The 144179-nt window shown below is 45.4% G+C and overlaps 1 protein-coding gene and 1 pseudogene across 3 annotated transcripts; one reads left to right on the forward strand and one right to left on the reverse strand.

Annotated features, from left to right (window-relative positions):
- Positions 1-43507: 43507 nt before the first annotated feature.
- LOC125148387 (10 kDa heat shock protein, mitochondrial-like) lies at positions 43508-44018 on the forward strand (annotated as a pseudogene).
- A 1898-nt stretch (positions 44019-45916) lies between these two features.
- GPAM (glycerol-3-phosphate acyltransferase, mitochondrial) lies at positions 45917-109596 on the reverse strand. 3 transcript variants are annotated; one of them, XM_047825907.1, is made up of 21 exons: positions 109432-109596; positions 80726-80856; positions 79488-79610; positions 76622-76695; positions 73257-73370; positions 70894-71040; positions 70194-70290; positions 69392-69528; positions 66490-66589; positions 65947-66159; positions 62633-62746; positions 60814-60899; positions 59516-59631; positions 57347-57417; positions 56277-56541; positions 55658-55800; positions 54402-54479; positions 53625-53765; positions 51836-52025; positions 50586-50644; positions 45917-49916 (listed from the first exon to the last, which is right to left on the reverse strand). In XM_047825907.1, the coding sequence occupies exons 2-21, from the start codon at positions 80825-80827 to the stop codon at positions 49800-49802; spliced, it is 2487 nt and encodes an 828-aa protein (XP_047681863.1). In that variant the 5' UTR covers positions 80828-80856; positions 109432-109596; the 3' UTR covers positions 45917-49799. The 3 variants fall into 3 exon arrangements, with proteins under 3 accessions (XP_047681863.1, XP_047681862.1, XP_047681864.1); XM_047825906.1 differs by lacking the exon at positions 109432-109596 and adding an exon at positions 82580-82757; XM_047825908.1 differs by lacking the exons at positions 50586-50644; positions 51836-52025; positions 109432-109596 and adding an exon at positions 82580-82757 and having other exon boundaries at positions 47932-47942; positions 53579-53765.
- Positions 109597-144179: the final 34583 nt, after the last annotated feature.

Genomic DNA, 144179 nt, shown 5'->3' on the forward strand with positions numbered 1-144179 from the left:
TCTGCCTTGGACCTCTATCCCTAAAAGGATGGAAGTTCAACCCTAACTTATCAGTCTTCAGAGTGATAGAGGTGCCAGCCCAATGACAGAGAACCCCATGCCTTCTCTGGTTCCATCCATATAGGACATTAACTCCTCCGTTAGACCTTCACCTTATTCTACCCCAACACTCTGGAGTGGCCTTCTCTGGAGCTGACCATTAGCAAAGCCACCTCTTACTGACATTTCTTCCAGACACTGTCTCTGGTGCCCATCCCTACTCAAGGAACAGATCTATCCTGGCCCCAGCCTGACTCACACAGCAATAGGCACTGTGGTGGCTATGAACCTAAACACCAGTCGCACAACCCACCCCTGAAGCCCAGCTTCAGGTGAAGAAGGAAAGGATAGAAAAACCCAAATGACAGCCATCCCAACACTATAGCTACATTTGTACTTTCCCACAGAAGCACTGTAAGCTGAAGTAATGCAGTGGAGTTCATGTAGGAAAATATCCATGACAGTCTTGTCACGTCACATCATCTAACCTAAGCAACGCAGGATGGTGCATTAAGGGGCATCCAACCACTTGTGACTTTATTAAATTGTTCCTGGAGCTGGGAAAACATACTACTGATTTGATCTGTCTTCAAAGTTCTTCCAGACACAGTGGAAGGGAAGACTGGAGGCTCGAATTTAGGCATCGGTATCCTAAGAGCTTAGAGCAGTAGAACAGCAGAGCAATGATATCGCCAAGGAACTTGTTAGAAATGCATATTCTCAGGCACCACCCAGACTTACTGAATCAGACACTCTGGGAGTGGGACCCTTTGATCTGTGTTGAAATAAGCCCTCCAGGACAACTGGTGTCCATTAAGGTGACTGCACTGGGAGCGTTGAAAAATTCACATACTCACTCCCTACTCCAAAGATCCTGATCGAGTTCAGCCTCACTGGGGCCTGGACATCTCTGCTTTCAAAATTCCCAAAGCGATTCTAACAGTCAGCTACCACGGGGAGGCACTGCCCTGGGGCGTGCAAAGCCCTGCAGTTTTGCTCCGAGGCAGATCCTGCATTGGCTTTCTCCACCCCACCTGTCTTGCTTCCCCAAACATGGGCAACTCCATGAGTGCACTTAATCTGCACGCTCAGCCTCTGCAGGAGAGACTGGCGAGGCTTGGCAAAGGCTCATTTTCAAAGGCTCCATAAATGTCAAGCCTCTTGTTATTCACAGTGTTTTTGTGTTAGTTACGGTTGTTAATATCATCATCAAATCACATCAGGAGATTTTAAGAACTTGCTGTGAAATTGTATCTGGATGTCTGCAATTCCAGCTGAAGGCCTAGTTAGGCCAAGTCACCATATGCTATCTGTGAGGACCCCAGTTTGCGAGGAGAGGAAACACCAGTGCTAACCAAGAAAAGGAGAGGAAACAGTATTCAAAATGAGTAAGTCATTCAAACCTTAGTTAAATCCACTCGCCATGCTCCTGTTCCTCATAGAAGTCCACTTAAAACCAACTGTTTGGGTTGGATCCAAATCTGTAGCTGGTGATCAATCAGGGCCAGGAGCTATATGAGGGCTGAGACTATGTCTCATCCTTCCCTCTAAAACAGTAGCTCTCAGCCTTTACGTATGAGGATGTTATTAATGACAAAATATTTCTCAGTACCCCACCTAATGGCAATTATGCTTTTAGCTCTGTTGGATTGAAAACATCCACAAAGGAATCTAGTCTGAATTCATTACACTGATAAATGAGTTTGTAGTGCATCTAGCACGTGAATTTGAAGATTTGTACCTGTGTGCGGAGTATTGGTTACTCAGCCTAGAGGCAATGCTTGAGACATAAATGGATCCCAGGGCCCACTGCGGTCACTGTGCAGACCCAGAGGAAGCACTGCCTCATGGCTGGAACCCCAGCATAGGAGCAGGTGCAATGGGAACTCAGCAGCTATTTCGTGCCCATTTTTTTTTATACCCAGGTGTCTCAATTATCCTGCATCCATCACCACCCCAAGCCTGAAAGCTTCCCAACCATCAACACTCACTCTTGAAAAATAAATCTGGTCTATTAGAATTAGTTGCAATTCCTTGGGAGAAAGGAACAAACATGAAGGTTGGTTCTGTCTTTTTTTGGAATGACTTGAGCCCCTCCAGGGCTCGGCGACATCGTCACTCCCGATCTGTTACCAGCCCTCCCTGCCTCCACCAGTCTCTTGTCCTCCTGGAATCAGAATGGGAATTCTAAAATGCAGAGCTGACTGTGCCCTTTCCAGAAATTTCTCCAGTGGCCTCGGGAAAAATCCAAATTCCTGAACCCAGTATACAAGGTGTTTGTGAGCTGGCCCCCCTTCATTCCACTCACCTTCCACTCAGCACACCCCGTCTGTGGCACATGCTGGATCCTGGCGAGCCACTTTCATTCAGTCCCTGGAATTTATCACCACCAGCCCTTCCCTACTCCCCTCTCTTCACCTGGCTCGCTCTTACTCAGGTGCATGCCTCATTCCAGCCACCTGTTCCCCCCGGAAGGCGCCTTCACTGACCACACTGATCCGAATCAGGTTTCCCTCCTGGATACTCCCACAGCACCTTTTCATTCCTCAATAGTCACACTCAGTCATATCATGCCATAGCTGCTGATTTTCAGTGGATCCTAGAACTTATCACAGAGCAAGAAGACAGGAGAAATGGATTCAGGTGAATTGTGCTCATACATGACACGTAGACACTATAGTCTCCGGATAGCGTTCTCCTTAGCCGGTTCTTTCGAATTTGTCCAGGATGGCTCCCAAGGCTACAGGACACGCAAAGACACTTTCCATCCATGGCCTTGCCTCACCCGACCCCCCACCTCATCATCATTTCCTTTCACAGAGAGGAAAAGGCAGAACAAATCTATGCAACTGGTCCTTCCCAGGGTCCTTCTTGATATTAAAGTGGAGGATTCCTGTGGACAGTTCAAAATAACACGCAACGCAGAGAATCAGTTTTCCCTGGCAATCTAAATAAAGCCTTGGATAATTTCATAATTTCCTCATTATATTCAATTCATGGCGCTTCAGTGAGATTTACGTGCCATTTGCAGAATACAAACTCTGAACCACCTAAATAAATGTTCCAAAAATGAACATGTCTTTTTTAATTTTTAAAACAAAAATAAATTTATAGCACTTTTCCCATTGGAAACTAAAATGTGCTCATTACACGTGTTCAAAAAAAAATACAGATTTATGCCTAAAAAGAAAGTAAAAAAAATTCAAAATTTCAAACTTCAAGCCAGGCTGAGCTTTGTTCAGTTCCTCCCCTCAGGGTTTCTCTCAGACCTTTCCAAAAACAGTCCCTTTATCTAAAAGAAATGTTTGGTCCTTCTAACCCCCTGCCTTTGACCTTCCATGGTCCTAGCTTAGACATCATTATTGTTATTCATTATAATTAATTTTTAATTAATGATGTCATTCATGATGTGACATCGTGCAATGAAATACAGCAAATATAGTGTACCACAGTGCAATATAATCTAATAATTATTAGATGTCATATCCTCCAGGAAGTGCTCCTTGACTTCCCAGGGCAAGGGTAGTTGGCCCTCCCTTGTGCTCTCCTAGCACCAGCCCCAGTACAACTCACCCTGAAATAGTGCAATCACTATTGGCTCTTCCCTTTCTCCCATGACTGTAGGCTCCACAGGGGAGGGGCCACTTCTATCTAATTCACTGCTATAATAAATGCCCAGGGCACATCCACTATCTCTCTGACCAAGGGACAACTGTACATGCTGTTCTATAAACTGCCTTATTCCTTGACTGTAGATAGTGGATATATTTCTGTGTTAATCAAGATAGAGCTATCTTACTCTAAATGACTGCCTTCCATTGCTTGGAAATCATAACTTCTTTAGCCAGGCCTGTATTGACTGCTGCTATAACACTCTTTCAGAACTTTGGGTATAACAGGAATCACCGGACTGTGAATAAGAATCTAAGGAACTCAGGTATGAGGAAATTTTTTTGAGAGAGAGGGTGCAAGTGAGTGGGGGGGGGGGGGAGGAGGGAAAGAGAGAGAGAGAGAGAGAGAGAGAGAGAGAGAGAGAGAGAATATCCCATGAGGGGCAGAAAGAGAGGGAGAGAGTGAAGCAGGAGTCACCTGAAGTGGGGGCTGGAGCTCACCTGATGTGGGAACCAAACTCACGAACGGTGACATCATCACCTGAGCCGAAGTCAGAGGCTTAACGACTGAGCCACCCATGTGCTCCAGATGTGAGGACATTTAATGCAAGAGTTTCCTTACACTTTCCATCTGCTCCAGAGGTCTTTTGTTGTTTACTCCCTGGGTCTTAGCTACATTTTCATGGTTGACGTTCCCAGATCCATGACCTTCAGCTAAGTGTTGCAACACTGTTTCCAAATACTTGGTATTTTCTGAGCATCAGTACTCTGCTATTTTGTGATGTCAGCCTAGGAGAAAGATGCCATCCTGAGATAAACACTTTGTCTAAAAGAGACCATGAAATCCACATGCTGACAAAGTAAAATTGACCTTTTTGGTACATTACCCAAAATCCTCTAGGTCTTGAGCACATTCCCACCCCGAAATAAAACAGTCCACCTATTTCCTATTACATTGGGTTTACAGAGCTCACCTTGGAGACCCAGGACCATGCTAGGTACTGCGAAGATGTTAAGTCATACTTTTAGCTCTGGGTAAGTTTACAGTCTCTTTTAATGACAAGATGTTTATATCGTAAGTTCCAGATGCCCAAAATTCAATGCACAGCCCCACAGATGTACAAACACACTTGCATTTAAGAACAGACATGGCCCACCTTCTCCTGGGAAAGGAGATGAGCCAGTATAATGAATGGCTCTCTGAAAAATAATTCAAGGACTTAGGGAAAAGTCACTAACTGTTGAGGAAGGGGTCTTCAGGGCTACTCAGCCAAGACACGAGGAAGCTGAGCTGTAAGTATCGTCACTTTTTGCCATGTCAGGATGTAGACACACAGCTGAGTAGCGACTGGAGCTTCCAGGGCCATCAAACAGCTTGGCAATGTCAATACAAGTGGCAACTGGTGTTCCATCTTTGTAGTAGAGACCATGGGAGTCCAATAAGATTGGAAGCAAAAGTTGAGCATGTAACCAACATGCATGTCTGACCCAACACGCTTTTTCCTCTGAACTCCGCTTACATTTTCTGCTTCTACTTCTGGTTTAGTTGCCTGCTGTGGCGAAAACAATTCGCGCTCATAAAATTCTCTATGTGTCCCCCAACTCTTCCCAGACTCCCTTAGAGTTGGGTCAGGACCGACTAAGTAGTCCCAGTCAATAGACAATGAGCGGAGGCAAAGTGTGTCACTTCCGGGTCGAGGGAGTTACAAACAAATGCCTCTGCCATCACTCTTTCCCTTGTTGTATCAAGCCAGGAAGCCATGTGGTGAGATAGGGGCCTCACAGGATGGAGGGACAAGGGAGCATGGATCCAAGTCACCAGATGGTGACTTAACCTGTGTCAGACTCTGATTGTGAAGTCAACTTTTGTTGTGCTAAAGCCACCGGGAGGCTGGAGTTTCCTTGTCACCATAGCACAGCCCATTCTCTCCTGCCAGGTACTATCCACCAGCCACTTCTATCCCCTCCTTCCATCCTGGCAAAGTCTCAACATTATCCATGGTTCAGTCTCCATGGCCACATGATCAGAGTAAGTGGCGGCCTCTCCAGCCCCAGGAGGGTGAGTCATCCATTGATCTCAGCAGATTACAATGGTTACATTTACCTTGCCAGAGACTGATTTAGGCTTGGGCATGTGACACTGTTCTGGGCCAGGAATTATAAGGGAGATCTCCCAGGAAATTCTGAGAAAGGCATTATTCACACATCTTTATGGCTCAAGATGCAACAAGAGTGATAAGGAGGTAATGCATGGCACCACTGCTGCCATTTTGCAACCATGAGGCGGAGGCCAAAACCAACATGGCGAAGATGGCAGAGAAGAAATGTGAAAATAAGGCGGGTTCTTGCAATAACTGAGCCATATATTGACCAACTGTACAACCACTCTCTCCTTTTTATTATTTGAGATGTGGAAAACACCTGCCACTCAAGTCAGCAGTTTTCAACCTGAAAAAGATGAGGAACATTTAAAACATTCCAATGCCCCAGTTCCACGCCCAGAGATTCTGGCTTCATCAGACTATGGTGGAGCCCAGACATTGCTTTTTTAAGCTCTCAGGTGATTCTAATATTCAGTCAGAGTGACAGAACACTGCAGGAGTTTAACCTTCCTGAGGATAGGAACTATGTCTTTCTGATCGCTGATGTCCCTGTAAGCAGCAAACGTAAGGCCTGGTGTGCAAACAGGCTCTTCGGTAATTGAAAACAATAATCTATAAAGAGGACGACATGGGCTCGTCTCTGCGGAGGTACTTTTCCTCACAAAGGAAAAACCGAGCTGCATCTTGGAAGGAGATTAGCTGTGACTGGTCACAGGTGCCTGGGAACAGGGGTCAGGAGCGGCTCTCTGCTGTCTGTGTCCTTCACTTCCTGGCGCCCGCCTTGCTTCTCTGTGCCTTCAGTGTCCACTGCTCACACTTCCCAGGCCCGGACTGTTATCCTGATCAAGTCTGACTGGGTCTTTTCTATGTGTGTTTAAAGCCTGATAAATGAGGTTCACCCATATTCCCACCATCCAACACAGAATCAACACCAATCTGGTGTTCCTTTCCTTTGAAGTATCAAGTTCCATAAAATAAATTATTACTTTACTCGATGCTAAGCGTTCAAAACCTGTACATCAAGTGAAGGCAGAGTCTGGAGGCACCTGGGTGGCTCAGTTGGTTAAGCTTCCAACTTTGGCTCAGGTCATGATCTCACAGTTCGTGAGTTCAAGCCCCGCATTAGGCTCTGCACTGACAGCTCAGAGCCTGGAGCCTCCTTTGGATTCTGTGTCTCCGTCTCTCTCTGCTCCTCCCTCCCTCTCTCTCTCTCTCTCTCTCTCTCTCTCTCTCTCTCTCTCTCTCTGTCTCAAAAGTACATAAACATTAAGAAAAATGAAAAGAAAAAAGAAAAGAAACGAAACGAAAAGCAAAGCAGAGTCCGGGCTGCAGAGAGCAAAGAGCCACCCCGCTGGGCAGGCTTCCCTCCAAAGAGAGCTTCCTCCTTCCCTCTTCTACTTTCTCAGAAATGGGAGAGAAAGCCCTGCCTTCCATCCACCTACCCATATTTCCTCTCCCTCACAGAAGAGCCTAGAGGCTGAAACTCTCTACAGCTGTCTACCCGTTACTGGCATACTCCCACAGAAGCACCTCTGCCCGTAAGAATAGCGACTGATGCCTATCACCACTTAGCATGCACAAGGCACTGGGTAAGAGCTTCACGAGCGTTGCTCTGAGATAACATTACAACACCCATTTCGCAGTCAAGGGAACAGGTACAGAAAAAATTAAGCAACATGTCCGTGATCTTGTCACTAATACAGCTGTTCGCTATGGCTGTTACAAAAAGCCCCAAAACTCCTTCAAAATTTAAGCAAGGCTCAACTATGCATTTCTTCTCCTCTTGGCTATGTTCCTTCCTCTTTGCCATCTACTATGTGGTGATGCTTCTGGATGTTTCTAGGTATCTCTGTTCCAGGCGGTAGGCTGGCTGTTGGCTAAGGAGCCTCCACTAGCCTCCACGTGGTCTCCCGTGCTCCAGCAGGCTGGCTCTGGCCTGCTCGCAGGGCAGACGCAGTGCTCCAAGTAAAAGTGGAAGGATGTAGGAACTCTTCCGGCCTAGCCTTGGAATTGACACAATAGCACTCTCCCTGCATTCTGTTGACTGGAACAGGTCACAGGCTAGCCCAGATTCATGGGGCAGGAGACAGACTCTGCTCCTCAACGGGAAGAGCTTAGACACACTGCAGAGGGCACGGATTGGGGGAAGCCATTAATCTACCACAGCTAACGGTGCTGGGACTGGATTGGAGCCCAGGAAGGGTGGGTTGGAGCCCTGAGTTCTAACCACTGCATACTCAGGTAGCTGTTCACACTCCCAGATGTCCAGACTCTGTGGTTCTGGTTTGAGCTCCCCCGGTATTTTCCTTCCAAGTTAAACCTCCTAGTTGTTATGCAAACATATGTTCGATGCCACATCGATAAGCAATCATTTACACCTTCGTCAGCTATTCCAAAAGCTGGAGCCAGTAGAAGGGGGAAGCCAGCCTCACTTCTACCTAAGGAAACACTGTCATTGTGAAAGCTCGGCCCCAACACTCTGACAAACAACGTCCACGGGATTATGTGCTATGGTAAAAAAGAAAAAGTGCTAAAAATTAAAGTGCCCGCTTACATAGAACTGCAAGAGAAGCCCCTGAACGGCGAAGAATTTTTAGAACAGCTGCTGTCCCCCTGGGGCGCTGCGAGTTCATCCGCAGCGGAGGACCCAGTCCCTGGACTGACAGCTCAGGACTCAGACTGTAATTTCCAAGAGAAATTTCACCCCAAACTCCATCATATAAAGACTGTTTGATGTTCTTGAACTCTCAGCACAAGAGAGCACACTTCATTTTTCTTCAAATTACCTCCAAACAATTACATTTGTATTGCGCTCATGTCCTGTCATCCAAACCCCATTCCTTCAAATTGTCTGCAATAAGAAACATGACTAACTCCTTCCCTGGGAGAATAGGGTTTTGTTTTTTTGTTTTGTTTAGTTGTTGGTGGTTTTTTTTTTTCTTTTTTTTTTTCTTTTTTTTCTGGACATGTGTGTTGACATCTTTTAAGCAGATTCTTACAAATTGAACTTGTTACACAGTCTGTAAATGCTACTTGGAATGTGTGAAGAAATCCTCCCTGCATCAACCCTGCCACTCCCGGAGAACATGAGCTCTTGCCCCTACCCTGCCCACTCCCCTCTTGGACCATATGGAAGTTCCCAGGTAAAGCTGGACATGCCCAGAGCACCTGTGCACACCCCTGTGTCTACTGTCCCTGCCCTGAGGGGTCCAGCTCCAGCAGATCGCTATTTGGTGAGCAGTTCTTAAGACTTCTCAAGGTTTTCCAGGTAGAGGGAAATTTTGCCTGTTGCAAAAACACTTAGATCACCTTTCTCCCATCTTCCTTCTCTTTCCCCTAAATAAAAATATTAGAAAAAGGCTGGAAGCCTTATTTCATTGAGGGAGAAACAGGGAGGGAGGGAGATGACAATCGAGAACCCCTCCACCTGGGTGGCTCAATCGGTTAAGTGTCTGACTTCGGTTCAGGTCATGATCTCGCAGTTTGTGAGTTCGAGCCCCATGTCAGGCTCTGTGCTGACAGCTCAGAGCCTGGAGCCTGCTTCGGATTCTGTGTCTCCCTCTCTCTCTCTGCCCCTCCCCTGCTTGCTTGCTCTCTCTCTCTCTCTTGCTCTCTTTCTCTCAAAAATAAAGATTAAATTTTTTTTTTTTTAATGATAACCCCTCTTGGCGACCAAATGGATTTTAGTAACAAAGGATTTGAGTTATCTGGTGCTACAGATATTGTCCCTGATCTAAATACTCCCTTCAGCCCTTCCCTATTTCAGGCAGGTCATATGCTCCTAGCTCCATAGACCACCACCCATTTCCTCCCACTGTGCCTTTTTACAGAATGTTGGCCCATCCTGCAGCCTTCAGGAAGCCCCCACACACATACACCCCAAACCCTGACTCTTCGGCATGAAGCCTGACTCCCAGCTACTCACCGATGCTAAAGCGGCTTAGCTGCTCAAGTCCTGGCTACAGGCAAGGCCTGTGCTTCAGGGGAGCATCTCTCACATGCAGAGGATCTTCGGCACCACTGAGGAAGCCCCTCACGTTTTCAGATTCCTGTCCTGACTCCGAATCTCCATGGCGGAGGGCTAGGCATATCTACTTCTCAAAGGCTCTCCTATCATTTTTTTAAAATTTTTTTAATGTTTATTTATTTTTGAAAGACAGAGAGCAGACCACGAGTGGGGGGGTGGGTGGACAGAGAGAGAGGGAGACACAGAATCTGAGGCAGACTCCAGGCTCTGAGCTGTCAGCACAGAGCCCGACGTGGGGCTCGAACTCACAAACCATGATATCATGACCTGAGAGGAAGTCGGACGCTGAACCAACTGAGCCCCCAGGCGCCCCATCTCCTATCATTTTGTTGACTGGCCAAGTTTGAAATCAGTTAAGCAGAAAACCTTTGAGGAACCAGACTTTGCCAAAAAGACAGGAAGCAAGGACTTTGTCTTGGGAGGGCTCAGAGGGGCCTGCTTCCCTCAGGCACACACCACTGCCCAGACTTCATTATGAGGACCCTCATGGTCCACAAAAATGAGTCACTATCAATTGCCATCACTCTCTTTTTTTTTTTTTTTCATCTTAAATCCAAAATTTCCAGGGGCACATAGAAGAAAGCCCTCCAGTAGGACTCCACATTTTCAAATTGTTCTCTTTTTCTTTCTTTCTTTCTTTTTCTCGCTTATCAGTTTGTGATGACCTGAGAAATGATGAAGTTCCTCCTTCCCAGCAGCTCAAAGAATAACAGGGAAGTGTGATGGAGTTCACCACCATAGGTAGTCATGGTAACTTCTGATCCTGGTCTCTCTGCCTCCATTGCCTAGAACGATGAAGGTTCGTTTGTGACACCAGGAGACATGTGGCAGTGTCTGTAGACATTTTTGTTTGGCACAACTGGGGAGGTTCTACTGCTATCTAGTGGGTAGAGGCCAGGGATGCTGTTCAATATCTTTCATGCACGGGACAGCTCCCAGAACAAATTATCCAACCCAAAATGTCAAGAGCACCCAGACTGGGAAACCCTGGCTTAAAACAATGTTCTGAATAGTACTTAATCAGCAACTAATCAACCTCATTTAGTTCTAATTTTTTTTAATGTTCATTTATTTTTGAGAGAGAGAGAGAGAGAGAGAGAGAGAGAGAGAGAGAGAGAGAGGCAAAGAGAGAGGGAGACACAGAACCCAAAGCAGGCTCTAGGCTCCAAGGTGTCAGCACAGAGCCCAACACAGGGCTCAAACTCATGAACCGCGAGATCATGACCTGAGCTGAAGTCTGATGCTTAAGTGACTGAGCCACTCAGGTGCCCCAACTTCATTTAGTTCTAAATGAATGAATCCATTTCTATCCTGATGGTGAAATAGTCAATATGACAGATGAAGAATACTGTAAACCTTATATTCGTTCACTCAGGGACTGTCTTAAGCAAGCATTATATGTAAGCATTATGCTGGAAAGACAGTTCTAGAGCAAAGAAAACATGGTCCTGCCCTCATGGAGCTTACCTTCCACAGGCATAGTCTTCTGCTGACTCACCCCATTATGGCCATTGTTGGGGAGAGGGGCACGAGGCAGAGAATCACCTCAACCACAACTGTAAGCTATAAGGAAGTGAGAGAGTGAGCAAGTGTGGGGAAAGGGCTTGCCTGAGGAAATGTGGTTGGGCTGAGATCTGCAGGATGCATAGGAGTCCACGAGGGCCAGGGAGGTGAAAAGAGCTTTTTCCAGCAAAGGGAAGAGGATATCCGAAGGTCATAGAAGGAAGGAGTCAGGTGCATACCAGAGGCTGAGATATGTACACAGGAAATGAGAGGCTACAGTAGGAATGCAGAGCCCAAATCCTAAGAAACTTTCATTTAGGAGACATTAAAGGGGTTGGACCATATAAGTCTTTTAAACTGGAGCTTGGGGTTTATGAAGTGTTGAAGTACCTCCTAGTCCACTGGCCCCCAACTCTGTTTGCACATGAGAATTGCCTGGAGAAATTTTTAAAAATACATATCTTCAGGCCCCACCTCAAAACAATGAATCAGAGTTTCTAGCGATGTTTCCCAGGCATTAGCAATTATTTAAAAGCTTGAGAAACAGTGTCCTAAACCATCACAAAACTCCAAATCCACATATACCTCTATAGCCTGTAATTTAGTCCATAAATCTATAATGTAGGATGAGTAAAGATTAAGTTACCCAGAGGCAGCTGGAAACTTCCATGATTGAGAAGTGATTCCACGCTAATGTTTGGGGGTTAGTCAAGTGTATTTATTAGCAAAGGGCCTCTCTCCAGCTTACCAGCCTCTGATAGACACAATTCTAATTCTTATTTCTGTAAAAGTACAAATAACTACAGGTGCTTTAGAATATAGTCAATCCCATGAGTTTGGAAATCTGCAAATGCCAAGGATCTGCTATAATCAAAGGACGGAAATGCTAAGGCAGAAACCAGATTTACATGACACAGTGAAGCCACATGGTAAAAGAAGGAAAAAGAAAAATTGAACCAAACAGCAGGCTCTGGTCACGTGCAGAGACGCTAGCTTTTCAAGTAATTTCCAGGGGAACAGGAATGGAGTTCATTTCTGAAGTGCGTAGTTTCAATGTTCACAAATAATTTATGAAGTTTAACGCGAGCTTACTCAACGTAGGACCCCCAAGCAAAGGGCGTAGTCTTCTGCTGACTCACCCCATTATGGACCAAAAAAGGTGCTTAAGTCTAACGGAACACGACAGAGATAATTGCACATCATATTAACATCTACCTTAAGCACCACCCTCATTAAAACCCACAAATTTTAAACCAAAAAAGACAAAGAAGTGGGAAGAATTTCAACACAACTTACTATGCCAAACAAGACAGATAACTCAATAAAACAACAGTGGTTCCATGCCATCGGCTTTGTGCCAGCAGATAAATTCATTTGCTTCAGTTCACCACGCATGCAGCACTATTTACTAGAGACACCCGGGAAATACAGCATGTCTTAGTAGAATTCATGATTGTTGCACCTTGTCAAGGCCACAGGCAGAATGAGTGAGAGGTTACCAATAATCCCTTTGGGATTGCTTATAGAAGAAAGGCGTGGGAAGGGGCAAAGGAAAGGAAGAAAATCATGCATTTGGCTACCCAGACCAAAGTCAGGCCCAAGTATCTCCAACTTTGTACACAGAAGATTAAAATAAACTGTGAATCTTTCCAGAAGATCCTATCTGAGGATGATCTCAAAGTAGTATGCTGAGCTAATATTCTATGATTCTGCAACACCGGAAATCTAAGATTAATGGAAACAAATAGAGCAACAGATAGTACCCAAGCCATGGAGACACTAAGAAATTTGGAATATTTTCACCAAAAGAAAGACTGATTTCTCTTTTCTAATTCCAATTCTTTGTAAAACCAAAAACAATGTGAAGCCTTTAGTAATCCAGTGATCTATACTCTCTCAAAGGCCAAACACCTCTAGTGAAATAAATTTCGCTGCCCATCTTTTCCATTCAGATGACACACGCTTGAGAATTAAAAAGGGTCAAACCACTGTTAGGATCATAGATTATAACATCACAACTTAAATGCTAAAAATTTCTCCAGGCAAGAGAACACATAATAAATATTTCATAGGAACTGTTCCTTTATTATTTTTTTAACTGATTAATTGATTAATAGTGAGTGGTACACAAGGCATTTTGGACTAAATGGCAAATTGTGACTTACAGCACTAATCAGGAAAACTCCATTTAATTATGGATATCTGCAAGATGTGCATTTGCACTGTTTGATTTACCTTTAAAACACATTCCTCTAAACTCAAAGATAGATGTGGATGGCATTTACAGAGGGTACACATTATTATTTCCAGACAATGAAGTATTTTGTCTTTTTCGGATCAGATTTACAACTCCATCAGAAAATGGATAGATGGTGGGGTCATTTTGTTTTCAGTGTATTTATAGCTAAAAGAAGCAAATAACTGGTAATGTTCCTAGAAGGGGGCCTATTTCCAACCAAACAGGCCAATGTCCTTTATATGTAGGAAAGCTTTTGCTCTGGACAAGAACAATTACCCCAAGAAACAGCAAGTCAAATAATAACCTTTTAATAAAACAACAAGCCTGCATACTCTGTATATGCTTCCTGAACAAAAAACTTTTAATCACTAACAGAACAGCATTAGGGATGGGAAAGAGAGGATAAATTCAGTGAAATATAGAGAGTCTTGGTGAATAAGAATGTGATTGCTTAGCCCTGGGCAGAGGGAGAGGAGGGGACTGAATGATGCTGTTTACCAGGCTACACAGTATAGAAGGAGAAGAGAAGTGATAAGTTCATTTTCAGATATTTTAAACATCAGATTTCTACGGGGCTTCTAAGTAGAGACATATGCAATAGGCTGACGGATGTAAGGTCAGAAGCGCTTACGACATGCACTTATAAGAACAATAAAGGTAATAAGCAACGGGAAAGGACACCTTGGGCTCTCTGATGGGCCAGTGTGGACGGCGTATACACCTGAAGAATGGGAGGCAGCCGCAGAAGGCGCATTCTCTACTTTAACCACATGGGGGCAGCACAGAGACTCCTCCTCCTTGGGGACCCGTTACCCTCTGGCTTCCCGGTGGAGTTCAGTGCCTGATTGGTGGCCCAGGATACACACGGTTACCTGCAAGATGGTTTCCAAGGAGGCCCTAGCCATTTGCCCTTCCCTTCTTCAACAAGGAGACAGGCTGGCATAAGCAGTTTTCCTTTGAGCAAATTAGTCCTGACCATCTCAGCCCGGGTGATGGATACGTAAACTAGTTTCTCCTCTGTCTAAACACATCCGCTTATAGAGACCTAAAGTGTGCCAGAGGTGAAGTTTTCAAGGATGCCATGTGGACACTCAGTCATCAATAATTCTACATGCCCCTGCATGTTTTTGCCTTAAAGTATTTCACAGTTTATAATTTCATCTGTATGTGATTATTTGATTAACGTGTCCCTTGCTATTTCTGTAAGGGCCTGTATCTGTGTTGTCCATTGTATTCTTGTTAACATTTAGCATTCAAGAAAATAATATTAAATGCCTACTGTGTGTCAGAGGCAATGCTGGGTCCTATGGATATCCACTTGGGCGGGACCCAGTTTGTAATTTCAAGTTGCTTATAGCCAACTGTGACTCCAGTATTGTCCTCTTGGTTAGCCAAGAACATGGATTCTGACTCTGGTGAAAAAAAAAAACCCTCTAGCCTCCCTGCACCAGCCCCTGAAGTGCCCCTCTAGATCTGTCCCTAACGTTAAATCCAAAGACAGCACAGCATGGGGAGAACAGAGCTCCCATAAGTCATCACACTAGGAGAAACCTGAGATGAATAAAACACTTTGGATTGCTCTTATAAATATAACATTTCCATCCTTAAGTGAGAGAGAAATTGTACTTGTTTCAAGAGTCTCATTTGTCCCCTTTCATTTGGAACTGTGAGATGCTTCCCCATTACCTCCTAATCAGAAGGCGCTGTCCATTTCCCATGGCAAACATGGTCTCATACACCAACCCCCTCAAAGGTAGGATTTACATATTTGTCCTCAAAATTAAGAATTTTCGATCTTTCTGCTCAATAACAGGAATTGTCCTGAATTAATATAAGGAATTAGAGACCGAACACATGATCAGAAGTGATTAGTCTGGCTTATGGGGAGAAAGACATTCTACCATTATTACTTTAATACTGAATATTTTCTTTGGCTACTTTCTACTCCTATCAGAGAATTCTGTCATTAGAACGCCCTTGATGTCAGATTCAGCTAGTTTTTCTGTCTGACTCTCTCTCTCTCTCTCTGTGTATATATATATATACCCATATATAACATACATGTATACACACACACATATAATTGTATATAATTGTATTATATATACATATATAATTATATTTTATATATTTACATATATGATTGCATGTTGTATGCATATATAACTATATTATATATACATACATATATATGTTTGAGGTATAATTTACATATCATACAATTCACCCATTTAAAATGTGCAATTCAATGGTTTTTGGTATGCTCCCTAACTTGTGCAACTACCACCATTATCCAATACATTTCATCACGCCACAAGGAAACTTCACAGAAATGAAATTATACAATATATAGTCTTTTGTGACAAGCTTCTCTCACTTAGAATAATCTTTTTAAGGTTAATCCACATTTTGTTTACCCATTTATAGTTGATAGACGTTTGGGTCCTTTCCAGTTTTTGCCTATTATGAATAAAGTTGTTATGAACAACTCAATTCACACACAAATACTTGTGTAGCCATGTGTTTATTTCTTTTTCATGTATATACCTAGGAGTAGAATTGCTGAGCCACGTGGAAACTCTACGTTTTACCTTTCGAGGAAGAGCAAGACTGTTTCCCAAATCATTGCACCATGTTACATTCCCACCAGACGTTTTGGAGGGTTCTCCTTTCTCTGCACCCTCACCAACAATTGTTATGTCCGTTTTTCTTACTGTGGCCATCCTAGTGATTAAGTGGCATCTCATTGTGGTTTGGATTTATATTTCCCTTGTGGCTAACGATGTCCATGGCTTTTTGAAGCTTAAAGTTGTGGAATGTGATTCAGACATCTCTGCCCCCAACATCAAAATAAAACCTATATTCTGAGGACATAAACAACTATATAAAGTCAAGGGATCTAGAAGGTCCCTATATTATTAATAGGACCTGAAAGTACCATCAGTGATTTCAGGGGAGACATTGGAAGATGTAATCAATATGAATAGTGAATGGAAAATTATGTCCTTGGGCTTCCAGAAAGAAGGGAATCAAGAGCCCCATTCTAGTTCCAGCAAGAAAGGAGACACCAGCTGAGGATTTGCCAAGTAGGCACCGTCCCCGTTTGCTCAATTCATGCCCTCATGTGGATGATCTCATCCATCCATCATAACCTGATAAGCGGGAATTTGGTCTTGCTGACTTGCCTCGAGGTGAGATCTGGTTGGAGTTTGAGAGAGGCTTACACAAATCCCCTTTATGATCTTGCTTTGATCCTAAAGGGGCATTGGACTAACGATTGGACCACAAGAAGATGGTCCAAGGCTGTAAATCAACGTGGGAAGGCTGTCCTGAGCCTTTCAGGCAGAAACATCTTGGACCCCAAACCAATTCTCACCACAGCTGGGGTCTTGGCCACTATTAAATACAGTACATGTCAGCGTGCTCCCCTCCCCTCCCCATCTCTCACTGGTGGCCTCACTGCAGGGAAGGAGGCACCGCAAAGCAGAAGGCAGAAGGTCAAGGTGGGCCTTCTAGTCCTGAGGTTTGTGTGAGGCAGCTTGTGTTACGGGAAATCGCAGGAACCGCTGGGTTGGTTGACGGAAGGTTTAGAAGATATGCCAAGACCTGCTCTCGCTTTAAGAAGCTTAGACGTTAGAGGCGCTTGGGTGGCTCGGTCGGTTAAGCATCCAACTTCAGCACGGGTCATGATCTCGCGGTCTGTGGGTTCGAGCCCCGTGTTGGACTCTGTGCTGACAGCTCAGAGCCTGGAGCCTATATCAGATTCTGTAACCCCCCCCCGCCCCTCCCCCACTCATGCTCTGTCTCTCAAAAGGAAACATTAAAAAAATTTTTTTCTAAGAAGCTTAGACATTAAAAAAGAAAGAAAAAAAAGTGATGTTTTATGCTCGTCTCTAGGACTTCATGTGGTATTTATCAGTAAATTCATCCCTGGACTTTACTATTTTTTTAATCAGAAATCACCAGTTAGGATGTGATGACTATCAGTGAAATCAAATTGCCAGCCAAGCTTATTATAGAACAGATGGGAAATTAGGGGGGCAGGAATGCTTTGTGTGACCCCCGCCTGATCAGCAAGCTTGTGGCTGTTCCGTGTGGAACAGTTCTCCTGTTCCGTGTGGAACGAAAGAGATCAAGTTGCACATATGAATCCATCAAGAGCCTGTGAGGTTACCCACCCCACCCCGCTTTGAGTGAGGCCCCTCCCTTACTCCCGGGCCATGCAGTTTGGGTGGGCCTGGCCTACACCTCCCGTTTGAGGGAAGCCTGGAACCCAGGACTGGCCCCTGAGACTCAAGTCAGGGCATAGGCTTGGACCGATGAGAAAGAGAAGACTTTTCATTCTTAGGACTTGAAGCAAGGCGTACTGGGCCCATCCTGCAGAGAACCCACCTCTGGGAGCAGCCAACAGAGGAAAGTATTGTCAAGAGAAACAGAGCCCTACTCCTATCCTTTGAGCTTCTTGACATTCTGTGCCTGAAATAAATTACCTCCGAATTTTCCATTAGGTTACTTAATGACCTTCACACACTCACTCTTGTTTTCTGCTTTGTTTTTTGTTTTGCTTAAATCAGTTTAAATTGAATTTCTGTTACTTACAAACAAAAGTCCCAATGGGCGCATGACTTAGAATTGTTTTTCCACAATCACCATCCAATCCGCATGGACCTCCTTCAGTACCAGGCTACTCTCTGAATATCCCTGGTTTGTGCCTTGACCACACTTTCCTGATGTATGGATAAGGCAAATCACTGTCATGTTCCACTAAATATGCCAACTGTCTTCCCCACTGACTTGTCTTTTTTTTTTTTAATGTTTATTTATTTTTGAGAGAGAGACAGAGTGTGAGTGGGGAGGGGCAGAGAGAGAGGGAGACACAGAATCTGAAGCAAGCTCCAGGCTCTGAGCTGTCAGCACAGAGCCCGGCGCTGGGCTCCAACTAACGCACCGTGAGATCATGACCTGAGCTGAAGTTGGACACTTAAATGACTGAGCCAGCCAGGTGCCCCCACTGACTTGCCCTTAATGATGGATGCCACCCTCTTCTCTCTTCTGACAATTTGTAACCTGCCCACGACAGCACAGGTCCCAAGCACTCACCATCCTGCTCCTTTACCATGATCTACTCAAGTGCACCTTCAGCTACCACACAATAACCTTGACACACCGATCATAGTGTGGCAGCATCTCATAAGGCATCCCTAGCTCATGGGCGCTCTGCAGGTACACTGGCCTCCTACTCCACTTCTCCTTGCATTTCTCTATTTCCAACCCACATCTAAATTAAGGGGTTTTTAACTACTCTAGCAGTGTGCTCATTAGCAGAAGCAAAACCATTCTAAACGATGCCTTTGCTTTTCCCCTACTTGCTAATCTTCAGGGAATAAAGCCAGGCACAGTGGGAGCCCTCCCAGCACCGTCCAACCCAAAGCTCCTATTATCCCATGGGGCTTGCTGGGGGGTGTTTGTAAAAATTCACAAACAGCTTTGCCAAAAGCCTCCCAGTGGGGAAGGTGGGTCTATGTCTGAGCCCCATTCAGTGTCCTCTGGCCCTCGTCTTCACCGCCACTTCCCCCGCTGCTCTTCTGCACTCCCCGGCACTCCAAAACTTTTCGAACAGGTGGGAACAGGGACAAAGGAAGTGCCTGACCACACACCCTGGGTGGGACTTCATTCTTGTGCTGCTCCCAGAAGGCTGAGGTGTCCTGGTCCTCCATCAGGGAGGCTTAGCTCAAAAAGCACCCCAATGTTTATAGCGGCACTATCAACAATAGTCAAAGTATGGAAAGAGCCCAAATATCCATCGATGGATGAATAAAGAAGATGTGGTATATATATATATATATATGTATGTATATATATACACACACACACACACACACACACACACACACATACACACAATGGAATATTACTCAGCAATCAAAAAGAATGAAATCTTGCCATTTGCAAGTACGTGGACAGAACTAGAGGGTATTATCCTAAGAGAAATTAGTCAGCGAAAGACAAATATCATATGACTTCACTCATATGAGGACTTTAAGATACTAAACAGATGAACATAAGGGAAGGGAAGCAAAAATAATATAAAAACAGGGAGGGGGACAAAACAGAAGAGACTCTTAAAGATGGAGAACAAACAGAGGGTTACTGGAGGGGTCGTGGGAGGGGGGATGGGCTAAATGGGTAAGGGGCACCAAGGAATCTACTCCTGAAATCATTGTTGCACTATATGCTAACTAACTTGGATGTAAATTTTAAAAATAAATAAATAAAAATAAATAAAATAAATAAAAGCATCCCTTAATGCTTACTATAATTTGTTTTCACCTAAAATAGTATTTCCCTGGCATTTGGGCAGGGACTGGGGTGTATTTTTCAGGAAATGAGAAGAAACATGTACATATATGCAGCACAGTGATTTATAATGGGGTCTCTGGAGCCAGATTGCCCACGTTTAAATCCCAGGCCAACCGTTTGGACACAGGATTTAACACACACTTTTCTTGTTTGTTTCATAGGGATGATAACAGAAGCCACATCATAACGCTGCTGGGAATATCAAAAATGATCATCTATGCAAAGAACTCAGCACAGTGTTCTGCATAAAGCAAGAGCTCAATAAACATTCATTATTAGAATGCTGACTTCCCAACACGACAAACCAGCCTGGTGGATTCTAGCTCCTCATGTCCAAATGGCTTCTCAGGAGTTGAGGGAACTTGGTGGACCTCCCTGTCCCATGAGGGTGTGAGTTATGTGCTGCTGTGATGCTCCCCAACCTCCCACTCGAGAGACTTGCGTCTCTCTCAGGCTATTGCCAGGCTCAAAAGTCACCCAGCCATGGCTTCATTTAGAGGCATCTCTGCCTCAGTGGTGATGTGAACCCCTCTCTTCTAATGACCTCTTTGTGTTGATCGAAGCGTGTGACTGCAAGCCCCGAGTGGAAGCACTGTCTGTGGCAGTGGTTCTCAACCAGGGACAATTTTGCCCCGGGGGAAAATTGACAGCGTCTGGAGGCATTTCTGATTGTGCCAAGTGGGAGTTGGGGGCTGCTGCCAGGAGCACTGACGTGCTGCAAATCTCAGGGCCTCAAGGATGCCCGTGTCCCCTGCCCTCCCCTCCACAGTGATCTCCCCCTGTTCCTTCAGTGGGGGGGGGCCTTCACTGTGCACCAGGCCTAGAGCCGCGATTACACTGTAGCCACCCCCGTGGAAGGGAACATTTGGACTGAAACGTGTTCCCCTTAAGAAGAAGAAAGCACGTTTCACTCCACATTCACGCTCTGCAGAAGTGGATCCACAGGAATAATTTCCCTGCCGCTGGGGGAACGTGGCTCTGCCCAGCTGACTGGTGGAGGCCACACTGGGCGGGTACCCAGGAAGTCACACGGCGGTCCTCGCGGTGCTGCTTGTGTCTCCCCCTCTCTCTCCCTCTCCCCTGCTCGCCCTCTGTGTCTCTGTCTTTCAAAAATAAATTTAAAAATTTAAAAATTAAAAAAACAAAGACACTTAATCCTGGGATTTGGAGTTGGGACCTCTAAGAAGGAAAAAACTTGCTCTCTCGCTCTCTCTCTCTCTCTGTTACTATATTTGAAACTGAGAGGACATATACCTGAAGCTGCTGGGGCTAGCGCACCAAGAAAGCCCACCAACACAACAGAAAACACGACCAAGAGAATGAGTGGAGGCCTGATGACATCGTTAAGACCCTAGATGCAGCTGGGTCTGAGGCCTTAGAATTTCTTATATAAATAAATTCCTCTCTATTTGCCTACACCAACGGACCTGGATTCTTAACATTAGCAACCACAAGTCCTCAGTAATACACTCACTCGCCAAGCCTCTGTTTCTTCATATTACAGTGGAGATGATATACATCAGTGCTTAGCCTCATATGGTTACGGTGAGGTTTAATTAAGAGACGACAACAAGTATACAAGTGTTGGCCTTTAATGCCAATTTCTCCTAAGGTAAAAAAACTCGACTAGATTAAATGGTTGTGGCAGAACCGACCATGCTCCCCAAATACTCCATGTACTCTCAGCCTTTTTGCTTGTAAGAGAGGCTGTATGACCAGTCCTTGCCGATATAACTGACATATAAGAGTCGATAATTGACCCTCCATCTGCCGTCTCCGGCCACTGTGACCAAGAAGCTTTATGAGGAGCTGATGGCACCACAAGATCAAAGCAGCCAGAATTGCTGAGTTACTACATAAAGCACAACTGCACCAGGGAGTTGCTGGACCCACCTCCGCCGTGTTAAGCCATTGCGATTCAGGGGGAATGTTACTGTAGCATAGCCTATCCCATGTTAACGAATAGAAATTTCTTCTGAAGAAAGACCTCCACAGCCAGACAGATGAATGTAGTGAGCATCTGAGCCTGCATGAGGGGAACGAACCATCCAAGGAGGTGGACACTCCACCCTGAGACAAACTTCACACATGGCCTAATTTTGCAGGCTGTCTTTTCATTTTCCAAGTGTGAACTTTCATGGCATATCCTACAGGAGTCTTCTTGACCTCTCTACTGAAAGCAAGTCCCCTCAGTATTGTCCCTCTCCGCTTCCTGTTTCTTTTTTATCCTCCCCCCCTCCCCCATACCTTCTTCTTCCTCTTCTTCTCCATCAACATAACTCACACTGACTGGTTGTTTTCTATGTGTTGGGAAGAAGTGTAAGCTCTCTGTATGGATTGTGTCATTGAACCCAGCCACAACCCTCTGTATCCATCAGGAATCTTGAGTTCACACAACAGAAATCAAGCCTATTTAAGCAGAAAATGCATTTATTGAAAGCGTTGGGATACCTGGAACCAAGCAATACTGGATGGCCAGAATCCCGGCTCTGGTCAAACCACAGGCCAGGAACAACCACTGCCACTGCTGAATGTGGATCACCATTGTTGTCACCACCAGCCCCACACCTGGGCACGCTCATGCTAGTTAGTCAACTCTAACTGCTCTTGTGTCTTTGAGCCACAACCTTACTCGAGTCAAAGCCTGAGGCAGAAGCACCCAATTTTCCAAGCCAAGGCCAAGCAAGGTCCTCGCTGGGCTACTCCATCAGTTTCCATGAATGGCTGCCTAGTGAGATGCACGGTGGATCGCTCCCAAAGAACAAGAAGAAGATTTGGATGCTGTCTGGCTCTAAAAGCAAGTTGCCCACATTCCTTGGGGCAGACAGAACATTCCAGTCACAATTTTTAAAACCCCTTGCTAACACCAATGCCACCCCCACTCCAAAAACAAACGAAAAAAAATGTTGAACAACTATTTAAAGACCATCCATTTGAAGAGGGGCCGAATTATTAGCTTGACGAGGGCACCTACACTTTCCTGTCTCATTCTACTGGTGAGGATGAGGAGAGAAGTTTCCCAGGTGACTTCTTATAACCTTAGTCTCTCACAGATTTGTAACTTCCCACAGCAGAGCCAGGCCTCTAAGCCTTCCAAGTCCTGCTACACAAAGTGCGGTCCTGGAACCGGACAGTGCGTATCACCTGGGAGCTTATTAGTCCCAGGCCCCACCACCGTCCTACTGAATCAAAACCTGCATTTTCTCAAAGTCCCCAGTGATTCGTGTCTGCATGAAAGTTTGAGATGTCCTATTCTTACGCAGTGATTCTCAACCTCACCCACACAAGGAAATCACATGGGCAAGTTTTACAAAGTACTGAGGCCTCATCTCACCCCCAGAGATTCTGCCATAATTGTTCTGAGGTGTGGTCTGTGCACTGAAATGTTGAAAATCTCCCCAGATAACTCCGAGGAAAAGCCAAGGTCAAGAACGACTTAGAAAGACGTGATTAATCCAATCCAGAGCACCCTCAGAATGAAAAATTATTCTCATGAAAGCTGTGTCAGTCCAGGATCATTTCCCAACATTTCCCTCAGAGAGGGTCCCAGAGTGCCGTCACTTACTAAAGTTGATTCCTGGAGAAGTGATTTTTTTTTTTTTTTTTTTTTTTAAATTTTTTTTTTCAACGTTTATTTATTTTTGGGACAGAGAGAGACAGAGCATGAACGGGGGAGGGGCAGAGAGAGAGGGAGACACAGAATCGGAAACTGGCTCCAGGCTCCGAGCCATCAGCCCAGAGCCTGACGTGGGGCTCGAACTCCCGGACCGCGAGATCGTGACCTGGCTGAAGTCGGACGCTTAACCGACTGCGCCACCCAGGCGCCCCGGAGAAGTGATTTTTAAAACCACTGCCATTCTGAGCTTCTTACTCTAGATCTCAGTGGGTTTTTTTTTTCCTATAAGAGTTGAAGCTCTAAAAAGCATTTTTACCCGAGAGGTCAGACGGTCTAACGCTCTCATGTTACAGTTGAGGAAACTGAGGCACAGAGAGAGGAACTGAGCTTTCAGGCACAACCAAGGACCTTAACTCCGACCTTCCAATGTCAAGGGCAGTCCCTTTCTGCCACATGCACCGTGTGCTTCTCCAGGAAAGCATGCTTATGAGGAAAGATGTTCAATGAGGGCATGGTCAAAAGTTCATCGCCAAAATGTTTATTATTAATAATGAGGCTACAAGCTTTGAAGCCAATCCCGTGCCAGTAGCTCCCACAAAAGCCATTTTTTCAGTTTGCTCTCATCTAATTACCGGTAGGTACAGTAATTGGAAACAGGCTATCTCCGATGGGCAGGGTTTCAGGAAATGGAACCCTCTAATACAATTCTGCCTGGGAAGAGTCTGCGTCCACCATCACGTGCAGCTGGGACTCTCGCAAGGCCCGCCCTGGGGAGAAGGAAAGAGGACACGTTCCAGGAGGAGTGGGGAAAACAGGACTAAAAGACCAGATTGCCGAGGTCTGGGAGAGTGACAGTCTCACGAGGAAGGCAAGCACCTGGCCCCTGCGCTGTGGGGACTCTGTGCTGTGCCAGTGCCCGAGGGGCCGTTATGTGTCATGGGCCATGCAAGCCCGGCATGAGGGTGGTTGGTTGTAGTCTCCAAGTTATACTTACTGGATAGGTACTAGGTACTAGGTGTCAGGTACTGGCCCAAGCACTCTGTTTACATTACTCCATTGAATCCTTGTATCTATTGCGGAAAACGAGGCTTACAGTGCTTTGAGTCACTTGCCCTAGTCTCACAGGTCAGGGCGGAGCCAGGATTGGGGTCCAAAGTCATCTGACCCCAGGGCTCCAGTACCCACTGTGCTCCATCATCCAGCCCTGCTGCTTGCAGCAGCCTCCATTCTTCATCGCAACCAGCCGGACCCTTAGAGAGGGAACTAAGCACAAGCACTCGTGCCGCCAGAGCAGAGGGGCAGAGGCTGGCCAGAGGAGAGTGGCCATCGGAAGGAAGAAAATGGCATTCACGTAGTGAACCTCTCAAATGCTCTGGGAGTGCCAGCAACATGAGTCCAGCTGACCCAGGAGCTGCCCACGCAGGCCGGGGCCGCGGGACCACCACCCCCATTTGCGCCATCTGGGCTTCCAGGGGCAGAGATGCTGCCACCGTCTGCAGCCGAGTGTAAGATGATCAGGTCTCCAGTGAATACCACTTAACAAGTTGATGGCTCAGTGGCTCCCAAGATGGATTACCCGAAGCCCCTTGCTTCGGAAGCCAGATTTTCCGCAAAGCCGGCTGCAGGTGGTTTCTCATGGTTGCCATCAGCCTTGTTAACAGCACCTGATCTGCACATCATCGTTTCCCCATCTGCTGCCTACCAGCTGGGCTGCTGGCGGCTGGGGGATTGATTTTTCAATCCCTCTCCCTGCTTCCTCGCTTTCCCTCTCTCCCCTTCCTCTCTGCACTTCTATTCCAAGCCAAACTTTTCATTGGTTTAAAACCCCATATCCTATTTTGTCCCCATTTTCAAGCCCAACTTCAAATTTGTATCAGCGAGGTGAGGGGAGAGACATTCTTTTTTGCCTGGTTATGGTGGTGGAATAACACCCGCCAATCCAGGCCTACCCTCCTCTCGCCATGAGGTTGCCCAGGAGTTCCAGGAGGGCCGATGCAATGCTGAGGTGGGGGAGGGAGAAGGATTTTGACATCATCTCCCCTTGCCAGGTTGCTACCGTCATCCCCATTCTTGCCCCTGAGGCCCCTGTTGCCCTTGACCCTTCTGGAATAATCTGTTCTTTTTTTCATTTTAGGTCGGATAAAGGAGGCAATTCAGTGAATTCTTTATCAAGACTCATTAGGGTGTCCTTTCCCCCTGAGGCCATGCTGCCTCTGTGGAAGACAGACACAAGTCTCCTCTGCCCTCAGGCACATCTGGCAAGGTGGCTCCTTCTCCAGGGCTCAGCCTGGGGAGCAGGAAGCCAAGCCCTGCTGAGGTCTCTCCATGTCTACTCCTCCCCTGCCTCCCTTCCAAGTTGCCTCCCCACCTGCATCCCAGAGACTCTTTCTGGTCAGAGACGGGGGCAGAAAGAGGGTCTTGCTCTCATGTATCTTGTTTCCTCTGACATGAGTCCTTTCTAGGCTACTGAAACTCAAAAGCCAGGAAGAGAGACTTTTCCCTTCTCCTTTCTGCTCTCGCGGGAAGGCATATGGAGAAAGACAGGACTCCCACTAATGGATGGAAGGAAGAGATGGGAAGGAAAAAGAAATAACCAGTTAATATTTTTTAAATATCCCACCACAGATTAAGAGACAGGCTCAGAGACGTGCAGCATCTTGCCCAAAGACACCAAGCAAATGCTTATGGGAAAACCTGAACCAGGAGTTCATAGCACGAATAGGAGACATAGAGGGGAGCCAGGGTGGCTTGGTCGGTTAAGCGTCCAACTCTTGGTTTTGACACAGGTCATGAGCTGGAGCCCCACATCGGGCTTGGTGCTGAAATCACAGAGACTGCTTTGAATGTATCTTGCTTGCCTCTCTCTCTGTCTCTCTCTCTCTGCTCCTCCCCAGCTCGCTTGCTCTTTCTCTCAAAAAAATAAACATTAAATTTTTTTTTTAAAGAATAGGAGATACAGGAGAAAATCCAAACTCCTTTTAATCCAGTGGGTCAGGCTAGGAGTCAAAACAACCTGGTCACACATGGGGAATCTGACTCTAACATGAGAGCCCCAGGAAGTTAAAGAGTTATCTGTACTCTTCAGAAACCATTTTCCAGATGAAGACACTATGGCCCAGAATAGGTAACTGATAATCTACCTACTTGCAAAGAAATTGAGGCCGTTCACGACAAGTTCATGGCATCAAGACTAGAACATGATGCTGGGCCCAGTTTCCTTCTTCCAGAAACCAGCCCATTGTCTATCCTCCATCCTGTTTACTCCTGGGAAAGAAAACATTTTATCCATATATGTATATATATATATATATATACACACATATATATATATGGATATATATACACACATATATATATATGGATATATACACATATATATATATATATTTTACCATTTGTAATCAATTTATTCCCAAAAATCATCTAGAAGGCCAATCAGGTTGGGAGAGAAAGGGAAGAGTCTGTGCTCAGGTGTGACTGCCGTGAGCAAGAGGGCTATTAGTACGTACTCAGCACTCAGTTGTCCCACCCAGGGGGTGTGTACACGTGTTTGGAGCAAGTGGGCTCAACAAAATCTGAAAATACTAATCTGACCGGTAATTAATTACTAGATCAGTCCTAAGAAATATTGGACAACATCATAATTCTTTCGGTCATATAATAATTGAATGCCTCCTGTGCGCCCATCCCCATGCTCAGACAGGGCACGGAGGTATCATCTATCTCATATAAAGTCCCTACACTCGTGGAATTTACACTTTTATAGGGAGATAGGCCGAAACAAAAGTAAACATGAAAATAGGTAAAGTGATTCTTTTATGTGAAAAATGGCAACATTATGTGAAAAAGCTTAGGCTGGGCTAAAACAGGAGTCGGTAAGTTGTTGTTTGTTTGTTTGTTTTTTTTCTAAAAAGGGCCAGATGGTAAATATTTTTATGCTTTGTGAACCATACAGCCTGTGTCTCCACCTCTCGGCTCTGCCCTTACAACCCCAAGGCAGCCGAACAGGTAAAGGAACAGGTGCAGCTGTGTTCCAATAAACTTCATTTATGAAATCAGGCTGCAGTCAGATTTGGCCCACGAGCTTGGTGACCCCTGAGCATGATGCATGGGGGGCAGGAAGGTAGAGGGGATGTTCCGAAGAGGGTAATGTGTAAGCCAAGTCTTGAAGGGGCAGAAAGAGGACAGAGCCTCCCCGCACAGGGAACCCAGGGCAGGGACGGGCTGTGAGTGAGCGTGGAGACAACAGAACAGTGGAGACAGGAGGTGCGGGGCTAAAGGGCCTGTTGGCACCAGCAGGGGGCACCCACGTGGGCGGGCCCTCCCTATGGGCCCTACAAAGGGTCAGAATTTTACTCCAAGCGCAACAGAAAGCCACTGACAGTTTTAAGCAGAGGGTTAACACGATTTGAGCGTGTTTTGTCTTAAAGCACGGCCCCTCGTAAAGCTGCTTTGTGAAACATGAAGTACATGGGAGGCAAGAGTGGCAGCGGGGACAGGGGGAAGGGCGTCTTTCGGGAGCTGTGTGGGGGTGGCCGTGGTAATGGAGAGCAGGGGGGCATTTGAGACACACTGGAGTGATCGAGCCCACAGCTCTTACAGGTGGAGGCCATGCGGAGGGGAGCAAAGGAAAGACTCAAGAATGACTAACAGGTTTCTGATCGGAGCAGGTGGGTGGAAAGGGCCCCCAGGCCCTCTTAGCTCTGAGAGGCTCCATTTCTCTAAGTGGGGAGACGGCGATAATGCAGAGGAGGGGGCAGATCACAAAATGGATCGCCTGGTCTGCAGGTACTCGTGCCATCCCTGGCTGTTCATTGCATCCATCCACCTTAATTAGGCACCACTGTGTGCCCAACACAAAGCCAGGTTTGCAGGTCCCACCTGGATGCAGTTGGCAGTCTCATGAGAAATGAGGACAGGTGAATGAGATCGCAGGCCTGCTGTGTGCCGGTAACACTCGGCCCCCCTCCACCCACGTCTGTCTCCAGTTCCCAGGCATCAAAGCATCAAAAGGGCAGCGGAGGCTGAGGCTGAGGAAGAGCATCTGTGACCTATCAGCACCCGCTCCACTGGTGGAAAACTGAGAAGTTTTAAAAAGCTTAACTTTTAAATGAAATAAAACTGTCACCTTTATTACCTGTAGGCAAAAGCTGGGCCAGATGAAGTGATTGAAATGCCAGCCTCCCAGCGAGCATGGGGGATGGGGATGGTTTTCTACTTGGTTTTGACTGGTTTCCTGAGGAAAGTCCCCAGGGGATAGTCCGGGATAGTCCACAGACAGCTGGATTCCAGTCCTGCCCTGCCCCAGGGAGGATGCCCGTATTTGACCCTGAGCAAGTCATGTGCCATCCCAGGGCCTCAGTGGACCCACCTGTGAACTTGGGGCAGATGCTCCTAGAGGCTCTGGTGTCTTGCCTGGGCCATAAATCTCCTCTGCTGGGTGATGTAATTCACCATAGGCACTGCCCCAAAGGGTCTGTGGCTCCTGTAAATCATGATCACCTGCCCTCTGCCTGGGCCCCATAAATCACAGCACGCGGGGCTGAAAGGCCTTCCCTGCTCAGACTCAGGGCTCTCCTCACCGGCCAGCAGGGCCAAGTTCTGTCCATTTGGCAGAGGAGTCTGGCACATCGTGACAAGCATGTGGCACCCCAGAGTTCACAAGGAAACATAGATGCTGGCACTGACCCGCCTTCATCAATATGTCCTACCCAGGGCCTGTGGATTGGGTCATTCCTGACCTCCCCCAGACTCGCAGTGACCCCCCCCCCCAGCCTCACTGACAGGTTCTCCACCTAGCCTCATCCCATGAAATATTTTCACTTGTGTACATTGGGTTCTTTTACTCCACAAATATTTGCAAAGCCCTTACAAGGTGTCAGGCCCAGTATGAAGAGCTAGGGATACAGGACAAAAAGACAGACACGCATGCTTGTCGATCTGGTCGGGAAACGGCATCACAGTCTATTTAAATTATAACTTGCGGGGCGCCTGGGTGGCTCAGTGGGTTAAGCACCTGACTTCGGCTCAGGTCATGATCTCATGGTTCGTGGGTTCAAGCCCAGTGCTGACAGCTCACAGCCTGGAGTCTGCTTTCGACTCTGTGTCTCCTTCTCTCTCTGTCCCTCCCCCACTCGTGCTCTGTCTCTCTTTCTCTCTCTCAAATGTGAATAAACATTAAAAAAAATTTAAGTAAATTATAACTTGTAATAAGTGCTAAGAAGGAAGTTACAACAGAAAGATATGAGACAGACAGACAGGTGCTAATGTTGGTTAGCGCAGGGTCAGGGGGAGGAGGCTGTTCTGGGAAGGCCACTCTGGGAAACGACACTTGAAGGGAAGCCTGTTCCACTTGTCAGGAGGAGCACGGGCCTGGCGGCAGGACAGGATGGGCCACCTTATTCTAGGTGATTTCAAACGCCATTTCTTAAGGGTTTGTATTTAGTTGCCTGGGGCCATCATAACAAAGTACCACAAACTGGCTTAAAACAGCTGACCTGTTTCCTCTCACAGTCCTGGAGGCTACAATCCTGAACTCTAGGAGTGGGCAGGGCCGTGCTCCCTCTGAAAGCTCCAGGGAAGAATCCTTCCATGTTTTTTCCCGGCTTCTGGTGTGGCCAGCAATCTTTGCTATTCGTTGGCTTGTAGACATCACTCCAGTCCACCTGCCTTCTCCACGGAGAAGACCTCTCCTCTTCTTTTAAGGATGCCAGTCATTGGGTTTATGGCCCACCTTCAACCAGGAAGACCTTATTTAAACCACATATGCAACAAATCTATTTCCAAATAAGGTCACATTCTGAGGTCCCAGGTAGACGCGAGTTTTAGGGAAACCAGTCAACCCACTACAAGATTTGAGGCAGGGGACGGGTATGATGGGATCTGTATTTCAAACCTATGGCTCTGGCTGCCATCTGAGGAATGGACTAGGGTGGGAAAGTAAGAGTCTGAGGAGCAGAGGGGAGATGAGGGAGGTGGGGGCTGGGCTGGGGGAGATTGGAAAGAAGAAGACAAATTCTACATCTGTTTTGGAGGTTGAGTTCACACCGTTGGCCATGGATGATGGGACATGAGAGACAAAGGAGAGGGATCAAGAATGCCTCCCCATGGTTTGGCCACGGGACCAAACACACTTTGAAGGTATAAAACGATACTTTCTTCCCCCTGGTTATTTCCTCCCAAATACCCGTGTGTTGGTGGATGGTTCAGTTCTGTTCCCAGGACAGAAATCCTAGGAGGTGAGCACGAGGCCTCTTCCTCCACTTTGCAGCTGTCCCCTCCAGGCACTGTCTTTGGCTTACGTGAGGGTTTCCATCCCGTAGGAGAGAGAGTAGACCCGTGCTCCCTGATCTACCCTCCTGCCCTCCTCCTGTTTCCAGGGCACCCTGGGTGTTGGGGTGATCACTGTCACTTCAGCTTCCATGCCATCTCTGCCACATCAGCCCATGAGACCTTTGGGCCAGAAGCAGAGGCTCACATCTAACTTCTCAACTTTGGCAAAGAGCCAGCACTGAATAATGGGGGTGGGGAGGGGGAGGAGAAAGCTGGGTTCTCAGAACTTTCAGGGTCCCTGACAGGAAGGACTCTACGTCAAAATATGAGCCACAAAATGAGGCAACAGGAGCAGACCAGAGTGCAGACATCACAAAGAATTGTGTCCCCCCGAAGAAGGCTTTTTTGAGGTAGCATCCCAGGGACTGACTTTGAGAAAAGGGATATTTTCTACAGTTCCTGGCCTTCATTTTGGCAAGTAGCCTTGAAGCAGCTTTGCAATCTTGAGAGAAGCCTGGGAACATCAGAAAACAGTGGCTTCTGGGAAGTGGCCAAAGGGGGAAGAAAGTAGCCCATAGGTAAATGCACATGTGGGTGCACACACTGGAAAACACACACACATTGCTCAACAGGCTGCCTTTCGATTTTGTGCTTTAAGAAAGCCAGAGACACAGGCATGCCTGGGTGGCTCAGTCGGTTTAGCACCCAACTTCCACTCAGGTCATGATCTCAGAGCTCAAGGGTTCGAGCCCTGCGTGGAGTTCTGCACTGACAGCTCAAAGCCTGCTTCAGATTCCCTATCTCCGTCTCTCTCTGCCCCTCCTCTGTTCACACTCTCTCTCAAAAATAAACCTTAAAATTAAAACAAAAAGAATGCCAGAGACACAAAAATTGCACCTGAATGGGATCAAGCCTCCAGATCCAAGTTCCAGATTTCCAGATTACAGGCAATACAGGGGACAGAGGAACATGTTATACAGGACATTGAGGATGCCAATGACAAGAACCAGGTGTGGGAAACCACGGAGTAACGCACCCGGTGTCTTAACACATTCATTGCGAGGAGGAAAAAACGAGAGAGAAAAAGTACAGCTCAAAAGAAACTTAAAAGGCCTCATTTCTTGCCGTGTGTGGCTCCTACTTGGATCCTGACTTGAACAAACAAGCTGTTAAAAAAAAAAAAATTGAGGTAATTGAACATCGAACACCAACTAGAATGACTGCTGTTTTTAGGTGCGATCATGCTATTGTGATTATGTTTTTAAAGAGTCATTATCCTTTAGAGCTGCCTGCTGAAATATTTATGGAGAAAATGATCCGATGTCAGGGATTTGCTTTGAAATAATCCAGAGGTGGGGGAGCAGGAAGAAAACAGATGAAACGGAATTGGCCCGAAGTTGGCGGTGGTTGAAGCTGGCTGATGTAAGCGTGGGGTTTTGTGGCACGAGTCTCTCCACTGTCATACGTGTTTGAAAATTTCCATGATGAACAGGAATTTTTTTTTTTAAAGGAAAGAAAAAGAAGTCCCCTGTTCAGTAGACTCCCAGCCTCCACTGACCAGCTGGGGGCCCCTGGCCGCTCCCAGCCAGTCCCCTCAGGGTATGGATTCCTGCTTTGCAGGACCAGCGTCTAAGAACTCCATCTAGTCAGTTATCTCTGCTACGTATTTGTCTTTTTGTTAGTGTGTCCTCTCTGATTCTCTTGGGACATTCTCAATGGGGTGTCTAATTCCTGGATTATCCTCCAACAGAGCTCCACTATCTTTCACTTCCTCTAAGAAGTCTGGCTCGGTCCCCAACTCAGCCAAGGTGAGTCCTTCCTCTGAGTCACCCTGACACCCTGCCGGGCCTTCCGACACAGTGTACCCATCATCCTTATGTGGTAATGGCCCATCCACTTGTCCTCATCCCCCATCAGACCCTGAGCTAGCCTCAACAACTAGCATGCAGGGGGGGCTTGAAGATTATTTGACCAACTGAATACACGAAACCAACCACCTTTCCATGTCTCATTTTGCAGAAAGAACTCCGAAGCTCTAGAGGCAGAAGAAATCTGCGCTCTGTCTCCGCTTTGCTGTGTGGCCCTTGGCAGGAATCTAAGCCTCTCTGAGCCTCTCCTCTAATAAAGTCACACTACGATCACGTTGCAACACAGAATGAATGGAAATCTGTCCGTGGCTCACTGCCGCCTGGTTTCTGGCAAACCCGTGTTGGTAACACAACCCCTGTATCTGTCCATCTTTGCCTTCAGAAGCAACACCACCACCTCCAACCCGCTGACCCTCCCTTCATCAGACTCCATCCTGTTCCACCCTGGCTCCCCAAGAGTCCTCAGGCTCTGGACAATTTCCGTCGCTAAGGCTCTCCTTAGGATGGAAATCCTCTACCAATGACATTTGAAACCAAATATATGAACATTTCAGACAAGCCCTAGACACAAAGAGGGTTTATTTTCAGATCCAAGAAATGGCTGCTGGAGATTGACAAACGAGCAGTGTCCTCCAGCTGCCAGCGTGGAAGCTGTATCCGCTGGGGGAAGAGAGGGCCACCTGCCCAGGGTGTCTACAGCCCACACCACGAAGGCGGCAGACCCAAGAACTTGAGGCAGCGTCACACGCGGTTGGCGATGTTCAGAGATGCCGGCAGCAAGACTCGCCAACCGAAACCGCTGCAAACAAGACACCTGTGCCCGCAGCTGTCAGGGCCTCAGTGGCCTGGGGAGCACAAAGGCAGCCTTGGATGGTGGGTCTCCCGGGGTCCTCCAGAGAGCTGGGCCCTGTGCTTAAAGGGAAACATCCCTGCGCCCCAGTGCAGAGCAGCCTGGAGGAGACAGCTTTGGGGGTGGAAGCAGAGCTGGCTTAATGGGTTGCTTCTCGAACAGTGACAGGCCACAGTGGCCACCAGGCCAAACCTTCTCTGGATATAGATCCTCCCTGTCTGTCTGAACCCTCCTCCGCCCTCCCCTGCCTCCTCCTACCTCACTTCCTCCTCTAGGTGCTGTGGTCCCGCCTCCCCCCTCCTTCCGGCTCAGCCCTCCTCCCTCACTCAGTGTCCCCTCACCCCGCAGGACCCGCGGAGCCCCAGCCTCCTCACCCACTTGTTGCTTCCCAAGGCATTGCCTCCGCCCCAGCCAGCAGTGTGCAGGAGCGGACCCGTGTAGACACACAGGTCTAGTGCATTTGGTGAGCTCCTACTGAGTGCCACAGCCAGCCAGGCCTGAAGGGCAGGGGGGCAGTGACAGGCCCACGGCGGGTTCTCCCCCAGGAAACTCACCCCGTAGGGAGGAGGCTGGAGGCCCTCACAGGTTCCTGGACAGGCAGACCCATCTACACACACTGGACCCAACTCGGGGAGCCCTTCTAATGTTCACCGCAGCGGCCCAAAGCCCCGAGGGCCCTGGCCAGAAGTCCCCACTCCCAGGTCTCCCATGGCCAGTTGTGGGGCCACAGCTGGTCTGCAACAGGCCCAAGGAAGCAGCAGCCACGTCTGAGCACCAGAGTGGAGGAGGGAGCCCAGAGGATGCGAGACAGCAGTTCCAGGCACTACAGTATTTCCATATGAGGTCCCCGAGACACCCCCGAATTCTCCCACCAGCGGCTTTCAAGCCTACAGACAACTCCGGGCCACACTGACGGGGGCTGGCGCCCTCTAGCGGTGGAAGTGCCGAAGGTCCTATTCCGCCGCGCCTGCCGTCTCCAGGGGCAGGAGCTGCTTCCCTCTGGGCGGGGAGGACGGTTCACGTTCGGGGTCCCAGAGGGGCACGACCAGAGCAAAACTGTGAAGCGCGGCGCACCAGCCGTCAGGCCCCAGTCCCTCCCTCCGCCCCTCCTCAGCGTTTGCCCATCTTCCCGCAGGTCCCGGACCCAAAGTCACACTTCCTCGCTACCCCCCTTACAGCTTGCTCTGAAAAGTTCACTAAAGGTGCAAAATTTACACTGTAAAGGAGACCTAATAGGGTAGCCTTCTCAGGAGGAAGGAGTTTAGAGCCAGCGAAATCTTCGTTAGGAGTGAAGTTCTGACACGATTCAGACATCCAGGATGTGTTTCTGGGTGGCATGGGAGGGACACCCACTGTCCCTTCTGCAGGCCCATCTATCTGCCCTGCAGGACTCCTGAGGCACCCCACTTTCCAGAGGTGAAGAAGCATGCAGGTGGGCCACAACGGAGAACAGGAGGGATCTGGAGCTCTCTGCTTACGCAATAGCCGTGAGGGCCGAGTGGGCTCAGAGGCCCCTGGCACAGAGCAAAGGGGACAAGAGACAGCCCAGCCTGGCCCCTCACTGTCTGCAGCCATTACAAGCATTCCTCGGCCAGCCAGCGGCAAGAAGAGATGGGGGACCCTGCTTCAGCCCTGTTGGCACCCGTATCCCCAATGGTTTCAAATATTTATGCTTGTTTTGCCAAACGGAGCCCCCCCCCCCCGGAAACGCTTTTGGGGACACAACAATTAATCAAACACAGTTCCTGCCTTCCTGAAGTTTTGAGTCTATGCATCAAATGTCACATCATCCTTCCAGGCCACACTGCCCTCCTGCACTCCCCCCAGGGCTGGCTGCAACCCGCGTCAGGTTCTGTGCTGACATCCCAGAGCCTGGAGCCTGCTTTGGATTCTGTGTCTCCCTCTCTCTCTGCCCCTCCCCCATGTGTGCTCTGTTTCTGTCTCTCAAAAATAAATAAATGTTAATTAAAAAAAAAAAAAGTCTTAAACCTTGGGGGCGCCTGAGTGGCTCAGTTGGTTAAGCTTCTGACTTCGGCCCAAGTCATGATCCCACAGTTTGTGAGTTAGAGCCCCGTGTCCGGCTGTCGGCTATCAGCACAGAACCTGCTTCAGATCCTCTGTGTCCCCCTCTCTCTCTGCCCCTGACTGGCTCTCTCTCTCTCTCTCTCTCTCTCTCTCTCTCTCTCTGTGTCTCAAATAAATAAACATTTTAAAAAAGAACCAGAGGAAAAGTCTTAAACCCTGTGGGTTTCCCTTCAGTGGCTTCCTACCTTGTGCTCTGGTGCTGGGTTCCAGCCTTCTTCCAGCTTCTCTACAGCCCAGTATCTTCCCATCCCGGCACCCTACTTGTGTGTCCCCTAGGCAGGAACGACCCACTCCTGAGCCCCTTGCAAAACTGGCTCTTTGTCAGACTTAAGTCTCTCAGCTTAACTGTCAACTTGCTCAGAGAAGTCTCCCCCAGTCCACACCCCACAGTTACACTCTCTCACAGCACAGCACCCCATTAGCTTCGTTCACTGCGCTCATCCTAGTCTACACTCCCGTTTACTCCTTCCCGACCTATCTCACAGACTGGAATGCAAGCTCCCTGAGGGCCGGCATGTCATTACCGTTCACCATTGCATACCCAGCCCTTGCTGCATGCAGTAGGTGCCGGAGAACACCGGGATAAAAGGATCAAAGAGTCCAGGGCCACGGGAGGGATGCAATGAGGCTTCAGAAGAAGGAACAATCACAAGACAAAAGGGAGACAAGAGACCCAGGGTTGCACGAACCACACCCAGTGCTGCTCCTTATATCCCACCTCTCTCCATTTCTGTCTCTTCCCTTCCCTTTCCTCCACCTGGAGGCTCCATCCTGAGGTCTCATCTGTGACAGTCATTGGTAAAGTGCATAAGGAGCCTTCTCCAAGCCCTCCTGAAAGCACATGCTATAGTCCTGAGGTCTGGGCGGTGGCCGGACTTTTTTTCAGTGCCGGGTCTGGGAGCCCTAGATGAAGTTCTAGCACCACCTAGTGGACAGAGCTGGAATGCGCGGCATGGCCCCAGCCTGCATCAGATTCAAGCAAACTGACCTCTGAGACTTCATGACCTCAGGAAGGCTAAGGAGGCTAGGGAAACACTACTCCCGAACACGGGTGTCCCTGCGTGTGGCTGGCATAGCCTTATTTCAGAGTATCCCGGAGATCGCTGGCGGAGGGAGAGAGTGGACAGGTGGAAGTAGAAAAAGCAGAGGGTCCGCGGGAAGGTTTCTGAGTCATCTGGAAAGGGACAGACCCTTTACAGAGCTAACACTTATAACGCATTTTCCATATGCCAGACCTGATGCTAAGTGCTTCCTAAACATTTGTTATTTCATTATATCCCTGATGGGTGGAGGAGGTTAATCAAGAAATAACTGCAAGGTCTCTGGGCTGGTGAGTAGGGAGCTGGGATTTGAACCCAGGTAAGCCTAGGCAGATTCTAGGCATGGATTGAATCACAAAGCTATGAATGCCTCAACAGCAGTCACGTCACGAAGACAGTTAACCCAGAAGCCCCCAGACTCCCACAGGGGACTCTACCTGCTCAAAACTATGTTGGCAGTTCACGGCTCTGTACCCAAAGAAAGCCACGAAAATGGAGTCACCCGTGACTTCCTGGTCATGGCCTTCTTTTTCCTCATCCAGAGGCCCCAGACTTGGGATTGACCCATCTGTCACACTCAACACCAGCCCTCACGCCCCCCCCCCCCCCCCCCCCCCAGCAACAGCAGCAGCCTCTCTGTCCCTGAGTGGGCGAGTTTAACCCCTGAGGCAGACGTGCAGGTCCTGGGAGCAGGACTTCAAATCATAGGGGTGACCCTAAGACCCCACCTCCAGGTGCGTCACCCTTCTCTCCCTCCCACTACCCCCAGCCCTACCACACCCCCGAATGTGGTGACAGACTTACCACACCCAGATCCTGACTTTCAAACTCTCAGGAAGAAGCTCATGGTCAAGGAAACCCGGGCACTCGGTGGAAAGAGCAGAGGTTTGAGGACCAGGCTGGCCACGCTTCCCTGAAGAAACTTGAGGCGTTTCCCAAGATGTTCACGCCTCCACTTCTTCATCTGTAAAATGGGGAGTGGCTGCTTGTGCCTGTGAATCTGTTAGCTCAGCGACTGGCAATTAGTTTGCGCTCAATATGTACCACGTTTTCTCCCCTGAAAATAACAAATTTCCCATCTGCACACTCAGATGGCTTTCTTTTTTGTCATTTTAAGCACAAACACGCATTTAGAGACATTGCTGTCTATTTGGGGGGAAAAAGAAGAAACTGCAGGCCCAGTGGTTCAGTGACCCCTGACCCTGACGCGGATGCCACAGGATAATCCGGTGGGTGGGGGGGAGGGGCGGCGGGGCGCGGAGAGCTGTAGCGAACTAAAAGGCACACGCCTCATCTAAATAACGTCTACTCATCATCAACCCCCTGTTCCTGGTAGAATGCAGGCCCAGGGCTGCCAGATCTTCTAGTAATCCTAACAAAAGCTAGAATTTTACTCGAACTTTAGAATTTAGAAACCTTTTGATAATCTTAAACACTGACTCCATTTGTCTGGCATTTCAAAGTTACCAAACGAGGCAGGTCTGTGGGCTGAATTAAGCCTACAGGGCACACGTGTGCACGGGTCTGCACATGCGCACTTCATAGTTCAGTGAAATTTGGGGCACCTGGGTGGTTCAGGCGGTTAAGCATCCGACTTTGGCTCAGGGCACGAGCTAGCAGTTCGTGAGTTCGAGCCTCACATCGGGCTCTCTGCTGTCAGTGCAGAGGCCGCTTTGGATCCTCTGGCCTCCTCTCTCTGCCCCTGCCCAACTTGCACTCTCTCTCTCAAAAATAAATAAACAATGAGGCACCTGGGTGGCTCGGTCCCTTAAACGTCTGACTTCGGCTCAGGTCATGATCTCAGGGTCTGTGGGTTTGAGCCCCACGTCCGGCTCTGTGCTGACAGCTCAGAGCCTGGAGCCTGCTTTGGATTCTGTGTCTCCCTCTCTCTCTGCCCCTCCCCTGCTCATGCTCTGTGTGTGTGTGTGTGTCTCTCTCTCCCTCTCTCAAAAATAAGCATTAAAAAATAAATAAATAAATAAACATTTTTTTTTTAAGTAGTTTGATAAAATTTAATTATCAAGTGAGATTTTGTAAGGATTCCTGTCCCCACCGTCCGGTTCTCACCCTTCCTTCCAGGTCCAACTGAAGACTGATTGCCATGTATCCCCCTCAGTCACCACCCGATCTCCCACAGCCGTTTCTGTCTTTGCCTCCAGGTGACTTTTGTTGGGAAAAGTCCTGCGTCCCCTAGGAGACAAACACCACACTTTATGCTTTGTATCCTTTCTCCTGCCTATTAAACTCTGTCAGTGGTGGCTACTGATAACAGTAACACTCCCTCAGCATTTACCACCCTGAATTCTAATCTCTCCAAACACCGTGTTGATCTCTCTCACTGGCAACCAGCAAAAGAGGCAGGGCGATGTTTATAGATGGTTCCTCATCACCATCATTGAGCGTGGATCTCAAACTGGGAATTAGAGATGTCGGGTTCTCTCTTTCTCTCTCTCTAATTGTTCGGCTGGCTAGTATGTCAGTGCACTGGTAGGTCCAACTTCACAGTCTTTGGAAACATTCTTAACATCGCTTGTAGCTCAGCATCTAGTCAATGAATAGTCATGAGGGCTGTCTTAGTTTGGGTTCCCCTAAAAGCAGCTCGTGAGACAAGAATTTGCCTCCAAGTCATTTATGTGTGAGCTGACGCCAGGAAGCAGGGATGACCAAAGGGACACAGTCGGAAGAGGGAAAGCCAAGAAAACAGTATAATGAGTGGGTGACTGCCATGGCCAGTTGGAGCTTAATCCCATTGGGAATCCTCTGAACTGTGCCGACAAGGGGCAAAAAAGCCAACTATTTATCCCCTGGGTCCAACCCCTTCTTGGTTGACTCGTGGGATGTTAGCACCCCAGCACTTCTGGCTTGCTCTGTGGTCCCCCCATGCTTCCCAGTCAGAGAAAGCCCTCAGCAGGGAGATCTAGGCAGACAAGGGGTGCAGGAATGTCCTTGGGTGACCCCCAGGTGGCCACGAGGGTATAGGCAGAGTCCTAGAGAATCTACTGCAAGGACTCTGCCTCCAGAAAACACAGTTCCATGACCCTAAGAGAATAAATTATACTTTCAAAGCATCGCCCACAGGCTCATTTTGGTTTCCTGTGATAGGTGCGGAGTCATTTCTCGGTGCTGTAATTTACAAAGGGGAGAAATCAAGCGTTTGCCCAGATGGATATAAACAGTAACTGACTCTAATTTGTAGACTTGATGAACTTTCTATCACTAAAGACCTTGCCAGGAGGTTACTTTACATAGAAAAGCATTTCATCCTTCCAAACTATTTTATAACTTTTAGAGTTGATTTTCTCACATCTTTTCAAGGATTTGTCTGGTTCTCGGTGTCATCTGTCTTTGTGTGCTTGTGGGTCGTCTCTGCTACAGGAACCCCCATATTCAGTGTCTGCCGTATTCTGGCCCCTTCCAGTGTCATGAGACCCGGATGCCCTTTCTGACAAGTACTCTTTCAATCTCTGCATTTCCCCTTTATTTATGTAAAGCTATTTTCTGGGTACTGACAGAATTCTATTGTTAATAAAATTGAATTAAAACAGTGACCGTGGACACACCATTCTGCTGATGCTCCCAGTACAACAGACTGGAGAGCACAGTGAATTTTCATCGAGGATGGCCTCAAATGGAAGGTTGTTGCCAATAAAAATTAAGCTTCGTCCTGATCAAAGACAATGGCTGTGTTCCACCGCCCATTTGAAACATTCTTTCCAAATTAATTTCCTGCTCTGTGCTTACGGGGAGAGGGCACTTCAGTGGGGACAGTTAATGAGGCTGGAAGGCCCCTACAAAACAGATTCTGTAAAGCTTCCCAATCCAGAGATAGAGACAAACTTTCTATAAAAACTGACTAGCGGTTTTGAGCCTTACACCATTAGGTAGCTATGACCCTGTTAATATCATTACTGGCCCAGGAGTGCAGGTTCAGAAGGTTTTACTCAGTGCTTTGTAGGGGAGGGGGTACCTCCTGACCCCAGATGGAGGGGCCAGGACTGCAGACTGCAGCAGGGGACGACAGGTGGAAATGCCACCTCTTCCCTCCACGTGAGACAGTGACTTTTCCAACCCAGCGAACACAGTGGAAGACTTCAGAGTGAGCCCAACCAAAGTCTGCCTTGTGCTCAAAACACCTCCCAGATAAATGCCATCTGCAGATTCTGTTTCAGTGTTATTTGTTCTCTCTTCCAGACACGGACCCACCAGGGAGGCTGAGTGCCTCCACTGAGCATTTGTAAAACACAGTGCTGAAGATCGAGTCTGAAAATGAGCCCCACAGCCTGTGAGAAACATGACCTTGAGTAATTGCTTACATTCAGTTTCCCCTTAGGGTCTTTTGGACCACCACCAAGGGATCCGCGTGGTTCTGGACATGCGTGATAATCAAAAGGCTATCGTATGATCGGTTCACAAACTGGCCCTTATACACGAAGGGCAGGAGACACCAAAGAAAGAGGCAGACCACTCCAGATTGGTAGGTGGTGGACTTAAATAAGCAAGGGAACTTACGAGGCTTATCCTGGGCGGCAGCAAGACAGGGAGATCTCTGCACCCGCATGTCGGGATCTTAAAAGTTCACAGACAGACCCTAACTGGGATCAGTGCCAGAAACTGGTCTGAACAACACCTTCCTCTGCCAACACTTCCATCCCTCAAATGGCTGTTAGCGCGGGAATAATGGGCGAAATGTACATTCCACGGACAGGGGAGAGGGTGAGGACCTCCCACTGCCCCGGTTCAGTTTGCGGGTCAAGTGGAGGTCACATTCTCTCGATAACCTCCTCCAACACATGCGGTTTAATCATTGCCGAGTTTTGGCTCTGTCTTGTATCAAATAATAAATGGTAGCCAGTTCTGGCCATCTCACAACCTCAAAAGCTCTCCTCCTGCTCAACTCTGTTGCAAACAGCACAGTGGAAAGAAGGCTTCTGCAAAATTCTCTGAGCAAGTCACAGCACCTCAGGGAGCGTGGCTGTCCTATTGTATGAGGGTGACCTCACAATGGATCCTCGAAGAAACAATTCATTGGAATGAATGTGGAAGTGCTTTGTAAATTTTAAAGGCTTGCAATTGGGTGGTATTTGCTGTTCCATACATCCACTTTAGGACAGAAGGTTTGGCTCTGAAAGGGAAATTAGGAGTCACCTAGCATCCGGCCACCAAGCGTTACAGAGGAGAAAATTGCCCGCATTCACACAGGTAAGTTGATGACAGAATCTAGAACAGAAGCGTCATTGTTTGACCACCGGCCAAACGGAGTGCAAACGAGTAAGTAAAATGATCAAACTGCCACGCAGCGATGTAGAGACAATTTACCCATTTAGTGCGGAACTTAGAAAATTACATGAAGATGCGAAACTACAAGAAAGTTGATTGGCTCCAGCAAAACAACGTGTTAGACATTTTATTAAAAATATGGGGTGCCTGGGTGGCGCAGTCGGTTAAGCGTCCGACTTCAGCCAGGTCACGATCTCGCGGTCCGTGAGTTTGAGCCCCGCGTCAGGCTCTGGGCTGATGGCTCGGAGCCTGGAGCCTGTTTCTGATTCTGTGTCTCCCTCTCTCTCTGCCCCTCCCCCGTTCATGCTCTGTCTCTCTCTGTCCCAAAAATAAATAAACGTTGAAAAAAAAAATAATAATTTTTATGACAAATAATAAAAACTGGACAGCTGGCTGGCTCAGTCGGTTAAGCATCCAACTTCGGCTCAGGTCATGATTTCTCAGTGTGCGAATTGAGCCCCGTGTCAGGCTCTGTGCTGACAGCTCAGAGCCTGGAACCTGCTTCGGATTCTGTGTCTCCCTCTCTCTCTGCCCCTGCCCGGCTTGTGCTCTGTCTCTGTCTCTCAAAAATAAATAAAAGTTAAAAAAAATTTAAAAAAATAATGACAAACACTGATTTGAAGGGCTCTATAAAATTCACACACAGAACAACACTTGGGCATGCCTTTCTTTTCATAAATTGAGTGCTGAGAACCACCCAGGTGACAAGTCACACAAGGCAGGAGGTATGCCTGTCCTCATCTAGAGACAGCTAAGCGATGACCAGCCTCACTATTACCGTTTCCCAATGCAGATGTGCCTGAACATGCATAGAGTCCAAGCTCTGTCATCCCATAGCCTAATTCGGTCAAGTTTACTTGATGGCTTTCATACTTTCCCGAGAAGAAGGCTTTTGGAAAGGGTATTTATTACCAATCTCTGTCCCCTCGTTTCCACTTCTTGATTAAAATGTGCACAAGTGTGACACTTCAATTTTTGCCAAGGCAGTGTGTCTGGAGCTTCTCAAAGGTCTCCAAAAGAGCTTCTCAGACCACTGAGGGTTTGTTAAAACGGACCGCTGGGCACTGGGGTGAGACCAAAAGTATTTGCTTTTCCAACAAGTTCCCAAGTGGTGCTGATGTTGCTTGTCTGGCGATCACCCTAGAGAACCACCAATCAACAGAGAGCAACCGTATTCATTCCCTCCTTGAAATCCTGATCCTGGGCCCCATGCCGCTGTGGTTTTCCTTATTAGGTGAAGGGAGACAGGTAGCTCTCTTCCCCACCATGCACACCTAGAGTCATACAAAGAGAAGCAGGGTATTTTTCTCACCATTTTAACAGTGGTATTTAACAGGGAAATTACAAAGCATGCAGATTTGGCCTCAAACCCTCCAAAAGTACTAGCGGAGATGCACTTTGGGGGATCCTGAAAAACGGAAAGATTAGAGAGCATCGGCGTTGTTTCTCTGCTGTCCCCCCATAAGTGCTCAGATTCGCTCAAGAGGCAGCAGTTAGATGTTTATAAACATTTCCTTACAAGCAAATTTGAAGTTGGTAAAGTTCTCAAATGGTAAACATCTGAGTATATTTAAAAAAAAAAAATGTAGTGAAGTCCAAACTACCAACAGCCGGAGTCATGGCAGGACAGCCATTTAGAAAGTCTCTTCCCCTGAGGACGCCTGGGTGGCTCAGTTGGTTGAGCTTTGACTCTTGATATCAGCTCAGGTCATGATCCCAGTGTCATGGGATCGAGCCCTGCCTAGAGCTCCACACTGAGCATGGAGCCTGCTTAAGGTTCTCTCTCCTTCTCCTTCTCCTTGTCTCATGCTCTCTTTAAAATAAAATGTAAAAAACTTTTTAAAAAAGAGTTTCTTCCCCTCTCTGACGGAGTTTTAGTTGAAAAGAGAGCAGCCAAAACTGTAACAAACAGAGACATCATGCTTCCGGAAAAGTCTCAAGGAACAATACTGCAAGCAACAGTGGTAGCAATACCACCGGAGTGGATCAGACTCTAAAAGCAAAGGGTGGAGAGATTCCCCGTGAACATTGGAGATAGTTCTTCTCCTAGAATATGGAGGCACCAAAGTAGTTCAGATGACACGGATTATTTGAGAGATGGTGACAATATCGGAGAGGATGCAGACTGAAAGAAATCATTATTGAAACAGCATCAAGCAAAGCTGCCCATTCCAGTGAAATCGTCCACCATGCAAATAACGTCCATGTCTTTTATAATAAACTAATGGTATCCCAACAAAGTAGCTTCTTTCTCCAGGCTAGCAGGAGGATCCTCTCTGTCACTGACCGGCAGATGCGTATCCCCATGGATACAGTGACCACATGACCTATGATCTGCACCTAGTCTCTTCTGAGAGCCAAAAGGGCATTACTCATAGTTAGGAAGGGACCACAGCAGGCAAACGAGGGTCTAGGTATAGGATCAGCTCACCAACGAAGAACCCCAGAGGAGGTCTTTGCTGTATGCGGGCACCTCACTGAGTTCTCTACCTTGGCTACACAACTTGAGGACTTTTGGCAGGTGTTTGACAGAGTATCTGTACGGATTCTTTGCCTTCTAATTTTCAACTGACCTGCAATGCGAAGGTGGCAAGACGTCTTCCCTTAGAAGGCTGGAAATTGAGCCTGTGAATTTATTCTAATCACTTCCTGTCAGAAGCAGCTTTTGCACTAACACCAAAGCCACCGCCTGTGGCAACACTGACTTGTTTGGACGTGCACTTTCCTCGACGTGGGCATGGAAATGAGCCCAACATCCAAGGCCGACTCAGAGGCCCATTGCTTGCCTGGTTAAACACTAGCCTGTGGTCATCATCAAAGCCTTGGTTTGAGACTTCATCCCTGCCAAACTCAGAGGAGCAAGGTCAACCTTCTCCCAACAATGGATCGCTCTCTGGCTCTTGGAAGGGGCCTCTGGAACTGGTGCTTTCGTAACTGCTTTTGGCCAGGCCAGAAGGCGTGAACTGGCAGCTGCCAAGATCTACGCGGTCCTGGGAAGCCGTGTACGCCATCCACACAGTTTGTCGCACCACCATGTAAAAAACCAGGTGCTTTCATATTAAAAAAAAACAAATAAAAATTTCGGACAAAATTCACTTTTTTTTTTTTTTTAACTCAGAGGTTCCCGAAACAATACCAGGGCCATCTGATAAAGGGTGGGAGGCAAGGAAGAGGTGAAGGGTGGAATCCTGAAGAGACAGAAGACCAGAGGGCCATGGAAACTGGAAGAACAAGAGAGCATCTCAGTGAGAAGACAGGCTGTGGCAGGGACAACACCACAGATGCTGCGGACAAGTAGGGAAATGACTTTGTATTCATCAAGGAGGGACATTAGAATTTTACTAGATAGGTGTGAGGACTGCAAGGTGTGAAAAGGGGGAATAAACAGGACTAAAATGAGTGAGCACAGAACCGAACATTAAGAGATGAGACTTCAAAATCAATTAACATCCATTTAGAGTAAGTGCTTGTAAAAAATGGAACTTTGTATGATAAGGGGAAGGTCATGTTGGGCGGCAGCAAGAAAGTTGCCAATGCAAAGAATGAACGCACCAGAAGGCAAGGATATAGTCCTGGCAAGAACCTTCCAGAACAAATCAGAGGGGACAAAGTACCAAGTTCAGATAGAGGGTCTGGTGGAGAGCAGGGTTCGTGGTCTGGGGTGTCAGGGTCACAGACATGTCATGGACCCAAAGGGCATGGATGGCATGGTCCAGGCACGTGGTCGCCACCCTTTCTGGAGGGCGCACTCTCGAGAAGGCTGCATTTGAAGGCTTTCGAAGGATCCACAGAAAATAGTGCTCTACTGGGTATTGTATGGAAACCAATTTGTCAATAAATTTCATAAAAAAAAAAAAAAAAAGAAAAAAGAAAATAGTGCTCTAAGAAAATACTTGCCTTACTTGTCAAAAAAGTAATTTCTGAGCAACTATTATGAACTAGTGGAAAAAACCTAACACTTCAGTATAGAAAGATATGACAGAAGCACCAGGTTTAAAAGAATCTTTACAGAAACTCAAAGTAGATCTCTGTGATACGAATATTTATTAAGGAGATAAAAAGCTTGATCAAATTTGAAGAGCTCTGGGTCAGTGATAAAAACCATCCACTGGGGGTCCATAAATTTATGCAAGGCTATTTCCTATGAACATTTTATTAAAGTCCTATGTAAAGTCCAACAAGAGCAATGGTATAATAACCTATTAGGGAACTTTCAACTACGAATTTGAGATATCAAGAATATATTCATTTTTTGGTTTATTAAAACAAAACTACACTTCTGTGCTTCTGACAATACATTAACAGGCATAAAAATCAATCAACGTTTCCAAATAAGTTTCGTTCACAAAATCACATAGTATTATTTCACAGTACTTTATAGTAAGCCTTTTTACAACAATTTAACATTTCTTTGTACAACAGGAAAATAACACCTTCCATCAAGGCATTTCAGAGCTTTAGATGTTTAGAAATAAAGGCAAAATTCTTCCAAATGCGATCATTAGTTTGTATTAAACTAGAATGCCAGATGCCAAGTCTCAAGTTCCTAAAAAGAGTGTTTTAGAAAACAGATTTACATCCAAATTAGGTCTTATAAACTTCAGTGATAGGTCTTATCATTTCTAAACACTAGAACTATCTGTGGATAAAAATCTGCATTCAGTTGTGCAATATTTTCTTCTAGATCTGAATTAAAATCTTCATTATTTACCCCAGTTAATCCTTGTGTTAATTTTGCTACTTTCAGGGAAAAATCCAGGATCATTGACAGCTGATCTTTCCATCAAAGGAAAGATATGGGACTACCTATATTACAGTTTTCTGTGCTTATTGTCTCCAGGGGAGGAAATGTACACCCATTAACTAGAACATTAGATTATACAAAATGCATGCAAATTCTGCCTCCCTGCTGTTACTGTTTAACGTAGTGCTTCCCAAAATGTTTTCCATGGCTTCATGGAAGTTCTTGGGGTGTAAAGGGGTTTTGAAAAAGATCCTGGGGTCACAATTGTTTGGAAATGCTGGGTTAAACAGGCTTGGGACCGGCACACCCTGAGCCCTTGCTACACCAGAGCAAACCATGAGTTTCCAAAAAAAGAGGATTCGCGTACACTTTTATTTTACCCAGCAACACTTCTACAAAACACCAATGAGCATCTCACAGCGCACTCAGATTACATGGAGAACCACGGGATGTGCTTTTCCCCTTTGGGGGACCGCAAGTTCCACAATCTGAGTTTACATTCATTGCAATCCGCTCACCTCTCTGACTTCCAGAGACGACAAATCCGAGAAGGAAGATTCGGAATACTTTCTGTTACTAGTGCTACACGGTTCACACTGGTGCCTTCCCTTTGTTTTTCTTCAAAGCTAAGCGAGCAGAAATTCCTTCCCCTTTTCTGAAATCACTTAGGACATGGGTAATTTGAAAGCGTGCAGTTTCGTATTGCTTGTTATTGGATTTTGTTTTTTAATTTGACTCACAGTCTTCCCCTGGAGGGCATGCATTTCAGGTTTACAGAAATGCAATAGAGTAAACTGTAATAAATTATTTACAAGCACCTAGTTTGTTTATTCTTACATGGAAGCCATTCGCTTTTGGAAAACAGTGAGAATAAATCTTTAAGCAAAACAGTGCTATCTGGAAGCCTTACTGTGATGATGTATGTTGTTTTCAGTAATGAGGCACTGAAGAATGAGTTGTGCTAAAATTAACTCAGGGTCAGCTTGTGTGGATGAGCATAACTTTGGTTGAGATTTTTCTTCCTTAAAAAAGGTTTTCAAAGCACCAGTTAATTACAAAAAGCATGCATATTTATTCTCACAGTGAGTTAAGTTGCAAGAGAGCTAGCAAATCATACGTTGCATTCCCCAAAGCATCTGATTAGATTTCTAAAAGACAAACCAACTGAAAAGGGAAATGAAGCCAGAGAAGCCATTGTTTCCTGCTTGGGCGGGCATGGCGGGAGCTCTTAGCAGAAGTCACAGGCAGTGCAGCCGATTCCACTCACGGTCAGTCCCAACCTTGACCCTCCAGGTAAGTAAGAGACAGCCTGAGTAATCCTTGATCTATAATTTAGAAGGGGAATGAGAGAGATGAGTGCAATGACTGCCTGCCTAGAAAAGGGCCACTCCGTGGGTGTTCCCCATGTGCACAGCTCCAGCCAAAAGAAGACACGTTCCTCTCTCCCGGTTAGCAAAATGGAGTGCTACAAGGTGAAGAGCCCGCTCCGCACCAGAGCCGCTACAACACTGACGATGGCTTAAGGGTACGTGAGTTCCTACAAAGAACGAACATATTTTAAACGTGGAATTTGAGAAGACTGGAAAAAGATCGCAATGGCACAGCGTTATTGCTAGGAGTTTCAAACGAGCTATTTCATACACTGTGAAATACCAACCAGTACCCTTCCCTCTCCCGACACACACGGGATATTTATGAGATACTATTAGTATTTAAAGTCCAAGCTTATAAAAGTACAAACTTAATTCTCAGTACCTTTAAATTCAAAGACTATATGCCATATTCATCAGGAAAAATTCCTAATTCCATAATACCGTGAACAGAAAGAACAATAAGCTGTTAGAAAATGTTTTAATATCACATGATCTTTATGAAATCCACACCATCACTACAACAAATAATTATGCTCCTGCTCATAAAAAGGCACCTACCCATTACGAGCAATTTTTCATCATAGTTTGCCACTATGTGGCCTCAGGGTTTCGGCACATTAGCCCATACACATTTTTAAAAACCCATCGTTTTTCCTCGCAGCTAAAACTCCATAAATGCCTTCAACCATTTGCCTGTCGAGGGGGCCACCACATGCTGTATACCACACAGCCTGAGTGGGTACCAGTCACCTGGACTGGGGCAGTGCACAACCTGTACACAGTACATGAGAGCCCCGGGTCGGCAGCCTAGAGCCCCAATACTTAACACTATCACAGTCCATCAGGCCAAGCTAATCAAGTTAGGCCAGGTGCTATTTAGCGGAAAGATCTCTAAGAAGTAGCTGCACCTGTTGAGAGGCAGGTGCCAAGAGGGGTGGGAGACAGTGCAGAAATAAAACAGGACTTGTTCCTAAATACTTGCTGGTCATTTAAAACTCAATGGCACTTTTTATATGGGCAGAAGTGTTCAAAGTCAGTGTTCTGGCAAAGTTTACCTTGAATTTTGCCAGCCAAATTTACTTCCTGATGTTAACTGTTTGATCACATTAGCTCTATTTCTGACCTAACCTCATGTTTTCATGTAGTTCTTAAAACACTTTCTAAATCTGACTGCAAAGGACAGCACAGTGATACCTGGGTGTGATACAGATCAGCCCGTTCATTTGTAAAGCACTTTGGGATGAAAGGTGTCCCCTTTAAAATTTAGCTACTATTGACAAATATAAAACTGGAAAAAAACAAAACAAAACAACAAAAAAAACAAAACCACACACAGTGAATGGATGACCCGATCATGTTTAAAGGAAGCATTAACCGTTAATCAGAAAATATACCGACGAATTATCCAACAGTATTAGGTACACTATACAAGATTCGGTTCTAGAATGAATCTACGTTTTTGTGCCCACCACAGGAATTAGTTCTTAACAGTTATGCTTAAAGATGAATCTCTAATAGACTCCAAGATGATTTTTTGATATCTCATTGTGTCATCTACCAACGATTTGCAAGCGGAGGCAGAGGCCCCAGTGTCACCTGCACGGGGGCTGCTGTGTCATCTCAGGGTGGGAGAAGCACAGGCCCGCGGAGGGGAAGGCACTTGTGTTCCTGCAGGTCACATCAGGACAGGTCAGGCCTGACCACACGCCGGCGCCTTCAACTCTCGAGCCAGAGGCTGGAGCCCACGAGGGACATGCCCCACTCCCTTCACTCGCCACGGGGCCAGGAGTCACCTACAGCACCACGAAGCTCAGAATGTATTCTAGGAGTTTTTGCCGGTTGCACTGAGGTAGAAACGTGCTGCTGAGTTCTAAAACAGACACTCTCTTTTGTTTGGTCTCTTTGAAAACCTAGAGAGAAAGTTGAAATTAAAGACAAACCGAAGAAAGGAGACATTTCTGGCACCAACCCTGACCTGTGTCATAGACCCCGAGAGGCAGGAAGGCACATAAAATCACATCCTGGCTTTAAGCAAATGTGCATGTGGGTGTTTACGAGTACGGGGTGGGGAGGTTATGGACGTGGGTGTGGTGTTCCTGGGCAGAGTCCAATCAGTATACTTTAAAATTTGTGTTAGAATAAAGTCACAAATAAGTCCCTTACAAAGGCTATCAGTACCTCCATGGAACTCATGTCCCACAGCAAGGTAAAGTACACTGGACAATACTTCTGGCAATACCAGCAAAAACACAACAACTGAAAATCATATGGCTTCATTAACATCCCTACCAAAACTGTATTAGCAGCTTGAAACACCCCAACACCTGTTGTATGTGAACGGTTTGGGGATGAAGAAGAAAATCAGCAAAGTTCTGGAACATCCAAGTAAGTCTGTACTGATGGGCCTCACCTTCAGCATAACCCGCCCTCTCTCAATCCCCAGAAACGCTGTCATGATTCGTCCAGCAGAAACTGCTTTTCTCAGGGCCCACCCCAAACATAGGTGGCTCAGATAGACTAGATCTGGGCGGAAAGAGAACAGAAGACACAACTTTGTACTGTAAGTGGTGGGCACTCACCCCAATATCCTTGAACATTTTCACAGCATTCTTCACAAGGCAGTAAGTGGCACTCTCAGCTGTAGAGACAGGATAAGACCTTGTCAAAAAGTTCAGCAAACACAAAAATCCCAACATCCACAGTAAGAAAGTGTGGGAGGTGCTGGAGGCCTTGTGCACATCAGCAGACTGGGGCCAAGCTCCATTTCTGCTACTGCAACCCGTGAGGTCTCAAAGGATCTGCTGTTTCCTTAAACTTGCTCTGTCATCTTTTAAGGAAAAAACAGCAAGAAGACAGACAGAAAGAGAGAGGGAGGGAGGAAACGAGAGAGAAAAGGAAAAGAAGAAGAAACACCAACAACCATCTTGAAAGGTTCTTGAGAGAGGCAACCAAGACAGGGTGTAGAAATTCTGTTAAACTGCACAGTGACGCACAGACGATGCTCACATCAGTGGAACCAGAATGGGCACAAATCTAGAGGTTAGAAGAAGAGAATTCTGGACCCGGGTTTGCCCATTAATTAGCTATGTGATCTACGATAGTTTCCTCATCTATTAAGTGGGTGGCTCTATCTCTAGATATTCATCTATATGGACATGGAGAGACAGAGAGAGATGCCTAGAGAGAAATTATCTCTAGATCCCTTCCGGCTCTAGAAAATATCGATTCCAAGCAGTGTCAGTCCTAAGCCGTTAACTATATAAAACACTATTCCCACCAGATCACACTTCTTATACAGCGAATGCCAGCCGGGTGTGGAGCACTGGAAACACGCGGCTGCTGGAGTGCAAATGGGCACAACCACCCAGGAATCACCTGCAGTGCTTACTGAAGCTGCCAGACAACTGCTAGATGCACCCAGTGTACAAGTGGGCGTGTGTTTGCCCAGGACGTAGGACACATTCACAGTGGCGCCTGTCAGAGTAGCTCCGAAGTGCAGACAACCCAACTATCCATCGGTGATGGATAGAAATTATATGCAAGAAGTATTTATATGGTGGAGTACTATAAGGCAACAGAATGAACAACCGCCCACATGCACTAACATGTATGAACCTCACTTACGATGTTAGGTGAAAAAAGCCGGACGTAAGACTATGTAACTGTATCATTCCGTTTATATAACGTACAAAAACAGACACTAACAGGAGTCTATGAAGTTGGAGGTCAGGTTAAGTGTGCAATTTTTCCTAACTGTCTACAATTAGCAGATTCCTATAATCGAAAGAGGCACGGCTTTTAAAAGAAGCCACGATGGCGACACACGTACCATACACAGCGACGCTTCTTTCCGTCCTGGCGATCAGGTATTTGTGCAACTTCTGCAGATACTCTGGTTCCGGAACCGGGCCGGCGAAGTTGTGGATGAAGATGGCGGCGGAGCTATAGGCCTCCAGCAGGGGCCCCAGGAGCCTCTGCAGGAAGGTGATGAACTGCTGGTGCTCCTTGGACTGGCTCACCTGGGAGTGCGAGAGCGGGCCATGCCGTCACCCGGAGGGAGAGAAGAAGCAAGCGCGCGGACACAGGGGCCTCCCGAGAGGCAGCAACTGAGACGGCGGCCTCTCACTAGTCAACCCCCCAGAAGCAGCCTGCCACTCCGGGGGCACAGACCCTCTGCTGGAAAGGACTCTGGATGTGAAATGGGTTCTTCACAACAGTCCTCTTTCCTGCAGTACTTGAGATTTACATTCACTAAGCAGCTGCCTGGAAGAACCGGTCATACTTAAATGACAGAATTATGACATTTTGCCATCACTGAAAATAGCGGGTCCCAAAGCTGGGCCCTCCAGGGTTCAAAGCCCAGCTCCACAGTGCTCGAGTGTGAAAGAAGGCACCTGGCAAGACCACCTGGCAAGGCTCGGTCCTTCCCAGCCTGCACTGGCTGCCACCACTAAGTGGCCTCGGGCCCACATGGTAACACAGTGGGGATGACAGTAGTGGTGATGAGGTGCGTGTGGCAGACGGGGCTCTCATTGCACCCACCCCTAACAGGCCAGCTCGGATAAGCCCCTGGCAGTGCCAAGGTAAGACCACTCCCCCTCTTAAAACCATGAACACTCAAAATGGAAAAACTCCTAAAGGTCATTTCAACTCTCCAAAAGCTACACCTCCTGAGTCTGTGGGGGGTGTGTGTACGTGTGTGTGTGTGTGTGTGTGTGTGTGTGTGTGTGTGTGTGTGTGTAAATTGGAGGTATCATACCACTGCAAAAAGAGTAAACTACTTAGTGCCAGGCCGCCTGGGTGGCTCAGCTGGTTATGCAGCTGACTCTGGCTCAGGTCATGATCTTGCAGTTCATGAGTTCGAGCCCTGCATTGGGCTCTGTGCTGACAGCTCAGAGCCTGGAGCCTGCTTTGGATTCTGTGTCTCCCCCTCTCTCTGCCCCTCCTCTGCTCACGTTCAGTCTCTCTCTCTCTCTCTTTCAAGAATAAACATTAAAAAAATTTTTTTAAAGAGTAACCCACTTAAAATACTCAGAAAAACATGGGTCATCAACTTATAAAATTACAAACCAGAGACAATCAATCTCTTAGAAATCTAAATTTTCTCCTCTGATGATCCGGATTTGTTTTAACTAAAGGCAAAGACCTCAATGTATGAAATTCTGGGAGGGCTGGCAAGACTGAGAATGACTCAGAAAGAGTCACCGGCCAGTGACAGCCGAATAGAAATCCCTCCCCAACTCTGGGCACTGCCTGGCTTTACTGATGACTGAGTGAAAGTCCTCCCTCTTCAGGAGTGAGCATAAGTGTAGGGAAACACATTTGCACCTGTGCATTCTGATGACAGGGCTGTGACAGGTCTCCTTCCTGACGTTCATCTTCCAGAATTTGCACTTCTGTGTCCTTTTCCATTGCCTACACCCAAACTGAACCACTGGGGGGTATTCATTCACCTCAAACATTTGAGTATCTTTACCAGGCAGAAAGCACTGTGGCTGGTTTATGGGTGCTAGAGATAGGAATAAGCCACCCGAGTCCCGTTTATAAGAACCTGACTAAGGGCAACATAAACCCCAACTCTTCAGTGTAACATCCACCAGAATTCTTCACCGAAGTACCTTCAGGTAGCAATCTCGCTGCTCCTCACCAAAATCACTGTCTTCATCTTCTTCATCGCTTCTCCAAGACAAAGGCTCTGGAAGCTTCTTGTCCCACTGCTGCTCAGCGAGACCAGGACTAGTATCTTCTTGGTCATCTTGCTATGCCAAAGAGACGACCAACAGGAAATAAATATGCGCAGGCAAACAGACATCTGCCTGGCTGGACAGCAGACAAAGTATCCTCTCTCACTGCCCTCCCCTACTCCTGTTAGCCATCCACAGCATCCACAGAGCACCTCCCTCTCCAAACTCAGAATCACTTGGGAGAGAGCAAGGAAGGAAACAAGAAAGAGGCAGCGGGGGAAGCTACCAGACAGAGCAAATAATAATACCCCCACCTCCTCTAAATTGGTATCTACTTTCCCAGGCCGTACTTGCTGTCCTAAATCTACAAAACTTAAAATCTCAAAAGAGAAAAACGCGTGTGTGCAAACCACAAGCACTGATGTGTAAAACATCTCATCTTGGAATGAAAACTTCTGGGTATCACAGAATCAAGTCACAATGGGTTCTGGACAAGACCAGTGACACAAAAGAAACCAAAGTATTAAAAACAATCCCCAAAGACATTTACTCTCCCTATCCTTACTTTTCGTTTCATGTGGGCTTGACTATATACCAAATGTGATTACTGGCTGAAATAACTGCCTGTAACATTAGTTAAAATAATCGGGAGGAAAGAGAAGGAAGAGTGAGAACCTAAGCAAAGGCGAATAAAGCAAAGCCACCTCTCACCTCTGCCACTGTGAGAATGCCATACTGGATAAACCTTCCTACTGTCTCGTGGCAAATTTGGTAAAATGTCTGGCAGGGCTGAAAAGAAAAGGCATTTAAATATAAATGTCACCGACTTTTCTAAAGACAGAAACACGGTACAAGGTGACTGCCAAATGCTTCCGTATCAACCCCCTCACGCCACTGGGAAGCCTTAAGATCCCCGTTGCCCACCCTCTCGCTAAATGCCTGGTCAAAGGCAAAGCCCATGAAGAGCCCTCGTTCTGTCAGAGCACCCAGGGTGCCACCACGTGCAAAGGGTGCCACCACGTGCAAAGGGTGCCACCACGTGCAAAGGGTGCCCCGAGCTCAGCGTCTCCCGCAGGGGAGCAAGTCCTCATCAGGACTGCCTGTCGGGCCCTACCACCTATTTCTTTTTCTTTCTGAGACAATTTCTCTGCAAATGCTACCTCACGGTAAATATTGTACATAAAAGTGGTAGATGAGGAAAGACAATACTCAAATAGCTCAAAAATGACTCAGGAAAAGGACAAGGTCAATCCTGGGAGCTTTACCTACCCCATTCCATCCTGCTGTCCAAAGTTCATGCAAAACAGATTCCCCAATGGGACGACAATATACCATACACAAATAATGCTGTTATGGAGGAGGGCTGTACTCACAATACATGTACTCATAAATGTTCCAGGACACGTTCAAATGAGTGGGAAAGACTATTAGACTTTAAATAGAATACGAGTTCTTTTTGTTGATGATTTTGAGGAAACAGAATCTATTGCCTAATATGTATGTCTCATTGTGAATGTCTAGAAGTGCCTGAATAGAACATAAATGCTCATCAGTACTGCTGGGTCTTAGTTTTCCCATTTGTAAAATGACAAGGGCTTGCAAAGATGATTTTTAAGACTGTTTCTAGCTCTTATCTTCTGGGCATGTTAATAATTTACAAACCTCTGACCCAGTGCCTTATGTACAATAAGAGCTCAGTAACTTTGGATCTGACTGATGGAGAACGTTGAGCCATCTGTCCCATCACGCCTCCCAGCTGCATGAAAGGTTCACTGGAGCAGTGACCCCAACAGCAAACAAAGATAGTACACAACATGTTGACCGGATGGTCACTGAGACCCAGGAGTAGAGCGTACAGCTTTAAACAAGGACCAAACAGCCTCTGAGACAAAAACACAAAGGTGGCTCGTGTTTTCACAAAAATGCTCGAGAAAAAGAACAGGCAACGCAAAGGACTGTTCACTTACGAGAGCTATGGTGCCTTCATTAGAGAGCAGATAGCACAGGCTGGCGGCCTTCCGCACGAGCTGCTCCTGGCTGATCAAGTTAGGGGACGTTCCCGCAGAACCTCCAGAGCCCCTCTTGTGCAGAACCGCATAAAGGCTGCAGGCTAAGGAAAGAGATGCGTCAATGAAGCCAACAGCCTTACAGCTCCAAGAATTTCCATAAATCCCTTCAGGATCCAAGGCTCATGATTCCATGGGATCCCAACTCCATCAAACACGTTCCTCAGGCACTTCCGACCCTCCTGCTCTCCTTCTCCTCTGCCCCCTCTTGATCACAACTGAGCGCCCTACACTCATTTTACTGCTACGTGTAGTGCTGTCTCAGTCACGTTTCCAGCTCCTGAGAGCAAAACATGTTCCCTCTCCTCCTCAGTAAGAAGTATACTATGCAAACAGTAATTCAGTAACTATTTGCTGATAAATGTATGAATAAGCTATAGTGATAGAGATTCTATTTTTATTTGAAAACTGAAAATACAGCAACACATTCCCTTAAACAAGGGGCTACCATCCAAATCAACACCACTCTGTGCTTTAGGCCCTTTTCCTGCCCATGAGGGTACCCCGGGGCAGGCCATACCTATGATGGCCTCCATGATGAAGACGTGGAGTACCCCGTTGCTGTAGAAGTTGAGTTCAAAGACTGACGGGACAGTTGTGCTAGGAGTAATAAAAAACTCATCGTTCCTGCTGGTGTGAGTGATCGTGACACAATTTCCCAGCAGCTGGATGGCGTGCATAACTACGTCTTCGGAGTTTCCTGAGAACCCCAGGTCAAAATCTCGAGCCAGGACTTCCTCCTTCATCACAAAGAAGTCCTCCACCAATGTGGAGAGATCAATTCCCTAGAGAAACAGACAGAAATGGTCTCACGACAGTGGAAAACCTACGTCCCAAAAGGCCATGAGGCCATTCCGAGGAGTTTTCTCCTTGCCTTGGCTTTCCTGCAGCCTGCTGTTGGCACATACAGGAAAAGGGCCAGAATATCAGTGCACAGGTGGTCAGAAAACTGGTGAAAAGGCTGGTCCTCCAGAAAGCCAAGATATTCACATCCAGAGAACACTCTGGCCACCACACGTGATAGGAGCATATAAGGTGACAAAGGGAAGCAGCAGCCATCTACAAGTAAGAAGTGCTTATTTCTTAGCAGTAATTTCCCTCATTTTAAATATTTATCTGACAACTACTTATTTGGTGCATATGTATACACACACACACACACACACACACACACACACAGGCACTATGTTTGGTGTTGAGAAACGACTGTGAATGGGACAGACACACTCTCCCGTCACAGGGCTTAGACAGACGCATTAAGGGAAGATGGTCCTAAATACAAATCAAATAGCTTGGAAACCGTCAGCTGTCAGAACACTTACTGCACATCAACGCGATATGCCTTATTTACGTGAACTGCATTACTGAAGGCATGTCTTACTGCCACATATATCATGCAGTCTCTGAGGTTTCTTTTCACATGGACTTTCTCCATCAGAGTTGTAAGCTCCTGTGGGCAGGCTGCTTAGCTTATTTTACTGCGTATCTCACGAGCACAAGCCGGAACTGGGCCAGACTTATTAGCGAGTATCTGGACAACTGCCCAAGCCTTCTCGTGCTTTCTCAACTCCAGTAACACTGCAGACATACCTGCCTGTGTCTGTAGAGGAGCAGGCAGGCCACGATGTGTGTTGACATAATGGCACAGGACTTGCTAGCAGCTGGAAGGCAAACACAAAGCTTTAGGTTCCCTTCTCTTTTAATATAGCTGGAAGTTTCTAAAAGTACCTAAATCTTTTATTTATTTTCAAAGAGAGAGAGAGAGAAAGAGTATGAGCGAGCAGGGGAGGGGCAGAGAGAGAGAGGGAGAGAAGGAATCCCAAGCAGGCTCTGCACTGTCAGCATGGAGCCTGACACAGGGCTCGATCCCACAAACCATGAGATCATAACCCGAGCTGTAATCAAGAGTCGGGCACTTAACCAACTAAGCCACCCCGGTGCCCCTCGAAGTACCTAAACCTCGAACAGGAGTATTTAAAACTCTAAATACCTCCACATCTACCACATTTCCCGGAACTATGATTTACTGAACGGAAATTACAACATTATACCATGTTCTGGGCCCACAGAACCTCACTAGAGATCACTATTGTAACAGAAACTAGCCTAAGATGGCTCCACCTTCCAAACAGACCAGTGGAACTTTGTTACTGAATGACTGAGAGACACCTTTAGGGAAATACCAAGACCCAAATTATACGCCTGTTCTGGTGGTTCTATGGGGCATCGCACTTGCGTGTTTCTGGACTTGTTCCCAGCTGCAGTCCACGAGAACTGTGCCTCCTGCTCTCCTGGTGCAGGCAGATTCACCATCACAGTAAAAGAAAGGTGCAGTGGGGGAAGAGGGTAGTAGGCTTGAAGTCAGAAAATTTGGGCTCAAATCCTAATTCCTACACTAATTTCATAACTTGGGGGAAATCGCTTCCACCCCCATGCCACAGCTTCCACGCTGCTAAGATGCAATGTGCCGCGTGCACTGGACTGAGGGTGCATGATCAACCTTCCAGGTCAGAGGGAGGGAGGGAGAGGACAGAAGTGTATCTGAGAGTTACTATGGCCCCTAACCCAGTACTCTGAGTTCGTGGAAAATTATAATCATATAAGTCAAATAAGTATCTATGGAATATTCCGAAATAAACACACCGCTTGTGAACATTCTGAGATAACAAATTCATGAATACTCCACTCACAGTGTTATCTCCAGTGTTTGAAAAACAACGTACCAAGTACCATATTTATTGCCGTTAAAAAGAATATTTGTCAAGAGTTTTTTAAAAACATAAATATTTGTGTTACAACTGGAAAACAGCACTATATAAACCTGTAAAAAATACTTTTAAAGACCAGATGGCAACATCCCTGGTTATCTGGGCAGTGGGTTTTATCTTTATCTCCCAACTTCCCAACATTATGGACGTATTATTTTGAGCACACGAACTTAAGCAGGAGAGAGACCACAGACGGGAGCTTAAGAAAGGAGACTCCGCCCTCGTGTGAAGCAGGAGGGCAGGAGCGAGGCTGGGCGAGGAAGCCCCCACGGTGGCGCCACCAGGAGGGGCCGAGAGTCTGGCCTGACTCGCGGTGAGGCTCGGGGAAGGGCAGGGACAGCCCACCTGGGCTGTGCACTAAGGGACCACAGCACTGCCTGCCACAGGATGGCCAAACAGATTCTACAACATGACACACGTTGCCACTCGGGGCTTAGAGGAGGCTGATTTTGTAGCCCCGACTCTCTCTACCCCGGCTCACTCCCACTTGAATTATTTGTGCACAAGTATGCCACCAGGAGCAGCACAAGCTCGTACAGAACTGCTAATTATTCAGTTTGTATTCCCCACAGCGAAAACAAAGCTTTACACGTACATAATGGCCCCTCGATATCTGCTGGGTGAAAATAAGCATGGGGTCAGCAGGCAAAGGGACACGCGACTCTAAAACTAGATGCCATACTTCTAGTTAGTTCAAACAAACAAGTTTGTGAGCAAAAGAGGCAACAGATCATCCTGACGGTACTATTTTTTAGAAAGCAGAAGACCTACCACATGAGCACCAAATTACCAGGCACTGTGTGTGAGGTTTTCCTCGATTCGTTCAGATGCCCACAGCATCCCCTTTCTAATAACTTGCCATCACCACCCCTGTAGCAGGTGATGCCACCAGAGGTACAGCCTGACTACAGCGGTCTCCAAAACCAGTGTGGTCTGCCCTGCATGTGCTGAGTCTGCAGGGCAGGATTAAAGAGTCTGGCGTTGGACTTACTGAAGAGGATGTGCTCGGCCAGATTGGCAATTAATCTTCTTCGGAAGGATTCACCTGTTGCATTTCTGGGCTCGGTAACGGATGTGTCTGCACCTTCATCAGCAGCATCACTGGGTCTGAAAAGATTTTTTTTTAATTAGACTCTACAACCACACTCTTTTATAAGCAAACTATCTAGAACTAAGGTGTAAATGTATCAAACACTTCCAACCACTACACAGTCTACATTTAAACCACCAACAGATTATTTCTGTGCACTGTCTTCCTCCATAATATACTTTATTGGGTTTAACACACTCTCCTGACCAAAAGACTTTTATTGAGTTAGGACTAGTCTATTGGTACATCACCCCCAAAACCCACTGGCTGGTCAAAAAAACTGCATAAAGCAAGATATCTCATTTTATTATAGTTAGTTGTTGTTTTTTTTTTTTTTTTTGAGAGAGAGAAAGCACAAGTGGGGGAGGGGGAGGGAGAATTCCAAGCAGGCTCCATACTGAGCACAGAGCCTCATGCGGGCTTCATCCCATGATCATGTGAGATCATGACCTGAGCCAAAATCAAGAGTCAGATGCTTAACTGGGCCAACCAGGTGCCCTGATACCTCATTTTATTTTTGATTTTTTTTTAATCTTTTAAAAATGTTTATTTATTTTGAGAGAGAGAGAGAGAGCATGTGCGCACAAGTGGGGGAGGTAGGGAGAGAGAGAGAATCTCAAGCAGGCTCCATGCTATCAGAGCAGATCCCAACGCGGGGCTCAATCTCACAGACCATGAGATCGTGACCCAAGCCGAAATCAAGAGTCTGCTGCTTAACCAACTAAGCCACCTAGGTGCCCCCGACACCTCATTTTGAAACATTTCTAAAATTTCAACACTTGAACACATTAAGGGAAGGGCTTAATATTTAATTTCTCTAAGTTACAATTCAATTTGAGTTCTGGAAAACTGACATAGGAAAACCCTTTCATACTCTGCACTAACAATATACATAACCTAAACTACTACCAAAAGGAATTCAGTTCCCACATTCAAAAGCATAAATCAAACAAGAACTCTTACCCGATTCATACACTCAAAAAGATTTTATAAGGCAAATAATCAGAAACCTCCAGACTAATATGAAAACCCATCACTTCACTATCCTTTATCAAACCAAGAGAAAAGTTCCTCAAAGTGAGGAAGTGAAAACGAGAACATGCACATTCTTCAGAAAAGTAACCTATTTTTCTATGCCGTGGAGGGAACAATAGATACTTGTTGGTTTCGTTAGTATACAACATTTCCACAAATCTTACCTTGGAGGAAGGATGGCTGGTAGCAATGCCTGCTCCAGGGAGAGTGGAGCAGATGCCGGTTTCTGACTCTGGCTTTCTAAATATTCCTGGAGCCGTGGGGGAATACAACACAATCATTAACTCTCATTGTCTTGCTTACATAAACATACATAAAATACAATTTGCTCTTCAAAAAGTAAAAAGGGAATAGTTTATAAAATGAGCCACGCTACAGGGCACAAGTACCACACTCAAGGACCTTCAGAAGCGCGGACTCACCCCAGAATGCTGGCAAGCGCAAAACCGAAAGACTGATGATAGAAAGGATGGGACAGTGGTGCTTAAGCTCAATTATTTAAAAGTTAAAGGAATGAGAAAGGATGAAATATGGCCTTTTGTAGCAATGTGGATGGAACTGGAGAGTGTCATGCTAAGTGAAATAAGTCATACAGAGAAAGACAGATACCATATGTGTTCACTCTTATGTGGATCCTGAGAAACTTAACAGAAGACCATGGGGGAGGGGAAAGGAAAAAAAAAAAAGAGGGAAAGAGCCAAACCATAAGAGACTCTTAAAAACTGAGAACAAACTGAGGGTTGATGGGGGGGTGGGGGTGGGGTGGGTGATGGGCACTGAGGAGGGTACCTGTTGGGATGAGCACTGGGCATTGTATGGAAACCAATTTGACAATAAATTTCATATTAAAAAAATAAAATAAAAATAGATAAAAGTTAAAGGAAAACTCATAACTTTTCTCACATCTACACGAAATTATTTGACATTCCCAATTATTACTATTAGTGATAATCAACACAACCATGCTTTTTAAAGGAAATCTGACAACCTGAGGGTTACATAATAGTCAAAAGAACCTCCATCCAAAAGCAAATCCTAACAATACAGGGAAGATGTGCAATGGTTTTGAAAAAGACAAAATGGTAAGAAATGGCACGGCTCCTAGAAGGTGAAAGCGTGTAAGGCCAGGAAGCGTCCAGCCCGGCAGTTAGAGTCTTTAAAGTAAAGGTATGAAAAAGGAAAAAGCAGGACTTCTGCTCCTTACCCCTGGGCTCCCAATTTCCATACTCATCCTTCTCCTTCTTTACCAACTTGAAAATCTTAGGAATTTAAAACTGCCAGGATCCCAGGGACCCACAGCCCCAGGCTCCTCCATAAGAACAGCACTATCCCTTTGAATGTGCGGGTGCGAGATTCCACTCAGTAGAACAGAACATCATCCTGGACTGTCAACTGTACCCTACTTTAGGGGCTAGGTTTTGAAATTTTTCCATAAAGGCGATTTTAGAACATAATATAAAATAGCAACATATATTATGAAGCAACATGCAAAATTCCCGCGAACTAAAAAAAATAATAAATACGGACCCCGCTATTTCCCAAAGACAGACATTTAGTATCATGCCAACAGGCGTACTTTGGTGGGATAATTTAGGAAATGCCATTCTTTTTTTTTTTTTTAATTTTTTTTTCAACATTTATTTATTTTTGGGACAGAGAGAGACCGAGCATGAACGGGGGAGGGGCAGAGAGAGAGGGAGACACAGAATCGGAAACAGGCTCCAGGCTCTGAGCCATCAGCCCAGAGCCCGACGCGGGGCTCGAACTCACGGGCCGCGAGATCGTGACCTGGCTGAAGTCGGACGCTTAACCGACTGCGCCACCCAGGCGCCCCAGGAAATGCCATTCTTGACATAGTCCTCATTTTACAAGAGAAGAAACTGAGGTCACACATAGAGGAGGCAACAGAGGCAGGGGCAGAGGCCACATCTTCTGACTCGGAGCTACGCCAAGGCTTTAACAGAGCCTCATTCCAACACTCACCTTTAAGGAAAATGGTTGTGCAAAATCCACTCTGACACATCCGTAGTTTTTTCGTAACATTCTGATAACGCCTCTAGCTACGCTCCAAAGGCTCTCGTTCTTCTTAGGTTTTCCCTAAATTCCAATTTTCAAAAGAATAGTGTGGATAAGAGATAAAGCTAACACGTATTCTGCTATACAAAAACTACCAGTTATTTTTATGGAAACTGGAGGTTTGTATTGAAAAGGACAACACTGAATAAAGAGGGAAAGTACGTATTCATTGACTGAGACCCGTCAGAAAATGGTCAGCACGCAAGATGCTACAAGATGTAATCCTTTCATGAGGGGAGGCAGTTTGGTCAATGAAAAACAGAACACTTAACGCTAATTCATTTAGTACACTGTTCACACCATTCACAAAAACACCACTACAAACTATGGTGCTGGCACAAAAATAAAAACATAGATCAATGGAACAGAGTACAAAGTCCAGAAATAAACCCACAATTATATGGTCAATTAATCTTTGACAAAGGAGGAAAGAATATGCAATAGGAAAAAGACAGCCTCTTCAACAAACAGCGTTGGGAAAACTGGACAGCAGCAAGCAAAGAATGAAAAACGGACCACATTCTTTCACCATACACAAAAATAAACTTGAAATGGATCAAAGACCTAAATGTGAGACCTGAAACCATAAAAATCCCTGAAGAGAGCACAAGTAGTAATTTCTCTGACATCAGCCATAGCAACATTTTTCTAGATAGGTCTCCTGAGGCAAGGGCAAAAAAAGCAAAAATAAACTATTGGGACTACATCAAAATAAAAAGTTTTTGCATAACAAAAGAAACATTTAACAAAACTAAAAGACGTCCTACTGAATGGGAGAAGATATTTGCAAACAAAATATGTGATAAAGGTTAGTGTTAAAATATACAAGAAGTGATACAACTTAACACCAGAAAAAACAAATAATCCAATTAAAAAATGGGCAGAACACATGAATAGATAAGTCTCCAAAGAAGACTTACAGATGGCCAATACATGAAAAAATGCTGAACATCACTCATCATCAGGGAAATGCAAATCAAAACTACAATGAGATATCACCTCACATCTGTCGGAATGGCTAAAATCAAAAACACAAGAAATAACAAGTGTTGGCGAGGATGTGGAGAAAAAGAATCCCTCGTGCACTGCTGGTGGGAATGCAAACTGGTGCAGCCACTGTGGCAAACGGTATGGAGGTTCCTCAAAAAGTCAAAAACAGAACTACCCTATGATCCAGGAATCACACTACTGGGTATTTACCCCCCCCCCCCAAAAAAAAAAGGCTTCAAAGGGATACACGCACCCCTATTTTATTGCAGTATTTACAACAGCCAAATTATGGAAGGAGCCTAAGTGTCCATCGACAGAAGAATGGATACAGATGTGGTGCATACATACACAATGGAATATTACTCGGCCACAAAAAGTATGAAATCTTGCCATTTGCAGCGACAGAGAGAGAACTAGAGAGTATAATGCTAAGCAAAATAAACCCACTCAGAGAAACACAAATACCATATGATTTCACTTATATGTGGAATTCAAGAAACAAAACAAATAACAAAGGAAAAGAGAGAGAAACCAAGAAACAGACTCAAAACTATAGAGAACAAACAGATGGATACCAGAGGGGGTAACCTGGTAACCTGGGGTGTAGGAAACAGGTGAAGGGGGTGAAGACCGCACTTGCAATGAGCACTGAGTAATGTAGAGAATTGTTGAGTCACTATCTTGTACACCTGAAACTAATATAACACTGTGTAACTGTACTGGAACTAAAATTTAAAGCTTAAAAAAGAAAAAAAAAATACCACTGCAAATCAACGAAAGATAAAACTGGTACAACAGGAAGGAGAACGGTTTGCAGTTCTGAGAAAAATACGATGTCAAAGAAGCCACTTAATACGAAGTCTGATGATCACCAGCGTCCAAATATCTCACATTAGGCAACTGAATGCCAAATCCAGCCCCACGGTGGCCTTTAACCCTATTATTCATTTAGTAACATTTCCTGAACATTAATTGACATAAGGCACAATGCCAGGCATATAAGGGACACAGGACTCTGATATGGCCTCATGAGACAGGGTGAGTGGTGCACACATTCAAGACAGACAAATATACACAAGGAGGGGTCTCCTAAGAGAAATTCAGGTAACAGTTCAGCTCATCACTTCATTCGTAAAGCCTCTAAATTATCTAGTGTCCCTCAGCTTCTGGCATGCTTCCACACTAAACAAGAGCAAAACAAAATCTCTCTGGAACTCTCACAATGCAGGTAGGAATGGGAAGTTGGTAAGAGCACTCTCGAAAACTCAGTATCTACTAAAGCTGAACATATGTATACTTTATGACCCAACCATTTCCACTCCTAGGTACATACCTAACAAAATGCATACCTGTGTTCATCAAGAGAAATATACAAGATTGACCATAGTCAAAAAACTAGAAACCAAACTGTTTTCAACTGAATAAACCATAGTACACGCATACACTGGAATACTACACGACTGTGAGAATGAACACACTCTAACTATATGCAGCATGGATGAATCCCACCAACACCTACTTGAGCAAGGAAAACCAGAAGACCACACACTACACAATTTCATTTAGGTAAGAGTCCAAAAATAGGCAAAACCAATCTATTCTGTAAGAAGTCACGATAAACAGTTACCCTTGAGGGGACAGTGAAGAAAGGGGCACAAGGGGGGCTCCTAGGGGCTAATAATATTGTCCCTTGCTGTGCGTGATTCCTCGGGCATGTTCACTTTGGGATAGGATAATTCAAGCTACAGGCTTATGATCTGTGCATTCTTCTGCAACTTACTATGCTCACTTCAATAAAAAGTTTACTAAGAAGTTACTGCCACCTACCAAGTTAATTTATTCTAAATTGCTTTATCAACATGATCTCAGCATTTCGTCAGGCTGAACTTACAATTTATACACAAACTACAACCCCGGGGAAAACGACATATATATAACCCTCCAGGCAGAGATGGCAACATGGGGCCAAGTGTTCTCCCATTTCCCGATCCCGATCCCACGATCGAGGCCAGCACTGAAGAATCTAGCCACACCACTCCCTCCGAGAGCAGGGAAGCGCCACATTAGCACTACCCATCAGGCGGGCACAAAAGATGAAAACTACTCACCGTGCCCATTCTACATGTATCCTGTTTTAAACAGTACCAGAAACCCTCCTAATTCCAAAAGCACTTCTCTAAAAGCAAAAGACTTGAGAGCGAAGAAGACTTTTGGGTGGGCAACCCTCTTACCAGTTGTTCGCCATTGTAGTGACCTTCAATAATGCGATCGTAGGAGATTCCAACAGGTATGATCAAGATGTCTGGGATGGTATTGGTAGACAGCGTATCAACCACAACTGACAAAAGTCCTGCCCGAGCACAGGAGGTTTTCCCACTCCTAGAGCGTGTGCCTTCCAGAAAAATCTCTAAGAATTGCTGCTGTCGAAGTAGTTCAACTATATGCTGGAACAGAAGGAGAACGTAAACATGAAATCAAGCCCGCTCCACTTAGAACAAGCTCAGCCAAGTTAAATCTTCCAACAAATGAAAACCTAGAACTTCACTACTGACAAAGTGTTTTACTCACGTAAATAATAGCAAGTCAGCTCCTCCAAGCTCTATTTTGGTGATTACAAAAATAATCATCAAACCCATACCCAAACAATACCACTCAAATAATTACACAGACAACATTCTTTTTTTTTTTTTTTAAATCTCAATCAAGTCTCTTTTTCCTTCTACTGTGGAATAACGACTATAACTGCTTTAAGGACACTGAGACAGCATACATACCCCGTGGAGCAAAGCTCTATAGAGAATATCCTTCCGCCCATCTGGCGTTTCATCTAGCCTTCGTCGGATGAAAAAGCCCCCAAGCTTATGGATCAAGGTACTAGATATTGAAGAATGCGTTAGTTATTTATATAGAAAAATATACGAATACTTAAATTCCAACTTACTTCACAACACACACCATATGAATATAAACCACGTGTCGTTTGAGCTGCTTGTATTTTTCCACTTTCCATATTACTGATGTTTCAGTCGCTTACATCATTCATCAGCCTTCAGAACATCACTTTGTGTACTGAAGCCCTATTAATGTCTGTTTACAACCAAAAGAAGTCTGTACGATATCCCTGCAAAGGTGGTGTTACAGATTTTAAGAGGATTATGAAATACTGCTAAATTTTAAAACCCTGTCAAGTGTCTCAGGGCACCAACCATTAGACATCCTGAAATGTGTTTCTGGCACATGAACTACAAAATGAATATGAGGTTACAAAAGCTCCTATGGGGACATTTTTTCAAGAAAGTACTGCTTAGAGAGTATCTCTGTGAGCCCATGATAATTTTATCAAACCCAAACCAAGCATAACCAATTTTCCAAAACGTGAAACAAGAATGTGCTTCATGTACACTTACACAGGGATAAAGCGATTCTTTTCTCAATCCCTTCTTTCTACAACATCGATGGATTTTTATATTACGATGAAATTTTATAATATGCAAATCAACCTTTCCAAACGCAGAGCCTCTTCCTAATTCTTCTCTAATAGAATGATCTTAAAATAGCAATATCAACACATATTTCCAGTATCTTCTGTAGTCAGGATAAGGAGGCAACAGTAAGATGTCCCCAGAGCTAAATATCACTCTCTGAGAACAAGACTGCAGAGAAGTTCATAGCGAATGTGAGATGAGCCACCCACGGAACAACCCGCCCCAGAAAGTGACTTGTGAATGTATAGGTTGGCACGTAACAAAAGAAAGCTGCGGATCAACAGGTAAGGTCACTGACTGGCTGTCACGTACGAAGGAAAGACGAGCTAAGCAACGACTGGCATAGAGTTCATGAAAAGAAAAGTTGGATTATGCGAAATTATCAATTTTTAACATGCATTTCCATGGGATCCTTCCAGGAGCACTTCCAAGCTGAGAACCTGGAGGGAATGATTACAGGAGTTATTCTCATTGTAGGAAAGGCAAACTGTACAGGGCAGGGCCTCCCTAGAGCCCGAAGGGAACACTCCTCTTGGCTCTAAATCTATGCCTGCCAACAACTTTCTGATGACACTCTTCCCCTCCAGTGGGCTTCATGCCCAGTGCGAAGCCCAACATGGGGCTTGAACTCACAACCCTAAGATCAAGACCTGAGCTGAGATCAAGAGTTGGACGCTTAACTGACTGAGCTGCCCAGACACCCCAACTTTCTGATGACTTTCTAATGCAACTTCCCAGGTTCCTCAATACTGGGAAGAGGTGTGCAGAAGAGTAAACAGATGTTCTAGTCCCTAGAGAAGCATGTCTGCCCCGTACGGGTATATCACATTGTATTAGAGCTATCTGTCTACATTCCCCAGTAGATTATGAGCAATTTCAACGAAAGGACACAGCACTTCTTCACTCTTGTCTAAAGTATAGCTGGGTAAGAATCAGCTGACTGAATGAATGGCTCCGCTCAACCATTCACATGAGTCTGGTTAGCCACAGAACTCTGAGCCCAGCAATTAGGAAGGAGCTCCTTGGACTGTGAGGCTGAGGAAAGGGAGATGACTGCCACTTTGTGAGACCCTGTGTGCACAACCCACAAGCCCACTTCCCTTCCTGTTACTGTAAGTCCATCCTCCTCATACTCCCTACTGCTTGCTCAGAGCTGACCTCAGGGATGCTCTATGCTTTGAAATTTGAGCCTTCAATATCCCAAACCAACTAAACCTACTCCTTGTTCATTCCCCATTGGTGCTCAGCTCCACTATGTACCTAGTACCCTGGCGGTAAAGATCAAGGAGTGTCCCTCCCTCATCAACCCCTCTCCCACTCTGGACTAGCATTTGGTCTTATAAATTCACCTTACTAAATACTTTTCAAATCTATGCCCTCCTCACCAAGAGCACCACTACAAATTTTAATCTAAGCCTTTGTTATCTTTTGCCTGAACGCTTACAATACAGTCAGAATGGTTCTAACTCCCTCTAATCGAGAGTGACTTTTCAAAATGCAAATCTGACCACTTCTCAACTACAGGATACACTCTAAACTCTCAGCTTAAAAATTGTTCTGACCCAGCTCTCACTCCCTACGCAATGGCCACCTCTGGCCTCTGACCCTTCCCACCATATCTTGCACTCTAACCCTAACCCTATTGAACTGTCTGCCACTTCCTAACCGTACCACACACTTGAAACTTTCTGCATCTTCACATGCTATTTCCTCTGAACGGAACCCACCGCATCCTCTGAAAACTTCTAAAATACACCTTTTGCGTCATGCTGAAATCATTACATGTTTCTAGTGTTACTAAATTACGAGGTCAAAGTTAACAGGTGTGGTTCTTCTCACCTACTTTGTACCAACACCACTGTCCACCCCCACCCCCATCTTCCCTACTGCCAACCCTGATACAGTAATTTGCTATGTGGTCTAATTGCCTTTCAGCCATTTGATAAATATTGCCCATGAAGTTGAGGTATTCACAGTTCACCAAGCATTCCACACAGAACACAGGAAGAACGGTGATAGTCTTATAGCTTTTTTGTACTTTTCAACTTTTCCACAATAAATTTTTATAATGAAAGTAAAGCAGCTCATGTCATCTTTACAGTAACGTGGTTCAAACCATAAAAGGAAAAAAAAGAAAAATTTAAGATACAATCTTTTCCATACCTTACATTTCAAAACAAGCTGATCTTACCTGAAGATGGGAATGTTGAGATTGTTGCCGGAAGCGATGTATGGTGCCTTGATGTTATGGCAGAAGAGAATGAACGTGAGCAGCAGATAATCAATGTGTGATCTGTGAACTGGTAGAAACAGAAGTGGCAAATTCATCTAGTAAAAGAAAAAAATGCCAAAGTTCAAACTCAAACGCGAACTTGGATCACACTCTGAAACTTCATATTTGGTCAGAATCACTCAAACACAGGCTGATCAACGACTCGTTCTTGAAAAACATTTTCCGGTAACATGAACGTCTTGCATTGTAATACTTCCGCGGCTGAAAACCACCAGAGCCACAATAAAAAGGAGCTGGGGAAGGAGAAGCACAATGGAGAGTTCAAGTGGACTCTCTCTGTCTTCTGAGAGGCAGCCCTGATTATGTTTAAAAAAAAAAAAAAAAAAAAGAAAAAAGGCAAAGGGTTGAGAGGCAAGCCTGGTTTGGCTTGAAATCACAGGCGATCATTTACCAGCCATGACTGGGAAATCTTAATCTGTCTGTGCTTTATATTTCCTCATTTATAAATAGGGATTATTCCACCTGCTCTTAGAGTTGTTGCAAAGCAACCCACCCAAGGAATCCTGCACAGCTGGCAGGTCCCCCTTCACCCACCTCTCAGCCCCTCACCAAATGCTACTGTGGTACATCTCTCAGGGGGGGCATCTGCTGAATGGGCAGGAATGCACACAGCACACAAAAGAACATTTCCATACAGAAGAGCTCTAACATCATCCACAAACAAGGGGAAAATGGAATGACAGATCACAGAAACTCTTGCCTCAGTTGCAGCTTTAACCATCTCAAGTTGGCCTTTGTGAATTTGAATATTCCAAAAGAAGCTGTTGAACAGTTTGAGCAACACCCATCCCGTCAGTCTAAGGGGGAGGGGGGAGAGAAGAAAAGGAATTTAAATGCATATACATACATTTATATAGACGTTGACTTTTATCTATTCAAGTTTCTGAACCTACAACCTAAAAGTGCTTTCAAGTGACTTAGTGTCTGTATCTGCATCTGAACTTTTACATATAGACTCACAGATATAGATTACTTATTACAGACTAAAATCTTCCATTTTTATTTATTACAGACTAAAATCTTCATTTCACTCAAACAGCAGACTTTACACATCAGAAACAAATGATCAAATGAACATTTAGGTGAGCAGAATGCCATATAAAACCACTCCCTTTAAGATATGGGTGTGTGAACCCTGGCTCACAAGTCTAGAGAGAGGTCAGCAGTAATTCAGTGGCTGTTATTAGTTAACAAAGATTAAGGAACCTTAAAATCTACCACAGTGCTACTTCCCACATAATTTGAATACAAATATAAAAATAAAAAGGAGTTAGTTTTCCCATCAGATTATGTCCAATTTCTTTTGGACCAAAACCACTGTGCTAGGAAAGCCCAATGGTTCAGTCCCTGTTTGCTCAAAACAGCTCTCATTGAAAGCTTTTTGCTTTGCCTTTTAATACCTGATCATCGTTGGTGAGACAGTGGCAACCATTTCTTGAAGGATCCTTTTGGCTTTCTTTTTCACTTTATTGATGGCTTTTGACTGCTGCTGGGCAGAACCATCAGGATTTAATTCAGCAGCCACTTCTGCAATTGCCTCCTGTACTCTGAATTGAAAGCAGAAAGACAATGTAACTGTTTCTATGTGACATCCTGCATTCAGTATTTTCTAAATCATAGATATAAATCACAAAACAAAACTTATCTTCTCTTTAATATGTGATTAACACAATAAGCTCAAGTTAGATGTGTTTTGTTTGGCTGCCTACTGAATATTAGGGATATTATATTCCTGAATCAATGAATCCCTGAGGAATCTGGAAGGCCGATTTAAGAATTTAACTCAAATTCAATGGGTAACAATGACATCAATTGAAACGTTCCAGATATGCTGTGAGGGACACAAAGTTGCACTCTAGCAGAGGGGAGAGAAAGAAAGGTTATCCCTTTAGGCATATAGTTCAGAGGTATCCAAAGCTCACTACCAAAGTAACATGAGATTTTTCTTTTGAAGATCTAATTTATTACTCATTTATACTGTGACTTTATTAGAACTATATGTAAAACTCTCTAGGAGGGATCAAAGAGGGGCATAGATATTTACAAGCGTTTTCCATTTTAAACCAGTAATGTAAGAAAGGCACCGCTCAAGATTAAAACAACACACAACAATAAACAGTCAAGTTAAGAGAGAAGATTTAATCCAGTTTGGTAAATCTTCCACGTGACTTGGGGAAGAACATACGAGGTTAAACCTCCTTAAATCACTTTTAATATTCTAGTTACTAGTCAAAACACCTGGGTGGGATAAAACATACTTGGAGGTTTTTACCTAGAAAATAGAATATATAATAACCCAAAGGAGTTTCAAATAATTCCTTTTTCTCCCACTGTTGCTACTGATTTTAGACCAGCACGGAGCAAAGCTCCACACAGCCCCATAACTCATCAATACAAAAGACCAATTCCACAGGACACTGATGCCTTTAATACCTTTATTTCAATCTGGCCAGGAATGTTTTTACAAGTAATTGACAAGATAATTAAATCTCCATTATCAGCTATTTACTCATTCATTCAATACTTACTGAGTACCTACCATGGCCCACCACTGTTCAGGTCTTCATAGCCACACTACAGGATCTGCATTTCTTTTATTTTTTTTTAATTTTTTTAATGTTTATTTATTTTTGAGACAGGGAGAGACAGAGCATGAATGGGGGAGGGTCAGAGAGAGGGAGAAACAGAATCTGAAGCAGGCTCCAGGCTCTGAGCTGTCAGCACAGAGCCCGATGCAGGGCTCGAACTCACAAACTGTGAGATCATGACCTGAGCCGAAGTCAGACGCTTAACCCACTGAGCCACCCAGGCGCCCCCAGATCTACATTTCTAAGCAGTCTTTTCAAACCACTGTAGTCTCTGGCTCCCCAAATCAAGGTAGATGTCCACCACAGGCCACACCAATGAGGCAGAGTAGAGACTGATCTTCATGCAAACTCCCATATTCTAATGCCTAAACTTGAGAATGACTTCTTTCCCTGTTCGATCTGATTTCAAGCCAGTCTCTGCTATTTTCTAAGCAAGTTCCTCTGAGAGCAAGGACAGAACCTTATTCTCTTAAAATTTCTAGTAATGATTTTCTAGTACAAGAATTTGTGCCTACATCCTCAAAAATTATTTGACAGAAATATCAAACATGCTTCTCTTTTGGTTATAACATAGGAAACACAAGGGGCACCTGGGTGGCTCAGTCGGTTAAGCACCTGACTTTGGCTCAGGTCATGGTCTCATGGTTCATGAGTTCGAGCCCAGCATCGGGCTCTGTGCAGACAGCTCCGAGCCTGGAGCCTGCTTCCAATTCTGGGTCTCCGTCTCTCTCTGCCCCACCCCCACTTGCACTCTGTGTCTCTCTCTCTCAAAAATAAATAAACATTAAAAAAAATTTTTATGAAGTAGCAAGTTTAAAAAACAAATAACAAATAAAACAGGAAAACACAAGGTCCCAAACATTTATATTACAGAAAACAGAGAACTGGAAATATGTGCATCTCTGAATTCCAACTCTCCTTTCATATATTAGAAACCCATTCATTCAATCGTTAATGCATAAAACAAGACTGCTATTCCCACATGGCACTGCTCACCAAAACCATCTGTTCTCCTGCCTTTCCTTGCTTTCCTTTGGAGTTTAATATCTGACATTTGGAAATGGAAACCCCTCTTGAGACAGAGTCCCAGAGTCCCAAGGTTAATAAAGGCAATACTGCCCTGCCCCACCTCCCTTCCCTGTCTCTTCCTCTTACAACAGCATCCCCACCCTTACCTACTGCTGTTCAGGACATTTTCCGTCACGTTGGCGGCAAACATGCCTGTATGGACATCTCGCTCTTGAACAAAAAGCACATAAGAAAGACGTCTTGCAAGCCATCCTCGATGCCTGCAACGTGAAAGGGAAAAAAAAAAAAAAAAAAAAAAAAAAAGACTTAGGAACACCTAAAATGAACTGCTTAAATTATACAGCTGTTTCCCTGATGTAGAAACAAAGCCTCATTTCATCTATTCCTGCTATCTGGTGTTATCCTATAGCAAATTCTCCTTGGCAGTTCAAAATGATCCGTGGCAATTTCACTCACAATTTCTTTCATGTACTCTCAACTAAAATTTAAACTTGGAATTTGAGTACTAAAATGCCTGAATAGTGTACTCTGCAAATAATAAACCAAATACAAAAAGAAAAATGCCTTATTTTATTACTACATTTTTTAAAAGTAAGTTCAATGCTGTATATATAAGCAATATAGCTTACGGCTGTGGGCTATAAAGAGATAATTTGGAAGTCTTTTCCTACCATAAAGGGCTTTTTTGTTATTATAGTAATTCTTCTAAGATAATCGCTAACTCTCAAATTGAGTGGACAAGGCGAATTAGTCAAGGGAAGTCAAGGATAACTAAAGTATGGCCTGAACACCTATATACAGGGCTCATGAGGCCAGAAGTTCTTTCCCTTTTTCTTCCCCCACATTTGACATTTCTAAGGGATAGGACATATGCACACCAATGTTGGTGGCTATGTGTTATTTATATGGGGGCTTGGGGACAGAGAACTCAGAAAAAGAAGGTTAGAAACCTTCATATGCAATATTTTGAAACCATGTGTAATGATTGTGTAATGCCTCATTATCATTTCCCCCTTAAGGACATTCAAATGGCCAGATTTCAAATATAAATTCATGAACTCTGAAAAGCCTTCAGTTGAAGAAATTTGAGGAAGAACTATGGAATCACTTGTTCCTTCATCTTTTTTGCTGACATTCTCTTTTTCTTCCTCCTTTCCTAGTTGTCTGCAAATTTGGTCCAATAGGGTAAGTATTTAATTCTAAATTCTTCCTTGAGTGAATACTTTCAGAACTGTTATTAGAATGTACAGTCTCAGGGGTGCCTGGGTGGCTCTGTTGGTTGAGCGTCTGACTTCGGCTCGGGTCATGATCTCGCGGTCTGTGGGTTTGAGCCCTGCTTCGGGCTCTGTGCTGACAGCTCAGAGCCTGGAGCCAGTTTCTGATTCTGTGTCTCCCTCTCTCTCTGACCCTCCCCCGTTCATGTTCTGTCTCTGTCTCAAAAAATAAATAAACGTTAAAAAAAAAAATTAAAAAAAAAAAAAAGAATGCACAAAGTCCCAGTTCTTGATGAAATCCTTTTGTAATAGACTGAAAGCTGTGTGTGTGTGTGTGTGTGTGTGTGTGTGTGTGTGTGTATAAAAACGTCTACCCTTCACTTCATGTAACACACAGAGCAGCCAAACAGCCAGCTCAACCACACAGGCAGTTTATTACACCGAACGGTTTCATATCACCGAGTCATTATCACATTGAATGGTTTCATATCACTGAGTCAATATGGCATATGCTTTTTTTTTTCTTAACTGCCTCCAACTGAGGACAACTAATGAACCCTCTGACTCTATACACAAAATGTCTACTTACATAAACAAGAAGAGGCTCTCTATGAGATCCCTTTTCTTAGGATCTTAACCAAGTCAAAAAGGGGAAAAAAAACAATCAGTGGCCCAGAATTTCTCCTCTCTCCTTTAAATTTAAGATAGAGACAGAAGGGTAGCATGGGAATGGGAAAAAATATGTCCCTTGATTTTAGTTCTATTAAAAAAAAAGGCATTTAATATATATGCAAGTATTGCCATTCTCAATTATGATCTCACCACCAAAATATGATTAGTAATTCCAGAAAGCCTTCAAATTTAAGTATTTGACTTCTTAGATAAATTTTCACAGAATTTAAAGCATTTCTCATCACCTGAGCCTACTACTGACCTATCCCAGGCATTTACTCTTAGAATTATAAGGACTGGTAGCATTTTTGGCTGCCATTCTCTCCCGCCTCACAGACTTTCACACAATCTTCCCTCCCCCCTCCCTTATCCCCTAGCCTAGATTCACTAAAACAAAGCCTCTTTTCTCTCACTCAGATGCCCAACAGCCCATCCCCATGTGTCTGAAGTCTGGAAGAATTCTAAAAAAAGTCTTAAGCTAATAATAAATGAAAGAGCATTTGCTCAATATAGGAAAATATCTTCTAAAACTCCATAGATCAGGCTGATTTCAATTTTTAAGTATAAAATAATAATAATTTGTAAGCCATTCAACCCTACCCTTTCCTCAGATAAATCTTTACCATGTTTTGTCACACTTCAGATATAAAATCAGTATACAGGGGCCCCTGGGTGGCTCGGTTGGTTGAGCATCCAACTCTTGATTTCAGCTTAGGTCATGGTCTCACGGTCCATGGGATCAAGCCCCTCATCAGGCTTTGCCCTGGCAGCACAGAGCCTGCTTGGGATTCTCTCTCCCTCTCTCTGCCCCTCCCCCACTCACTCTCTCTCAAAATAAATGAATAAGTTTTAAAAATATATATATATATACTGGGACGCCTGGGTGGCTTAGTTAAGCGTTCGACTTCAGCTCAGGTCATGATCTCATAGTTCGTGAGTTCAAGCCCCGTGTCGGACTCTGTGCTGACAGCTCAAAGCCTGGAGCCTGCTTCAGATTCTGTCTCCCTCTCTCTCTGCCCACCTCCCCCCCCCACCCCTGCCACACACACACCCTGCTCATACTCGGTCTCTCTCTCTCTTTCAAAAATAAATAAAACATTAAAAAAAATTTTTTTTAATAAAAATATATATACAAATGGGGCGCCTGGGTGGCTCAGTTGGTTGAGCGTCTGACTTTGGCTCAGGTCATGATCTCGTGGTTTGTGAGTTTGAGCCCCACATTGGGCTCTGTGCTGACAGCTCAGAGCCTAGAGCCTGCTTTGGGTTCTGTGTCTCCCTTTCTGTCTGCCCCTTCCCTGCTGGTACTCTGTCTTTCCATGTGTCTCAAAAAATAAAATAAAACATCAAAAAATTAAAATGTACACAAACACACACACAAACAAAAAGAGAAAGCTATAGGTGATATCTACGCCCTCATGAAATAGTTACCATGTAATTACATAGCAGTAATAGTAACAGATCTCTCAGGTGGCTGTACTGCTTCCAATTTTTAGATAAAGCCTCTTGTGTCACAAGCTCAATTCTATTAACTCAAAAACATGAAGAGATTCATCTTAAGGTACAGGCACTGATTATTACAGTTCTTCTTTTGAGATGTATTAGAAATATAAGAAACTTCTGTTTACCTTGTGTGAGTTTCATTGATATAAATAACATTCCGCAAACCCAAAGATGGGATACTGGAGTTGAAAAATTTATCCTACATGAAACGAAATACACACAGACATAAATACACAATTGGATTTCTGGCAAAGAGCTCACATTACCACTTCTTGATAACTTTTATAACTCAAGTATGAAGTTAGGCATTGCAAAAATCTAAGTGATGAAGAAAAATTACATTTTATTGAGAAAAGTACTTTTTAGCCTTCAGAGAAGGTCACAAACTTGCAAAGGAAATTGTGCCTCCCTGTCCTGCCTCATTCCCCACCCTCAACCCAAAAGAGTTAAAGCTACAGAGAGCTTAAATCAACGACAGGAACACTGAAGATTTCAGTGTTTGCCACATGTAAAAATACCGTGCTAAGTACCATAGTTATCTTTAGATTACTAACTCTGGCAATAATGCTGACACAGTAATTATTATCCCCATTTTACAGACAGAAAAATTGAGACTGACAGGGGTTTTTAATATTCAAATCTACATCTCGCTCTAAATGTTTACTTCATTAGAAAACGTATGGCTGAAGGGGACTCTCTTTACAGGAAACCTTAAGGGATAATTCAGAGAGAGTTCTGCTCAAAAGAGAAAGTCTATAGCTTTATCAGTGTGGACAAAAAGGTAAGCTTTCCACAGATAAATGTTGGGAAAGCATAATGTACCTTCAATAAAAGATATAAAAATATTTAAGTGAATCTCTTTAGAGATCAGGAAAACAGGGTATCAGAGAAAGGGTAGCAAATATCAAAAAAATATTATAAAAATATTACTTAAATTTTTTTTAAATAGGGACACCTGGGTGGCTCAGTTGGTTGAACATCCGACTTTGGATTTCAGCTCGGGTCATGATCTCACTGGTCACGGGATTGAGTCCCATGTCAGGCTCTGCGCTGAAGGTATGGAGCCTGCTTGGGATTTTCTCTCTCCCTCTCTCTCCTCCTCTCTCCGTCCCTCCCCTGCTCACAATCTCTAGTAAGTATTTTAAAAATCATTTTAAATAAACATGCCATGGAAGAACATCAAAGATCAAGTTCAGCTCCAACAGGAACTGTATTTAAGCAAAAATCAATTATATACTATACTACTGACCTATTCCTACCCCAAACCACTCCTATCACCACCACCAAGTAATTTCCTATATTCTCTTCTGACTTAAGAACACATTAGAGTCAAGGTATTATTTTGATCTTTTAAGCATTTGAAATTAGAATTAGATAAGATGCCAGGTCTAAAAAGAAAGCCACATGATCATCTATTTAAATTTGTATTTCTACTGGCCTATTAACCTGAACTGGCCATACTCCCGGACCGCAAATTATCATGACCGTTCCATTCTACCAACATAGCACTTCTGTTCTAAAAGGAACAATATTTATGATTAAGACATTCTTGAGCAGACCGGAGTATTTAACATAAACTGCTTGGGTCCCACACAAATCTTTTCCAAGTTAGTAAATCCCTTTATACCAGACTCAGAATTCTACTTCCTGCCAAGCCAACCCAGAATAGAACATTCACGCAGTACAGCTAGATATTTATACAGATTACAAGCAATCTTTATAAATGACAGGCACTTAGATGGCAGAATTTCTGTCCTGATAACTGGCCCATCCCACAGAGAGCTGAACGTCCAGGCATACCTTTTAAAAGGCAACTCTACTGCCGGAGAACACAGCCACGTTAGATTCTAAATTCCTGTGCTAACTCATCCCTCTAGCAAACTGCCAACAGAGGCTGACCACTCATTCGAGTGACTTTTCAAATACTACACTGTAATATGGATGATTTTGCATGACTTGTGTCTGTTTCACCAAGATACAAACAACAAGCCCATATACACTCTATTTAAAATATTCATCCTTGAGGCACCTGGGTGGCCCTCACCTGGGAGGCAACTGGGTGGCCCTAGTTAAGTATCTTACACTTGATTTCGGGTCAGGTCATGATCTCATGGTGATTAGATGGAGCTCCATGGGGGGCTCTGACCTGGGTATGGAGCCTGCTTGGGATTCTCTCTCTGCCTTTCCCTCTGCCCCTCCCCCACGTGCTTGCGCTCTCTCTCAAAAAAATAAATTAAGGGGCCCCTGGGTGGCGCAGTCGGTTAAGCGTCCGACTTCAGCCAGGTCACGATCTCGCGGTCCGTGAGTTCGAGCCCCGCGTCAGGCTCTGGGCTGATGGCTCAGAGCCTGGAGCCTGTTTCCGATTCTGTGTCTCCCTCTCTCTCTGCCCCTCCCCCGTTCATGCTCTGTCTCTCTCTGTCCCAAAAATAAATAAACGTTGAAAAAAAAAATTAAAAAAAAATAAAATAAAATAAAATAAATTAAATCTTCATCCTAACATTTAGTAACCATCCTTCACTATCATAGTCAACAGACACCCTCCATCCCTACTCACCCTCCCCCAGCAGAAACTTACCAAAAGGAGAGTAGGGCAAAGCCATAGTTTTGAAGCTTTAAAACTCTCTCCTGCTACCCCTTGCTCATCTTGCTAGAAGTTGAACATTGAGTTAAAAGTTCAACATGTAGAAGTTACATGAAGGTTCCCACCAACTCTTAGTTATCTAAAAGTAAGATCTACTCTTCCCCTAAAGTCATACTAAACTAAAACAACCAAATTATCACTTCGCATCAACTGTTTAACCAGTATTTACTGAATAAATGAATGGAAAGACAAATTGAGTCAACGTCATTACTTGCAATAATTTGGTTTATAAACATGGGCCTAAGTTCTTAAAATGAATTAAGTCCATTAAGACTACCCAGTAATAAGATTCACACAAAGTTGGAATTTCACTCTGTTTATTAAAGGTCAACAAGCAGTAACACTCTTACCCAGCTCTGGGGAGTACAGGAATAACAACATCTTCCAACAAATGGCCTTTTCCGGCTCATTAGGCTTTCTTTCCATTTTAAGGTTGCAGATCTGAAGACAGTAGGTCTGAAACCACACTCACCCTAATAAATGTTAAGGGGAAAAAGTGTCTGAATGGCAAGAAAACTATACTTGTCCACTTTCTCTCTAAAACTAAGATATTTCAGAAGAGAAACTTAGTACTTCGATTTCTTTTGGTAGTATAAGTTCCTCAGTGTAATTTTCCTTCATGGTACTCCCCTCCATCATCAAAACTTGGAACAAAACTTGGAACATAAGCAAAAATTGAACACCGAAAAATGATAATGGCTAGCAAGGACGTCTGCACACTCAGAGGTTCAAAGGCAAGATTAAACAGCCCATGACAGTAGCAGGTAAATAAAATCAGGCTCCTGGGTCCATACAGGGAACAGTTAATCTTATTCCTCTTCAATCACAGACGCCCACAAAAGCACTACAAAGTCTTACATAGTAAGCAAGTTGTTACATACAACTTGAAATATTTTAAATTAAAAAACAAGGTAAACTTATGTAACATTCCTTTATCCTGGCTGGAATTTAAATTATAGCTGTACTATCCAGTTAGGGTCAAATTCTGCTCCTGTTTTAAACATTTTGTTCATTGAGTTCATTAGTTGCTCAAATACCAGACAAAACATTCTCAAAACTTAGCAGAAAAAAACCCCAAAACTCTGATATCATTTTTATATAAAGCAGAGTGTTCAAGAAATATTTTAAACAAGCCATGTTATGTCAAAATGGGGGGGGGGGGGACACAATACAAGAAAATGCATATCCTTTGAATTGAGATTCATACTAAAATTTATTTCCCATTTAGAAGGAAAAAAAACCCCTTTATTTCCATTACAAAATTCATACTTATTACATTATGGAAAACAGATACAGAAAGTACACCACCCAAAACAACTCCTAAGTTGTTTTTTTTTTCTATGCAAAGTATTTTGCTTTTTAACATAATCACTGTGCTTAAATATCCTACCCAACTGTCTCTTCCCAATTAACATAAAACCATAAGAATTTTTAAATATGAGGCCTCATAGGCATACCTTCTAACAGCTGGAGGCAGTTTGTTTAGATATTAACCTCTACTCGATATTATGTCGCTTCCAGTTCTCCACCTTCATAAACAACATTAAAATGAACATCTTTGAATGTTTTTAACCCCTATTCAACTTACCCATTCCTCGTTTGCATGCTTACATCGACCAACACTGTATTCTGATGAATTTGGCAGGTAAGAAACATCTATTGTGCCAAGGGTCAGTGCAGATTCATCCATGTCACAAGGGGTAACTCCCAGATCATGTGCTATAAAAAAAAAGATATATACACCATTTAAATTAATAAGCCAGACAGTAGACACCAAAACTCAAAATTCTGACCTCGACGTTATTTTGTTCCATCATACGATGTCAAATGACCTCTGATGGGCTTCCACCATGTTTAGTTGATGTGTAAAAACAGTGTTTGATGTGTTTAAACTCAACAACATCTCCGGTAGACTGTTCTTTTTTTTTTTTTAAATCAACATCTGCATCTTTAGACTTCTTGAATAAAACAGCCATGAAAGGGCAACGTAAATAATAGCTTATTTCAGGTAGGTGACGAAGAATTATTTTATTTGCATTAATAACTGAATAGTTCCTGGGAGAATGGAGGCCATGTGTTTATTTGATTAAATGTAAGTTACATGTATGCACACAAATAGGTAATTTTCCTTAATTATGTGCTGGTAATTTTGGTCATACATACTATGCAATGGAAGCATGGGTAAAGGCAAGAGCCTTTTAGAGAGAGCGCCTCTAAAGTTCCCCACTTAAACTGAATTGAGCTCTCAATTTTCTCGTGATGTCTTAAATGCAATGGCATTTGCACTTTTAATACATCTACAAAGCTTTAAATCAAAACCACACCATCTTGAAATATCGGACTTAAAAGCTTTTACCCTTTTCGATGTCTTTTCATACCCTAAGGGAAAATGTTCACTAACGGTGCACTGCTAAAGAAAACAGAGATTAACCTAAAATATAAAAACTCCCTAATTCTCAAACTGCTTCAGCTTTTGTCTATTTCTCACCTGGCCTTAAATTATTCCTTTAAAATTCTGAAAGGTCACGTCCAGGGTAACTGTTACTTGGAGCGTATATTCTGATTTCGTTATAATCCCCATACGGGTTTGTTGCGGCAACTACTGTCCTCGGCACAATCATTATATAGCACATCCTTAACAATTTAACATGGCATCAACCTAACCTAACAGGCCAGGAGAAAATAGGAAAGCAATACACCTGGCATGAAAGCTCTTCACGATTGTAAAATAAATCAACTATCAGTTTCCCATGCAGAATGTAGCTAAAACATGGGGAGCCCCGCTGCGGCCCGAGAAAAAGTCCCTGGTGGCCCCAGAGCTGGAGGAGTGGAAGAAGAGAGAGCGGATTGCCAATAGGAAGTCACGGCTTCGCTCCTCCCTCCCTACAGCGTTGATCCGAGGTCCCTAACTAAATCAAAATCTGGAGGCGCCAGACTATCGGCTGAGGGGAACCAACTCTGGGTTTTGTAAGAACAGCGATCGGAGGAGGCTCACCTCGGAAGCCAAACATACACGAATTCAAACCACCCACTGCTGACCATCTGTGTGACTTTGAACAAGTTGGTTAACTTCTATGCCTGGGTTTCCCCATCTGGAAAATGGGCATAATGCTAGATCCTACCTCCTGGGGGTTGCTGGGAGGGCTGGATTGTACCTATAAAGTGCCTAACACAGCGTCTGACACACGGTGCCACGCTCAGACCAATCAATGGTCATGTGCCATCGGACTGTTCTCAGCACCAGCTGCTTGCAGAGCACCCCAGCAGCCTCAAAGGCAATGAGGTGCGTAGGCTACTCAGTCCACGGGAACTTCCCTCCTCCTCCAGGGGAGCCCACACCGCGGCCCGGTCTCCCAGGGAGAGAACCATCCCGACCCCCCACCCAGCACGAGCCGGGCCCACTTCTCAGGAGGAACCCCGGAGCTCGGGGGATAAGAATAACCTGCCGGCGTCGCGCCGGGTCCAGCGGAGAGGGCGACGACGCCCTTGGCGCGGCGCTCCGGGCCCGAGCAGCCTCCCGCAGCCGCTCTCGCCCTCGCGGTCCGCACCCGGCAGCTGCGCCGGCTTCGGCTGCGGCTGCTGCAGCTGCCGGCACTTCAAGTCTCCGCCGGTGCTGCTGCAACGTCGCGTCCCGATGACGCAAGCGGCGCCCGCGAGTGAGCGGAGCCGGAGGGAGTGGGCCGACCTCAGACGTGGGCGGGAGGGGGGGGGGGGGGGGGCGGTGCCCGGGCTCCGCGTTCGGATCGCAATAGAACGTGCGCACACAAGGGGGCCGGTGGGGCCAATAACGGAGCGCGAGCGCCTAATCGGAAGGTTACTCCGCCTCGGCGCAGAGTCACGTGTGCGCGCGCCTGCGCGTTGCTGCACGTGCGCCTGAGGCTCCATTGTGTCAACTCTGCCCATCTGGAGGTCTGTACCCCCGCCTCGCTCTTTGGGGAGTGTTCGCCTCGGCCGTTTGGTTCACTTGTGCGTGTGTGTGGGGTTAGGAAATTTGTAAGACTCTGCAGAAATTGTCAGGGTTGGGGGAGCTGCGGATCGGGAGCGGCCCTGTTGTGTAATGTCTGTTAACGGTGGCTGAGTGCCTTTTCCTTACAATGGAAGAAAATGAGTTGAAAGAAAAATAAATAAGGCTTAAAAGAGCCCGAGTCCAAATCTGCCTACCTCTCACCCTTCAAACAAAATAACTTGGGGTCACAAGGAAGTTCTTTCACAATATTTGTCATGCCATTGACAAGGCCAGTGGTTATCAAGAACATTAGCAATTCGGAAGGCAAAAGATAACGTTTTACCCCCACCTTAACAACAAACATTGTTTGAACTGGCAGATGGGAATACGAAGGTGATTAAGACGGAGCAGAGTCCGTGGTCTCACACCTCTGCTGCCAGTCCTCATCTCCTCTATGAACGTTAACCCCCACTTCTATCGAAACATGCCCTCCGCGTCCCCCCATCAAAAACCATCCAGAGCTCTCCACAGTCCACATGCCGGAGCCTGGCACGTAGGCCTCCAACAGATAGGCCTCGACTTTTCCCGCAGTCGCCAAGAGGAGCTCCTACAGCAACCTCTCTGGTTGTCCCTAGTCAAAACACGGGCTCCCGTAGTCTTAATCGTGCCCACACCACTCTTTTCTAAATTCTATCATTCTTTCCTGAACTAGGTCCCCAAGCCTTCCCTAACTTCTCCAGCCCTCAGTAATCACACCCTTCTGTGAAAGCTCACAGATTTACCCAGGTGCCACATTCTGGATCTTTATCAATTTGTGTCATTCTTCCACAAGAGTACGAACTCGTCGTCAATGTCAGTGACTTTTCTGGGTCTCAGTAAAAACAGCACTCCTTTATGGTAAACCCTCAATAGCTACTCTTGAAGCTGAGGAACAAGAAGAAAAACAAGAGTTCCTTTTCTTGAACTTTCTGCTTCTATTTCTAAATTCATCTCAGAATTCAGGGGGGGGGGTCCTTCTTTTAAAACAATCCAAAACTGTAGGAGTGGCGATGCAAGAAAAAAAAAAAAAAAAGATTGAGCTGCTTGAAGTCCAAATTCCTGTCTTTATTCAAACCCACACACACCTTAACTCCAAGCACACACCTAAGTCTTCAAAGGCTATGTTGACTAGAATACCATGAATTCAAATCCCAAAACATCATGACATTTTGTGTATAGATTTCTGGTCCCTGACCAAAAAGAAGAAGAAAAAAAGAAAACAGAGGAACATCTCAGGGTTTGAAGTCACAGCTAAAGAGAAAGTAATGTGAAATGAAAGAGTGAGAGCATTACAGGAATGGAAATGGAAGCCAGAGGGGAAAATTACATTCTCTTTCACAGAGTTTATTTGTAGTTATTCTTCTGTAACATCCATTGCACAAGGATGAACTGTACTTGCAGATGTGGATTGCAATGCAAGGTGTTTCAGGTTACGTAAGGAGAGTTGTTTCGGAAACAGCTGACAATCTCAGCAATCTGTTGTATCAACAGAACAACAATAATTTATAGTAATCCAGCAGCTAAGGCAGCTAAGATGGAACAACATTGACTGAATTTACTCTCCTCCTAAAACAACTAAAGAAATAAAATAGGCAGCAGGGCAGGGCAGGGCAGACCATAAGAGAGAGCAGACAAACAAGGTGAGCACTCCGCTTACTAAGGCAGGTGCCAGACAGCAGTGCAGAGAGGGGGATCCAGAAAAAGCTAGACAGACTCCCTGAGTTGAGGAGATAGAATCGGGAGACCAGGGAAGCCCAAACAGCTGGAGCTGGGAGTAGAGACCTAGAGAGAAGAGAACTACACGTGTTAGGAGGAGCTGTGAAGACCTACAGGTCGTGCTCCAGTCTTCAGCTGATTAGCACGTGAATGGGAGGAAACTAACCAAGGCCAGGGAAAGAGCCACCTAGACAGAGAGAGCGAACAATCACCAAAGGTTGCATGGGGCAGGGAATTGGTTCTGTTCCCACCAGTCAGAGTGGAAAGGTACCCAGTGATCATACAGGACCAGGAACAGGACCTGATCCTGGCACCCAGATCAGAAACCTCATAATTTATGACTCAGTAGGTCTTGCCTTGGGAGTGGAGTAAAAATAACCTTAGGGTAATTGCTGTTCTGGTCCTACCTAACAAATCTTAAATGCTAGCCCCAAAAGGATCAAACCAATTCCAAGAACAGTGTCCCAAAACAAGGCCCAACAGTACTTGGAAATTAGAAAAGGAAATGAAATTCCTTTTCTGAAGGAAATCAGAAAAATCCAGCACCCAGTTCACAATGTCTGGCAACCAACTGAAAATGATCAGGCATACAAAAAAAAAGTGGGAAAAAATGGTCCATATATGGAGAAAAATGAATCAATTGAAAGAATCACAGAAATGACAGAGATTACAGACTCAGTAAACTAGGACATTAAAAAACAATTCGAGGGGCACCTGGGTGGCTCAGTCAGTTAAGCGTCCGACTTCAGCTCAGGTCATGATCTCACACTCCATGAGTTCGATCCCCACCTCGGGCTCTGTGCTGACAGCTAGAGCCTGGAGCCTGCTTCTGATTCTGTCTCCCTCTCTCTTTGCCCCTCCCCTGCTCATGCTCTCTCTCTCTGTCTCAAAAATAAATAAAAACATTTAAAAAATTAAAAAAAAAATAATTAGATCTGTATTCTATGTGGCCAAAAGAAGTAGAGACATGGAATCTTTTTAAAAGACCCAAAGCAAACGCCTAGAAATTAAAAGAACGTTGTCTGAGATTTTCAACACACACAGCCCTACATTTCTTTCTGATTAAATATTACTGAAAAAAAAAAACAAAAGTTAAAGAACCTGAAAACATTGCAATAAAAACTATCCCAAATGAAATACAGAGGGAATAAAAAGACTGAAAATATAAGAAAAAAAAAAAACAAAAGTTAAAGAACCTGAAAACATTGCAATAAAAACTATCCCAAATGAAATACAGAGGGAATAAAAAGACTGAAAATATAAGCAGAGTATCCATGAGCTTAACATACATGCAGGTGGAATCCCTGAAGCAAATATGAGAGTGAGGAGGAGTCAGCACAGGCAGAAAAAAAAATTCCAAGACATAGTGTCTGGAAACTTCCCAGTTTTGGTAAAAACTATCAACTCACAAATCCCAGAAGCTCAACAAGCTCTAAGTAGAAATACACAGAAAACTATACTAAGGAACATCACCATTAAATTGCTTAAAACCAGTGCTAAAGTGAAAATCTTAAAAGAGTGGAAAAAAAGGGATGCCTGGGTGGCTCAGTGTGTTGACCTTTCGACTTCAGCTCAGGTCATGATCTCCTGGTTCGTGGGTTTGAGCCTTGCGTCGGACTCTGGGCTGACAGCTCAGAGCCTGGAGCCTGCTTCGGATTCTGTGTCTCCCTTTCTCTCTCTCTCTCTCTCTCTCTCTCTCTCTCTCTCAAAAATAAATAAATATTTTAAAAATTAAGGGGCGCCTGGGTGGCTCAGTCGGTTAGGCGTCCAACTTGGGCTCAGGTCATGATCTCACGGTTTGTTGGTTCAGGTCCTGCATTGGGCTCTGTGCTGACAGCGCAGAGCCTGGAACCTGCTTCAGATTCTATGTCTCATTCTCTCTCTGCCCCTCCCCCACTTGTGCTCTGTCTCTCAAACATAAATAAATGTAAAAAAAATTTTTTTAATTAAAAAAAAGATGCATATCTATGTAAAGAGACAAAGATAAAATGACAGCAGATGTCTCAACAGAAGTTTGCAAACAAGTCAGGAAAGTAGCATCTTTTAAGTGTTCAAAGAAAAACCCAATCTAGAATTCTTTTCCCCAAATAGATGTATTTCAAAAATAAGACAAAATAAAGGCATGCTCTGACATACATAGTCCAACTATCCATTACAGCCAAGATGGTCATGTGACCCAGTTCTGGGCAATGAGACCCAAGAGAAAGTCAAATTCGAGGATTTCCAGAGAAGCTTTTCTTTCTTAGTAAAAGGGAACAGGGAGCTGGCACGGCTTCTTTTTCACTTCTTTCCCCCATTTGTTCCGTAACTTGATGTCCAAACCCAATGCCACCAATCACATACCCCTGCATTTTGTTAAATCTCTATCTGTTTAAACCACTATAATCTTACTTTCTGTTACTCACAAGCAAATGAGTGTCTGACTGATACTTAAATTTGAGCACAATTCTAGCCACTATAATAACGCAAATATATGGGGGTGGGGGGAGAGAGAAAGAGTTAAGAAATAGTCCCTGCCAATTTAAGATACAAAACAGATGAACATAAGGGAAGGGAAGCAAAATTAATATAAAAACAGAGAGGGAAACAAACCATAAGACCCTCTTAAATACAGAGAACAAACTGAAGGTTGCTGGCTGGGTGTTGGGTGGGGGGATGGGCCAAACGGGGAAGGGGCATTAAGAAGGACACTTGGGATGAGCACTGGGTGATACATGTAAGGGATGAATCACTAAATTCTGTTCCTGAAATCATTATTACACTATATGTTAACTAACTTGGATTTAAATTAAAAAATAATAAAAATTTAAATTAAAAAAAAAAAAGTCCCTGCCAGTCTATCTTGTGGGGGCTTGTAGCAATGGAAGTGATCTCAGAGCCAGACATTTAGAAAGAATCCTAGACCAGAAGAGAATGGAACCCCTCTGACTCAAGTTTACCACATTTGTGGCAGAATAAGGAGTTCAATTCGTCTAAAAACTGCTTCAGTAGTAAATTAAGCCACAAACTTCAAATGGCCCAAGCAGGAGGCAGTCAGGCTTCTGGAAGATCTGTCTTGGCATCTCCTACAGGATGGGCTACCTGACAGCTACCCAGCCCCCTACCCCCAAGGGGCTACCCAGCCCCACCCCCAGCCCCCTACCCCCAAGAAGGAAGGCCAGAAGGAACTAGGTGGGGATCCAGACTTTGTTTCAGCCATGAGCTATGCCTCAGGGCAGGGCACCGGCTCCAGAAGGGATCTGGGGCACTGGATCAGGCAGGCTAATTAAGAAAGAGCTTACAAGTCACCTTTTTTTCTTTTTTTACAATTTGTCAGTTCATTCTTAAGAAATGAAAGGTATTTTTCCCCTTCTCCCAGGAGTGTAGCCAGGCTCTTTGGTTGAAGACCCTGGATTCCCCAAGCCCTTAAGGGAGGCTAAGTAATTGCAATTAGCAGCCTTTTTGTTGCTGAAAGCCAAAAAAAAAAAAAAAACACACACACACACACACACAACAACAACAACAAAAAAAACCAGTAACCAATGATTGGGTTGGCCACCAAGAAGACAAAACCTGAATGGGCCCTTTGTTTTTCCTGTGGAAGTAAGCTGGATTGTGTGAGAAGAGGTTGTCTGAGAACGGGTTGGGGACCAGCACAGTGCTGAGGAGGGGTTAGGTGTTGAGGATACTGGTTCTGGATTCCGTCTGAGATTGCTTCATGGAGGGCCTTGGAGGCGGCCAGTCTGCAGAAGGAGAGTGACCCCAGGAAGACTGAGAGGGCTGAATGTAGAGTCTTGGGAGCCTCAGTGAAGATCCCAGTGGCCGAGCGTGTTGTGAAGGGGATGGAGGTCCACACACTACGCGGGGCCTGGGCAGGGAGCAGTGGTCAAGGAGACTGGATTTCAAGCTTTCTGCATAAGTGCCTGGGTAAGGGAGAGGAGGAGGACCCCAAAAATCATCACTGTTGGACTTCTACGAACCCTTGACATGAGATTATTTCAGCATCTTTTCTTTTGTGATATACTGACCAAGAGTGCCTTTAAGACAGTCTTTCCTAGTCGCTGAGGATACAAGATGAAGATATGGGGATGTCACACATAGGTCCTGCCCTTGTGGGGTTAAAAGTCTAATGGTGTGTGGCATGTTGGGACAGAGACAAGTCGTGGAAAGTACAATGAAGATCCAAACAGCCTCTGTCACAGAGGTCAACAGCAGTGAGCAGCAGTAGAGAAGGTGGTCAGGAAGGACCTCTAAGGAGGGAGCAGCTACCCCGAGGCTGTGGTGTGCGAAGGACCTTGTCTGAAAGGAGCCCAGAAAAGACCCTTCCAAGAAGGGAGAATTCCATGTGCCAAAGCCCTGCAGGAGGACAGAGTTGACAGACACAAGTGAGCGCTGTTGGCTGCAGTGGCGGAAGGGGGAATGGGGCACAGGGAGGTGTTGGCCAGCTAAGCCTCCTTTATCCCAAGATGAAGCAGTGCTTTCTTAGCCACAGTAAGAAGTTTTGAACATTAAAAACAACACTGTGACATGAGTCAAAAATGTCATGGAGGAATTCACATGCCCTTTATTCTGTAAAAATTAGAGTAGGATGAATCAAAACAGAAGCCCAGGTCCACAGACCTGGCCAGCCTGGAAGAAGGAGGACGGGGCACGACTCAGAGGCTATCATGCAGGCAGGTGCCTGCCTGGGGCAAACTGGCCACAGAGTATGTCCCTAAGAGGAAAGTGAGCACATTTTGTAAGCTACCTTTGTTTGAGCACTTTTTATGTGCCAAGCCCTGTTCTAAATACTTCACGGGCATTATCTCAAACAATCCTCTAAATCAGCCATGGCACAATCTAGAAAACAGCTCGGGCCAGACCACTGGAAGTGGGACTTTCATACAGAATCCTTCTTAGAAAGGTCTTGAAAAAGCTGAAAGAACAAAAGGGTACTGTGAGGCAGCCCAGAGATTTCCAACAGTAGACACCATCCTAGGGCTGGAACAACAAAGGGAGATATTAACAGAACCGGGAGCCAGAGCAACATTTGAGACCAAGGAAAGAGGGGCTGCCTAGGAGGAGCCAAAACCACAGAGCTGCCCCTGCTGGAGGAGCCACTTGAAAAACTGAGAGACACCCTCCCTGGCTTCCTCCTCTTTCTGCCCTCCCACCACCTGCAAGCCCCTCCTATTGGCTGAAGCAAGCTGCAGAGAAGCCTAAGGAATGAGATTGCAGGGTCCACTCCTCTCCCAGACATAAAGTAGAGCAGGGAAGGATGGAGAGGGCATCTGAGAACAAACAGAAAAACAAGGGCAGCCCCATAAGTCAGGAAGGATTATTACCCCCATTGTTCAGATGGGGAAAGTGATGCACAGCAAGAGCTTAAGCGAATCTAGTACCTGGTAGAACCCCAGTTTGAATTCAGATCTATCTGATTCTAAAGCATAAACACAGGGGCACCTGGGTGGCTCAGTTGGTTGAGCATCCCACTTTGGCTCAGGTCATGATCTCGCAGTTCGTGGGTTCAAGCCCTCCATTGGGCTCTGTGCTGACAACTCAGAGCCTGGAGCCTGCTTCGGATTCTGTGTCTCCTCCACTCTCTGCCCCTCCCCTGCTCATGCTCTTTTTCTCTCCAGCTCTCAATAATAAATAAATAAACGTTAAAAAAATTGTTTTTAAAAAGCACAAACACGTAACATACATTTCAGCCAGCTTAGGTAAGAACCTGGTAGCTAAGAATAGTCACGTCCCATGTCTGAAAAGCATATGTTTTAAACCCCACTCTATAAAACACTCAGATGAAGTTGGTTTAAGAACTGAGCTGTGAGTCAGGACACCAGTAGGCCAACCCTGAACCTTCTAGCAGAATGAGAACTCTGCAAGGACTTTGGAGCCAGACAACCTGGGTTCCAATCTTGGTTCTGCCATCTACCAGCTGTGTGACCCTGGGCAATCTATTTAACCTCTCTAGGCCTCAATTCTCTCATTTTTAAAGTGGATTTGCTCATGTCCACTTCCTTATTGGGTTAATTTTAGATAAAATAGAATCATATATGCTGCAAGATTATTAGCACAGTCCCTGCTGCATGGTTAAGAGTTACTAAACAGTAGCTATTACTATGATTGGTAATAGTCTCCTCTTGCAGAGACTCAGGAGACAAAGGACAGATCCTATCTGTTTGAGCTTGCCTGGCAAAGAATTTGTTCTAAAATCTTTGGAACTCATATGAACTCTTAAGGTCACTTTGTTCTGGAAAGGGTGTCTCTCTATCAGTCAGGATGGGCTAGGTTATGATACAGTAACAAACATCTCAGAGTCTTAAGACAACAAAGTTTATTTCTTGCCTATGATACATGTAAACTACAGGTTATTATAGGAGCTCTGCTCATAAAGGACACTGAGGGAAGCTCTTTATTGACATGCACTTCCTTATTTGCTGAGGCCAGGAATGGAGAGTGGAAACCAGGTACTGGCTCTTAATCCAGACTTAACTTCTGTTCCCATTTCATTAGGTAAAGCATCATATAAAGCAACTGGGTAAAGAAATGTAATCCTGTTGTGTGTCCAAAGCAAGCTAACCAAACATTTATGAACAGCCCTAATGACTATCAGAACAACCTCAGAGAACCTTCTGGTTGGGCTAGATAAAGCAAAGTTCCCAATCTGGAATGAAGAGCTTTAGGAGCTTCTGACAGGCCAGCCCCATATGATATCATAAAAGTTTGTCTTTGCTGTGCCTTTGTTGCATTTATGATGACAGCATGTTGGTTTAGGAAAACTTTTTGTTCCTAAATATTTCTTAAGTCATTTCTCTGAAAATCACTCTTGGTTTTTGGAAGGTATTGTCCAAGGTGGTTTGTGGAGTTGTGAGACTAGCTGGAAACAAAGTACCTTGTCTTCTGGAAGAGGGATCCTAACGTGGACTAGATCATGAGTGCCCAGACCTACCCAGAGCCCCTCTACTATTGTACAACTTGATGTCAGATTATTGGATACTGATGGTTTGTTGAGCAAGTTCAAGCTCTAGGGGAAGAAGCAAGACCTTTCCTCTGCTTTCACAATCCCACGCTTCCTGGATTTCTCTCTCCCTACCTAGATGTTTTTCCTTGGCAACTTTTACTGGCTCAAAGGCCTCCTTCATTCTCTCTCCTTACTCTCTCCTCAGCAAACCAGGAGCCTAGGAGTCATTTTTAACCTCTTCCTGCTTCCAATCCAACAGTAACTTCTAGCAATTTTGCCTTCTAAATAGCTTTAAGCCCATCACCCGTTTACCTCCTCGCTATCTGCATTGTCCTAATGCAGGCCACCACCACCTTCCCTGGAAGGCACAAAACTTACTACCCGGACTCCTCATGTCAGCTCCCCACCCCCCACCCTCCCAAACTCCCCACACATCCTCCAGAGCAGACATTTGAAAATGCAACACTGAGCATTTCTAACACCCCCATTTCTCTGCCTGATCCCCACTGCAGGTGATTAAAATCCTTTAAATTGTTCCTTGCAGTCTTTAGGACAAAGGCCTTGGACTTTTAGGATAGGGACTTTTAGAAAAAAGTCTTCAACATGGCCTCTAATACCTGGTATTAAGTAACCTCACCACCCTTATCTTGCTAGCCTCACCGCCTCATCTTCTCTCACTTGCCCTTTCTCTCTGACTTTGGCTACACTGGCTGGCTTTCAGTTCCTTAAGTAAAATGCCTCTGCCCTTCTCTTTCACTGCCCTTCTCTTCCCCTGCTGGCAGTGGTCCCTACTACAATCCCCTGTTTTCTCTACAACTCATGCTTCATAACACAGTTCAGGTCTCACCTCCTCATGACAACTTTCATTGATTCCCAGACTAGGTCAGAACCCCTTGTTGTATGCTTCTCCCCCATGGGACTTACCACAATTATAATTGAAGACTCCATTGTAGAATTAGCCATTTAATGTCTGCCTGTCCCTCTTAAATTCTTGACTTCTCCCATTCCCATCTTGATTTCCTAGCACCTAACAGTGCCTTGCACAAAACGATGCTCAAGGTGTTTGTTGCATGTCTAAGTACAAGATGAGATTGATCAACTATTTAATAAAAGAGAACGTGAATGGCTGTTACAACTGTCAACAATCCTGGACAAGCATAACATTAAGAATAGAAGGATTCAAGGAGGGATCTATGAACCATAGAGCTTTAAGGGCTCAGGATTCTATGGGTCTTGGAGAAGCATGTATTCAAGGTTGGTAGAGAGGTAGGAAGCAGATTACCCATTCTTCTCCCACTCCCAATCTTTGGGTCAGAGGGGAGGGAACACTACGAATAAGGAGGCAAACATGCGTGTGCCCAGTACACTTGAAGGAAGGAATTTGAAAATACTTGAGAGCTAGACATGGCTGGAGATAGACTTATTTTTATTTGTCCTCCTCAGGATCAGTTTTTGTCAAAAAAGAAAAAAAAATTCACAACGAAGGCAAGGAGAAGCAGAACTACTTTGCATTGAAAGTATTCTTTTTTCTAAGAGAAGAAAGTACGTTAGAGCTTCATGTATTAAGTCTCAACAGGAAGAAGATTAATCTAAGTTCAATTAAGTCTCGATTTAGAAAACTTTTTTTTTTAATTTTTTTTTTCAATGTTTATTTATTTTGGGACAGAGAGAGACAGAGCATGAACGGGGGAGTTTTCGATTTAGAAAACTTTTAAAGAGATTTAGTTTTATTACTTTTGAGGATGTAGAGGCTCCAAGATTTTCCTTCAGAAATGCATTCTCTTGAGTGCTCTAAACATACTCCTTTTAACTATCTTTAGCTTTTAACTTACAGATTTCCCAACAGAAAAGGTTTTCAAAGAGTAATACCAACCCAGTTTCCAATTATCTAAATTACCTGGTATAAAGCAAAACTCGAATAAGCATAATAATACAACTGACTATGATTACTACCAAATCTTTTCTGACAGCCATCATATTATTCCATAAAATATTTGAAATGGATTACAAGGACGATCTCCAACATGAAAGTAAGATATTGTATAATAGGCTTTCCATAATCCAGAGTCACAGGGTACAATCCCCTCTCCTAGCCCTACTTGGTTAATACCACTGATTGAGCGGGTCACTGAGCCCAACCCTTCACCCAGGCTGACTTACACCTCACCCATTGCACCCTCTTGCACATCCAGTTCTGCTTAGGAGACGGCAAAACATGTGTCCCCTTTATCAAATTATTTTAGTTACTTTTTCCAAAGGCTGTCAGTTCTGGTCCAGAGTTCCTACTTTACCTCTACAAATCATAGGCACATATATGTAAATTTAGCACGCATCCACAAATTGTAGAATTCCTAGCAACCATTATGGGTTACATATGGGATTAAAGAAACCTTAATATCCACAATGTTGGTTTTCTCTAGGTTAATTATAAACGATGCTTTTAGAGGATAGTCTGTAAGCTCCTAGGTCACCTGCTCATTAACTATTAAATATATAGAATCTAGGTAAAGGGTGAATTATATCTAAAGCCCCATAAATTGATCAAATCCTGGAATGAATGGAATTTTGACCTCCCAGAGATAAGGTTTAGTTAACTTTAAGCTCTACAGGGTCATGGCATGCCTTATGTTCATGGCATGAATTTTTTAGTGGTGATAATAGTCACAATAAAATTATCTACTAGGTCAGTAACCCCATTTTATAAACCACAGGACGCTTAGACAAATTCTAATTAAAAGAGGAGTCAGCTGGGCGTCCTCTGCACATAACCTACAATCTGTTCTTATTCACAAAACCAGAGTGGCATATAAGGGAATCCTATTATTGATTAGGCACGGGCTTGAAGATTACAACACGGCCACCATTCAGCCATATCCGAAATGGTAATTATTCTGAACGATTAATTACAGCTTGACAAACTACATTATCCAGAACTATGAAGGGTCTTGGAATGTTGAGTGCAAACTCAGTCTATGGTTTTAATCTCTCTGTGCCTCATTTTCCTCATCTGTAAAACAAGACTAATAACAGTATCTACTTTATACGGTAGATGTGAGGATTAAGAGTTAAAATATGGAAGGCACTGGGACACTACCTGGCACGTAGCAGGCAATACGTAATGTTTGCTATTATCCTAAGAGTTCCTGAGAAAATGTCTAATCCCTTAAAAAGAGAAGCCTCATTTGATCCAGGTATGAATCCCACTTGCTTTCACAGGCCATAATTGATCAACGTGGTGTTTCAGAATCGCAGGCTTCCCCAGCTCCAACTTCCCATTTCCAGTTACAAATCCGCATAGAGTTTTCCTTCAATGACTATACTACGGATTGTGTCACTAAAGTCTTGCAAGCCGTCGTTCCTAACTTTTTGGAGTCAGGGAACGCTGAGAGTCAGATGAAGCTCTAAATTCTCTCCCAACGGCGGGGGGGTGGGGGGGGAAGGCACATGTAGAAGTTTGCATTTGATTTCAGGGGGTTCATAACCCTCCACTGTGCGGTCATTCAGGGACCCCAAAGTAAGACTCGGCGTCAGTTTGAAAGCATGGCTTGGAAGACAGCCACATGTGGGATCTTGTTCTTCTAACAATGTCTAAAGCAAGAGGAGACCGAAACACATTTCTGCACACTGTAAAGGAAGTACGAGTTACTATCAGCCAGCTAAGTACTTTCCAGTAAGGGGTTTTGGTGAGGATGAGGATGATGAAGAAAGGGGAGAATGAAGATAAAGGCAGACTTTTAAGTAGCTAGGTATGCAGCAGGGCTTTGAAACTGGGAACTGCAGCCTGGCTGTTCCTATTGGCAACTCGAAAGGCAGTTTGGGTAACTGATGATATCGACAGCTTTCTTTAAAACCTCCAAAAGGCAAAATATTATCACTGGGGCTCTTCACGCCTGTTCAATGATTCAGACACAAAAGAAATGCTAATTGTGGGATCTGAGCTGTGAATTCTGAGTGAGCCTAGGGACAAAGTGATTATCTGGTGGTCTTATGTTGCTGGAAATTTATTAGAGTGTTTTAAGATTACATTAACTGGTTTTCACCGTAAGTGCTCTGCCTGGAGAAGCATTAAAGGCTCCTGATAAGAAAGATTTCAAAGAGGTAATAGCATCGGCCAGAAGATCTTTTGGGTGAGTCAGGGGTACTGTAAGGAGAAAAGCCCAAATGAGGGGGCCGGGATCAGCCGGGGTGGTGGGATGGACTTGCGACAACCAAAAGCTTCCACTCTGCCGAGGGTCCCCAAGGTCCCTTCTCGTTTCTGGTTTCCAACAGCAACAAATGCCAGAGACCAAAGAGGAAGGATCATATATTTACAACAAACGTCGTAGAATGAGGCCAAGGACTTCATTTCTGCTCCATTATGGTCTCAGATTGCACCCCTGCCTCTCAAGTCTTCTCAAGACCTGCAAGTGTCAACATGCTGTTACCCTTGCCAACCTCTGTCATCCCCCTCTCCATCACCGCCCCAGTCCCCGAGGCCACCTGTCTTCCTGGACCATCCCAAGCTCATCCCTGGTTCAGGGACTCCTTACTCCCTGTCCCTGCTGTGGAGAATATTTCTTCTCTGGATATGCACATGGCTGATTCATTCTTATGTTTAGGTCTTAGCTTGGTTAGCAATTTTCTATTCCCTGCCTCGTCATTTTCTTGTATGTCGTCCTATTTGATTTTATTTACAACGCTCATCACTATTTAATAATGATCTCTAGTTCATTTTCTTTATGCTGCCTCTCTTCTCCATTAGAACGTGAGCTCTCTGAGAGGCAGAACTGTCTGTGTCAAGCATTGCTGTGGCCCCCACCCCAGGTGTGGCACAGAGAAACCACTAGATATACATTTGTTGGCTAAAGGAATGAATGTTCAGGAATAGCTACTATTTATGGAGCATTTGTTCTGTGCCAGGCACAGGGCTGTAGTTTTTACAAATACTATCTCACCGAATTCTCACACCAACCCTGCAGGGTAGTAGGTATTTATCTATTATCTCCATGGTACAGCTTATGTTTCAGAGAAGTCACATAGCTTTCCCAATGTCAAAGCTAGCTTGTTACACACTAATGAGTAACCTAGACCTCATTTGAACCTAGGCATGTTTGACCCCAACACTCAAACTCTAAATCAGGAATCGGCACAATTTTTCTGTAAAGGGCTAGCTAGTAAGTATTTAAGGCTTTGGGCATATGGTCTCTATCACAACTACTCCATTCTGTAGTACTATGAGAGCAGACATAGATAATAAATACATAAATGAATGGATGTGGCTGTGTGCCAATAAAACTTTATTTATAAAACAAGTGGTGGACAGGATTTGGCCCAGGAGCCATAATCTGCAGAGCCGTCCTTTAAATCATCAGTTGACATGTGCTATGCCAGAAAGGGGTTAAACAAAAGAAGGGGAGGGGAGTAAAAGAAAAGCATTAAAATGTGTATTCTGTGCGTGGTGAGCCTCTTCTTCAGATAAGAAGGACACCCACTTTCAGTTAAATTTTAATTTAGTTTAAAAAAAAGTGAAATAGGAGATAGAATTCTGGTAGGAAACAGGACTCTACTGATTCAACTTCTTGACTGAATTATGACCATTCTTTAAGACTACAGTAGAGCTTAAAGCAAATGAGTTATTCCATTTATACCATGGTTCCACTTACTGTGTAATGACATGTGATGTGGCATCATGTGAATTATCATGATGTCAGAACCCGAACAGAACCACATAACCTCCATTGCAAGCAGGCCCCAAATAGTCAATATTGAAGGACCAAGTGCGGCAAGACACTCTGTTAAAATTCTTCCTCTTTGAACAATGAGCCTAAAACCTTCAGTCTTTTCTTCTCAAGCAAGCCCATGATTTATTGGCAAGAGGTGAAAGATATGAGTCACAGGTCTGAGCCAGCCCAGAGAAATCTCTTGCAGCCTCGTTGGGAAGGGAAACACTATTTGTGCTCAGTTATATAGTCATTCATGGTGGCTCTCAAGACCAAGTATCAGCATTAAGGCAAAAGATGAACTCACCAGGCCCTTGGGTCTGGGCTGGGAGGTAAGGGCTGAACTTTGAGAAGGTGGGAGATGGAGGGATGAAGGCAATAATTGCTAGAGTGCTTGGTGGTATGTAAGGACCGGCTGGTGTAGCTGGAGCCTTGGGTGGCTAGGTACCCCCGCTCAAACCTTGATTTTCTCTAGGGCAGCCCAGGTCATCAGAAACCCATTAAACAATATTTATTTCTCTCTTACTCTGAAGAAGAAATCCCTCTGAAAACAGCACATGGTACTTAAACCAACTGGTGCATTTTCCTCAATTTGTATGCAATTTTCTAAACTTGGGTTTAGAAAACCTGAACCTTCTCCTAGTCAGTCTCCTGAACCTTCTCCTAGGCCCATCCATGCACCTCCTTGTAAAATCCAGTATTCGCAAGAATGCTGCTAAGTCAGTTTAGCCAGAGCCCCAACCTTCGATATCTGATCAGGTTCCTAGCCCTCCACCATTCCCCAGGTGTTGTCTGACCACCCCAACCTGTGTTCAGGGAAGAATCATGTTAGGTCGGTTTACCCAGAGTCCCCCTTAACCTTGTTGTCTCCTTTTAGTACTTTTCCATCCAAGGCCCCCACCCTGTTTCTTGCCCATGCTGTATTTGGAGTTGAGTCCAGTCTGTCTTCTATACTGTAAAATCCCCATCGTGGTGGTGCCTATACCTCTGGTGAGAGTCCTGAATAGTCTGCCATATCATGTTACAATTGTTATTGAGTAATTTCTTCTTTAACACAGGAAAGCAACCCCAGGACAGTAGAACCAGCATCTAGAGGGGAATCTAGAGATGTAAGATCTGCCCCAGCTCTGCCATTAACCTGGGTACCCTTCCCCTTGCTTCCCCTTCTGAGCCCGTTTTCTCATCAGTAATGAAACAAGTCAATCTCATACATACCTTTTCATCCACCCAAATCCATCTTTTTGTTATGCAATACCTATCATATTTATTATTGCTTATAGTTACTCTTTAAGATGACACATATTATTAATTAAAGTGGATTTCTATTGAGCACTTAATATTTTCCAGGATTCAGAGCAGTCGATTAAGCATCCAACTCTTGACTTCAGCTCAAGTCATGATTGCATGGTCATGAGATCGAGCCCCACATCGGGTTCTGTGCTGAGCGTGGAGCCTGCTTAAGATTCTCTCTCTCTGCCCCTTCCCTACACTTGCTTGTGCGCTCTCTCTCTCTCTCTCTCTCTCTCAAAAAAATGACCAGGATTGTACCATATGCTTTCCACATATTCTATTATTTAATACAACCTCCAAATGAAGAGGGACCCTTATGATTGCAGACTTCTCAGCTATGACAGCCAAGGTTCAGAGTAGTAACATACATTTCCCAAGGCCAAACAGAGAGTGACAGAGCTGGGATATGAGCCTGAACCTATTTTTTCCAAGAGTTACACTGTCTTCATGTTCTCCATAGCCCCTGGTCAGTGTCTGACCCGAGAAGAAAATACAGATTCAAACTCCCTTGCCCTGAACTGCTTACTACTGCACCATGATGCTTCTCACCATATCAGGCTACAAAATACCAACATGTGTTCCCTGGAGGAGGTGGTGTAGGAGCTCCCATGGACGTCCAATGCAGGATCTTTGACCCTGAGACACTCAGAACCCATGATAAAACCCATGGCCCAATCAGTGACCCAGGAGAAGCAGTGTTGATGACTCAAAGAGGAGGACCTGGGGCTTCCTCAGTTCCTTATTGTCACTGTGCAAAAGCAAACACAAAACACTGGCCTCTGCTCATCTCTGGTTATTCTCTGGAGAATCTTTTTCTTCACTAGGGAGAGGCAACTCCTTCAAAAATGCACCAAGTTAATAATCTGGCAATAGAAGACATTGGGGGTGGGGTGGGGGCTCTCCTTGAAACATATAGTTGGAGTTTTTTTTAATGTTTTTTTTATTTTTGAGACACAGAGAGCAAGCAGGGGAGGGGCAGAGAGAGAGTGAGACTGAGGATCCAAAGCAGGCTCTACACTGACAGCAGAGAGCCAGATGCGGGTTTCAAACCCACGAACTCTGAGATCATGACCTGAGCTGAAGTCAGACCCACCCGGTTGGAGATTTTCAAAAGGACATATCAGTATTGGCCTGCCTGGGGAGCAGATTGGGGGCATGTGGTAGGAGAAGGGTAGATTCCTAGAGATAGCAGAGCAAAGCTGATAATGGTTTGTGCAGATCTGATTCTCTCAGGGGTGAGGAAGAAGAAAGGAGAATGAGGTTAATTACTGAATGTCTACTATCATTTAAGGTCTTTCATATACACTAAGCATCAGGTCCTGACAACAATGTATAAGGTTGATGTTTTATAGATGAGGCTAGTAAGAGTCCAAATAGAGATTCTCTCTTTTCTTCATTCTACCTCAGTGCCCCTGTAGACGCCATTCTAGCTCTAATTCAGAGTTTCATGAAGTAGATGGCACTTACTCAATGGAATAGCTGTACAAAATACTGAGGCTACAAAACCTAATATAATGCCTAGCTTATGGTAGGTGTTTGATAAAACAGAATGGATTAACAACTCACTGTGGCTTCAGAGACAGAGGTAAATATAATCTGATCCAATAGTTCTCAACTGGGGATGATTTTGCCCTTAGGAAGACATTTGGAAGTGTCCAAATGTCTTTTGGTCGTTACAAAAGAGGGGAAGAGCACCACTGGCGTCTAGTGGGTAGAAGCCAGGATGCCGCTAGGCATCCTACAAAGCACAGGACAGTCAGCCCCACAACCAAAACTTATCTTACCCATAATGTCGCCAGTGCCAAGGTTGAGAAATTCTGATCTATTCCAACATGGTTCACAGGCCATGGTTCACATGACCCAGGGAGACAGATGACTTGCCCAGGGCCATATAACTGAGCAATGGCAAAGCTAGGATGACAAACTTCCCTAAACCTTCTAGATTATTCTCTTCGGACCTCAGGCTGGTGACCAGCTAGAGGGCTGCCTGCCACAAGAAGGGTGAGTTAAGTGGAAAAGACTGTGTTGGCCAAATTGCCCAGGCAAACCAAATACAATTATGCAAGGTCAAATGGACCATGCCTGTTGCTTCCCAGACCCTGACTAAGCAGCCAATGGAGGTTCCAGAAAACTAGGTACCAAGGCTTGGAACACAAACTGCTCACTAGAGGTCTTTGATGCCCGCCATATGCCCACTTCTTCCTTTTTGCAGGGTTGCAAACCAAAACAGAATTGTCAAGTCAAAGAATTTTCTTCTAATAATTCAATAGGCAAGTTGAAAAAAAAAATGAATGATTAAGTGATCATATTAGGCCTAGGTAGAAACTACCAGAAATGAATTCTCTCCAAAATATATCAGGCATTTGCATTATTGGTATCACAACAACAATTTTTTGACATCTTATGTGCCAAGAGATGTATTTGGTCCCAGCAGAGAGATAGACAGAAGTAGAAGAATGTGTTCACTAATAGCATACACAAGGCACACCCTTGACCTCAAGAAGCACTCAGTCCAAACATGAGAATCTCCTTTGCAATTGCCATCACAAAGGAAAACCAACATTGCAGAATGGTAAAGCAAAACCCTCCTTGCAGCTAAATTATCCAATGGGGTGCCTGGGTGGCTCGGTCAATTAAGTATCTGACTTTGGCTTAGGTCACAATCTTGCGGTTCTTGAGTTTGAGCTCTGCATCAGGCTCTGTGCTGACAGCTCAGAAAATCTGGAGCCTGCTTCGGATTCTGTGTCTCCCTCTCTCTCTGCCCCTTCCCCGCTTTGTCTCTCTCTCCTTCTCTCTCTCAAAAATAAATAAATGTTAAAAAATTTTTAAAAATAAATTATCTAAGCCTAGCATGAATCACTTATTTTAAACAATGGTTAACAGAAATGTTCAACCACAACTGAAGAGATTGAACTTTGGGGGCGCCTGGGTGGCGCAGTCGGTTAAGCGTCCGACTTCAGCCAGGTCACGATCTCGCGGTCCGTGAGTTCGAGCCCCGCGTCGGGCTCTGGGCTGAGGGCTCGGAGCCTGGAGCCTGTTTCCGATTCTGTGTCTCCCTCTCTCTCTGCCCCTCCCCCGTTCATGCTCTGTCTCTCTCTGTCCCAAAAATAAATAAAAGACGTTGAAAAAAAAAAAACTTAAAAAAAAAAGAGATTGAACTTTGCCATTTATATTACTGGGATCTGGCTTGACTGATGGGCATTTTCTTCTATCCATCAAGTTTCATGGGGACTTCCAAAGCCCAAACCATATCTAAAATGGCAGGATAACCTGATGCAGTATGGGACTTCAATGAACTATACCAGATCCTTCGACTCCTAAAAGGCTGCTCCAAGCCAGACTGGCATCTTTTCCAGCAGTTTCTTTTTTTTTTTTTTTTTTAAATTTTTTTTTTTTCAACGTTTATTTATTTTTGGGACAGAGAGAGACAGAGCATGAACGGGGGAGGAGCAGAGAGAGAGGGAGACACAGAATCAGAAACAGGCTCCAGGCTCTGAGCCGTCAGCCCAGAGCCCGACGCGGGGCTCGAACTCACAGACCGCGAGATCGTGACCTGGCTGAAGTCGGACGCTTAACCGACTGCGCCACCCAGGCGCCCCATTTCCAGCAGTTTCTAAGCTGCATATCAATGGAAGCCAAAGATCTGGGTTAACACAACTCTCAAGATCACCTTTTATCTTGAAATTTCAATGAAAAATTAAACATCCTGATAACACTGAGTACGAATTGCTTTTATTTCCATTGCAACTACTTTCTGAGACGGATAATTCCCCTTTAGATTTTCATGAGTTTGGCCCAGAAATTGGATACTCAAGGCATTAAACATACAGCAGCCCAGGACGCCAAGAAAACAGGAGCGTCCATTTAAGGATTTAGCCACTACAGCCAGCTAAGTGTCTTGGGGAAGTGAGTTGAATTTGAATACATCAGCTCTGCCAGTCTGCCACAGACTGGGAAATCAGACACTAAGACAGACACCCCAGGGGCTCCCGCTTGAGTTCGGACATAGGTGTTAACCTTGGTGACAAGCAGTTTTTAGGCAATGCTTCCCAGACTTTGAGCTATCACAGTGCAGTAAACAATGGATCCTAACTTTTTTTTTCCTGCCCAATGGTAATATTAAAATTAAATTCAACCTGAGTTGACATCTACAAACACCATCCTTTCATAAATGAAAGAATGTTTCAACATCTGGACAGACAGACAGAAGGGATAGCCTCTCCAAATGAAGGCAAGTTCCTCAAACTGAATACACACAGGTGTACTAAAGACTGGCTATTCTGTCCTTAGTTCTTAAGTCACCCTGGATTGGAAAAACGTCATAGGCCAGCACTCATCTGCAGTCTGGAATATGGGTACTGTGAGGAGCCACTGGAGTTGCTGGGAGAAGAATTAGGCTTGCGACCCAGATGGAACAGAGAAGATGTTGCTGGATAAGGAGAGGGAGAGGTAAGGGTAGGATTGGAGGGACTGAAGTTGCCCTGAGAATAAACCTCGCTTCTCTTTGGTGGCAGTCTTCCACATGGTGACGTTACCCTAAATTGCTTGATTACTCATATCTTCCACTGGGCTTTGAGTTCCTTGAGAGCAGTGGCTGTGCCTTGTTGCCCTGAGTCAAGGAGCTAGTTAGTCGTGGGGCAGGCCTGGTAGTATAGCAAGGCAGATTGTGAAGGAGCAATGGCAAAGCACCAGGAACACACAATGCTGCTTCACGAACCCGCACAGTCTGACGATCAGAGGGCACATTTTTATTATCTAATCATGCGTGCTGTTTGTGGCTGGTGCAGTGGACAAGGGGCCCCACCTCCAACCTACCCACAGGCTAGCCCTGAGCATCATCCCTCAAGATAATTAAAATGAGCCCCAAGGGGAGTGTGATGGGGGTTAGGGCTCCTGCTGCCCCGGGAGGTGCCAGGGGACTCCCGAGTAAAGGCTCAGCTCCTCTCCCAAGTCCCCTGAGCTGTCTGGGCTGAAGCAGGGCTGGGGTGTGGAACAGCCAGCCTCCAGCCTGCCTGCTGCTTGATCCCACTGGTACTGCCATTGCCAAGTCAGAGAAGAGCTCTCAGACCCAGGGTGTTCCATTTTCCCAGGCCCCAGTGCCTCACAGTCACTTCTGATTTGGAATTGACAGAAAGAAAACATCAGCCACACTGTTACTAAGTAGTCCGCCCCCCTGACCCCCCACCTCCGCCCATGTTAAGATCCACAAAAACTGCTCTTCCCTGCAGAGAAAGTCCAGCTCATGGGGAAAAGGATGTTTTCTTTTAAAACTCATTTTGGGTAGTTTTGGATTTTTTTTTTTTTTTTTGGGTCAACCTGACTCCTGGCAGGGTGTTGAAGCCCAATGCACAGAGTCAACCTCAGCTAAACTTCCCACCAGACCCACAGGGCAGGTTAGAGAAAGGCCAAATGCAAAGCTCAGTAAGTAAAACACACAGAGGCAAGGAGAGAGGATGGGGTGGGGAGAGGGTTCCTGTTGCCCTGCTGCTTGAGAGATCAGGAGTGATGGAGTATTTTCATTAGTACTGGCTCAGCAGGACAACTTAGAGCCCCAATACACATCTGAAATGCCGCTCCTGGCTGCAGAACCAGGCTTTCCCTTGGCAAGATTAGCAAGGCTACAGGTTCTGGGGACCAAATGGTGAGGGTGGGCTTCCCACTGCAAATATCCTGCCACTTTCCTTTTATGACCTGTTGGGGAGAGTTTGCCTCTGGGTACAACTTGCTATTCCATGTCTCTTTGGAAATGCTCTTGGGGAGCCTGGGTGGCTCAGTTGTTAAGTGCCAGCCTCTTGATTTCAGCTCAGGTAATGACCTCACAGTTTTTGAGTCCGAGACTCCCACTGAGCTCTCTCTCTACTCCCCCCTCCTTTCTCAAAATAAATAAATAAACTTTAAAAAAAGGAAACGCTCTGATACAACGTATTATCTATTGCACAGCATTTCTGATCCTTTCTCAACATCCATCTAATCTTTGACTCCCCAACCAAACAAAGGTTTTCAAATCCTGAGCTCATGTGAAGACAGTTATGTCCCTTGAGTTATCAAATCTACAGCCTGCCTTCCCACCATCATTGCTCCCTTAGGCATCGCTGGCTAAAACCCGTCCCTGGGAGGTCCTACTAAGCATTGTGGACAGTAAGCAGTAGGTGGGGATTGGTTAACAGACAGCTGAAGGCAAGAGTTAGGTCCCAGGTAAGGAAGAAGAGATGGAAAGAGAGTTGATATGCCCTTGGAGGTCAAGGGGACAGGGTCCCCCGTGGGGAAGGTGGAACAGAATTGAAGACCATTCTTTCAGGAGCCTGAAACTGATCATTTCCTTTCAACACACTTGGCAAGCTTAGCCTTCCCATCACCTCCCAGAGTTTCTGGCTTTGTCTGGAAAAAATGCTAACCAGTTCTTCACAAGAGCTGTCACTAAGTCCCTGGCCGCAGAGCTCACAAAAGACACTGTGTGCAGTGCAAAAGGAACATGGTGCTCCTGGGGGAGGAAGCTGAGTGGGTGGGGAAGGGGGCAGCCTTGGGAGCACTCATGGGCAGCCAAGGAAGATGATGGGCTCGTCCCCGCATCCTCAGCTCTCTGCTCCCTGCCCCAGCCTGCCTGTGCTTGGAATTCCACCACCAGAGATGATTGCCCCAGGTGGGTTAATCATCCAGGCTGGATGTGTAGGAACCTGGGGGACAAGGACAGAGAGAACCTCTTCTCCATTCCTGGGAAAGGGCTTAGGGATTTCTGTCTGGTGGGAGTGACCATAGGGGAGTGAAGATGCTGAGCTCCAGCTGGGGAAGAGAGGGAGGCACTAGAGAAAGGGGGTTCTGGGAGACAGAATTAGCTAAGCCTTCCCCCTGGCCTTCTTGAGTTTGGACTCAGACTCTCTCTATCCATGGAGATAGCTGGGTAGAAGAGTACTGGACAGGAAGTCAGGGGAGTCTCCTTTAATCTGACTCTGTCTTGAATTATAAATACCAGAGATGGACAACCAGAGATGGAATTATAAATACCAGAGATGGACAACTCAGCCTTAGGAAGCATTTGGTCCACCCCCCCTCACTTTATACTCACAGCCTCTGAATCCTAGAGTTACAGGTGGTTGGCCAGGGTCACACGTGCTGAGCATTCTTGCTCATGATGGCGTGTTAGGTGCTCAGATGCTATCGGTTCACCAGGGAGGTCTTGCCTGACGAGCTTTCCTCCCCTACCTAAATATGGTCCTTTTTTTTTTTTTTCTCATCACAAATGGGAATGACTTATTTATTTGTGTGTGTGTGTGTGTGTGTGTGTGTGTGTGTGTGTGTTTTGTTCTTGTTTTTGTTTTAATGCTTATTGTCTGTCTCCTATTCAACTGTAACTTCCACAAGGGCAGGGATCTTAGCCTCATTCTCCACTGTTCCTCACACATGGCAGGCACACACCTGCATTTAGTGGAACAGAACATCTCTATTCTCAAAGTAACAGCACCAGGGGCATCTGGGTGGCTCAGTTGGCTGGGCGTCCGACTTCGGCTCGGGTCATGATCTCACGGCTGGTGTTCAAGCCCCACATCGGGCTCTGTGCGGATGGCTCAGAGCCTGGAGCCTGCTCTGGATTCTGTGTCTCCTTCTTTCTCTCTGCCCCTTCCCCACTCACACTCTGTCTCTTCATCTCTTAAAAATAAATCAACATTAAAAAAAATTCAAGGTAACCACACCAGAGACATATGATACCCATTTTACAGATAAGGAAACTGGGGCTTAGACAACATAAATAACAAGTGGAGAAAGCAAAATTCAGCAGTGGATCTGAATGACATCCCCCCCGCCCCCATGCTGTACTACTTTTCTAAGAAAGGTCTTCAGATTTTGGAGTTTCCCTTAAGCTGGGGGCCTTGGTTTAGGCTTTTTGGCTGTGATGTTCTAGGACCAGATACTCCCAAACCAGTCCCTGGTCTTGTGAAGCTGGGGGCTAGATTGTGGTCCAGGCAGGAAAGATAATGCTGAAGATCACATAGCAGTGAGGAGGTCCCCACACAGCAACTGGAGAAGCAGACAGTGAAACAGAAATATCTGCCTGAATTCCAGAGGGGACCAGTCACCAGGAGGCAGTGAGCCCAGAGCTAAGTGTTTATGAAACCCCCTGGTATGCGGGTATGAGGCTGGATACATCAGAGTCTCAGCTGCTGCACTTACCAGCTTGGGAACGTTAGTTCTCTTAGCCTTAACTTGTTCCTCTAGGACATAGGATGATGCTAACCCCCTCCCTCACAAGGAGGGAAAATGAACTAAGGCAGGGAAAGCCCTTAGCACAATGTCGATCTGCTGCAAGCATCCAGGCAGTGTTAGTTTCTATAAGTGCTTCCTTCAAGGCGGGACCAAATTCCTGACCTGGAGCCCCTCTCAGTCATGAGGTCAGAGCCCATAAGTGATTAAAACAAAGGTAGGTAGAGGCTGACGGAGAAAGCAGATCCTGACAGAGAGGACGTAGCTCAAAACTAAAGTGAACTCAGGTCAGGGTCTGCGCCCATTTCCTACCATATCCTCAGAGCCTTGCACACAACCTGCACTGTGGCTCATGTGCAGTAGGCTGAGTGAAAGGGTCCAACAGAGCAGATGGGAGAGTGGCCTAGGGTTCTCTTCATTACCCCGCTATCATTCGTTTTTCACGGATTCATTCGGCACCAGATTGGCATTATGGCATAGGAGTGAAAGCATGGGCTCTGAAGTCCACTGTTTACTAGGTTAACTCCTTTCTTTTTTTTTTTTTTTTTTTTTTGGTGGGGGGGTTGGGGAATGGAGAGGGAGGGAGAGAGGATGGAGCATGGAGCCCAATGTGGGGCTGGAGCCCAATGTGGGGCTCGATCCCACCACCCTGGGATCATGAACTGAGCCGAAATCAGAAGTTGGACACTCAACCAAACGAGCCACCCAGGTGCCCCAACTTGTTTCTTTATACAGTTCCCTTGTCTGTTAAATGGGTTGACACCTCCTAGTTTGAGGACTGAGTTAAAAAGCGTAAGAGCCCTCAGAACAGTGCCAGGCAGCTAGAAGGTGCTCTGTCAGTGTTACCTGTTATTGCCAGTAAGAGTCTCTTGGGTGCCGGACACTGCTGGGCTGGAAGCAAGGCCCCTGGCTTCACAGAGCTGCCAGTGCGAGGCAGTGGATGAGGAAACAAGCCATCATGAGACGACGCGATTGGGGGTTCAGTGAGGTGAGGTCCAGGGGATCCTAACCTAGTCCCAGAGGAAGAAGCTTTACTCAGAGACCTCACTAATCTGTTGACTTGGCCAGAGCAGGGGGCAGGGAAGGGAGGAAGTGTTCCGAGCAGAAAGGGTAACATGCAAGAAGGCTGCCATGGTGGGTGCAAAGAATGAGTGTCCGTGTGGAGAACAGAGATGGGAGAACAGTGAGAGAGGAGGAGCAGACTCAGGCCATCCGGATGATGGTAAAGGGAGAAAGTGCTCCCAAAAGAGCAGGAAGGAACCAGGTCCAGGAGGTACAACTCCCCGCTCTGGGTTTGTCCTCCCTCTTGCCATTTCCCTTAAAATTGTGAGGGGGGAGGGGACTTACTTTGACAAGCGCCTCAGACCATTACCCCAAATAGTCTCAGGAAATCCAATGGGGCCTCTGCCGAGAAAATCTCCCTCCCCCCCCACGCCCCCCTCCCGCAGAGCCGGTTTGCGGGGCGGGGGGTGGGGGGGCAAAGCCAGGAAAACAGCCTGCCAAAGCTGACACAGCACAAGCAACCCAGGTACAACAGTTCACAATGAAGACAACCTGGATGGAAACATGTGGAAATTAAGACAACCACTACGGCCAGAGAGAGGAAATGCAGTAATCGAAAATGCACAGCAAAAAAACAAAAAGAAAGAAAGAAAAAAAACCAACAATTTTAATGCTGATTTACTATGAAAGCGTTGTTTTCCACCCAAATAAAATGATGTTTTCCTTGTTTTGGCATCATATCCTCCCCTCCTCGGGCACCTCCAGCCAAATGTAACAATTAGAGGGGACGTTTCCATCCTCTTCCCAGGTGGGTAAATCCCTGCTGGCATCATGTGGAGCCCAGAGCCCAGCTTGCATTCTTAGCGAGGAAGCCCTTTGACTTGACCTCTCAGCCCAAGCGCAGAAAACATCGCCGAGCTGGGGCCATGAGGGGCGTGAGAACCGAGAGTGCACATCACACACAGATCCCAGGCAAAGCGGGAAACAAATTCTCATAAATGAGATGCTCGGCCCCATTTTTCTCTCTGTGGTCAACATCACAAGGATTGGTGTCACCAAGCAGAACCTTCAGGGGACCTTGTCCCATTTGCAAATCACATCAGACAATGTTTCAAGCTAAAGCCACCAGATTCTCATAATGCCCAAAACCCTACTGGGACTTTGGGGTTTTGAGCCAGAGGGAAGGATGACAGACATACCAAGGGAGTGGACAGACCTGGAGAAAGGTTTCCCAGGGAGCAAAAGCCTGCAGATGTGAATGATACATCGCGATCATGCTCACGCCTCTCTCCAGCTGCAAATAACTCACACCTTGGCCTTGCCTTTTGTAGAATTTCAAGATTTCTTTTTTCTTGCACATTCTTTTTCCATTTCCTCTGCCTCTCCTGCTCTCCACTCTGCACCCCAGACCTCCACCCTACCCCCTTTTCGAATGCCACGACATCCTAGGAAATTAGACCCCCCCCCCCCCCCCGCCAAATTACCTTTAATACCTGTATCCTTGACTCTGTGGTGTTTAAGGAATTATTTTCAACCAGCTGATTAGCAAAGCTGATGGAGACTCTGGAGAACACAGCCCCCGCCTGGGTATGGAAGTGGACAAAGCTCCTCTGGGTGTCTGTTTGTATAGCTGGAGACTGAAGGACTTTGGGTGTTCTGTAGTAACCTCAGAAAAAGTCCCTAGGCAGCAGTAAACTCTCCCAGCATGGTTTTGAAACACCGCAGGAGAAGGCCTCTTTAATCAAATAATAACTAGTCGGAGATAAGGCCTGCTAGTCTGAGCTCAGCCAGCCAATCAGCTGCTTCCTTCCGACTGCAAGGACAAACAGACCCAGGCTTCTGGAGTGAGTTTCAGGGCTTGTTATAATTTAATGATTCTGTGGGTGGTGTCTTCTTGGCTTAGCCTGATGAGGATTTTCTGACCAGGGAGTGAGCCTCAGGAGCTCAGGAGCCTCATTCTCACTGGATGAGCCTGACGCAAGTTGCTGTCACTGAATATCCTGAGCGATCACGTGGGGCCCCCAGTTCCCAGACTGGATGCTTCCATGTTGCCAAGAGAGTTCTCACTGCGGCCAAGAAAGCAAGCCTGAGTGGGTCTGAGCAGGGCTGGCTCATGGGGGGTAAGCGTATTTGGCACCAGATGAGCAACTCACGGACTGTGACCCTGAAGAAGTCATGTGAAGACGCTAGTGACCTGCTCCCATGTGTTGGAGATGCCTTACATGCATTTCCTTGGACCCTTAATTAGCAGGGACTTTGAGTTTCTCTACAATCTTCATCCTTCCGTGCCCCCCCTCCCCTCTCATGCTGTCAGTTCTCGGTTGGGCCTCTGAGGCCTCATGAAGAGGGTGGGTGCTGGGAGTTAAGCAAGACTGAGAGTGGATAATGGCCCTGCAGCTTTCTAGCCCTGTGACTTTGAACCTGTCACTCAGCCCCTTCCGGGCTAAATGACTTCAAGGATTCAATGGGAGAAGTTCCCGTCAGATTCTTATCTGCCCCTAAGAAATGTAAAAAGACCCTTAAATGGTATTGACCTACTAGAGCTCCATAGGTAAAGGAAATTCTGGGGGACCCCTTTGTTATGCAAATAATGCTTAGCCACCAGCCGAAAGAAACCCCTTCCCATTAGCAGTCATTCCGCCTTAGAACCCCACCCCCACCTCCTCCATCAACCTTTCATTCAACAGATGTTTACTTTGATCTACTGTATCAAAGACTGAATTAATCACTGGGAGGAGGGGGACAGGAAGGAGCACCCTGGTGGACTCCCCTGCCCTCAGGAAACTGTCACAGCTCAGGAGGCAGGAGTTTATTATAAAGAGTCCTTTGTGCAATCAAGCCAAAGGAAGGGGCCAGTGAAGGCAGCTTGTCACAGAGGGTTTGGGTCTGTCCAAGGGCAGCAGGGGAAAGCCAGCAATGGTAGACAGGAAGTGGACTCAAGTTAGAGGGCCAAATAGAGCCAAACCATCTCCAAGGGAACTCCCTACAGGGCTCCGACTAGGGGAAGAAAGAGGAAAAGCAAAGGTGTGTGTGTGTGTGTGTGTGTGTGTGTGTGTGTGTATCAGCCTCCTTAAGATATAATTTACATCCCATACAATTCAACCATTTAGATGATATAATTCAATGATTTCTAGCATATCCACATAGCTGTGTGGTCATCGGCAGAATCAATTCGAGAACAGTCCATCACCCCAAAGAGAAACCCCTTCCCATTAGCCATCATTCTTCATCCCATGCCCCTTCCTTACCTCTACCAATTCTAGATAACCACTGATCTACTTAGTGTCTCTTATGGACTTGCCTGTTCTGAACATTTCATGTAAAGGAATCATATACTATGTGGCCTTTGTGACTGGCTTCTTCCACTTGGCATCACATTTTCAAGTTTCACTTCATTCCTCTTTATTACTGAATAATATTCCATTGTGAAAATACACCACAATTTGTTTATCCATTCATTCATGGGCATTTGGATAGTTTCCACATTTTTGCTGTTACGAACAATGCTGCTATGGACATTCATGTATAAGTCTCCACTCCCCTTTAGCCACAAATTCACAACCCCATAGCGGAAAACCAAGAAGACAACAAAGCAGGTGAGAGAGCTAGCCTTCGAAGGGTTTGTCTCCAGCTAGAAGTTAGGATATCCTAGCAGTAGCTGAGTCTGATATGTGCACAGGTTTTTACAATGTGGAAGCACCATCACACATTGCCACTTGTGTAATTGCCCTCACAATCCTAGGCATGAGGGAGGCATTATTTTTATTGCCATTTTAAAGATGACACCATAAGAAATAAAGTTTCAGTAACTTGCCAAAAGTCACCCATCCAAAAATCGAAGCCAGAATTAAGTCCTATGTTTTTTTCTAGCTCCATCTCTTCGCACACAAAATGGGTCTTTAATCTTCTCTTACATTCTCAGTCTGGCTTCCAAGATGTACTTCAAGGAGGAAAAAAAGAAAGGAAGGAAGGAAGGAAGGAAGGAAGGAAGGAAGGAAGGAAAAGAAAGAAAAAAGAGCTTAGTTATTATTTATAGAGAAAATGGCAATTAGACCAACAAATAGGTGCTATCATCCACATTTTAAAAATGTATACATTCCACTCAGAAAAATTAAATATCTTTTCTAAAGACACAGACCTATTCAAAGACAGATACGTGATTCCCAAACATGGGCGAGATCAGCTTGCTTCCTTGCTGACATTTAACTGAGAGCAGTAGAGGTCTTGATTGTTCAGGTGGGAGGAAGGGTAACCTTGGAGGAGGCACCGCAGGTTAGGATAGACCTAGGTGAGGGAGATGCCATGCATCACGGGGTAGATTAGGGAACATGAAAGCCTGAAGATGAGGAGAAAAGATGGCTGTGAAGACAAGAGCGGGAGATAAAACAGAGAGAAGGTGGGGAGAGTCCTGTTGAAAGGTTGGCCATGTTCCCAGCCTTCCTGTGGCCAGCAATGTTTCATCCAAACCCTAAGGTCACTTGATAAACAATACAAACAGATGTTCTGGATGGAATGATGTGGGGAAACATGAGCCAGCAACAGCAAGTGTGGTGATAGGGCTACAGAGCCCACCCAGCTTCTTATCACCTGTCTAGCCCCAGCCAAAGAGCACAGACCTGGCAAGCACCACCTACGGGGGATCCTCCCAGAAGCAGGAGGGCAAAGCTCCCTGTGGGGAGAGAGGAGGCAAAGCCGGTGATGGGCATGGCCATAGCTCACCTCTGAAGTAGAGATTCCAATGCAAAGTGCTTCAACCTGAGAGTCGGGAACATGGGATGAACAGAAGGGGTGTGAAAGGACAGGAAGTATGGAACCAGCCAGGAACCTCATGGCTTCTAGATCTTGACCCATTGCAGCAAGATCGTGCCAACTGCACTTGCTTTCCTTGGGTCCATTACTTGCTGACTGCAGTACAACACCAGGAAAACTGCCGGAAAGAGCCAGTTAGAAAACTCTCCAAGATATCAAGTGGTGCCAAGCCAGTTCCAGGCCCCTCATATCTCTGATCTATCTATAGGACCCACTCATGGAAGATGAAAGGGTATCTTTAGATCTGCTCCCACTTCAGGGGGAGAACCAGAGAATACTGGGCATCAGGAAAAACAAGGCAAGCACCCATCAGTAGGTTCAACTTGGTGAAAAGAAACAATATCTGTTGTCACCTACCATGAGCCAGGTCCTGGAAAACCCTATAGGGTAGGAATATGTACACCCATCTCAGAGAATGAAATAGTAGAGCTCAGAGAGGTTAACTAAGTTGAAGTCATGCACTTAATATGTGGTGCAGTAGGGACTTAAGCCTAAGGCCATCTGACTCCACAAACCCATGATCTTTCTGGGAGTTCACGTTAGCACTCATAAGAGAGTTCTTTTTAATTTTAATGTAATCTTATTTATTTGAGAGAGAGAGAGAGAGAGAGAGAGAGAGAGAGAAAGCACAAGTTGGGGAAGAGGGGCAGAGGGAGGAAGAGGGAGAGAATCTCAAGCAGGCTCCATGCTTAGTAGCATGGAGCCCGACATAGGTCTTGATCCCACAACCCAGGATCATGACCTGAGCCAAAACCAAGAGTCAGACACTCAGCCGACTGAGCCATGCAGGCACCTTAAGAGAGTTCTTAGATTCATTGCCTTTTTGTCTCTCACAAGCTGCCACTTATTCCCATTCTCCCTCAGTGATTTTTCCAGCATTCCCAAAATCATATGTGTGTGTTGGCATATAACACGTGCATCTAGATCTATACTCATACATATCTGGGAGAATACAGATCTATGCACATATTCATGCATGTGTTTCCTTGCTTTTAGATACATGTGTTCTGTTGCCTTCAGAGAAGGGCACAAGTAGATTTAGTTTTAATTTCCTCAAGGCTATGTAAAAGTCTGTCCTTACATAGGTGGTTGATGGCTGTCTCCCTATTTATGTCAGCCCTTGAGTAGAGAAACTGGCTCCTGTGACCAGGAAGCTTTTCCTACTTCAGGCATCTTCTGAGTACCTAGTTCAGATGGTACTGAATGGGTACCATCTGGATGGGTGTTTCATCTCTGAGAAGATCTGTACAAACTTCCATTAATAAGCTACCCATTGATGCCTACCATTGATGTCTGTGTCGTAGCCAAACAAAAACCCTGTTTGATTCGGGCTTGATCTATCTGCACCGCACAAGGGCAGAACACACACACACACACACACACACACACACACACACACTTGCTAATGGAGTTGGGGAGACTGTCCAGTATATATCACAAACCCAAAAGCATCTTAGCACCAGGCAGGTAATGTAAACAAGAAGAAATAGGTTAGCTGTAATTAATAGGGAGTAGTGGGGGCTGAGGTCAAATGCAGGGTACACACCCCATCTAAGGACGTCTACCACCTTCAGCCAAATATTACATGGGGAAATGTAGGCCATGCTGCCAGATTTCTTTATTTTCAAGAGAGGCTGGAAATAGAGATTTTAATGTGGAATCTACAAAATTTAAAAAATTCGGCAACTGTTCCGGCCAAAAAATCCCCACAGATCTTCAAGATAAAGTCAGTCTATGCACGGGTAGTTTTTTGCTCCATAATGTAGACAAAATACCCATTCACATACATGTACGTACTAACTCTCTTTCACAGTGGCTAAAGCTTCTAAATAGACTGTAAGAGCTGATCCTCCGAGGGGCTTGTGGGTTTCTCTCTCTTGCTTCCCTACTCAAGAGTCAAGAGTCACTAATGTGTGGTCACAGAGGAAGGCTTTATCAGAAGGCTTTTATCAGAAGGCTCCAGGTACTTAAGAAGCATACAGATCTCCAGGCATCACCCAGGGAACCCGAGGGATGGAAACCAAGAAGCGCCCATTGTTTGCGTCTTGCTGTGAATAGCAGCAGGTTTCTAGTCATTAGGAGTCCCACACAAACCCACACGCCTTTCTGTAGATTTGTTTTTGTTTTTTTTAATGACTCATCGGTGTCTACAAGGCCCCTCAATATCAAAAGCTGGCTTATGGCCAGGGACCCACATAATCACAGTACCTGGCACAGAGCCTAGTCCCTGCTCGGTACTCAGTGAATGCTGAATGGGTGGAGGCAACACGTGGGCGTGGGCAAGGCTGTGTTGACACTGAACGCCCAGCATACACGCCTATCCTAATGCCTAATGAGACTATCCCAAGCTTCCCCCCAAGGATGCCTCTTTGAACCACCACTACACTTGGTTCCTCACGATCTCAGACTGCTCCGTCACTCTCCTTTCACTACCGGCTTCGTCGTTATTTAATGCACATTCCCTGTCCGGGTGTGCGGATTGGTCTTCCCGGCTAGATCCTGAGCTCCCTGGTGATGGCAAAGATGTTCCTCGGATTCCTGTAGCTTCCAGGCCTGCCATAGAACCTGGCAAGGGTGTGCAGGCAAACAATGCATGCCGTGGCACTGTAGAGGTGTACTGAGCAGCTTCCCCTCCTGGAGAACCTACTGCAGGAGCCTAGTTGATGAACATCCTCCAGATACTGCCTCTTTGCATCCATGACATAGTTCAGCCAAGACCGCATTTCCCCAGGCTGCTGCTGGTCAATGGCTGGGCACGATAGAGGGCCAGAGCCAATCCTTTTCTGCCCATGCAACATCACTCCATCAGCCCAGCAGTGACGTTTTCAGAGCTACACCGCTGTCCTCTGTGGCTCCTCCTTCCTTCTTTCTCTCCCTTCCCAGCTCAGACCTGCATCACGGTCCAAGGCCCACCTACTTCTGCTTCCTCCCTCTCCATCCTCTGAAAGCATTTCCCCCAATAAAGCTCTTGCACACCTACTCATTTCGGCACCTGCTTCTTGGAGAACCCAAAGTGTTGAACAATCAAAGTGCCTAAACCCCACCAATAGCCATGTCCCTTTCTTGCACATGAAAAAATAATAATCCATTGACCTCATTTGAACACATGGTGTGAAATTCTTACCTTAGAACCAACTGAATAAATTCTGCTCTGAACTAAGATGTTCTCTTCTATGCAGAAGCCATGAGTTGCAGGGGAATGAATCAGGGCCCCTGGAGATCTATATAACTGTAGATGGCTTTGTGACCTTAAGCACAGGCCTGTCTTTTGGGGTGCCTCATTTGCGTAAGAAGGCTAATAAGATCTTCCTTAAGTTGAAGTACATTTCTAGGCCCCAGATGGAGATGTTCCTGCCCAGGACGCCACATCAATGTGTCAAATCTTTGATAACTTTCATCTCCCTGTAATTGCTCTGCTCCACCAAAAACACAGTATATCCAATCGGCTAATCCTCAGGTGTAAAGTTAACTCTGGGCTCTACACTTCCTTTCTCTTTCCTTATTCATTTTATGTTTGTCTCTTCCCTATACCTTATTCTTTATCGTAGAAAAGCTTCCTGACTTCCATCCACCGTTGGTCCAGAGACTGCCTGCTTCATGAGGTATTAAATAAATTTCGCCTGTAATCAACTCAATTGTCTCTCTCAGTCATTGCTAACTCTTACCTTCCAGGATGCATATATTTGAAAAACATGTCTTAAGTGCCATAAAACAAAATTAGCAAACTTGTTCTGTAAAGAACTAAATAGTAAATATTTAGGCTTTGTGGGTCTTACGATGCCTGTCACAGCTACTCAACTGTCATGTCGACAAAAGCTGCCATAGAGAATACGTAAAAGCCATGTGACTGTGTTTCAACAAAACTTTATTTATTTTTTTAATGGTTTTATTTATTTTTGTGAGAGAGAGAGACAGAGCATGAGCCAGAGAGACGCAGAGAGAGAGGGAGTCACAGAATTTGAAGCAGGCTCCGGACTCCGCTGAGCAGTCAGCACAGAGCCTGTCGTGGGGCTTGAACCCACAAACCGCAGGATCATGACCTGAGCCAAAGTCAGACGGCCCAACTGACTGAGCCACCCAGGTGCCCCTCAACAAAACTTTATTTAAATAAAAACGTGTAGTAGACTGCAGTGGGTCCAAGGGCTGTAACCTTGCCGACCCTTGCCCTCATCACAGAATCTTATGGCTGGAAAAGACAATAAACATTGTGAGGTTCAGGGCACCAACAACCTTCCTCCTACATTCATGGCAGAGCTGACCAATCAGGAAGCATCTTCTTGCAAAGCTTGCAAGTGACCTCAGAACCTGAACCTCAATTGGCAGGTACAGTGATGTCCCTCATTTTCCCCTGATCTTGTTTAGTCCCCACAAGTCCTAATTGAGAAAACTGAGGCCAGTGATTCAAAAACAATAAACATAAAAGTATTTTAGGGGCGCCTGGGTGGCTCAGCTAGTTAAGCTTCTGACTCTTGATTTCGGCTCCGGTCATGATCTAATGGTTTGTGAGCTGGAGCTTTGTGTCAGGCTCTGGGCTGACAGTGCAGAGCATGCTTGGGATCCTCTCTCCCTCTGCCTCTCTCTCTCTCTCAAATAAATAGATTTATAAAAAAGTATTTTAAAATGTGTGACGCACTTCTTCAACGCAAAATGCACTGATATGGGGCTAAAAATTAGCCATTTAAAACAAAGTGCAAATAATAATAAATTAAATCATTGCATACAAAACGATCATGATCTTCTGCAGCAGGAACAATTGGGTTGGAAATTTCTATTGCCCAATTCCTACCTCATGGAAAGTAGGGATTCACCATTTTAGTTTGTACAGATAAATGTTTGCTGTTTTCCCACTGGCAGAAACGTGCTGGGGTCCCCGGCCCTGGGCTGGAGCCAAGAGACGGGTCTGCATCTTGCCCCAGCAAGACCACACAGGTGCTGGAACACAGTTGCAAGCTGTCTTAGATTCCCTCCAAGCAAGTGTCTGTTCAAAGCAGCGTCCACATGGGCACCTCCAGGTGCTCCTCTGGCTGGTGTCTCCTTGAAGTGGTTTTGTCGTGGCGTTCTGGGAAGGCAACCTTGACATTTCTTCTCTCTGCTCGACTCGTTGATCAGAAAGATCAAAGCCTTTCGTAAAATATGCAACTGTTCAGGATTCGTGATATTGTGAGTTTCTTTTTAATAAGAAATGTATGTTTTGGTCTTCGTTCCAATTCCTGGTACAGAGTTCCTAAAACCCTTGAAATTTCTGAAGGGAAAAGGCAGTGAAGGATAAAGTTGCCTTTTAGTTTTCCTAACAAGCCCCTTTCAACCACACTGCAGTTCATGTTAAAATGAGGTGATTCTTGGAAAGCCCCCAAGGATGGGGGGCTGGTGGCCAGGGGGAACCTCCATTAGTTGGTTGGAACTTTAGCTCCACCTCCCGACCTGGCAGGGAGAGAGGAAGGGCTGGAGATTTGAGTTCAATCACCAATGGCCCATTGGCCATTAATCACTCACGCTTATGCAATGAAGCTTGCATGGAAACCCAGAAGGACTGGGTTGGGAGTGCTTCCAGACTGGTGAGCTCACCGAGGGTTCCGGTACAGTGGCACACTCAGAGAGGGCGTGGAAGCTCCTTGCCCCTTCCCACACACCTTGCCCTCCCCACCTCTTCCACCTGGCTGTTCTCGAGTTGTATCTTTTATAACAAGTCAATAAGTAGACTGTTTTCCTGAGTTCTGTGAGCCACTCTAGAAAACTAGTTGAACCAGAGGAGTGGGTCATGAGAACCTCTCATTTATAGAAATACAGGTGTAACTTGGATTTAAGATTGGCATCTCAAGTAGAAGGAAGGTAGTCTTGTGGGACAGAGCCCATAAACTACAGGATCTGACACCAATTCCAGATAATGTCAGAATCGAGTTTAACTGTAGGACACCAGGCTGGTATCACTGAATTTCTTACTGTGTGGGACACCCACACGTCTGGTGTTGTAGTGAGTGCTGAGAGTAGAGACACACAGGAGAGTGACTTTGCCTTTACAGGACTGACAGTTTACCTCCCCACGCCTAAGAAGCCAAGTTCCCTCATACACATTACATAGGTGAACTCCACCATTGAGAGCAACTGCCCTTTTAGAGTCTGATGATAGCCCCGGCCCTTCTCCACAGGAAAGGCACATGCCCCATGGTCACCCCAAGTTTCCCAGTCTTCAGGATCACCTCCTTATTTATATCCAAACGATAGTCCCAGACTATCGATAGCATAATCATTGCACAGAATACAAATGGTCCTCTGTGTCATTAAACAGAACGCTTAACATCTCAGTTTGGAGCACAGTCCTTAGGACGACTTTGCCTGATTAGGGCCCCTCTGGGGATCCCGTGTGGATGCCAACCTCACAGCTGCCGGACAGAGAAGTGCCCCAGGGATCCCTCCCAGAACAGGTGGATCTGTTCCCTCCTTGAACAGATCTGAGCTTCCAGTCTAGAACACAGAATGCTCTACATCTCCACAGGACAGCACTTTCCAGGTTCCTGATACGCACAGGCACAAATCTGTCTACAACTTTATAATCTCAGAGGAGAGCCCAGCATTGGATAAGCTATAATAACCCACCTGGGGGACACTGGCTTCTGGAGGGCAAGTCGGGGCCTGAGGTTCAAAGCTTCAGGACACTCAGCCACCTGGCCCAGGTGTCACTGCCATACCTTTCCACACCATAATTTCACCCTCCCAGCTCTGCCACCAGCCAGCCTAATTTCACTAGTGGGACGTCTATGTGGGGAAGTGAAGGAAAAAGAACGTTGTAGGGAGCAATGGCTTGAGGGTGGGAGAATTCTGGGTAGGATGCCTGGGCACTGTGATCTCTCATAGAACAGGACACGCTTCTCTTTTCCTAAATGAAGCCTTCTCTGACCTCTATGTAAATAATGGCCACTCCCTCCCCACCGAGAAGAATGTCTGGCTTAAGGAATACTCTGTTCAATACGTTTAATATATAACAAAAGAAATCACAAGTGGTCATGTTTTTGGAGGCTCGCTGAGGCCTTCTGGAAACCTCCGCTGAGTACTCTGAGGATTGCACCATTTTTCATGTGGACACTTGTTCATTTGTTTTCGACAGATTCGTATTGAGCACCTACAATGTACCAGATCATATAGCAGGCCCTGGATTTGCAGGAGAGACTAAGGAAAGCCCCTGCCTTCAAACAGGTCACAATACAAACAAAGCATACAAATACATACAAAGCATCCAGTTTGGGTTTCCAGTTGCTTCTGATAGCTTTTTCTCCCCAAAAGAGCAAGAGGATGCTGGAGAAGGGGGAGGGCTGACACTGCCTGAGCACTGGCACATTCCCAGTCTTGTGATATGTGCTTTTCTGCAACCAGGTGGTCTGACCCTGGAAGAGGGACCTCAATAAGGAAATGATGGGAGAGGAACAGAGAAGAGATGTGCAGAGCACAGGAGTCAGAGCCCGGAGGTTGAAGGGCTGTGGACAGCTGTTTCCCATTGGAAATATAAAAGGAGGCTCAGAAAAGATGGAGGGAAAGATCACCAGGCCTGGTGAAAAGAAGCCAGGTTGCATCCGGAACCCATGTGACTTTGGGCACACCACTTTCTTGTCTTGGCATTTCCACATCAGTAAAGGCAAATGGTGGCCCAAACAACCTCCAAATCTCTTTATATGCAAACATCTATGATCCTTGCTAACCTACACGTCTTCCTCCTTTATTTCTGTGGACCTTCTTCTAATACCTCCTTATAAGAAATGACTTAGGGGCGCCTGGGTGGCTCAGTCCGTTGAGCGTCCGACTTTGGCTCGGGTCATGATCTCATGGTTTGTGAGTTCGAGCCCCACATCGGGCTCTGTGCTGACAGCTCAGAGCCTGGAGCCTGCTTTGGATTCTGTGTCTCCCTCTCTCTCTGCTCCTCCCCCGCTCATGTTCAATCTCTCTCTCTCTCTTTCAAAAAAATAAATAAAAACATCAATTTAAAAAAATGAAAAAAAAAAGAAATGACTTAATGGTGCTTCCATAAATGTGATCTTTGTATAAGGGAGGGCCCATTAAACCTGAACTTTTAATTCTTTTTTTTTAAGTTTATTATTTGCTTAGAGAGCGAGAGTTCATGCACACAAGTGGGGGAGGGGTGGAGAGAGAGGGAGAGAATCCCAAGTAGGCTCCACACGGTCAGCACAGAACCGCATGCGGGGCTTGAACTCGTAAATCATGAGATCATAACCTGAGCTGAAGTCGGACGCTTAACCAACTGAGCCACCCAAGTGCCCCAGAACTTTTAATTCTTGAGGAAAATTAATTTGGGGAATGAAGGAGAATAAAAGAGCTCAGTGGTTTCTCCATTCTCCTCTTTCCAAGTGCTCTCCTTCATGCTTCACCTCCTGCTCTGGCACCACTCAATCCTGGAGCTCAGCCACTGGCTGTTCGGGTTCTTCTCTTGTGCAGGTGACTCACCTGACTGGCTGTGCGGCCAGAGCCCAATAGGCTCCTGCAGTCACCAAGAGGCCTTGGCCTCTGGCCCTCCAGCCTCCCATTGGGAAGAGACCAACAAGACTGTCCTCCCAAGTGACATTTTCCTCATTGTGCTGGCCCCCTGGGCTCAAGAAGATGGGTTGAGACAGGTAAATGAAGGTAAAGGAAGATGCGAGCCGAAGACCCTCATTAAGGTTCTCATCCTGCTGTTGCGAATGCAGAAGCAGAGATCAAGGTTCCTGCCCCCACCCTAGCCACTGACCAATCACATACTGAGAACTGCATGATGAGTACCTGGTGCCTTTTGGAACCACAAACAGTCTGGGTCAATTTGTTTCAAAAGCTCATTTGGCAACCATACTGCTCTCTTCTCTCTGTCTGCCTGGTCATGAGGCTCCTGCTGACCCACCACCTGTTGAGACAGGCAAGAAAACCTACCCCTCAATTACAAGGGTCTGGGTACACTGAGCACAGTGCAACTAATTAACCACATTCCATTTGCAATCATGAGATGATATGAGCAGAACCATAGCCTCCTCACTAATCATTTCCAGGTCTTTCGAAATACAACCTCTTTTTCAAAAGGATAATCTTATCACTGGGCTAAATTGCTGATAATAATAATTACTAAATGATGGAAGATGGGCAGCTGAAAATATTCCATAAACAATAGTATGACAGTATCATCTTGATTATTCTGCTTAACATCTTAAAAAACAAACATCATTTTGTGTTTCTGGGTCCCGTAAAGATGTCTAAATCAATAGTCTCAGAAATCCTTACATATTCTGTAATCAAGAAACCAGAGAGTTCAAATCGGACAATCAAACCACTAATATTTGTTGAGTATCTACCACTCACAAAACACTGTGACACACAGAAACATAAAGCTCAGCCTTTGACTTGGGGATGCAAGGCGGTCACTGAAGAGGGTTTAGGAATGGAAAAATTAGAAAGCTACATAAAAATAATTGAGTAGCCAGGCATTAGGAACTCACACTGAAATGACCATCTGAAATAAGTACTTGGCTGGATTATTATCAATACAGCCTGACCAAGTTCTGATGTGAGAGTTGGTAATTTTACATGGAGCATAAAAAGATAAACGACAGACAGGAATAATACTGGATTTTATATGCGTCTCCAATCAGTTGGAAGGGCATTCAGCTGCAAGTGACAGGAAACTCACAAATGGTGATTCAAACCAGCCTGGGGCATGTTTTTCCTCAATAAGAATTCCAAAGGTAGACAGCTCAGAGCTGGAGAAGTTCATGAAAATCATCAATAGCTTCTACTATTTCCTGCCATACTGTCTTTTGTGGACTGTGTCCTCATGTACTCAAAATGGCTGCTGCACCCCAGGTATCATATTCACATTCCATGAAGAAAAAAAGAGGGAAATATAAATGGCAAAAGTCTTCTCTTTTTAAATTTATTTGGGAAGAGAAGCCTTCCTCAGGTATCTGCCTTCATTTCATTGACCAGAACAAATCATAGGGCCGTCCCTAGCTGCAAGGGAACCTGGGCATTTTTTACTTTCCAGGCTCTACAGTAGAGAAAGGCAAGGGAGAAGGTGATTTAAATAGATTTCATTGAGCCTACAGTATGAACTGTACTTCATTAAAAAATTTTTTTAATGTTTATTTATTTTTGAGACAGAGACAGAGACAGAGTGCAAGCAGGGGAGGAGCAGAGAGAGGGAGACCCAGAATCCGAAGCAGTCTCCAGGCTCTGAGCTGTCAGCACGGAGCCCGATGCGGGGCTCAAACTCATAAAGGAACCGTGATATCATGACCTGAGCTGAAGCCGGATGCTTAACCAACTGAACCACCCAGGCAGTCCTGTACTTGATTTTAAATAGCCATATTATAAGAGACTATTTCCCTGGACTCACTGACTATACAACATGCCCTATTTTTTACCTTTTTAAGAATAGGTTTTTAAATTTAATTGTGTTTTTAAGAATAAGTTTTCAAAGAATAATTAGATACATATTTTATAGTGATTACCTCCGAGAATGATGAAATTCAATTTTTTAACAATTTATTTCCTGTGCTATTTTTTAAACTTAATTTTATTTGTTAGTTTTCTCTAACAAAAGTATATTATCTTGTAATCAAGAAATATTTTTTTCTTAAAGAACATTCATGATTGCTTGTGATATATTGTCAAGTGAAAAAGCAGTGTATGACATGTTCCCGCTTTTCACAAATACATACAAGAGAAACCAATATATATGAGAGAAACAAACAGCTAGAGAGTTGCCTCTGAGTGCTGGAACTATAGATTGTTTTCATTTTTTTCCTTTTTCCTTTTGGTGTTTTCTGAATGGGTCCCAGTAAGGAATATTCGGAAAACACAGCAACACTCCAGTCTTGAGTGTACCCTGAACAATAGGCTTTGAGGATGAAAATTTGAGCAAAAAAAAAAAAAAAAAAAAGAAAGAAAAAGAGAGAGAGAGAGAGAGAGAGAGAACAAAACATTCTCCTGAGGAACAGGCCTTATTTGTTAAGACCAAAAAGGATACAGGAAAATGCCTCCCTGGGTCCCTATTTCCTTTCTCCTAAAGCACTTTCTGCTAAGAAACATTAAACCCCCTTAACATTCTTCAGGGGATTCTCAAGTCCAAGGCTCAGAGACCCACAGAGGGCTATTTGTTCTTCCTGGTGAGTCAGCTGGGAAATGTGGCTCATTGTTTTCTAGCCAATATGGCCACGGGAAGGGCCCTTTCATGGCCTCTTTTCTTCCCAGGAGGCTGCAAAGGCTGAGGAGCAGAAAGATGGCCGATGGCTCCTTTGACTCTCAGGTGGCCCAGTCTCTGTACAACCCAGCAGCCATTTTCTTTCCCTTGTGTGTGTGTTTTTTTTTCTTTCTACTAAACACTCAGCTTTCTCCCAGAAAGCAAGAGCATCTGTAAGTCTCCTGAGTTTGCAGAGCAAGAGGCCATACTCCCAAGGAACTGGGAAATTAATAATCTGGTGAAAGGTTTCTCCTACCAGACCAACCTCAAAGACGGACAGTCCATTCCTTAGGCATTCATTCATTCATTCATTCACTCACTCACTCACTCACTCACGCATCCATCTATCCATCCATTCAGCAAGAGTGCCTGGCTTGAGGATATAGTGAGAACCAGACATATTAAACATGGCCTTTAGGGGTATGTTTATTATACTGGGGGCACATGGGGTGGGGTAGACAAAAAATAAGAAAAAAGGAAACACACAATAAATACTTTCAGAAAGTGAGCACAGGTTCTAAAGAATATGAAGCAGAGGAAGGTTCTAGAGAGTCACAGAGGAGCAGGGTGGGTAGTGAGGAAAGGGTCTTTTGGGAGATGACGTTTGAATCGAACGTAGGAGGAGACTTGAGTGACAGGAAGGAGGGAGCCGTGAGCAGCTCCAGCACAGTAGAGGCAGGCACCTGCAGAGGAGGGAAGCTGTAGAAGTGTGGGCTCTCAGGGGCTATAGGGAGGGGGACAAGTGGCCATCATCAGGGTGTGACCCGCCAGAGTGAAGGGTTGCAAGCAGCCATCCAGCCATCCGCAACTATGTTCCAGTCCTGCTGGATGAGAACATAGACGATTTGATGAAAAGCTTCTACTTTTCTAGGGGCTTCCAGTCTAGGCCTAGAACCAGAAACAACAACTAACACCATTGCGGAAGAAATCAGGGCTAAGTTGCGTGGTGCTGATTCTACACAAAGGCATTTGGAGAAGGCAAGATCACTGTGAGCAGAAGCAGAGGCTTTCACTGGGGAGGAGCGAGCCAGACCTAGGTGGGGGGAAGGATGGCACCAGCACGCCTAAGCTTTCACGGCACACGCTCACTCCTCCCGCAGCAAACACCTCGAACCACTTTCTGTCCCACAAACCTTGGTCTCAAAAACCTTCTCAAACTAGCATTCCAGGCAGATGCCTCCAGAGAATCAGACTTAGCAAGGAAGAGAAATCTCAGCCCGAGCCAGAGAGCGTGGGTCAGGGAAATCGACAGGGGAAAATGCCTCCCAAAAAGAGAGGCCGAAAGATCAAGTAGGAGTTACCTAAGAGAAGCTGGCCAAGATGGTGGGTCGAGCCACAAGAACAGCAGGTGCAAAGGGCTGGAGGTGGACAGTATGGGGCAAGTGGCTCCATGTGGCCAGAGTTATAAAGGGCAGACAAGATTATCACAGTGGGCAGTGGGAGCCACGGGGGGAGCTCGGGTTTAGGGGAAGCAGCGCAGAGGCTTTGAGAGGCTTCAACCAAGGAGGAGTGTGATACTTGTTCAGCTCTAAGCATCACGCTAGCTGCTCCGCAAACCAGGGGAGACAAGGCTAGGGAGGCTGTTACAGGAACCCGGGGGACGGCACTAGGGTGGTACCCAGGGGAATGCAGACAGGTAGGTGGCTCAGAGACAATTTAGGACATGAAATTGCTCAAAACTGGTGATCCACTGGGGGGACAGGGAAGGGAGCCAAGGATAGAGTGTAGCTTCCTCATGGGAGTTCCCAGACCCCCACCCCCACCCCTCCCCTTCACCGACCAGGGAGAGATGAGAATTGACAAGGTCAGCTGAGCTGTGCATCCTGACCTAAAGTACCCACAGGAAGCGATCGGCGCCCAAAGCTTTGTCAAAAGACGTCTACATCTTCCCTGAGAACTCGATACCCCCAGACACGCAGCTGTTTGTGACTTCCGCATTAGGTCTCAGACAAGTGGCACACAAAGGCTTTTCCATCCAGGGCCTCTCTCGAATGGCACTGAGCAGTAGCCCAACCTTTGAAAACCACTTCCTACTCTAATTTGCTGGTGTCGCTTCTTTGCAGAAGATAATCCAAAGGCTCAGAGAGGTTGGGAATGTGATTCAAGGCCACACAGCAGGTTGGCGATGAATAGAGTTAGAACCAGACTGTCCCAATGTGTTAGACCCCTCGCTGCTCAGGCTCTGAACAAATCCTAAGTTAGGTCACTGCCCACCTCAGCATAGGGAAGTACCCTCTGAACACTGTGTCAGCACCTCTGGTCAAGCCCCTTCCCCCATATAGGCAAACCTCAGGGCGAGGCCTAGAGGCGGCACCTCTGAATCTCAGTTCTCACCTGAGCACCTACTGTGTGTAGATGCCACCATCGGCACTGTGCACGGGTTCCCTATGTGCACTTCTGTTGAGGCCTCTGATAAGCACTTTTTGCAGAACAGGAAAAAAAAGATTTTTAAAGTTTGCCTTCCCTTGAGCTCTCTTGAACCCCTCTTGGCTGGCCTCTTCGTGTGGGGCATGCAAATTCAAATTCAAAGGAGCTGAACTGCTGTGCAAAAGTTAGAGACATCTGGAGATCTGGGGGCGGGAGGAGGGAGGGGCAGGGGATGCAGGAGTCTCAGAGACTGGAAGCACCCAAGATTGGAAACCCCCAGGAGTTGGGGTGGGAAGGCAGTGAATAAGGTGAGCTGGACAGTACAGGCCCTCCTCATCCCTCACATCTTCATTCATTCATTCACTCATTCATTCATCCTACAGTTACTTATGAAATACCTTCTAAAGTGTTCTGGGTGCTGGATGTTATGCTAGGTGAAAAATGTCAGGCAGAGAAAGACAAATACCATATGATTTTACTCATAGGTGGAATTTAAGAAACAAAACAAGTGAACAAAGGAAAAAAAAGAAATAAACAAAGAGGCTCTTAAATCCAGAGACCACACTGATGGTTACCAGAGGGGAGGGGAGTGGAGGGATGTGTGAAATAAAGGGGATTAAGGGCACATTTATCACAATGAGCACTGAGAAATGTAAAGAATTGTTGCATCGTGTTGTACACGTGAAACTAACATAACACTGTATATTAATGACACTTGAATAAGAAATGTAACTAATTTTTAAAAATAAAGTGCCCCGGGTGCTGGGACTATAATAGCAAAGTCAACAGACAAAGTCTGTCCACATGCAGTCAGCACAGGGGTAGGGGAGATGGTCTGTTAGAAAGGACATCAGATGTCAGGGTGAGATATGCACTAGGGAGAACGCCCAAGCCTGGGAAGGAGACACACGGACTGGGTGGTAGGTGAGAGAGGCTCAGCCGTGGTACTGGGGAGGCCAGGGAAGGCTGCAGGGAGGAGGTGAGTTTTCATCAAAGACTAAGGGAAATGAGGGAGCTAGGGCAAGAGCAGTGATCCGGGCAGTCCCCACGTCTGAGACCCCACACCACCTCCAGGGCGGCCTTCCCACCACAGAGTTCCACCCATGTTTCTCCTGAAACAAAACCCAAACCAACCAACCAGCCCGCAAAACAAGTCTCCCCGTTCCTCCTCAATTCAGTAAGAGTTTTTGTGCTGGATCTGCCCACCCAAGTGGTCCACCCGAGTGGTTCTAAACTCCATTTAAAGATACATTGATGGACTCCCCCCCATGTGAGTAGTTTTCTCTTTCCAGAGTCTGTGGACTGACAAATAGCTACTGTGACTTCAGTAACACTTTTTTTTTAATTTTTAGTGCTTATTTATTTTTGAGAGAGAGAGAGAGAGAGAGAGAGAGAGCATGAGATGGGAAGGGCAGAGGGAGAGAGAGAGAGGGAGACACAGAATCCAAAGCAGGCCTCCAGGATCTGAGCTGTCAGCACAGAGCCCGACGCGGGGCTCAAACCCATGAGATCATCACCTGAGTGGGAGCTAACCGACTGAGCCCCCAGGCATCCCTAGTTCAGTAACACTTTCAAATGAATGGCATGTCTTCTTCATCAGTACCCCGTGTGCTTCAAAAATACCACCTACTGGGAGCTGCCACGTGATTTGCTACACGTAGATTCATTGACTTGCAGGGACTTCACAAGCCCCAGGGCTGGTCGCCCACAGAAACCACCAATGAAGGTCAAAATGAAAACTTTATTGAGCAGCAAACTGAAGCCAAAGGAAGACTAGAAGGATTTCCCAAAGCCACACCATGAGAGGTGAGGCAGAGACCTGAGCCCTCAGCTTCTAATGACCCGTGTATCACTCTTTACCGCAGAATACTCAAGACTCTCCTATCGGGGGCACCTGCGTGGCTCAGGCGGTCGAGCGTCTGACTCTTGGTTTCAGCTCAGGTCACAATCCCAGGGTTGTGGGACCGAGCCTCGTGTTGCGCTTCGCGCTGAGCCTGGAGACTGCTTAAGATTCTCTCTCTCCGGGCGCCTGGGTGGCGCAGTCGGTTAAGCGTCCGACTTCAGCCAGGTCACGATCTCGCGGTCCGTGAGTTCGAGCCCCGCGTCAGGCTCTGGGCTGATGGCTCAGAGCCTGGAGCCTGTTTCCGATTCTGTGTCTCCCTCTCTCTCTGCCCCTCCCCCGTTCATGCTCTGTCTCTCTGTCCCAAAAATAAATAAACGTTGAAAAAAAAAATTAAAAAAAAAAAAAAAAGATTCTCTCTCTCATGGCGCTTGGGGGGCTTAACCGGTGAAGCGGCCCACTCGCGATTTCAGTTCAGGTCACGATTTCACAGTTCATGAGTTAGAGCCCCATGTCGGGTTCTGCGCTGACAGTGCAGAGCCTGCTTGAGATTCTCTCTCCCTCCCTCTCTTATCTGCCTCTCCATCGCTCTTGTTCTCTCTCTCTCTCAAAATAAATAAAAACTTAAAAAAAAAAAAAAGATTCTCTCTCCCGCTGCCTCTGCCCTCCTCCCCCAAGTTAAATTAAAACAAAACAAAACAAAACAAAACCTAGGGGCGCCTGGGTGGCTCGTTGGTAAAGCGTCTGACTTCACCTTGGGTCATGATCTCGCGGTTTGTGAGTTCAAGCCCCGCGTTGGACTCTCTGCTGACAACTCAGAGCCTGGAGCCTACTTTGGATGCTGTGTCTGCCTCTCTCTCTGCTCCTCCCCTGCTCATTCTCTGTCTGTCTCTGTGTCTCAATAATAAATAAATGTTAAAAAAAAATAAATTTTAAAAAAACCTCATAAAAAAAAAAGCAAGATTTAAAAAAAAAAAAGGCTCTCTTATCAGGCCACACCCACCTCTGCGTATTTGTGTGGTATCACCTCCCCATAAGCACCAACATGCCTGATAAAATCGATCACTCACACCATAATTCCCCTGGGAGAGAGAATAATGGCCTCCAAAGCTGTCCGTGTCCTAATCTCCAGAACTTGTGAGTATGATACTTTACATGGCAAAGGGAACTCTGCAGATATGATGAAGTTAATCATATGGTTAGGGAATTATTCAGGTCGGCCCGATGTAATCCTATAACGTTGGTAAAAGGGTGATAGGCCATAGGAGAGTCAGACAGGGAGATGCGAGGATGGGAGCAGAGGTCAGAGTGAGGCAGGGCTGGGAGCAGCGATGCAGGCAGCCTCCAGAATCTGCAAAAGAGCAGAGGCAAGAGCCTCCAGAATGAACGCGGCCCTGCTGACGCCCCCTTGAGGCCGGATTTTGGATTCCTGATCCAGGTTCTTGGCCACTAAGGTAGTGGTAACCGTCACAGAAGCAGGGCGCAGGTAATATACCCTTGCACATCTGTGATAGTTTGAGCCAAATTTTACACTGCGTATGTGCGCATTTACAGGTGAAGGGAAAAGAAAACACACCAAAATATTAATAGTGATTAGCTCTGAGTGTGGGATTATTGGTGCTTATATTTTTATCCCTCTGTGTTTACAACATTTCTACGATAAACATACGCTGCTTTTATGATCAGAACAATAAAAAGACTTCAAAAGCCTTACCCATTCTTGAAAACCCATCTCGAGCGCCAGATTAGCAAAGACTTTCACTCTCCCAGAGCAGAGTGAGAGTGATTTCCCCTAGTGATTTGCTCCTCCCTGGTGCTTATCTTACGCTGCCTTTTATTGGCAGTTATTTATTTACTTTTCTTATCATTCCATCTTTGCGGAGAGTGCTTCAGAAGTGAGCTTTATTTATCTCGAGTGTAGCGAGCACACACAACACATACTTGTGACATACAATTGCGTTGGCTCTGTTGTGCTAATACCTTCCAAACACACCAGGGGTGAGACCGCCTCTCCCACCTCAGCCGTAACTGTTCTGGTCCAACCCTACGACCCAGCAATACTCTGGCCACTGGTACCGCTTTGCTTCCAGGGGACCAAATGAAGTCAAGCCAGCACCCAAAAAGGCTCGGAAAGATTTTTCTCAATAGCTCCTGGTTAAGGAAATTCTATCCAACCTGCTGACTCTCACCCTCTGGACTGATTTTTCCAACCATCTTTGGGGCTCAGAGAAATTAAGAAACTGGCCTGAGGAAACCCAGGCAGTAACTGTGGAGCCAGGGTTCCCAGCCAGGTCCCCCCTCCCACCCCCGCCACCCCGCTCCCAGAAACACTGGATGTGGGCCCTTGGGGTGAGATTGAACAGCCAGCATTGTCCGAGTACTCACCCTGCCTGGACTCCTGCTCTCAGTCTCCCTCACAGGAACCAAGGGCAGGAACTCGGCCCCAGCTTCCCCTCCTCTCACCTGAGCACCACCTGAACCCACCAGGTGCTCTGCCTGCTGCGAATGCCCGTGATCATCATCAGCTGTCCCACTCACTGGACCTTGAAATTGCTCTATTCTGGTATTACTGTCTGTACTTCCTAGTGGACAAAAGACACCTTGAAGGCAGAGCCTGTGTGGAATATGTCTTTGTGTCCCCCGTGGCATCTGGCATAAAGCCTTTGTGGGTTTTTTTTTTTTTAAGTTTATTTATTTATTTTGAGAAAGAGAGACAGAGAGAAGACAAATGGGGGAGGGGCCGAGAGCTAGAGGTTCCCAAGCACGCTCCGCGCTGATAGCATGGGGCTCGATCCCGTGAACCGTGAGATCATGACCTGAGCCAAAATCAAGAGTCGGATACCAGGGGCACCTGGGTGGCTCAGTCAGTTAGGGGCCTGACTTCGGCTCAGGTCATGATCTCACAGTTTGTGGGTTCGAGCCCTGCGCTGGGCTCTGTATTGACAGCTCAGAGCCTGGGGCCTGCTTTGGATTCTGTGTCTCCCTCTCTCTCTACTCCTGCCCCGCTCACACTCTGTCTCTCTCTCAAAAAATAAACATTGAAAAAAAAAAAGAGTTGGACACTTAACTGACTGAGCCACCCAGGTGCCCCTGGTATAAAACCTTTCTTATTAAAGCTTGAGGAGAAATGAATTTCCTGTAGGTGCCATGAAAATGGTAAAGAGAAGCAAACTTTACTTCATTACCAGAAAATGCTTGTCGATCCTTCAATGATTGGGCTGTGAAGTTCAAGGTTAAGTACTAAGCAACTAGGTTATGAGTGACTTGGGAACAGAAACTGATTCAAGGTTGAACCCTTAGATCAAAAGCTCTTCACTTGAAGCCCATGACCTCAATGGACAGACTTGAGTAGGTCCAATAACACCCCAAAAATGTATGTAAATATTTGTCTGCCACGAGGATCCATACCTTTCATCAAATTCCCAGAGCGGGTGAAGACCTATTTCCTAAGTCTCACTCACACCTCCAAGGAGTGTGGAACGGGCACTTCCTCAACAACCATTTGCTCTGTGGATGAACAAATTAAGGAAAAGAAGGAAACAGGAAGCAGACTTTTAAGCATGGGTCTATTTATTTCACTGGTCTTAGTGAAAGCCTTTGGAGTCCTCCCACGTGGTCAAATTCTTCTTCTCAGTTAGGGGATCCCTTAAGTCAACACTCACAGGCCAAATCTTAAAAAAGTGGCAACGTGACACAAGGTTTGGACTGGAAACCGGGAGACCTGAATTCTGATTCAAGTGGTTACTAATCAGTCAGAGTGGCCTTGCGCAAGTCCCTGAAGGCAAGGTGGTTTGTGACTGTTCTTAAACGTATTCTGCCACAGCCAAATGACAGATGATTGTCCCATAGGGAAACAAAGAGTACTTTTTTTTAAATTTTTTTAATGTTTATTTATTTTTGAGGGAGAGAGACGGAGCGCGAGTGGGGGAAGGGCAGAGAGAGAGAGGGAGCCACGGAATCTGAAACAGGCTCCAGGCTCTGAGCTGTCAGCACAGAACCCACCATGGGGCTCAAACTGGCCAACGGCGAGTTTGACCTAGGCCGAAGTCGGACACTTAACCAACCGAGCCACCCAGGTGCCCCAAAGTACTTGTTAATGTATTCAAAAGTAAAATGTGACAATAATTCATAAACACTATGCATATATTAACAGCATATTCCAGAACATTCTTTTTATTTTTAAAATTTTTTTTTTTCAACGTTTTATTTATTTTGGGGACAGAGAGAGACAGAGCATGAACGGGGGAGGGGCAGAGAGAGAGGGAGACACAGAATCGGAAACAGGCTCCAGGCTCCGAGCCATCAGCCCAGAGCCCGACGCGGGGCTCGAACTCAGGGACAGTGAGATCGTGACCTGGCTGAAGTCGGACGCTTAACCGACTGCGCCACCCAGGCGCCCCCAGAACATTCTTTATAACACCACACACACCCATCTTTCCATGCCCCTGTACTCCTCACCCACTTGTAGCCTCCCTTTCATTTCCACCCAAGAAAGCATATAAGCAGGCGAACCACAGCAATTCCTCCTAATTTAATCTAAAAGTTCATTGTTTCCAGACACGAGCGCTTTGACGAGTGTATGTTACAAACTCCTCTGACATATCTCCGGGCAGATCATAAGCATACTGAGCTCAAGGACTACAGCGGAGGTGGAGAGACCCCCTGCTTTACCATCACATCAATTGGAAAGCAAATCTTAACGCTGCTAACGGGCTGTGTGACTTTGGGAAGTTTAATGACTTCTCTGAGCCCCTATTGCTCCAACTGAAAAAATAGAGATGATACCCCTTATTCACAGGGTTGTGGGGATTAACAAGGTGGAAAGGGCTTTGTAGCCCTGTACTCAGTTTATGATAATTTTAATGCCTGTCTCATCCTGATTCCCCTCCTGGACCCCAGGTTCATAGTCATCAGGAGGAGAGGATCAGATTAGACCTATGTTGGTTCCCCTCACCTCCTACCTTTAGCTTAGCTACCAGGTACCTTGGAAGGAAATTCTTATTAAGAAGAAGAAAAAACACAGAAACCTTGTTAGTAAAATAATGCCTCAAAGATTTGCAACGTAAGTATCAGCTAATATTATCAAGAGAAACCTGTTTGCTGTCGCTTCTCTGAAGGACAGGAAATATCAGCCTTCATTCGCCCCTCTAGCAGCCGCAAAGGGAAAACTGTAGGGAGTGGCGTGTCCAGGCCTTCCATACTCTGCAGAATTAGGTGGAATTGGGTGCTTCTCAGATTCAGGGACTGGCGGGGCGCCTGGGTGGCTCAGCTGGTTGGGCATCTGACTTCAGCTCACGTCATGATCTCATGGTTTGTGAGTTCGAGCCCCGGGTCGGACTCTGTGGCCACAGCCCAGAGCCTGGACCATGCTTTGGATTCTGTGTCTCCCTCTCTGCCCCTTCCCCGCGCACGCTCTCAAAAATAAATAAGCATTAAAAAAACATTCAAGGGGCGCCTGGGTGGCTCAGTCAGGTAAGCGTCCAACTTCAGCTCAGGTCATGATCTAACAGTTCGTGGGTTCTAGTCCCGCGTCGGGCTCTGTACTGACAGCTCAGAGCCTGGAGCCTGTTTCAGATTCTGTCTCCCTCTCTCTCTGCCCCTCCCCCGTTCATGCTCTGTCTCTGTCTCAAGAATAAATAAACATTAAAAAAAAATTTTTTTTTTAAAACATTCAAATTCAGAGACTGGTACCCTCGTGGGAATGAAGCAGGGGCTAAAGACACAGACACAGAGTGAGCCAGCCCGTCTTCCTAAGACACCAGGCTTCTTCCAATTTTTTTTTTTAATTTTTATTTTTCATGCTAAGTTTTTCAAGCAGCAATATAAAACCTTATTTTTGCTTTCATTAAAACAAACGGAAATATTATGGTGTCACAAGGCTTTTATGAATTCTGAAGATGGGGGGAAGGGGCACAATCTAGTCCCATCCTTTACCATGAGGGAGAAGTTTCAGAAACTTGGAACAGGATGATCTCCTTAATCTCATGTGGTTGTGTATTTGCATCAGCTCCAGACCTGCCTCAGACTGTCACAGCTTAGCAAAAACAAACAAATAAATTAAAATGTAAAACTAGGGGAGAAAATTCAAGTTCACCTCGAAAAGAATTACCTTCCGAGGCAAGCAAGCCAGGGACAGCCCATGAACCAACAGCTCCCTGCTGTCAGCCTGCAGGGCTGCATGATCCTGGGAGAATGTTCCCAACTTACGCCAAGAACGGAAGGCACTCCCGGACATGCCCTGGGCTGGGGCAAGTGCTCCTATGATAGATGTTAAAGGCAGGGAGGGAATGGACCAGCCATTCTTCCTGTGTGTGAAAGGAAACCCGGAAACTGTCAACGTTCCCATAAAAGAAAGCTCACAAGTCAACCGAGCATCAAGAAGGACAAAATTCTTGACATTTCTGGGCACTGCTCGCATTTTGAAAGCAATTCATTTTATCATATAAAATTGAGGAAGTGCTGGCAAGTGCCAACCAGAAGTAAAAGTTACACATAATCCCTGTCTTCGTCAGGTGGGGCTGCTCTAACGGAATATCAGATCCTGGGTTGGTTGTAAATGACAGAAATTTATTTCTAACGGTTCCAAAGGCCAGGAAGCCCAACGTCAAGGTGTCAGCAGATTTGATGTCAGGTGATGGGCCACCTCCTGGTTCACGGGTGTCATCTTTTTGCTGTGTCATCAACGATGGAAGGGGAGAGAGCTCTCTGGGCATCAACCCCATTCACGAGGGCTCTGTCCTCATGATGCAATCTTCTCCCAAAGGCCCCATCAGTGAGGGGGGAGGGTAGGATTTCAACATATGAATTTTGAGGGAACACAAACATTCATTTCATAAAATCTGCCTTCTCCGAGATAATAAGTAAATAACTGTTACCACTTTTGTATAGCTTTTCATAGATGCATGTTCTTTGCATTTGCAATTGTCCTATGAGCAATGTTTTGTAGGCTTTTCTATCACTAAACATTAAATTATCAGCATTTCCCCCATGTAACTATTCTGCAAAATTATGGTTTCTATAAGTCATTATATTTCATTCAATATAATATACATATTCAATACCCATACAGACCTTCCTCCACTTACGTTAGGGTCGCATCTTGATAAACCCATTGCGACTTGAAAATAGAAGTCGAAGTGTATTTAACGTGCCTGACCTACTGAGCCTCACAGCTCAGCCCAACCCATTCTACATGTGCTCAGAATGCTTACATTAGCCTACAGTTGGGCAAAATGATCTAACGCAAAGTCTGTGTTTTTGGAAAGTGTTAAATGTCTCGTGTCGCTTATTGAAGAGCGTGCTGAAAGTGAAGAACAGAATGGCTGTAAGTGTGTGGGTTGTTTGCCCTCACGGTCGTGTGGCTGACGGGACTGTAGCTGCCACCATTTTCCAGCATCACAAGAATCATACTGCATATCACTAGTGCAGGAAAAGATCACAATTCAAAATCTGAAGTACCATTTGTAATAAATGCATGTTACTTTTACACCACTGTAAAGTCAAAAAATCATTAAGTCAAATCGCCATAGTTGGGGAACCATCTGTGTAGTCAGACAATATATATGTATATATATGTGTATATATATTTTTTTCAATTGCACAGTTATGTATACATTTAAATATACGTATCTGTGTATATATGATTAACAGTGTTATTAATTTATTTCTAATTTTTCACTATTATAAACAATAGGAGCAAAAATAGCTCATTTTTATTGTGTTAAATGCTCAGACTGAGCTACCCAGGTGCCCCTTTATTATTAAGTTTCACAACAATGCCATGAGGTGGGTATTATCAGTCCCATTTTATAGATGAGGAAATAGAGGCAGAGAGAAAGAAGTAGATTGTCCCAAGTCACAGGGCTAGTAAGAGACACAACCAGAATTTAGACCCAGGCAGCCTCTTAACCACTCTGAAATCTGACTGGGTCTCAGTTTCCTTCTCAGTAAAAGGAGACTGTTGTGGCCACTGGTCTATAAGGTCCCTTCCAACTACACATTGCATTTAATCCATTCCATTCCTAGGAGAGATATAACAGTGGAGAAAGCAGAGGTTTTGAAGCCAGGTTAGTCTGAGCACATAATCCGAGCTCTACTGTCCCCCAGCCTAAACTCCTCAGCCTTAGGGCCCTCATCTGAGAGGGTGATGGCAGTCCTACTTCATTGGATTGCCCTGAAAAATTAATCAGATGATACCTGCTAAGTGCTTCAATGTTCCACAACGAAAAGTTTAGTTCCACTACTAAAAGATGAGCGGTTTTGCAGTTACCACCATTGAGGTCTTGACAAAGGATGGCGACTCTATTATTCTAGAAGGTAGAAATGAATTCAGGCAACATTCCAGGAATGGAATTATATTCACATCACACCAGGAACCTCACCTGAATTTTACCATGTACCAGCTGGGACTTGGCAAAGGATATCTCTGGGAAACTTCAGGCCGGATTTGATAGTCAGACCTTCCCCTGCAGACCAGACATGGATGGAAGTGAGTTCTCTGCCCTCCCAGAGCCCAGACTGGCCAGTCATGGACCCACACAGGGAAACCTGGCCCCTGTGGCTAAGATCCAGGATGAAGTCCTTGCAGAGGGTCCCAGAAAGGCAAGGAGCCCCTGGCCGGGGATATGAGGTTAGGGACAAGGAGGCATCAATCACAACCTATGGCTTCTCAAAGGTCTCCAGAACAACCCAGCCATAGTCTCTATTTCCAAAAAAAGGAGCTTTTATTTGGTTTTACTTCTAACCGGTAAGAGAAATAAAGAGATTTACCATCCCAGGGAGGGCACCAGCCAGGGGTTTATCCAGAAAGTGTCGTAGGATGGTATCATCCATAAGAAACGATGAGGCAAAGGGGCGCCTGGGTAGCTCAGTCTGTTAAGAGTCAGACTCTTAATTTTGGCTCAGGTTCTGCCCTTGCTGTTTGTGAGTTCAAGCCCCACATCTAGCTCCTCGCTGACAGTGTGGAGCCTCCCTGGGATTCTCTCTGTGCCCCTCCTCTGCTCACTTTTGTGATCTCTCTCTCTCTCTCAAAATAAATAAGTAGACTTAAAAAAAAAAAAAAGAAATGATAACACATCACTCTCAACATACACGAAACAACACACCCGTTGCTGAACCAACTTACCAACACCTTGTTTTTCTCAATCACTCCGAACCTTCCTGAAAAGGTAGGAGCAGGAGTATTATAAGAGGTTGTAAAACCACTCTGGTTCATGGCCCCAACTTCTCCACCTCGCCCACCTCTCTACTGCTTTCACAAATCTGATAAAAATCCCTTTTTCTTGCTTCCAGTTTCTCATGTTTTCTTCCAACAGAAAAGGCCGTTTCAGAGGTTGGAAAATGGCCAGTTTTACCAAGAACCTCCCCAGCCCTCCCACCCACCTCTGAAAAGAGCTTTTCTGTTTGAAGCCAACGAAGACCCTTCTCCATTTTGGCCCCGAGAAAGAGGGGAGAGGGGTCGGCTGAGGAGAGACGAGAGAACAAACCACACCTGTCAACGTCTCCCTGGGGACCCTTCCTCTCTACCGCAGCCTTTGGAGAGGAAAACAAAACTTTTTTGGAAGGCAGTAGAAAGCAACAAAAAGCTCCTTGGAACAGCGCTTTGTTACAAGATTCCTCTAATAATATTAGGATGGGAACCAGATGATACCAGAATGAAATGTTCCATATGTTCTCACACATCCTCCCCGTTTGCAGGAAAGAAAACAAAATGCCCAAAGTATTATTGTTACCACACTTCCTGCCCTCAGTCTACCAAACCTGAACAGGATGGATAGGTTAGGCTTCTAGAGAACCTGATTGTTTTTCATGCAAAACACTTCCGTTGTTTTGTGTGTTTTCTATTTGTTTGTTTCAGCTTACTGTTTGTTAGAGCACAGACTCCTGGATAGATAAACTTTTAAAAACAAACCACAGTACCCACCCTGTTTGTAATCAACTGTTGACTCTGTGAAGTATCTTTTCAGAACCTTCCTGCCAAACCCCTTGTTCTTCAAGCAACATACCTGCGTCTGGGGGAGACATGACTTACTCGGGGTCAGACAAGGCCACGATGACCAGGAAAGGGAGATGGCTCCTCAGCAACTGTTGACCAGACCAGGGCTGTGGCAATGACCTCGGCCAAGCACAAGCATCCCCCACTCCCTCCACCACCCTCAGAGAGAGTGTTTTTAAAGAATTTGTTATTTTAGATTTCCAAAAGAGCATTAAAAATTCAGAACTACATTGGATTCTTGATTTTTTTTTTTTTTTTTGCCATACACTGTTTATATTTTGAATTGCAAGTAGGAGAGGGGGGACACATGAGTATTTGGGGCTTAGGGACTCTACACTGCCCACTGTAGCTTTGCTCTGTGTCACCTCCCCAAGCCCCCCTGCTCGTATCTCAAACATCCACCTCCCTTTCCCCAAAAGTCACATTCGCAACCCACTCGGGCAGCATGATGACTTCCTGTGACATTTTTCCCTTTCAAGAGGCTGCACGTGATTCTCTCATTGACCTTTAGCTGTTGGAAGCTGGAGGACAGCAAGAGAAGAGGAAGGTACATGGATTTCCCCTAGTTGCCCCGAGTGGGAGGGGATTAGAATTAATTCCACACAGAGAGAAATGAGAGCTAGGCCAGGCTCACTGGCTTCCCTTCTCCCATTGCACAGATGAGGCAACTAAAACCCAAGGGAAGGACTCAAATGCCCTGGCGGCAGTCCAGACCCAATCCAGGACTCTGCAGTCCTGCATCAGTGCTGTGCCCACCTCAAACCCCAGGCAGCTGAATAGAACACCTGCTCCACGGACTCTAACATCTTTTGAAGGGTAAGTAACCTTTGAAAATGAATAACTGGAGTTAGGGTTAAGCAATAGCTCTCAGGTAGAAATTTTAGACTCCAACAAAGACAGAGAGAGAGAGAGAGAGAGAGAGAGAGAAATTTAGAGGCAAGGCTAGTGGAGCCCTGTCAATCATATTGTGAGCATGTTGGGTAGAGGCCAGAGGGGCTCTTCTGAAGTAAGCATCTTTGCCCATATTCCTTACCCCATCCCCTCTGAACCTACCTAATTTGGGAGAGAAAGTTCTTGACATGGTATTGATACATAAAACCCTCTCTTGCAATGGTGCTGGTAAGAATAACAAGCCCAGCCCCTTAACCTCCTCCTGTTCCCCCTCCATGCCCTCTCCCCTGGTGCTGTGTGAGGATTTCCTATAAAAAACACCATCCGTGAGGGGATGACCCAGGAGAATGGCTGACAAGATGTGTCCTGAGGCCTTTTGAATGTTGTCACACCCATTAGCTGGTTACCTTCTGCCAGGTTCCCAATTCCTGTGCCGGCCCCACCCCCAGCTCCAGGATCGGTCTTCCCCTTTAGACACACAGGCCCAGAAGGATCCAAAAAGGATTCTCCTTAGTTCCTTTCAGTACAGCTAAAACCAAGTAGCATTGTCGCTTATAAAGAAAACAATAAAAACCTTTGGAATACCATGGAGAAGCAAAAAAGAAAGAACTCCCCAAAATACAGAGTAACTATCACCACATTGTATACCAAAATGTCATGGTCTCCACGGAGGTCAGGAAATGCTTTGCTGACAACCGAATACATTCACCCAAGGATGCAAACGCGTGTCAGGCATTTTGTTACTTCCAATTCGATGTTCATAGCAGACATCACTAAGTCAAGCACAGCATTTTATCCAAATGTCGATGTGCTGATCTGAGAATCTATTTCAGCACAGCATTCTAGACAGCCACAACCAATCGGTCTGAGTTGGCACAGGAGATAAAGCCCATATGCCATGCCTGCTCTTGCCAAAATAGATGGGAGAACAAGAGAGCGCCTTGTCCAGTTTCTTCCCTCCTAATTCCATTTTTCTTTGGACCAAGAGGTCTTTGTCTTGATTTCTTTTTCCCCAGGAGATGGTCTCACAGTCACTTTCAACTAATTCCCAGTGCGTCCCTCATTGAAGCAAACTTAGCCATGTTACAACAGACCATGGAACATAGGAATCTCCACTAGTTTTGTCTCCAGGCTGAGCAAATCTTGTCTTCCCTGATTGGCCTAAATGCAGTGCTGGTCCCACTGAGTGAGTCAGGCTAGCCCCTTTGTCATCTTTATTGTTACATGAATTTTGAGATGGACTCATCCTGACATCTCCCTTCTCCCCCAACTTCTCTCAGTGTCTGACTTCCACAGTTAGAAAAGCATTCCTTGTGTTCCAGAGGCCTGCGAGCCCTTTAGAGGAAGCCCCACTATGGAGTGGTTGAGTCCAGTCTTGGGAGCCACTCAGGCTGACACTTGAGCCATGAGACATTGGGTGAATCACTTTACCTCTCTTGAGATCAATTTGTACATGTATTAAATGGATGAGTTGGAGATCTGTTTGTCTTCCCAATCTCATTTCCAGCCTGTTCTCTGCCCCAGGTGTGTGACCTCTATGAATCACTTCAATGAGCTCCTTTGTCCTCTGCCTTCCCCTTGGGTTCGTCATTGGAGAGACAAGCATGAGATCGGAGGGAGGAGAATAAGGTTGGGGTATGTAATCCTCCCTGCATCCCTCCCCAGTGCCATGTCAGCTGGGTGTTTCTCTTCCCTGCCAGAGTAACCCATCCTCATAGCCCTCTTTGTCCCCAAGTTCCCTTGTCTGCCCTTTCTTTCACTTCTGCAGTCCTAGCAGTTAGCAATCTCAGGGTCCCGCACTATTCCCGGAAGTTTTCCTATATCCTGCCCACCCCTGGGAAAATACTCCCTTTATTAATCCTTCTCTAAACTATTCATATTGCTTCGGGGCTCCTGACTGAAACAATTGGGCATAAAAGACTTAGGGCTTTGGTGAAGAATAAAATAATGTAACCGAATTCCAATTTCACACATCCTATTCATGTTCAACATTTGCAGTCAGATGCTGTGTTAGTTTCCTGGGGGCTGCCTTAACAAAGGATCACAAACTAGGTGGCAGAAAACAACAGAATTTTATTTTCTTATAGTTCTGAAGGTAGAAGGGGTCAGCAAGGTCATATTCCCTCTGAAACCTGTAGAGAAGAATCCTTTCCTGCCTCTTTGAACCTCTGATGGTCCCTGGCAATCCTTAGGGCTCCTTGGCTTGTAGATGCAGCATTTCAATCTCTGCCTCTGTCATCACAAAGCCATCTTCTCCTTGGTGTGTGTTGTCTTCTGTTGAAAGGATCCCAGGCATACTGGTTTAAGCATCCTTGCGGCTCTAGTAGGACCTTGTCTTAACTAATTACATCTTATTTCCAAATAAGGTCACATTCTGAGGTACTGGTAGTTAGCACATCAATCTACCTTTTGGGGGGACACAATTCAACTCATTAAAGATGTCTAACAAGGTCATCAAATCTAACAGGCACAAAATCAAGCTCTGAATTTCCCCCCACAGTCTATTTTTCTCATGGTCTTGCCTGCATGGAAACTCCATTCTTCTAATTGCAGAGTAAAAGCCTGGGCAATTAGGACCCCTGAGTCCTCCCTCTCTTCCACATCTCCCATCTCGCCCCTCACTGCCTGTCCCTGTAAGTGCTGCAGAGACCATCCAGGATGGGGAAATATAGGCTTTCCCCGCAAGATCACAACCCAGATATCCTCTCCCACTCTGCAGTGTGATGTTCTAGGCGGTGCTTTCATTTGTCTTAGTAGTGCTTTGGAAGACTCTATGTATGTGTTTTCATGATTTATTATTGTACAATTATTGTTGTTTTACTTAAGGCAGGAGTTAAAAACACAAATGCCTGCAGAGTCCAGATGGAATATGAATTTGAGAAGCAGAAGCAGGTGGAAACATGCATACAAACTGTCTGTGAATGGTAGGGACCATGACAATAGGGGGGCATGTGACCTGTCAACCGCATGTGAGAGTCAGTCTGTAAGCACAATTACCACTGTGCTGAAATGTGGGCACAGTATGGTCAGAGCGTGTTATTCTTCAGATTGAGTTGAGATAAAGGTGGTTGTTAAAGGTTATGTGAAATCTCCCAATTTTAAATGTTGGCTCAAATTCATAAAGTTCTCTGAGGGCCAAACAAGTCATGTAGCCTGCTGGTTGAATCAATCTATAGCCTGCCTATTCCCTTTTTTTTTTTTTTTAATTAATTTTCTGGGGGGGAGGGGCAGAGAGAGAGAGGGGGGGGAGACAGAATCTGAAGCAGGCTCCATGCTGTCAGCTCAAAGTCCGATGTGTGGCTCGAACCCACAAACCATGAGATCATGACCTGAGCCAAAATCAAGAGTTGGATGCTCAACCGACTGAGCCACCCAGGTGCCCCATGGCCTGCCTATTCCTAACCTCTGACCTAAGGAAAGGCACTTTTCCTTAGGTCAGCAAATAGTTATGTGTTAGGTGAGTAGTGGGAAGTGACCTGAAGAGAAAGTAAGGAAGGAGGTGGGGAGCCATAGCCAGCAGAGGAGGGCTTAATCAGTGGAACACAATAAAGAGACCACACTGAATCTACTAAATGAATGGAGAAAAAGGAATAAAACCTAGAAGGACAAGTTAAGGGAGATCACTGAGGGGTCCCTCCAAGTATTGATACCCAGGGATTTGATTTTATCCTGGAAATCATAAGGAGCCATTAAACACATCTGAGCAAAAGAGTGACTGACACTTGGTTGCAGAAAGATTTTACAAAATCCGGGCATCCCTAGGATGTCTTCTGAAGTGTGGCACTATCTCCCTCCCTTTGATGAAACTAGCAGGCTGCCATCAAAGGACGAGTAGCAGAGGGCTGAAACCTGTGCCCAAATCAGCTTCACAACTCACTGGTTTGGCTTTGTTCTTTTCTCCTAAAGCCACTTTCTTGTCCTTCTCTCACTTACAATGTGTAAGCCACCTCTAACGGGCCACCTCGAAGTTACTCAATATGGGTTCCAAAAGGCCTGGGACAATGAGGCTGGCTCCAGGGGGGATGGCACTATCAGCTCCCTTGAAATCACAAGTGTAGAAAAACAAGGATTGCCTGCTAGGATAATGGCTTTAGTGTGTTCACAAAAGGAGGCCCTGGCATGAAGTCATAGGCTTGAGTTATGCAGAGGAGAGAATTCTGATTCCACTCAGGATAAGCTCAAGTGCAGCAGGGAGAGGTCAACATTTGCATCTTTCCAGTGGCCATTTGATAGGAAACCTCTACTGGGCCCCATGAGAGATTCTGGGAGGGGGCAGCTTACGGTCACATTGCTTTATCCCCACCTCAATCCCTTTCACCAGCTGGAAAATAGAAGACTTTTGCTGTGGGTCTGCCCTCCCTGGATGGCAATGAGGCTAAGTGAGGTGATTCTCCAAGGTTGCAAGTCTCCAAATTCCACCTGGGAGAAGGTCAAGAAAGATGGATGAGAAACAGAATCTTGACTTGCCCTTCTTCAGCGGTGCAGGGATCAGGACACCCTTGGTAGCCACAGTTGAATATTTGAGGTTTAAACTATTCACAAGTGACCCTGAAAGTCCAAGACATGGAGTCATTTGTTCTTTCTGGTCAAGTGGATTTGAGTTTCAAGCAGTCAAAGATTGGGTTCTGGGATCCAGTTCCACAGTCAGTAATGGAGCCCAGTCAACAGGCTACAGCAGAATGCAGTTAGTGTCACAGATGTACGAGTTCACGGTAGGTAGTGGAAACTTATCCTGAACAGAGTCAACTGCTGGTGAAATGGGTGAGAGAAATTTTATTGAGGAAATTATACTCTATACCAGTGTTAGCAAATATGGGGATTCAAGAGGGTCCCAAGATCTATCCCTAGGGATCATAAAGGTTCTACTATGCTGCAATCAGAAATGGAGGTGGGCAGGATACCAAAATGTCATAAACCATAGGCTCTCAATGATGTCTGGAAAATGTACAGCTAACACAACAGTAACAACAACAATAAAAGAAAGGGAACAATTCACAGTCTCCACAGGGGTTGCCTCAAGGAGATGGGATTATGCATTTTTCTCTGTGTCTTTAATACTTTCTAAACTTCCTAGACCATCTGCAATGAGCAAGTATAACTTCTTTAGTAAAAAAAACCTAAA

Source organism: Prionailurus viverrinus, chromosome D2, assembly GCF_022837055.1.
Source record: "Prionailurus viverrinus isolate Anna chromosome D2, UM_Priviv_1.0, whole genome shotgun sequence".
In the NCBI taxonomy this organism is placed as follows: Eukaryota; Metazoa; Chordata; class Mammalia; order Carnivora; family Felidae; genus Prionailurus; species Prionailurus viverrinus.

Bases quoted from the DNA above. Each gene is read 5' to 3' on its own strand.
- GPAM (XM_047825907.1), bottom strand. From the start codon at position 80,827: ATGGATGAATCTGCACTGACCCTTGGCACAATAGATGTTTCTTACCTG. The intron at 54,480-55,657 runs GTAAGTGAACAG...TTTTCTTTTCAG, and splicing joins ATGAAGGCACCATAGCTCTC to CCCTGCCAGACATTTTACCA. The intron at 53,766-54,401 runs GTGAGAGGTGGC...TCTTTGGCATAG, and splicing joins GCATTCTCACAGTGGCAGAG to CAAGATGACCAAGAAGATAC.